The sequence below is a fragment of the Pollachius pollachius genome, assembly GCF_949987615.1.
Source record: "Pollachius pollachius genome assembly, chromosome: 3".
Lineage (NCBI taxonomy): Eukaryota > Metazoa > Chordata > Actinopteri > Gadiformes > Gadidae > Pollachius > Pollachius pollachius.
Window position 1 is genome coordinate 19,701,310 of NC_136936.1, and position 143,636 is coordinate 19,844,945.

Below are 143,636 nucleotides of genomic sequence, written 5' to 3' on the forward strand. Positions count from 1 at the left end.
GGGGGTCACAGTAGTGGCCAGCAGAGGTCAGCCAAGTTCCTTATCTGAGTTGCTTGTCAACAAACAGATACAATCATCCAGTTGACAGAGCAGCAACGCAGCAAAACATTGGAAATCTCCTAATTCATAAAGCCCACAGATCAGCATTAGAGTAACTGTAACTGTTACAACCTGGCTCGGTGGCCGTAACAAAAGGAACACCCCATCATTAACGTTTCAATAACATTTCTTTATTGTACAAATTAACCAAAGTTTATTACATTTATCAAACTTGATTTAAAATCTTTTTATTTAACCGGGATTAATTGCCAATTGAACCAAATGAAAGGATGTGTTACATAATTAAGGTATGAAATGTGAATCCCAGTAGATCAGCAGTATCTGTGAGGTTTAATTGAATGTGTATGAGTGTTAGAAAGTGTATCAAGACAAAGTAACTACCGAAGGCAGCATAACAAACCACACAAAGCGGAGCCTGAAAGGAGATGCAGCAAGACACCAGGGGTCATCACAGCCCCCCTCCCCCTGCCCACGTCTCAGCTCGTTGCTGTAGAAGAGGTGTTCTACCTTGATGAAGGTAAGACTCGGAGGGCGAATGAAGCATAATAGTAAAACTATTTAGAACAGAAGGCTATCGAATCATACAATCAAACATGCAATCTGTAGTTGGTTCTAGAAACAACTGTGGGTGGAACAAAATTATATAACAGGGGTCAGCAACCTTTTTAACACAAGATGCCAATTTGAATGGTTCTTATTAACTAGTGTGCCTTATGAACATTTACATGAATTGTTACCATTTTCACAATCAAATTGCTACAAATAAAAACTTGGCAAATCCCATCTTTTTTTTGGGTTTTTAATAAGGGTTTTTCCCTTATTCCACTGCATGAATTGATTATGTCATGTCGATTATATCCACTAGATGGCAATGTGCTTTTCAGTAATTATTAAGTTATTGAACTTAAGTAATTCAAATTAGTAATTATACTAAACATGTTGCATTTGGAACAGTGTATCAAGCAGAAATGCACGTATAAGCTACATATGCAAACCCACTTTGTGTACTACAAATAAACAGATGAGCCAGTGTGATCCCTGTACCTCCTTTCCTTTGCTGAGTTCCAATATGTGGGGGCTGTATTTAGCTACTAAGCATGTATTGCTTATATGCTTCCAAGGGGCTGGTTTTGGACTGTGTAAGGAGCTGAACAAGGCCTTCATATGGGAGAATAACTGCTCACATAGGTGTGTTGACCCAAAGGCGGTCAGCAAAGCCAGTGCAAAGTTCTGTGGACAGCTGGACTTCTCCGGTAATCGTGATCTTGCACTGCTGTGGTTTCAAGTTGTTTCCGGAGCTCTGCAAACTTAGTCACCCACAGTGTTAGACTCTTCAGCTCAATCAGCTTAATTTCCATGTCCTGTGTATCCAACCCATTTATTAGAGATAAATCCAACTCATCTCCATCAAAGGTATCAGGCTTGACAGAAAGAGAACATGGGCCCATACTTCTGAAAGTCCCCGAATCGTGTTGCGATCTCAGACTCGAGCTCGCACATGTATTTGCATCTTAAAGCGATGCTGATGCTGTGATGCGAGGACAGCTCCCTTAGTGTCTGAAGGAGTGTAGTGGAGGACAGCTCCCTTAGTGTCTGAAGGAGTGTAGTGGAGGACAGCTCCCTTAGTGTCTGAAGGAGTGTAGTGGAGGACAGCTCCCTTAGTGTCTGAAGGAGTGTAGTGGAGGACAGCTGCCTTAGTGTCTGAAGGAGTGTAGTGGAGGACAGCTGCCTTAGTGTCTGAAGGAGTGTAGTGGAGGACAGCTCCCTTAGTGTCTGAAGGAGTGTAGTGGAGGACAGCTCCCTTAGTGTCTGAAGGAGTGTAGTGGAGGACAGCTCCCTTAGTGTCTGAAGGAGTGTAGTGGAGGACAGCTCCCTTAGTGTCTGAAGGAGTGTAACGTGATCAAATAGTTTTGAGCAGTGGGCAAAGACTTGGGGACTTGCAATTGTAAATTCAACAGGGTGATGGTTCAATCGCAAGTCAAATTGGCCTTAGGACTTGAAACTTGCCACGCTCGCTCATTAGCCTGGGCGGCATAAGTATGTCAGCATTCTCACAGAATATTGCGCACACAACGCATTGGCGCAACCACACGCATCTTCTTCAGAAAATTCAGGACAGGTTCATGGTGTTGAGCACAGCAGGTCAAACCGTTTGGAAGAGTTATTTGAGAACCTTGGTAGGTAGAGGGTCCAGCATACATGTTGAAGTTCATCCAGGGAAATTGTAGGGAACTGCAGGAAGGGAACTCCACTGGGGTACCGTGGAGCCACTTTTGTTCAAGATGAAGAGGACGGGAGGCATCAATAATTTTCTAATGGATTCGATTTTGTGTTTGACTTTTGATGTTGCTTGCTGAAAGGGAGGAGCCACTTTCTGAGGTTGTATTTGCGCGAGACATTTACTGTGTTAAAGATAAACAGTGTGAAAGAGTTTCAAAGAGAATAGGGGTTTTTTTTAGTTAATGACCCTGGATAAGTACGCCTTTCGAGGAGTTAATGCACTGTGGAAGATGAGGAAGCTGTTAAGTCGTAGGACAGCAATCATATTTTCAAAACATTGATTTATCCTGATCTCTGTCCAGTAAAGCAAAACACAACACTAGTCTATGAAGAGCTAAAACCTGATGCCCAGCAGACAAGCTGCATCGCTAAGTAAAAAAATAACACAACGCACTAAGACTAAGAGTATTCAATTTTAAGTGTTGTTTTATGTTATAATGAGGGAAAATGACTGGCGCTGGGTGGCGCCATGGGGTTTTGAGCAGAGCTGGAAGTCAAATTGCATTCCGTGTTGCTCTCATTAAAAATAATGGTGTTGAAATCCTCAAACTTATTATATGAGCCTTCTATTTTGGATCTAACAAACAATGACATTTAATAATTTGTTCGTAATTTATGGGCGCTGCGTTTTTTTTTTTTTCTTTCAAAGATTGGAAGGAGGGTTTAACGGAGACAGGTAACATTATTAATATCTCTTGACTGAAAGTTTTTTAGCTAGAGTTAAAAAAGCTTGGTCTTGATAACCTCACAAGGTTGGGTTTCAAACATCCCTTCAAATAGCACATCCAAGGCCCACACTGGTTGCTGTTAGCACTCTGGCTTACATTGCAGCCTGGATAAAGTTAAGATAAAGTAAAGTTATTCTTGCAGTTTAGTCTGTAGCCAAGTATAACTTAAAGTTGAATCACAATTTTCTCCAACTTCTTACAAAGACATATCAGGGACAGTTCAGGGTTCCAGCAGTCCTCACTAACATTAGCCAACGGACATTAGTAATATAACACCTAAAACCAATACATTGGTTTACATTGTCTTTGTTCTAGTCAAACAATACGTAATATGAAAGCTGTATTTCATCCAACAATATAAGTCATATCATTCCCTGACCTAAACTAGCCTTGAATGAATGCCGTCAAAAAATGACCTTGCAAACCGCTGAAAAGGGCGGTCGCTGTTATAGTGCGTAACAGTTTGGTTACGGAAGTAAAATGCCATTCATATTCTGCATAGAGTCTTTGATTATATAATGTTGTAACCATCCAAAGTATACTTACCATGAGCCATTATATTGTGAAACGATAGTATATGCTCCTGTAGGAGTCAGGTTAAACAAATTAACTTCTAGTTTTTAGTAAAACATGTTTTATATGCGATAGAGCTCGCTGATACCATGGAAACGTTAACTGCACGGGCGAAAGTCAATATCTCGATAACTGCTGCCACTGAACTCAAACGCTTACAAGGATTTCCCTTAGATATGGAACGTTTTCACATTTGTCGCTGACATTAGTATTTCCGCTCAGCAAGTCTACAGAAGGTTTGCTACCATTTTGCATAAAGAAGGCACAGTAAATCAAGGTCAAAGTCAATCGATCCTCAGTCATGACACACTGCGCGAATTGCTGGAAATGGGCGGATGCTGTGGTCAGCAGTGCGTTTGGCCTGGGAGTTTGATTCTGACTTAGGGTTGGGAGATGAATTAGCATATTTACTTTCCTCAGGTTCGTGAACTGCCTGAACCGCAAAATCGCGACCTATTAAAAGTTCTAGACACCGCAGATTAGTTTTGCCTCGAAGAGCAAATTAATCCAGCTGGGATTCAAACACTACTTTAGTAGAATTAGTTTGAAATAATCTATATTTACTATTTAAATATATTTAAATATATTTTTCTTTCTAAACTTCACTCAATATTTGGATACAAGAAATCATAGGTATTTTAGTAACATTTTAGATTGTTATCAGTGGGATATAATGGAGTTCATATGGTTACTTTGCTTTTGTTGCTCTAAAAAACATATTTAGTTATATTTAGAATTTAAATCCTTTCTAATCTTGTTTTTTTAATATAGCAAAGCAGGTAGGAAGTGTGTGTGGGGGGGGTATCATATGTCACTCAAGGTAATTTGTCATTTCCCATAAATACATTTTAAAACTGAGATGCGACTGAGTTGTTGATATGGTTAGCACTGCTTCATTCACTAGGTCTGCACATCACTGACAGCCGTTTAGGAGTCCCTTCACACAGCATGAATCCTTGGAAGGGCCTTGGGGCCGGGCATTGGATTTCTTTCAGGTTTTTTTGCTCAACAATTTTGGCCACTTTTTGGGCCATCACCAGTTTGCACCCCTGTACAGACTCACACTCTGACATACAGAATGTAGCAAGGCCCTATGCCTCTGTGGCTTAAAAAATGTAAACCCACTTGAACTCTCCAAAACCTAAGGACAGAAAGGCAGAAGATTCTTGTAGATGACATGTGACAGATCCAAGACCCGCCGCCCTCTTCTGACATCTTGGTGACACACACACACACACACACACACACACACACACACACACAACACACAGCAGGTCTGACCTGCTTCTCTGTCAACCACTTCTAGGGCCTGCAGAGTGGGCTCTGTGGACGAGGAGTGTGTGTGTGTGTGTGTGTGTGTGTGTGTGTGTGTGTGTGTGTGTGTGTTGTGTGTGTGTGTGTGTGTGTGTGTGTGTTTGTGTGTGTGTGAGTATGAGGATTTGGCTCTGTGGGGACGAGGAGTGTGTGGGGATGAGGAGTGTGTGTGTGTGGGGATGAGGAGTGTGTGTGTGTGGGGATGAGGAGTGTGTGTGTGTGGGGATGAGGAGTGTGTGTGTGTGGGGGGATGAGGATTGGGCTCTGTGGTGATGAGGAGTGTATGGGGCTGTGTGTGTGTGTGACGGGGGATGAGGAATGTGTGTGTGTGTGTGTGTGTATGTGTTTGGTGTGTGTGTGTGTGTGTGTGTGTGTGTGTGTGTGCAAAAACTCTTCTTGCTCTTCACCTCAGTGCAGAACCCAAAAGGCGCCGGGCCAGCGCACACACTCCTGTGAGCATGTGTGTTTCGAGTGAAAGTGCCAGTATGAACGATGAGAGAGAGCGAGAGAGGGAGAGAGAGAGAGAGAGAGAGAGAGAGAGAGAGAGAGAGAGAGAAAGAGAGAGCGACAGAGAGATAGAGAGAGAGAGAGAGAGAGAGAGAGAGAGAAAGAGAGATAGAGAGAGAGAGAGAGAGAGAGAGAGAGAGAGAGAGAGGGAGAGAGATTACACACACACACAGAGCGAGAGAGGATGATCCGATAGGAAGGAGCCCAGGTGAGGGACAGGAAAATTGATTTTTTAATTGCAGGAGGAAAGAGTGCCAGACAAGAAGACAGTGTGAGAGAGAGACAAAGAGAGAGAGAGATAGAGAGAGAGAGAGAGAGAGAGAGAGAGAGAGAGAGAGAGAGAGAGAGAGAGAGAGAGAGGGAGGGAGGCTGCTCTGGAGAGCTAGAGGCCGATAAAGGGGGCTGCCGACAGAGGCAGGCAGTGGCTGAGCCAATGTAGGGGGACTGGGGAGGGGGACTGGGGAGGGGGAGGCGGGATGTAAAGGAGACGCAGAAGGGGAGGCGCGGAGGGGGGGAGGGAGGGAGGGGGGGGGGGGGGGGGGCTGATGGCAGCCAGGATGAACCGAGTGAACCGCAGTGAGCTGCCTGTGGGGTCAGGGAGTCCAACATTCCTCTGGAACACTGTGTTTACACTGCGTAGCCAAGAGGCCGGGAGGGGAGGGTCCAGGGGGGTGCGAGGAGGCTAACACGTAGGGAAGGAAATCATCTCCCGAGCGCAGAGCTCCTCCGCCCCTCTCCATCCTGAGGATGGAGAGGGGCGGAGGGGGTTGTGATTCAGATGTTCAGTAAATTGTACAGTACAGTATCAAATCAAATAACATGTCCCATCCCTGGGGCTTGTCCGAAATGGACTCCAGTATCACTGCCCGTCCAAAATAATAGTCATGCTACGTTAAAACATTTGGGAAAAAAAACGTTAAGGGTATTTGTGAAATCCATTGACTTTTTTAGATTTGGTTTAATGTTGGCTTACAGCATTTTTCTTGCTTCTCGATGAAACGAATTAAAAAAAAAAAAGCCCTGCCTATTGATGAACAATGTTCATGGCCTTGTTTTGGGGAATGTATCGTTCAGCTTCAAGCGTTCTGTTTCTACACAATTATGTTTCCTTTCTCCCTCTGCTGGCAAAGCTGACAAACCACAGCACTTTGACAGGTAAAACAGTTAATTGCATAATAAAATCCATTACAACTACATTTTATCACACATCTCTATATTAACCATACAAATTATTACATACAGACCCGGTGTTGCAGATGGAGGCTGTCCATAAATCAGAGTAAAACACAGATAATACATTTTAGAATAAAAGGTGTCCTAAGAAGTGAGAAAATCTTTACTTTTTCTGATATGCCATTAGAAAATACATCTGTTTATAAATATTTAGGATTTCCACTTGATAAATTTATGAATTATGAAAATGGAATTAAACTCCTGGCTGATTCAGCTGGCAGAGCTTTGGGTTCCGTTGTTAACAAGTTAAAAATATGTAAAGACCTTGGTTATTCTACTTACTCTCTATTGTATGATGCATGTGTTTCTCCTATTGTGTATTATGCTGCTGGGGCATGGGGATTTAAAGAAAGAAGGATTTCAGATGCAATACAAAACAGAGCTATACGTTGTTTTCTGGGTACTCGTAAATATTTTCCCTCTGGCTGCTCAGGGTGACATGGGTTGGATTCCTGGTACAATAAGGAGAAAGTGTGATATGATTAGACTGAGAAATCGTTTTATTAATATGTCAGATGACAGGATCAATAAGAAAGTTTTCCTTTGGAGTAAAGTCCAGAACTCTCCATGGGCCGCAGAGATTCATGCTGTCTTTGAAGAAGCCAATTTTCAGTATATCTATAGAAATAATTTATCATGCAGCATAAATAAAATTATAAAAAAGTTACTTGTCGGGTTCAATGAAAAATGGTTAAATTGTATAATGTTAAAACTGAAATTACGGACATATGTCCAAATCAAGCATAATTATGAAACAGAATTATACGTTAAAACAAATTTACCAAGAAATCAGAGATCCTTGATTAACCAATTAAGAATGGGAATCCTTCCCCGGGCACTTGAGGTCGGCAGATTTAAAAATATCCCAGAGGAACAAAGACTTTGTGAACTTTGTGATTTACAAGAAGAGGAGAATGAAGCTTATTTTCTTTTATACTGTCCCTTCTATGATGAACTAAGAGTACCTTTTGTAAATGAACTGTTTGCTCAAAACCCTGAAATATTTTGGATTAATGATGATGTCAGGATAGAATGTAAATTATAGGCTGACCACTCAATGACCATTCTGTATACTAATAGTAATATGTAACCTTACAACCACTGGAAGAGATCTTAACCCCCGGCTGCTGGCCATCGCCCAATTCTTAGAATCAGTTTTACGATTGATTCAGCAAAGAATTCAATAAAGTTCATGGAAATGTAACTCTTATTTGTTATCCAAAATTATTATTTACCACATGGTCATTATTTACCACCATCGTCCTGTTTACCACATGGTTACCACAATCTGTTTCCCAATAATTGGTCCCGAGGAGTCATATATGATCCATGAACGATTCGTTCTCTTTGAACAAATCTTTTGTGTGATTTGTGTTTTTTAGGCACCTGTTTCCTGTGTGGTGTTTAGATGTGCTCCCTAAACTCCATCCACAGACACACATTTTCTCCATGTACCAAAATAAACCCAATTATGTTGATTATGAAAACGAGAACGTTGGCTGTATCGTGTGTCTACTTGTCTGCTTAAAAACGATTTTTAACGTAGGCCTATACCTTCTTTAATGTATAACCGTATATAATCCAGTATATGAGCGAGTGCATTAGACAACCGTATGTGACACGCATTATTTATATGGTCCGGTACATACGATCTGTAGGCCTATCTGCGATTGTTCTTTCGTTCAATTTGCACATCGAGAATGATCGATCCGTCTCGAAAAGATTTGTTCATTTGCATGAACAAATCTCGCTGCACATAAATACGTGCAGCGAGTATCACAGAGACACCTAATACACTATATGTTGGATTTATGATTGGTGTTGGGAGTGTAATATTCTATGGTACCATTATAAGTCCTTTTCCTAGTGTCAGGTGGTGGTCTGACTCAATAAACCGATCCCGCTCATGCATTCTCCTGATCATTCACCCCATGCTCCGTCAGACTTCCTTTACATCTAAACTTATTGGCACGGTAAGATAACGTGTCGCCCCACTCATAGCTAGTCCAATCTAAACTCACGTGCTCCTCCTGTGGGTACATACCTTCACGTCTTTTTTTAAAGGCACAGAACGCACTTCCACTTGCTTGTATGGCGCAAAATATAATCCTTACTTAATGGTCACACCATAATTATCATAAGATACCTCACATTAAAATGGGGAACAAACAACCCAGGTCAGCTTCATGTTGTAAATTTAATTTGTTACAGTCAGAAAGTGAGGAACATCTGATGCAAATAAAACATGTTACCATAGTCATTGTAAGAACTGTAATGCAATTATTAAGTATTTGTATTGGTACTCTGAGTAAGCAACTAACCAAATGACATGGCCAGGGTCTGAAAGAAGTGGTATGGGTGCATCCCATTCAGCCGGCCAGATATCACTCAGAGGTCTTACCTATTTAACTAAGGTACCTGTGTGTGTGTACCTCTGTGTGTGTGTGTGTGTGTGGACCTCTGTGTGTGTATGTGTGTACCTCTCTGTGTGTGTGTGCGTGTACCTCTCTGTGTGTCTGTGCATGTACGTGTGTGTGTGTGTGTGTGTGTGTGTGTGTGTGTGTGTGTGTGTGTGTGTGTGTGTGTGTGTGTGTGTGTTAATCAACAAACCAAACAGTACATACAAGTCCATCATGTGTTTGTAAGGCATTACGTGGCTAAAGTAAGGCTGGTTCAACCAAAAACCAGCATGAAAGTCTATCGGTTTGCGCTTGAGGCTAAAGAAAATGCAACTTGGTGAGGTTATTAACCAGCGTAGAAAACAAAGATTTACCTTAAGCTTTTACTTAAAGAACCCAAGTTAGAAGCAAGAGGATCACAGGACTCAAGGAAATAAAAACAGTGTTGGAAAACAGGCCGAACGAGGGAAGCGAGGTCAATAAGATCAGCTTCGGTACGGGAACCGATGGACATTGATTTGGTTATTTTTCTCAGCATGAAATCCCAGTCCGTCCACACATGGGGACATGGTTAGGATGGGCCTTCACTCTGGGACCTCAGCACTAGGGACACAACCAGCATCATTCACATTGGATACATTAAGACCACACAATGCCTCAAACAATCACATCGAAAAGAAAATACATTCACGAATACAGGTCAAAAAAATAAGAAAAAATGATAAAAAAAAAAAGGAACACAAACCACCACATGAACTGGCAGAGAAGAGACTATTCAAATGGCTCAGTAGACAAAACATACACAGGCGTGCAGACATGCGGCCACTCTCAGCCAATGGGATGGAGAGGAAAAGAAAGCATAAAAACTGGTACTCTTTCAAAGCCCCTTTTGGTATTCTCCATGTAAAATACCTAGAGGGCCCCGGGGCCCTCACTGGAGGGGTCTGGGCCCTCACTGCAGGGCCACCGCTACTGGCTTTACCATTGTTGATTTATCCTGGATTATTTTATATGTTTTTTGTAGCGAGGGAATGGCGTCTTAACTTTGGCGACGATCCCCCACAATTCCCTGAGTCCCCCCCCCCCCCCCCCCCTAAACAGAGGAGCCCCCACTGGGAGGTCAATGCTCCCCCTCCAACAACACCCAGCGCTTAGGGCCAGCAGAGGTCCACATGGTGCGGCGTTACACCAAGTGGCGGCTGTTCTCCTGTTTACAACGGAGCCCAGTCATTCAGGTCATTCATTGGTCTTCTTTCTATTTGAGGAAGTCTTCAACAACAACCGCTGGGCTCAGACGGTGGACCACGAGTGTGCCGGCGGTAAAGGAATGAGCCAAAGAGGATCTTGGACACACATGACGTAACATGATGTGTCGGCCAGCTCCGTACCAGATAGGCAAACAATTAGATTCCTGCACACGGCATTTATAACTGAATCTTTCTTTTTTTAATTAGCAATCAAACAGAAAGGGATCATTCATGGAAAATGAACCACAAGAGAAAAGGATTATGTTTCAAGACACTTGCAAGAGTGTTTTACAACAAGCAAGAGATACATTAGTTGGCATGGCAGGTGCTGCCCCTCCAATATACACGTAGAAAGAAGTGTGGTTTCAATATACATGTGGTTTACAGTGCATGGCTAAGTTCATTTACATCTCCTTAATGTCTTTATGTGTCTTGTGTGAGCGTTTGCGGATGTTTTCATAGTTTCATTATTATTATTTTTTTCGTTGTACCGTTTCATCCAAGGATATATTGGCTTAAAGCAGAGACAGCTCCTATGGACAGTGAGTTTGCGTTAAGAGACCGTTTCCCTTTACATGGCGTGACTGCGAACTCACATCCTTCACAGTTTGCCTTCAGTGTTAACCACCCTCCCTATCCCATCGACCCCATAAATATACATACATTTCCTTATATTCATACGTATCTCATGTTTTAAAAAAATAAGTTATTGCGCATCCAAAAAAGTGCAATGTTACATTTGAAAAATATCTCTTTCGCACCCCTCCCAGAAACCTCCATTCTGAGGGGCGGGTGTGTGGAGGGTGTTGGGGAGGGAGTGTGTGTGTGTGTGTGTGTGTGTGTGTGTGTGTGTGTGTGTGTGTGTGTGTGTGTGTGTGTGTGTGTGTGTGTGTGTGTGTGTGTGTGTGTGTGTGTGTGTGTGTGTGTGTGAGGGGGGGGACGTTGGGAGGGAAGAGGGGCGTCCCCCGCTACGCGATCACCATGGGAACGTCGTCGGAGAAGCCGTTGATCATCGGGGTGTCTTCGTCATCGTCGCCTTCATCAGGAAGAACAAACAGAGAGGCATTTAGCAGAATGCCGAGTCATGCAGTCATTGGTCCATTTCAACATGGCGGATGGACCATGTGGAGAAGGACACTGAAAACAAAAAAGAGCCAACTGCATTGTATAAACTCCTCCCTACTGGGCTGAGCACGGCTCCAACACCACAATAAGATGGGGTTGGCAGATCTTAAGAGATGCTGAGGCCGCTCCCTGAACAGCAGAGACTAAGGATCTGATTGGGGACTGGTCAAGGAAGCAGGGGAGCTCCAACATCACATATTACCTGTATCACATCAGACTGAGGAGGGAAAGGTTTCACGGGCAGTCCTGCTACCCTTCTACTCTGCTGCATTGCAGAGGTTCTTGAGAGGAAGCTCTGCTCTGCAGGGCGAACTTCGACGATTCATCTTGTGCTCAACAGTCTGAGTCCCGTGATTGGCTCCTGTGATTGCTAGTAGCCATCGGACAACAAGGTCCTGCTCCTCCACGCCACTCACGTCTTATTGAAAGTGCCCGTGTAGCGTGTCCGCATCGTGCCAGTCTTTTGCGGGAATAATATATATATCTATATAGCTATATAGATATAGATATACATCTTAATAAATAAACCCTTACCTAGATCGTCCCCGGAGGAGAAGATGGCCGACCCCAGGCGGGAGTTGTAGTGGGAGTTGGCGAAGGTGGTGAAGTTGTTCTGCAGCCGTCGGTGGCGCATGTAGAGTGCCAGCAGTCCGCCACAAGCCCCCAGCAGTAGCAGGAACAGGACGGGCACCACCACCACCGCCACGTCCTCCGACGGGCCCTCAACCCTCTCCGCCTGGGCCCCTGGAACACGTGTGGTTAAAGCTCTGCGTGCACAACCACGTCTTCTGTGGTGTTGCATGGTGAATAATATCAGGCACAAAAGTATCGCAGGAACGATACAATGGTTTCACTAATTCATGGATATCTAATCATCTAATCCACGTGGCGGTCTCAACATGCTAGTACTCTTGATTCATCTAAGATAATAACCCTTTCACACATATAGTGCAGGCCGGACATTCTCCGGATTATACCCGGAGGGGCTGCATTTCTTGTCATGACAACGACGTCCTGAGACAAAGTGACTGTAAAGGTTTAAAATCATTCCATGTCGTACAATGACTTGATGAAATCATCTTCTGAAATGCCAATCTAGCCCCTCGCTAAGTAGTTCATCTTCTATGAAATATATGTCAAAATACGATACATCTGTGAGGTCTCCCCCCAGACGTTGCATGCAACCGTTAACCAGTCCATCAAAGATTTTGCAGACATTTATGGGTACAGAGCTGTTGTCCATTGCTTTCATGCAAAACATTTTGCTGATATATTCACTGTCAAATGAAATGCGGTCAACGTGGTTGAATTCCTGGACACTCGGCAAAGTTCAGCGATGGACTGGTTAACACCCAGCACCAAGGGCAGCTGCGGCGGTACCTTTCCCCAGCTGGTCATAAAGGAGCAGGGCGGGCTCCCCACACAGCTGTCCGCCCAGCAGGCAGCGCGCCTGCACAGAAAAGCTGTAGTTGTGCCCGGCCAGCAGGCGGTTGATACGGAAGAAAGTCTCTGTGGTGTTGCCCAGGAACATGGTCTGGTTGCTCACGCTGTCGTACATGTGCACCTCGTAGCCCTGTGGGGGGAGGGAGAAAGATAAAGAGAGAAAGATAGAAAAAGAGAGAGAATGAGAGAGCGCAAGAGAGATCAACATATTCAATCAAAGTAGATGATTGCGTCTCTATAGTATAACAGAGGGATGCAAAACTTGGCATGGAACAACCAGGCATAAATGATGTGCTATTTGGTGCACATTCCAGCCCAAGCTTCTTACAACATTGTGAGTGCATGCATTCTTAGCACATGTGTAAGGCGATTATCAATGGAACCGCCCATGCTGGGAATGCATACACTCGGCATTTGGCTTGCCTAGCCTTGATTTCCAGTCTCACTTGTGACACTTTCGTTCTGCAATAAAGCCTGGAGCAAACCTCAAAGGAGCTGTATGGGTGATAGAACCCAGGTAACCGTAACAGTAATTAATTTCATTTGTCAAAAGGACATAATTATAATGATTCAGCCGAGGAGCATATGTTGTGAATCTGCCCTTGTCCCAAATATAAACAACAGCACCACCCTCAAGTCTTTGAATCAATGCACTTATCTGCAGGAGGGAGTTTGGTAGAGTGTGTGTCCTTACCCGGCTCTCGTTGAAACCCTTCTCCTTGACGGCCAGACTCTTCCACAGCAGGAACACGTGGTCCTTCTCGCTGATGATCTTCAGGGCTTCAGGTGCTGGCAGAGCAACTGGAGAACCGGAGAGAGAAAAAAAGAAGAGCGCAATCTAGGTTCACTGAAACTAGACACATCGAAATGTGGTCTGTTGTTACATTATGTGTGGCTGCATTAGCCGGCTTGTCATGTGTCCAATTTGCCCTGATTATGTTTCACTTCTAACTCTAGGAAGCCTTACACGTAAACAAGAGTTAAGTCCGTGGACCACGAAGCAGACTTGTGAATGATTGAATGATGTTGGCTAATTAGCATAATTATTTACTCATAACTAATGCTCATAGCCATTATTCACTCAATATAAAAATGTAATTGGTCCTACACATCTGAGGAGTTAGCGTCATTTATGATCATGGTTCATGAGAATCTTTTCTTCTTTTGAAAAACTTAAAAAGGCACAGAAAATATAGGGTCAGGGAAGACCCATTTACCAAGTCAATGGTGTTTTTTCAAGGAAGCAGGCTCTGACTGAATTAAAAGGCGGCTGGTTGCTATGGTATCACCATCAGGCGGTACAACATCACCCTGTTGATGTCAGGGGTGTCACCGCCCTGGACCGGCAGGGTGGCGGAAGGTGAGACCACAGGCACCTGTGGCGGAAGCTGAGGCAACCTGTGGTGAGCGTCACCAAAGGGGGCCTCACGCCCGCCACAGGTCCCTGTGGTGAGCGTGAGGCAGGTACCTGATGTGAGCGTGAGGCCACAGGTACCTGCTGTGAGCTTGAGGGTACCTGTGGTGAGCGTGAGGCTGGCCTCCTTGCTCATGTTGCGCAGGCGGACGGTCACGCTGTAGCGGCCCCCCGGCTCCAGGCCCTTCAGCAAGTACTCCACCGTGTTGTTGCTGCTGCTCAGCTTGTAGTCCAGCTCCGCCTTGCGGACCACGTCGCGCACATGGACGACGTAGGTCTGACACACACACACACACACACACACACACACACACACACACACACCATAAATCGTACTATAAGCAACCAAAATGACAATGCATATGAAAGTTAAATAACTCCGGTTCGAGGAGCCTTGCCATGGTTGAGAAAGCTTCTCAAACTCTTAGAAAGGGCACTTAGATCATATGACATGACGGCACTTCTTGTGATATAAGTAGGGAAGCCCGACCCTGACCGGGACAATATCTCTAAACGACCGACAAACAAACGGAACGAAAAGGCTAAATGATTATCGACGTATTGACAACAATGATCAGCGGCTCATCCACGCAAAACAACCAGCTGAAGCCCTGCGTGCGTGCGTACCAGGGGGGAGGCGGGGGAGTCGTAGGGGGGCTGCCACTTCAGGGTGGCCCTGGTCTGCTCCACCTGCACCCGGTGCAGGTTCCTGGGGGGCAGCCTCTCGCTGGGGATCATCCTGACCACGGAAAAGGCTGACGGCGGACCCAGGTACGGGGAGACTGCCCGGACCTGGGCAGGACGTAACACACATTGTGGTCTGGGACGTAACACACGTCCTAGTGTTACATCCTGGTCTAGGACGTAACACACGTTGTTGTCTAGGTCCGGACGTAACACACATTATGTTCTAGCACGTAGCACATTTTGGTCAAGGACATAACACACATTATGGCAGGACGTAACGAAAGCTTGGGCGTGTCCGACACAAGAACACACACAATCTGATTTCATGCATTATATGATAGCTTACTGCGACAACGAAATGAACCTTTTTAATTCTATAATTAACTATTAACATTAGTTCGACTTTGTAGCCTGTGGTACAACATCCGCAGGCCTTCGTGCTGCCAGAGCCCCCCCTGTCCGCCTGTCCATCTGACCCAGCGGGCGGCGCCGAGGCACTGACCAGGAAGAGGTACTGCTCGTCGGGCTCCACCTGGACCGTGGTCTGGCCGGCCGCCCCGCTGCCGCTGGCGCTGCGGGGGCTACGGTACAGGTCCAGGAACGAGGTGGCGTAGAATATACCGTACACCTGCAACACACACACACACACACACACGCACAAATAAGTGAAGTGAGTCCCAGCTGTATTGATCAACGGTATTAGCGAGGTGGTGCGGGGCGGCCGTGTGCTGCACCTGAGCCGGCTGGCCGGCGGTGGTCCAGCTGCAGTCCACGCTGGTCTGGTTCAGGGCCCGGGCTTTGAACAGGGGGGCGTCGGGCTGGGCGCCGGTGGTCTGCTGGCGGGAGAGTGCGGTGGGGCTGTCCCCCACGATGGTGTGCGCCCACACAGCCACCTCGTACACTGTTCCCGCCGTCAGGTTGGCCGCTGCGCGGGAGGAGTCGTGCAAGAGTCAGACAACCGTCACACACATCTGACGCTCTGGGGGGGACACCATCTGACTGAGCCCAGACCGCCATCACCAGTCATGGTGATATATGGAACCGTGGAAAGTGGAATATAAAGACTTTCTTTACGTCTTCCTGCAGCGGACAATTCCCCCTAAAGCCTTTCTTTACCTTCTGAATAGGGTATAGGTTTGAAGTAAGCCTATCTGTGGACACAGTGCTACAGAAAACCCCACTACACTCCCACTAAGCAGAGCCGCTCCAAGCGGCTTCAGCAGAACAGCAGTCTGTTCGGCTGAATGCGGGGCTGCAGTCTCAGGACGAGAGACGCCGAGATTGTTTATTGGCCTGTGGCATGTGCCACCACGACCACTGACATACCATGGCATATGTCGTTCAGAAACGGCATATGCCGTTCAAGAACGGTAACTGCCGTTCTCAACAATGGTATATGACACCAGCACGCCCGCCTCCTCTGTAAGTATTGCCGTAAATGTAAAGCTATATATATTTGGTCTTTATTGACACTATATCACAACATAACGCTGTAAATAAAGGGATTTATACGTTTCTCGTGTCCGTTTTGTTGTTAGGATATGTGCGATCTGTTTGTTGTTGCTTTTGAAATGACAGATGCTTTTGAAAACAGCCGGACTTGCTCCGGTGACAGTAGTAAGCCTAGCCTTTAATCATCTGCTCGTTCCAATCGCTTCTTCTGATAGCTTGTAACCAAAGACGTCTCCTGTTTGCCTTAAATGGGGTGCGAGTTGATGGTATCCTGTAAAACTTCTGCGCTTTGTTAGTCTTATTAAAACGGTTTGTGGCTTATTAAAAGCGGTTTGTCTTGAAATCATACCGAGGAGGCGGGGCGTGCTGGTGTCATATACCATTGTTGGGAACGGCAGTTACCGTTCCTGAACGGCATATGCCGTTCCACCTGAATGGCAGTTACCGTTCCTGAACAGCAGTTACCGTTCCTGAACGGCATATGCCGTTCCACCTGAACGGCAGTTACCGTTCCTGAACGGCAGTTACCGTTCCACCTGAATGGCATATGTCAGTGGTCGCGGTGGCACATGCCACAGGCCAATAAACGATCTCGGCGCTACTGCTCAGGACCGCACCCAACAGTTTCTGGTTGTCTTTATTCTTTTCTTCATCACTTTACGGTTAGGGCTAGGGTTAGCCGGGGTGGAGAGACATTTTTGCTAGGACGGCGTTGCAAATAACACTGAGGTAAAGGTCCAAATTAAACATAGGTAAAGGTCCAAATTACACTTCAGTAAACGTCCCCTGGACCCCAGCTGGATCAGCCCTGAAACCAAGGCATGTGTACGTGTGAACGCACGTTGAAGGTAAGATATCTGAAACCAAGGCATCCCTACCACGGAGGATCCCCTTCTGGACCGTGTAGTTCCTGCTCTCCTTGACGTGGGAGTCGAACAGCCAGGACAGCACCACCATGTAGTGCTTCACCTAGTTAGAAAGATATTGGAAGATTAACATACTCCCGCTCTAGTGCTTGGAACCACAGAGTCCCAATGGGGCTGGTGGTGAGTCCCAGTTCAGGGATATTTCTCTGGGCTGCCGACCCTGGGCCCAGACTGACCCACACAGAGGTAGTCCCATCAGCATGGGAGGTTAGGGTTAGGTCTAGGCCTGATGAGATGGTGAACGCATCGTCCCATAGTAGGGTCCATAGAGTCTGTTTGTTTAGTGGAGCCATGCGACAGGGCAGCCGGCCAATCATACCTCATCTCTATGAAGCGGTTTCAAATGAACAGAAGCAGCCCCACCCGCGTCCCTCCCCAACACCCCAAGTGTGACCCTTCAGGCCTCTGACCTCGTTCTGGGAGTTGAAGCTGAACGACAGGCTGATGGAGTCGTTGGTGATGGTGTCAGCGATGACGGAGGGTGGAGGCAGCGCTAAAGGGAGGAGGGTGTGGGAGAGGGAGAGAGAGAGGGCGGAAGAGTTTCTCAACATAAGGTTTGCATCCTTTCTTCAGAGGTTGTTTTAAATGTGCATCTCTTATGTCATGCCATTGTCATGTACTGCTGAGACGTCCTAATTTCACATGTTCGGAATAGATAGATCTTATGTTAAAGGGTGCAGTAAGAAGGTGTAGAGCTGTAATGTGTATCTCATTTGGTAGAAGTGCCTCAGCCTTGATAAGAGTGGATGAGATGTGCTGTGACAATATCCGTCTGATTAGACAGAGCTTCCTGTTCACAGCATGGTCAGCGATGCTGGCTCACTTCTGACCAATCAGGGCATCTCGTCCCTCATCTTAGCTGTCAACCACAGATGCTTGAATGCAGTAATGTAGGGAGCAGAGAGGGAGGGATGATGCTCTCTTGGGCTCTTCCTCTGAGCATCTCTTCGGTGCTATCAGCTTTACACTCAGGGTTTCGGTTCTCACCTTTCTTTGGTGTGATGGATTTGACCTCACTCCAGTTGCCCACGCCTCGGCTGGTCACGGCTGCCACCTGGGAGCGATGACAACGTCGGAAACAAAGACGCCAGCCGTTACAACCAAAACCGTCAACCAAAAGGACTTTTGTATATAGTCTTAATGCAGCGATAACCTTGACGTATTCTGACTGCATTAAGTTGAATCACAGACACCGTACTCAGATATGATATCACTGTTAAAAGAGCCAGTGAACGCCCTGGTTCAGCTAAATTGCAAACAGTTGGGATTTAAAGGACTGAGGTTTGGCCTGAGAGTTCTTTTAATCACGAGACGGCGGGGGGAGGGTTATTATTGATCTGAAGTTATTTAGCCCATGGTAACATGGGCTAAATGCTAACATGCTAACATGTTTGAGATAAAGAGTTGGAAAAATGCAATCAGTATGTTTCATGTATTCCTTTAACAAATATTTATAAATATTTCCATCAATGTTTGACAAGGAAGTAACACAATTACAAATGCATGGCCCCTCTGCTGATAGTGTCACAGATGAGGCAGCTCTCCCCTGCTGACAGGTGCACCTGTAGGCAGCGTGGAAACAGAAATAGCTAGGTGGGACCAACACTAAAACCATGACGTCTGCAGGGTTAGCCTGCAGACGTCATGGTTGAAAAAAAAAAAAAAGTGGAAGGATCCTGAGTGAACAAACAGTTCGGTCAGGTGATGTTCTTTAGTGCAGAAAGCCACCTGCGTTCACAGCAGAGTGGAACCGGCACATAGTGATCATGGGAGAATGGATAAAAGCTAAGATTTGACCCCTTTGGTTTCAAAATCATGGTGTTATTTTAGTACGAGTGATCAAATGGCAGATTACCATTTTGACGATCATATAATACATTAAAAAAAAAAGGGGGTTTTGGATTCACTGGCTCTTTAGTGTGCTCTTCTTACCCTGAACATGTACTGCGTGCTGGGCACTAGTGTGGTCACTGTGGCCCTGGTGGTGGGAGTCCTTTGGTATGTCCACTCGGGGTCGCTGTTCTCCTTGTAATGCACCTGCACACACATACACACACACACACACAAACGTTGAAGGTACGCTCACAACAGGCACCTGCCTCACACTCACGGCCTCAGGCTCACCACAGGGACCTGTTGCGGGCGTGAGGCCTCCTTTGGTGACGCTCACTACAGGTTGCCTCAGCTTCCGCCACAGGTGCCTGTGGCCTCAAGACACGGTGGGAAAATACAATGGACGTTTCTCTTATCCCTCAGTCTATGCATAGCTACTTTGCCGGCGTTATATATATTATATAGGTGGCTACATGGTAATCCAATCTAATATGCATGTTTAGGGCAAGTCCCTGAATATTATATTGTTACTTCTGAATGGTTTGTAATATTTACACCGTAACACCAAGAGTGTACACAGTTACACTCTTGGTGTTACATGTGTAACTCACTTGATTTTACTCCTTGTGTTGAGAGTAAACAACACAAGGGGCCAGCCTCTGGCTAACCAGCCTGCTGGCTAACCCTCCAGGCTGTGTGACTCACTATGTACTTCCGAACAAGGCCTGGTTCTGGGGGGCTGTGTGACTCACTATGTACTTCCTGATGAGGCCTGGTTCTGGGGGGCTGTGTGACTCACTATGTACTCCCTGATGAGGCCTGGTTCTGGGGGGCTGTGTGACTCACTATGTACTCCCTGATGAGGCCTGGTCCGGGGGGCTGTGTGACTCACTATGTACTCCCTGATGAGGCCTGGTTCTGGGGGGCTGTGTGACTCACTATGTACTCCCTGATGAGGCCTGGTTCTGGGGGGCTGTGTGACTCACTATGTACTCCCTGATGAGGCCGTGGGCCTGGTCCGGGGGGCTCCAGGACACGTCCACCATGCCATCCTCCCAGTTGTCACACGTCAGCTGCAGGTTCTTGGGAGGGTTCGGCACTATGGATACACACAGAGGAAGGTCACACACACACGGACACACACACACACACACACACATGGACACACGGGGAAACCCACACACACACACACACACACACACACACACACACCCTCTCCCAGGCCGTACTCACCTCCCTCGGGGGTGCGGATGGTAATGAAGTCGTTGCTCTTGTGCACCTTGCTGAGGCACTGGGTCAACACCTTCAGCTGGTAGGTGGTGTCTGGCTGCAGCAGCGTCAGCCTGGAGCTGCTCTTGTTGCTCTGCGTGTCCATGCTGCTCCACTCCTGGATGCCCACCACCCTGCAGAGGGGGTGGAAGGATAGGTAGGGGGGTGTGGCGGGAGGAGTAGGGGAGGGTTTTGGGGGAGATAACGTCCAATCAGATGCAGTGTCAGGCATGAACTTTGATAGCCTGCATCGGGCTATCAGACCTCTTTCCAAACCTCTGTTTCCAAGGGTCCAGGGCTGCTTAAGAGCAGAGTTAGGAGGGTCCAGGGAAGGAGAGCTGACCTGTAGTATATGAGGAAGTTGCAGTTCTCCGGGGGCATCCTCTTGGATGGTGTCCAGGTCAGGGTGATGGCACCGGAGAAGTCTGTGGTCCACTGGATGTTCTGGACCTTGTACACTTGAGCCTCCACTGGAAGGAGGGAGGTAGGAAGGAGGGAGGGAGGAGAGAGGGAAGGAGGGAGAGAGAGAGAGAGAGAGAGAGAGAAACAGACAAATAGTTAGGGCGAAGAGAAAGAGCCATGCCAGATCCTGTACAGACTGGGTCCACACATTCATTCATTTCTATAGTTATGAACCCTATAACCTCCGCCCCCCATCAGAGTGGCGGGGCCGTGCTCTGAGCGGCGTGGACCTACGGGTGCAGTTGTCCTCGTCGCTGCGGTCAGAGCAGTCCAGGAAGCCGTCGCAGCGCTCGCTGTCCAGCACACACGCCTCGCCGTCCGCACAGCGCATCCCGTCCCTGCAGAATAGAGGCCCTCGGGTGGCTGGGGGGAGAGAGAGACAGAGACAGACAGACCAAAAAAAAGAGAGAAAGAGAGAAAAAATAAGAAAAGAGAGAGAGAGAGAGAATATAATTCATGGAAATGCATACACACAGACAATTGAAAAGCTTGTGATGATTATTGGCAGGTTAGGTAAATTATGTGTTTCCTTGAAGAGGCAGGTGGACCACTAGACCATTGAATTGTGTAAAATGTATTTCGGGTTCTTCCCACCAATAACCAAAGATGAATCTGTTGCATAAGCAAAGAAATCTATCACACGGAGATTAGGAAGCCAGTGGAACGTCCCCTAAACCCGTCAGCCCTGACATCAGCCCTGGTCTAGGGTCGGGGGAGGCTGATGCTGGATGTGCTGCCTGGTCTTGGGGCTGGAGGCAGCGTTGGGTCTACTCACGGCAGTGGGCCTCGTCCGACCCGTCCTGACAATGCACGCGCCCGTCACACCGCTGCCAGTCGGGGATGCAGTGCGGGGGGCGGCGACAGCCGAACTGACCCCGGGAACAGCGTCCCGGAGCGGGGGGTACCGGGGGGCCGTGGGTGGGACCCGGGGCGGCCGTGCCGTTGGTCCCTAAGAGGGGGATGTGACATAACAATGATGAGGTGATAGGAACACGGGATGACTCCATGAAGCTGGCAGCCCTGAGCACGCACCGGGGGGGCAGCCCAGCTCGTCGCTGCCGTCGGGGCAGTCAGCGTAGCCGTCACACACCCAGGAGTTGACGATGCAGCCCCCGGAGCCGCAGTGGAAGCGGTTGGGGGCGCAGGAGGAGGTGCCTGGGGCCGCCGTGTGAGCAGGGCCCCCCCCTGGAGAACGGGGACACAAAGAGTTTAAATGGATTAGAAGGACTATCCGAGGTGAATGGTGCCTGTGTGAGAATTTGTGTGAATGTGAGTGTGTGAATGAGCAGGTATACGAGTACCTGTACACCGGGTGGAGCAGTACCTGTACACCGGGTGGAGCAGTACCTGTACACCGGGTGGAGCAGTACCTGTACACCGGGTGGAGCAGTACCTGTACACCGGGTGGAGCAGTACCTGTACACCGGGTGCAGCAGTACCTGTACACCGGGTGCAGCAGTACCTGTACACCGGGTGGAGCAGTACCTGTACACCGGGTGCAGCAGTACCTGTACACCGGGTGGAGCAGTACCTGTACACCGGGTGCAGCAGTACCTGTACACCGGGTGAAGCAGTACCTATAGACCAGTTGGAGGAGGTGTAGCAGTACCTGTGCACTGGGCCTCATCAGACCAGTCCCCACAGTCGTTCTCTCCGTCACACTTCCACCAGGTGGGGACACAGTGTCCGTTCCCACACTCATACTGGAAGTACTTGGAGCAGCCTGGCACCTCGGTGGGGGAGGCTGGAAATACACACACAACATTAACATACATAGATCCTTTAATACTATTGCGTCCATAATGTCATTCCAACTGATAATCAAAAGTGTGCTTGTTAACCCACCACAGTTGGCCTCGTCAGAGTAGTCCCCACAGTCGTCCATGCCGTCACACTTCCACTCCAGGCTAACACACAATCCATTGGCACACTGGAAGGTGAAGGCGTCGCACGACTTGCCAGAATCTGTTGGCGTGGCTGGAGACACACAAAGAATCTTCTAGGATAAACTGAGACAAACTGAGAGAATGATGTTTAATGCATATGCAATACACCTGATCTATGAACGATCATGTGTATATTTTGATAAAAGGAACAAGTTAATGGTATAGTGGTTAAAGTCTTTACCATCATCACTACTTTACTTCTAAGCCATGAACAATAGTTTTACAGATTAAATTAATTTGAAATCCACAAGGAACCTCATTTGACACTTGCCTACTCAATGCTGCCGTATACAATGACATCATTTTGGAAGTACCTAATGGCACCTTAGTTGGCGGTAGAGGCCAGTAGAGTGCTGGCCAGTTACACAGTGCCCCTGAAATACTTCTGACTCAGGATTACAGCATATTAAGAGAAAATCCAGAAAGCAATCATATATTCACCCAAGAGGAAAGCATTGTAGGATGGATGTTTGGTATAACATAAGGGATAGAAAACCGGCAACAAAAGCCTATGCAATGTTTGTTTTCCATTTTGTGTGTGTGCAAGTTATTGTGTGTGTGTGTGTGTGTGTGTGTGTGTGTGTGTGTGTGTGTGTGTGTGTGTGTGTGTGTGTGTGTGTGTGTGTGTGTGTGTGTGTGTGTGTGTGTGTGTGTGTGCTCGAACCCCCGATTTACCAACCCCCTGAATGCCTTAAAAGCAAAATTTGAGGGGGTCTCTTTTTTTCATTGTCACTAATTGTCACTTGTCCAGTATTCAGAATTCAAAACATTTATTCACAAATATGTTATTTTTTTGCCAAGCGGAGCCAGCCTAATTTGCATACACACACATCCTGTGTGTATGCAAATTAGCCATGTTCGCCAAACAGAAGAAAGACGTGCTGTTGAGAAGTCATACTAAAAACGGCTAGCAAGCGAAAGCTAAACCAGAGTGTATCACTCACTTTGGGTCTATTCTAACTTAAGGTAACAGGCTATCTTTTAAATCTTTGCAGTGACTGAATTGTGACGATAGAACTCAGACATAGGGTGCACTATGCATATGATGAGTGTGCGACTGTGTGCATGCATGTCCTTTCTGGCTTATGCATACTGCATGGTAATGAAGGCGTTGTGGTTGGTTGTGGTCTAACTGTGTGCGTGCATATCCTTTCCGGCTTCGGCATACTGTTATGAAGGCATTGTGGTTGGTTGTGTCTTAGTGAAGCAACTTGCCAGTCTTGCAAGTTGGAGTAGGCCCAGGTCTGATTTTATCTGTGGCTGAAATTATCATACATTCGAAGCCACCATAGAGAATTGCAATAAAACGAGCAGATCTCGCACACCATGTAGCCTATGCAAGAATAAGTTTTTATTGCATAAAAGTGTAAAGTGCTACCCAAAGTGGTGTGCAAAACGTTTTCAGTCCCATTCAGACCATCCTCAGTGCAAACAAACAAAGGTAAAAGACTTCCTTATATAGACTACGCCTAGTTGGTGGCAGACATGTCAATCAATAGGTCAGGTAGGTTAACGTGTTGACTAGACATTTTAAAAGGCACCGCTCACCTATTTTCACTTTTCTTGACAACATACATGGCCGAGCTCAAGCCTCAATTCAGGCGCTACTTCTGAACTCTATCAGGCCTGTAGGCCTAATTGTTTACGTGCGTGCGAGAGCGAGAGACAGCGCGCGTGCGAGAGAGAGAGAGAGTGCACCTGCTGTGGTGATGTTTGGCTTGTTGTGTAAAATGTTGTCAGCATCCGCTGTGGTTGGACGAATGTGCTTTGTGTATGTGTTCAATGATGTATCTGTCTGATCGTATTTGCTGTAGATGGATGGTTAAATAATGTCACATGATTGGTCATACTGCAGGCTTTCATTCGCAAGTGCACTGATTGCGTGCCAGTCTCCGATAGGCTATACCTGGCATTTATTCAGTTGTTGATTGCTCTTCTAAGTGCGCCATACTGGTGCCAATTATTGTTGTGTTTGCATTGTACACTGGTTATTTCATACATCATCACAACCAAAATTTGGAATTAATCAAATAAATTACAGATAAATAATACTGAAATGGCTACTTTTTGGTTGAACACATTTGAACAAAATATTTATGATCCCCAAATGTTGACCTGAAGTTGGCGCCACTGATTGGTAGACTGTCGGAATGGTGGTAGGCCTACTAAAAGGTGTCTGAATGGGGACATGTTGGAATGGCCACATGTAACCATAACAACGGTTATAGCTAACGTGTACAGTGGACAGTATGGGGCCGGGACGGAGTAAGGCCGGGACCGGGACGGAGTTGTTCTGTGCTGTGTCCTGATTGGCTGAAGAGAAATAGCTCCGTCGTTGTGTTCTAAAACTGGACCTGGTGATTTGACATGTTCAATCTCTGGCGACTCCTTGCAACGGCATCAGCCGCGCTGCAACGACCAGTTCACATTGCTGCAACTTTTCCCCTGCAACGTTCCAAAACATTCTCGTTGCAAGTCATTGCGAGGCAAATCTTTGGTCTGAACTGGGCTAAGATATGATACTCAAAGTCCTTTGAACAAAAACACAATAACCCCAAAACAATATATATATATTTTTTTTAAATATTCATTAATCGGCCATTATTAATGCCGATAACGATAGCTTGGAAAATGCCTAATATCGGCCGATAATATTGGCCTGCCGATAAATCGGTCGGGCTCTAGTGTGTGTGTGTGTGTGTGTGTGCATGTTATTGTGCATGTACGTATGTGTGTTATTGTGTGTGGCCATGTTATTGTGCATGTGTGTGTGTGTGTAATTGTGTGCGTGCTTGCGTGTTTACCACAGCCAGCGTAAGCAGGGTCTTCGTCCGAGCCGTCCTCACAGTGCTTGGTCCCGTCACACACGAGGGACTTGAAGAGACACTGGGCGCGGTTTTTGCAGACAAACTCCATGTAGCGCGTACACAGGGGGTCTGGGGGGGGGGGGGGGGGGGGTAAATAGTCTGGATTAGCAGTTGTATCCACTGGAATAACTCAACAGAAACTGGCAGCGGGGTTTGACTGGTTGGCCCGGGACAGCCAAAGGCTGCTGACCCATTGCAACCTCATCATGGATTACAATATAACCCCTTATCAATGTGTCATGGAAATTAAGTTCGGAGGGTGAACCCTGCCCCCCGGTTGTCCTACTTAGTGTGTGCTTTAACAGACAACAGTTTGTTAGAGACTTTGTTTTGACAGATGTTCGATGTGTGCTGCTCTCCCCAGAGTTATGCTGCAGGTCTGTTTGCTCACCACAGTTGTGTTCGTCTGCGCCGCTGGGACAGTCGGTGACTCCGTTACAGTGGGCGGCGGCGGGCAGGCAGGTTCCGTTGGGACACAGGAAGCCGATGCAACGCTCGCCCCCTGGGGACACACAGCAGCAGAGGGACACCTGACTCGCTGTAACCGTTGGTAACAGTTGCTAACAGTGTACACATTGTACACCCACACTGCTCCAGTGTGGGTCGGTAGGTTAGGGTTAGGGGTGTAGAGCCTGTAGGTTAGGGTTAGGGGTGTAGAGCCTGTAGGTTAGGGTTAGGGGTAACCTTAAACGGTAGGTTAAGGTTAGGTTTAGACCCTGGAGGTATGTGCATGTGGGCCCCTGCATTCACTAACCGCATTGACTGCGGTCTTCATCCGAGCCGTCCTGACAGTCATCATCCCCGTCGCAGACCCAACGCTGGGGTATGCAGTGACCCGTGTGACACTGGAAGCTGCTGGCCTCGCACGTGTGGTGACCCACTGAGGTGCAAAGAGAGCAGCACGTTATAATGCTGCATTAACCTTGATATGCCATGTGTAACGCATAAACGTATAATGCGGCATGATACCTTCATACATGACATTTAAAAGATATAATACTGCATAATATGTTTATACGTTAAAAATGAGAAATAAAAAACCCTGTTGTCTTTGTTGTTTGAGTTGGATGTGACAAACTGCAGAATAAGCAGGGCTGGATTATAAATGATCTGCTGATCTCCACGTCCGCAGGGATTTGTTAAAACATAACAAGCACCTGTGCAGTTGGTCTCATCCGACCAATCCCGGCAGTCGTTGTCTCCGTCGCAGCGCCACGCCTCGCGGATGCACACGCCGCGCGTGCAGGTGAACTCTCCGGGGCCGCACTGGTGGGACCCTGGGGGGAAGGGGGGAGGTTAACCTGAGGTACGCACTGGGGGAGCGTACACCTGATGCTGCTTCTAGAGAACACACCCTAGAGTGAACATAACTTCTGCAAGTGTGTTCATATGAATTACTGATTAAGCAATACCAATTAGGCAGACAGACAGATATGCTCGCTTTGAAACCACACAAATAATAAACCTGAGTCCATGTGCTAATCGGTTTCCGTCAGATACAGAACTCAAAATAAAACTTTCAAATCATTCAGCTCTTTAGTAAGATGTTCCCTCTCAGTTCCGAGGGTGGTTACCACAGTGCTCTTCGTCGCTGTTGTCCCCACAGTCGTCCTCGTGGTCGCACTTGAAGGCCAGAGGGATGCAGGAGCCTGAGGCCACGCAGCGAAACTGGATGGACAAGTCACAGGACGTGGTGGCTGCAGGCGACAGACACGCAGTCACCTAACAGCAGTGTTGCCACAGTTACCTTGAAAAGTAATCTGATTACTGATTACTAGTTACTCCTTAAAATAGTAACTTAGTTACTTTACTGATTAATTGATTTTAAAAGTAACTAAGTTAGATTATAAGTTAATTTATTAGTTACATTTAGCTGCGACAACACCCCCTGCCACCTCATAATAAAAAATTACAACCGGTTTTGCCAATACTAACCCCCCCCCGTCAACAATTGTTCTTTAAAAAAATTAAAAAATGGTGAGTAGTAACAGTAACGCACAGTGACTTTGATGAGTATCTTTAATCTGATTACTGGTTTGGAAATAGTAACGCGTTAGATTACTCGTTACTGAAAAAAGTGGTCCGAGGCCAGTAACGCGTTACTAAGTAACGCGTTATTGGCATCACTGCCTAACAGTCGGGGTCGACTGATCATGACCCCCCTAACTTGGACAGGACCCTTTACCCAACAAATGGGGCTGCACAGAGATGGATCTAGTATCTGGGATGATTAAATATTACCTATTCATTGTTGGCTTTTTGGACTGAAGTTAGAGAATTTAAAATAAGTTTAAAATAAGTGCAAACCAGTTACAGAGACCCATTTGAGTGGTAGGATTAACCTTTGAAAATATCCCTTTAAGTCTTAAAGAGATTGTTAATCTAAGAAGGTATATTCGGATACTCACGGCACTCTTGTTCGTCGCTCAGATCTCCGCAGTCGTTGTCGCTGTCGCATTTCCAGATGCTGCTGATGCAGCGGCCATTGGAGCAGCGATACTGGTTCGGCAAGCAGCTGTGCTCTGATTGAACAAGTAACGTAATTATAAACCAATCACAATATAATAAGTGTCCAGATAAGGGATTCCTACAGGAGAAGAGCAGAGCAGACATTACAGACGCCTGTTTTTTCAGCGATCGTAACACCCCAGAGTTTAAATGAATCCAAGCAAACCAGCACCTGTGAGGACTAGTTGGGAGGGGGTTACTGTCTGGGGGGCTAGTGAGAGGTGGTCAGTGTTCCCCTCTAGAGGGGCCGGGTCTGGAGGACTAGTTTGGAGGGGGTCAGTGTGTGGGAGGACTAGTTTGGAGGTGGTCAGTGTCTGGAGGACTAGTTGGCAGGGGGTCATTGTCTGGCGGACGAGTTGGCAGGGCGTCAGTGTCTGGAGGACTAGTTGGGAGGGGGTCAGTGTTCTCCCCTGAATGGGGGGCCGTGTCTGCGAGGACTCAGAGCGAGCTGGAGGGTCCCACCTGTCTTGACGCAGGTGGTGTTCAGCAGCTGGTAGCCAGGGGGGCACTGGCACTGGAGCCCCCCGCCGGGCAAGGCCGTGGTGGGGGCGCCGTCAGGGCACACGCAGGTGTGGCGGTGTCCGGGCAGGGGCAGACACAGCTGGGCGCAAGGCTGGTCCGAGCAGCCGTTATGGCCTAGAGGGGGAGGACAAATACATACAGAACCTTAACTACTTTTGAACTGGAGGATACATACAATATGAATTGCATGCAACATAAATAATATATTATTTTATTGTAAAGTTTCTCAAGAATTTCTCAAAAATAAATATAATCTACTAGAAGTCTATGGACACCTGTGCAGACAGTCTGTACAGAGCAGAGCATGATCAGAATGACCCCCCAGAGAAGCCAGCCCTAGGGCTGTAGGATATATCGGCTATGTAAGATATATCAATATAATTTCCAAGGGGATATAAGATTTGACAATACCGTTTATGTCGATATATGCGTTTAAATGCTCAGTTTCCGCCTCAAGCGTGTGTGTTTGCCTTGGAGACTGTGAGAGCGACCCCTCCCCCTCCCACTCTGTCCTTCCGAACGTGCCGTGTGCAAAGACGCCTCATTCCCGCCCCCGCCGCCCGCTCACAACACAACAAGCATGGAGGATACCGGTAAAGAAAATGAGACGGCGGCGTGAGACAAAACTGTTTTCAAAGAGGAGAAACAACGGCTCCATAATATGGAAATGGTTGGGGCAGGTCATCTGTAGATAGCGTAGCAAAACCGTAAAACGCTAAAAGTGGAAGCACGACAAATCTGTTCCACCATTTACAGCAGTGGCACAATGTGCAGTATGAGGAATGCGTAAAACTCCTTGGCTGTGCTGCTGCATCACCGGCCGAGACAGCTACTTCTGCCCCGAAACCAGGGCCGGCGTTTGGCATAGGCAGCCTAGGGCTGCAAATGTGTTGGGGGCGCCCTTAATTAATTAATTAAAATATACGAAACAAGCGAAATTAAGCCAAACATGTTCCCAAATGGAACGGAGAAGGGAGGGGGGTAGTTAATGTGTGTAACCTACAGCTTTATATTATTGTTTTGCACAGGTGATTATTTTGTTAAGAAGATGAAAAACTTCCATTTTTCTTTTTAAACATGTTCATGCCATGTGCCAGCCAGAGTTCCTTAATTGCACAACCAATGTTCTAACTGGCAGCTATTTGTGTAACCTTCAAAGTGTTCCATTCTGATGAAAATAACGATACAAAATCACATGTTGCAGTCATACTGACCTGCCTGTGTTTTAATAAAAGTGCTTGCAACATCTCACATGTGGCTTTTGACTTACAAAAAACCCATCTAACCCACTCTATAGAAAATATCGAGATATATATCATTCAGCCCAAAAATATCGGGACATCATATTTTGCCCATATCGTGCCGCCCTAGCCAGACCCCCCCCCCCCCCCCCCCAAGCCGACCCTGGTCAGACCCTCCTGTTACCTCGAGCCTTGCCCTTGTAGAAGACCTTTAGGTCCATCACTCCAATCAGCCTGCCTATGATCAGCTCCTTGTTTGGGGAGCCCGACTTTGGAGCCTTGAAGATCCCCATTTTGGACCAGTCGTCCCAGTACAGGTCATTCTATCAAACAAACAAACAAACAAAAACTCAATACCATTCAAATGAATATAACAAAGCACAAACAACAAAAACAACAACACAGACGCTGAACCAACATGGGGTCCTGACCCCACCCTCCTGTCCTACCACAGGACGTCCCCTGCCCCCACCCTCCTGTCCTACCACAGGATGTCCCCTGACCCCACCTTCCTGTCCTACCACAGGACGTCCCCTGACCCCACCCTCCTGTCCTACCACAGGACGTCCCCTGCCCCCACCCTCCTGTCTTGTCCTCTGAGCGCTGAACACAGAACATTGTAGACCCGTGTTCAGGTCAGCAGGCTCTACAGTAGCCTGGGGAGCACTTTGTGGACCAACGTGTGGTTCCTCTGTTGGTATGTCATGTCCTCTTTCTGATAGTGACGTGTCACTAGGCTAGCTCGCTAAGGGGGCTAGCACACCAAGGGGCTCGCTCTCTAATGGAATATCTCACTAAGGGGCTGTCTCGCTGAGGGTTTATCTTGCTACGGGGCTATCTCACTATGGGGCTACCTCGCTGAGGGGCTATCTCGCTAAGGGCTATCTCGCTAGGGGCTACACTCCCAGAGGGGTCCCCACCTTGAAGACGGCGATGGCGTAGGGGTGCGGCAGGCCCTCCATCAGCACGCTGCGCTGCCCGCCGCTGAGGTCGGCCCTCTCGATGCGGTCGCTGTACGCCTCGGTCCAGTACAGCCAGCGGTCGTCCACCGTCACGCCGTTGGGCCAGCGCATGCCCTCAGACGCCACGCACAGCACGTTGGTGCCGTCCATGTGACCCCGGTACACGCCCGCAGCCCGGTCGCCCCAGTCTGTCCAGAACATTAGACTGGGAGGAGGAGGAAGAGGAATAGAGGAAGAGGAAGAGAGGAAGAGGGAGACATTGTCACCGACTTAACTTCCTGTAGAACATCCAGAGGGAGTTCATGGGTAATTGTGCTGTGAAAGATAAGGAACAACCAAACTACTCAAAGCAATGCAAATTAAACGGGAAAAGAGTAGTGACACTATTTGGACTTGCTGCAGGCAGCAGCAGGGGGTGCTTTAGAACAGAGGGTTGAGCAGGGTGCGTCTGTGTGTGCGGCTGTGTGTGTGTGTGTGTGTGTGTGTGTTACCCCTCTCCAGGCAGCAGCACCAGGGCCCGCGGATGCTCCAGAACAGAGGAGTTGAGCAGGGTGTGGCGCATGTCTCCGTCAGGGTTGGAGACCTGCATCAGAACCCATCCTTACCAAGCTGCTACTCGAGTCCTGTCCTGGCTCTGTGCTATTTAACGCGTTAACCTGTCAAATGAGCCTTCTCCACCCAGTCAACGATAACCAAAGTCAGACCACACCTGTCCATTAACGATCTTTCTCTCTTCACACTGTGCACTCACTTCTCCACACGATGTGGAGGCTACATCAGGGGTTTATTCATGTTTAATCAGTAATACACTGTAGACTAAACATTATGTACACTTAGATCACCACGTGTTGCTATGTTTAAGGTCCTCAGAAAGAAGCAGAAATATGGATTATATTTCTGCCTACTATGACTGTACTCAGTGTGAATGAAATGTATTTGATATAAGCCTACATCTATTATTTTACCAATAGGCAATATAAAATCAATACAGAACATCATAAAAATGATGTTTACGAGTCTCTCTACTGGCTACTGCATTACAACTCGTGTCCACTAGGGGGCATCCACATTTTGAGATAGATACTCCACAGTATGAGATAAACGAATATGTCTGCTAGTAAAACAGCACTGAACATCAAGAAAAAAAGATGGAGGCCTAAAATAAAACACATTATATTCACATTGAACACAGTCGTAAGAGGTGGAAATATGATCCATGTGTGTTGTGCTAAAGACCTGATCTGCACCGATGTCTGAGTTTCCTCCCCAGAGAAGCGTCCCTGTGTCTGCGTCCAGTCTCTGGCCGGACGGTGTAACTGGACAGAGTGTTCCCAGCATCATTCATTCCAAACTCAATCACCCACTCCAGGCCCACCTCTATCTTCTGCGCTCCGGCATCGACCCAGTAGAGCAGCCGGCTGATGGGGTCGAAGGTCAGAGCCTCTACGTTCTGAAGGTCCTTCCTGACCACGACCTCCTGGCCCGTGCTACCGTTCAGACACAGCCGCTGCATGGGGTCAAGAACCACAACAGCCGAGCGGTGACTCTCTGTTCTACAGCTGCCTGGACTCGCTGTGGGGTGGAGGACTGCCTGCTGGTCTGCAGGGCTGCCACCGTGGCCTGCTGTGTGGGGGGATGTCTATGCGATGCCTAAGCTCTGTGGGGGGTTGAGGGGCATGGAGTTGAGAAGTGTGGGGGTAGAGGCAAGAGGGGCATGGCTCTCAGCAGCCCTCCAAAGGAGAGGAGAGGTAACAGGTGACCGGTGACTGGTTACAGATGACAGGTGACAGCTGCGGCCTCATCACTAAAGGCGGAGATTTATGAGTGAGTGTAGGGCTGTCCCCGACTCAGAGTTTTCTGAGTCGAATCAGATCTGCCTTTTCAGTCCAGAGATTCGACTATTCGGCGGCCGTGCGGGGCCGGTCTTTTGGAGGTTTAAAAAATGAGTTTTCTTTCTATCAACACTCCGTTTTGGTAGGCTATAGGCCTTTTATATATGCTTGCACGTTGCACTCATTACATTCTCACCTGAACAGTTTTCTGTCAATCAAACTCGTCAGAATTGTAGCTGACTTATTCCTGTCGGGTTTCATTAGGCTCCTGCCCATAATGCGGTCCGATAATGAATACGGGGCTCATGTATAGGCTAGTGGATAATCCACTATATGAGCCCCGTTTTTACGATCTGATTGCATTTATTGAGCCCGAAAGAATACACAGCGCTGTGTCGCCACACTGACTCCTCTCCTAGAGAAAATGTAGCAATAATGTAAGGGGAGACAGTCGCTTCCCGCTGCGAGATTCTGTCTAGCAAACAAAGTTACAATGAATCAATCGCCACAGTGACATGGACAGTGTCTAAATATAGCTTCTCTTTATTATTATCATTCGAGCTATGATGCAAATGGTGAATATTAAGCCTGTGGTGGCATCTGTACGCGCAGTTTGCAATTTATTTTCAGCACCAACTGCCGCTGCAGAAGAATAATAAAAAGTCACAATAAATGTGTCGATTCATGCATATGGTCTGGCACGTCTACACTATAGGTTGGGTCTTTTAAAAAAATAATAAAAAAAATAAAGGAAGACGGCGGGAAACCCTGCAGTCGACTGCGGGGTTTCCCGACTGATGATTCGAATCATCGACTTTCAGGGGACAGCCCTGAAAGGGGACAGCCCCTGAATCTTTAGTGAAATTAATATTTTCTTGCAGCACCTTAACATTTGGGCGATTTTCTGATTTTGAAGCATAAATTATATGATTGTTCTCCGCCCCCCTTGTAGCTCACAGAGGACCAGGCGTCAGCAGGTGGACCAAAAAGGTGAAAAAGACCTGGATGGTGTCCAGGGATATGTCGGCCCAGTACAGGCAGTTGCGGTCGTAGTCAAAGTCCAGGGCCACAGCCTCTCGGAGGCCGGTGAGGGGCAGGGGCGTGTCGGTGCCGGTGGCCAGGTCGTAGCGGTGGATGGAGCTCCGCACGGCGTACAGGATGAACTCGTTGCTCTCTGCAAGCATCACACCGAGGGGCTGGTTAATGGAGATCAACAGGTGGACAGACTTGCAGTAGTGCACTTGAATAGATATCAGGTCTAACAGGCGAGACTCGAAGGTCCGCCCACTCCACAGCGAATACTTATTTCCGCTGCCATCGAAACCCTTTAACACGTTGCCCTGCCAGAAGGGAGGAACTTTCTCTCTCTATTTTAGACAGTAAAACGTCTGAGCCACGGTGGGGGGGGTCTACCTCCAACCGGACAAGGAAGCATCTCTCCGTTCAGTCTGGTCTCCACGTCTCCCCCCGTACAGCTGTCCCCAGACACTTTCCTGTACCTGGGAGAGACACAGAGAAGGAGACACACAGGGACAGAGACACACATACAGACAGAGACAGGGAGAGAGAGACGCAGAGACAGGGAGAGAGAGACGCAGAGACAGATAGATAGAGAGAGAAAAATACAGAGAGAGACAGAGAGAGAGAGAGAGAGAGAAACAAAGATACAAGGAAAAAAAAGTATAAGAAGAAAAGACAGAAAATTTGAAAATAACAAATGTTGAGCTCTCCCAGTCTGGTGCCATGTGGCGCTAGAATCAAACAAGTGTTTTTGTAACATGCTGATCTTCACAAAGCACCAGTGCAAATAGCAAAACAAACACAGCGGTTCACCACTCCCTTGATGCTAGCTAGCAGCAACTGTGGTCAATATGCTAACCAGGGGTTGCCTCGTGGCCATCCTGACAGCGAACATTACAGTTAGACAACAGAAAGTGTATTTACTGTAAGGGATTGGTCCTCCTTTCTAACCATTGCCGCTCACTAACTCCTCTGGACAAGTGCTAGGGGTCTAGGTTTGAGAGCGAGCTGAGACGTTAGTGAATGTGGTGTGTTGGACGGGTGGTGAACTACAAACAGACATCTGAACTACAACACCAGGGTTGACAGGCCCTCTTCCACCACACGACTTACCCCTTGCTGCGCCTGTAGGTGGTGCCCACGGGGCAGGGCACCGGGGGGGCGTACAGGTTCCCAGAGAACTCGGGGTCAGGCATGCACACCTGCAGGGCCAGGTCCTCGCTCAGCCTGAAGCCGTAGTCACTGGGGAGAAGAGCGGCGGAGGGGAGAGAGAGTGGACAGTAAGGGACTAGTGCTAGTAAAGTACTAGTATAATATAATGCATACTAATACACAATACACTGATAGTACTTATATAATATAATGCATACTTTTAATGTTACATGAATTCATTCTGTAAGACTGTTCTAGAGCCTAGAGTCTATTCCTGTTCATTTGGATGTTTGCGTTCTCATTAGTTGTTTAAAGTCACACGTTGTTAGTCTCTTGATTAGTTAAGAGGTTAGCCATGTTCTTGTAAAGCCAGCGAGGTTCAAGATCCCTCTTTTCAGTCGGCTCCATCTGCCCGTGTAAGCCTTGGATAAGCTTTGTTTGTGAGTACATTAGTCCATCAATGTTCATACGAATTATTTGTACTCATGTTTCACTGTATTTCATAACATCTTTTTGCATTGGTTTATTTACAGTTTCATACTATCAGGTACAACTTGGACATAAGGAAATGCTACATCTTCAATAAATGGACATGGAAGTGCAAGCGACGTTATGCTGCCTTGTCATTGAAGCTTCCTAGCGTTACTTCAGTCAAGTGTTTAGCTATCTGGTGATGGGTGCCTCGCTACACACTCAGTTGCTGGAACACATACTAATACACTAATGCGTACTAGTATAATACAATGCATAGTAATACACTGATGTTGCTAGTATAATATTGTCCATACTAATACACTAATGCGTACTCGCCTTGAAACTTTCCTATCAGTTTCCATCTCCAAAGTACCCTTTCACCTGGTCACGAGCACAATGCCTGGACTCAATTGGACAGATCTACAACCAATCCGATTTATCGGAGACACATCAGCCGCAGCCATCTCGGTTGTTCAAACCCGCCCATATAAGACAAAGGGTTGTGATTGTCCAAGGTCTGCTGGACATCGGTCTGAACAGCAGGGGGCCAGACGCATATGAAAGAGCAGATGGAACAGAGCTCAGATCTGTCAGCTTCCCAGGTTCATGACCTCCTTCAGCTATCCGTCATTACTGTGTGTTCACACCAAACGCGACGGGGCGACAAGATCCCATACAAAGTGAACGTAGAGACGCGTATCGGGCGAATTATTCGCTAGAGAAAACCGGTGAAAAGTTTTGATTTGTCGCGCCACACTTTCGCCCTGCACAGGCGAGCGCGTTCACAAGGATTTGTGGCGTGACAAATTCGCTCAAGTTGAAATATTTCAACTTTGACGCGAAATTCGCGTGATGACAGCCAATCAGCGTTCAACAGTGTGGCCACTGAGTGACATGTGTAACGTAACAGCCAATCAGCGTTCAACCGGCAAACTCGGTGCAGTGCAGTCCAGGGTGAACTGCAGCATGGAGGAGAAAGTGATTGTTGCCGTTTGCGACTCCCCGCGCTCTATATATATAATAGTATATAATATAATATAATTGTATATATAATATCACGGCCAAAAGCTCTGTGCGCCTCCGGATGGCCGTAGCGCGGGGGGCTCTCATAGGGATTGGGCTTCTCGGGTTTGTTTACCGGCGTGGCTATGGTTTCCGGTCTTGTGTGTTCCAACGGTTTATTAGGTAGGCCTATCTAATAAATCTCTGTCTAATCAATACTTCATTCACTGCCTCTTCAGTGGTCATTACAATATTATGATCGACTGCGTCGGGTCCTCCGACGTCTCTCCCTCTTCCACAAAAGGTAAAGACATGCAATGGTGGTTATCTCGGCCGTGGTTGAGAATGAATTGGCATGAAGCACCGTTGGCGGTCAAAAGTTGTGGTGCGACAAATTCGCCTGACAAAACTTGCACAGCGACAGATTATGATTTGTGGCACGACAAAACTTTGGCGACAACGTGAACGGGCGACAAATGTCGCGTTTGGTGTGAACGCACAGTTATATTTCCAAACATTTCACCACAGGGTTGACCAGAGCATCCTCTTCAATAAGAAAAGTTTAGAAGTGGATTAATCAATGCATATTTTCACCAATGCCTAGGTTTGCCGACGCCAAGGAGCCAGTTACCATTCGTAGTCCTGCCGCTGGCAGGAGCAGTTGGTGGCCGTGACGGGGCGGTCAAAGTCCTCCCCGTTGAAGCAAGTGGCGTGCGGGGTGCGCCTCCGGAACACCATCTGCCGGCCCAGGAGACAGTCGTTCCCTCGCTCGTCCGACGGAGACCAGCGCTTGTAGTCCGCCTCCGCACACGGTACGCCTGACCCAGGGGAGACCACACAGGCCTGCAGTAAAGCACTGGCTCATAGGGGATCTCACAGGGGAACTCACTCACAGGGGAACTCACTCACAGGGGAACTCACTCACAGGGGAACTCACTCACAAAGGAATTACCTCGTTAATATTGTTATAATTACCTCGTTAATATTGTTATTACAGTGTTAAGGTTTTACATGAAATAGTACCGCGTAGTAACGCTTTCCACACAACACTGGCCACGTTAACATGGACACTTCTGATCCGATTCGATTTCTAATCGGAATAGATCTATTCCTATCATGCAATCCGAATGTACTGTATATAGGCCTATGGCATTTACAAAAGTGGTAAGCTTACGTTTGTATGTCTCTCACACACAACCTTTATGTTGGTCTGGACTTATATGATATATGTAAGCAGGGGCGTAGCCATCATTTCAGAAGTGAGGGGGACAAATTGTTCAGAGGTCTATTGATTGATTTATCATCCTCACGCATTCAGTTGCACCTCTCCTTAGTGGCTAAAGAACCACATAACCACAAACAGCACAGCACCAGGGGACCAACTTTAGTTCTTTAAAATGATATACTACCAAAATCTAAAGTCAAAATCTAAAATCTAAAGCTGCCAAACTCTGGTTGAGTTGACACAGAATGACCGTCGAGCATCTACAGGGTAAGTAGCCAGTGTTAACACTGAACACGAAAAGTTCTGTCAAACACCATTCCTGTTTGAAATTATCAGCACCAAAATGGAATGGAAGTGACAAGGTAACAGTGTAATAAGCCACAAAATTTAATTTAATGGCAAGAAGTGACAAGTGAAAGTGACAACAATAAACGTATCGACATGAAGATGTAGCAATTTTACATTTGCTGTCGTCAACTATGACAGCACAGATGTGCAAAATTAATCAAGACTAAGACAAATGGTATGACCTATACCTGCTGCCTTTAAAACACAAATAATGCAGTAGTCAAATAATATCTGCAAATAAATAAATAATAAACAAAAAGTCTCTTTGAAATTAAATATAAACTTTATCTTTAAACATCCATGTCAGTATTTCCCTTTTGAACTAAGGGAATTAAAGGCTACAGGCTCTCCTGATTAACTATATTACTAAATAATATTTTCAGTTCTAGGTTTCTTTTAGACACAAGTAGAAACAATGATATAATAAAAATAAAATAATGGTTATATTAAATAAAAAGTAACAAAGTTTCTTTGTTGATTATCCTCTACAGTTAAATAACTGTGATGTTAATATTTGTGGCCCTCCTTTGGCAATGGGTGACATCTGGCCACATTCATTATTCATTTATTTCAATGTTATCAGTTTACAATCTAACATTGGTATTCCCTGCAAGGTGCATTCCATTTTCCATGAAAGCAATACTGGGTGCCCCCAGACATTGTGGTATCACATGTCAGTCATGATCTAGTCACTACAACATATGTGTAGTACACTGTACACAGTATACTGATCTCACCTAAGTGAAGCACCCAAACATGATTCTGCGCCTCTCATTATCCGCAATGAATTGCTGAGCAATTTGTCTCCAATTTAGTTTGTCGAGTTTATCTTTGTGGATATGACACACAGTAACACTGTTGAGCCGAGACTGTGTCATTGTGCTTCGGAGCCAGGTTTTTAACCTCCGAAGACCACTGAAGCTTCTTTCAGCCTCAGCGGAGGAGGCAAGCACAGTAAGAAGCAACAGCACAAGTATTTCTACTTGTTCAAAGAGACCCCTGACTTCTGGCAACATTCCTTGCAGAATGGTAGCAGCTTCACTGCTTGACTGAAAGTCATACTTGGACTTGAACATTGCTAATTGCACTTGAAGAGAAGGTCTGTACACTTCTGGGTATTGCAGCAAAACATCATCGTCTGTCACTCCTGTTAAGAGTACTTTTTCAAGTTTCCTGATCATAAGCGGGGTTCATTGTGATACATTGCGGGGCCATTGTGTGAACCTATTCACACAGCATGCCTGCACAGTGTCTTCTATTGTTCGTGACTCTTTGCAGTGGGCTCATGAATTGGGAGTACTGTTTGGCCAGTCAATGAAAATGAAGTCCATTTGCAAAAGTAAAAGCACAATGCTCCTTCAGCACCTGGGATGAAATGAAGCCAAGGGAAGTCCTGATACCATTGTGTCCGAAATCTTAGTTTTATCTGCCAACTTCTGAGACACAATGGTCTTAGGATCTGGCTGATGGGGTTTTAAAGTGGCCACAGAAGATCCCTCCTCTGTTGTATCTCTGTCTGAAGCCTCTCCCTGACTGTCAATGCTGCAGCCTGGTCTCTCCCCTGAGACATGACCTTCTCCCTGTGCTACCTATTGCAACACAGACAATAACATTTTAGAGTATAAATAAGGCTAGTTCAGAAATAGCTGTGGAAATGCTAATCTTAGAGTCACTCTTATCCTATAGACATTTCCTTAGCCAGTTATAATTTCTCCTGCAATGATATAGATAATAAATGTGTAAAGCAAAACTTATGAATAGTGGAAATGAATCGCAAAGTCACTTTATGCCATCTTTATTTTTTCTCAGCTAGTTATATTCTCTTCTCACCTGTGACGCTGCATGATCATCCTTGCTGGCCTCTGGTCCACTGTCTCCTCTCTCACCCTGCTCTTTCTATTGTGGCAATAAAGATTTAAAAATATGTGGAAAGCAACATTTTGAAATAGGATTAGGAATACAGAAGTAGTAGTGAAATTGTTGTCGAGTTTAACCTCAAAGTCCCTTTTATGCTATCAATATTTTCTCTCAGCCAGTTATAACAGAGACGTTCTAAGGACTTTGGTTATAATTTCTCCTCACCTGCTGTGTAGACCCTACCTGTTCATTCATGCTGCTGCTGCACTTTGGTCCACTGTCTCCTCCCTGACCCTGCTCTTTCTATTGTATGAAGATTAAAAAAAATATGTGCAAAACAATAGTGAGCACAAGTTCTGTGCAGAAATGCGAGGAGTGGGTTTATTCCTAGGTGGTAGAGTAGCCAAAACTTGTAGTCAAGTAGGAGTATTGTTACTTTAGAACAGGGGTGTCAAACATATGGCCCCGGCCCGCGAGATTTGATCATAAATTTCTGAGTATGTCAAAAAAAAGAGTAAGTCTCTAGCCCATTCCTGTGGTGAGTTATGATTTTTAAAAGAAATAACCAAAAAGCTCACTCCAGCCGCTAGGGGGCAGCCAAGATTAAAAAAAAGGAAGAAATTCCACACTTGTCCTTGTTTCACCACAATTGAGAAGTTATCAAGGGTGACATCCCCATTACCAAAATGTCTTTGTCAAAAAGAAGAAAAGTGGATTCAGAGTGCAGTTTTCCAGGAAAAATGGACTGAGAATTATTTATTCACAGAGGTGAATACAAAAGCAGTGTGCTTGGTATGTAATCAGCAAGTTTCAGTGCTCAAAGAATATAATATCCGGCGCCACTATGAGACTCATCATAGAGAAAATTATCACCATTTGAAAGGACAAATAAGAAAATAAGAGAAAGTCGGTGATGCAGCAGTGAAAGCCAGCTACCTTATTGCTCACGAGATAGTGCAAGCATACGCCGCAGAAAAATAGTCACTCAGTATAATGACAGCATCCGCTCATTCAAGTTAAACCTGTCACTCTGGGAGACGCAGCCATCTTGTGGTGACACCGCCCATTTCCCATGTCTAACTGCTGTGCGTTCGACCAGACGTAATGCTGATATGAAACAATACAAAGACAAGATAACAGGATTGCTTCATCGAGAGGAGGTTTCAGGTCTTCAGTGAACTACAGAAGGAATTTGCCGTTTTTCAACCGCCATTTACAGTCAAGCCTTCTGACATGCCAGCTGACATCCAACTCGAGATAATTGACTTGCAGTGTGATACCAATATGAAGGAGAAATTTGCGTCTGTGGGCTTGGACACATTTTCTCAATATCTCTTGCCAGGGAACCCCAAATTAACATCCCAGGCTGCAAAGGTTTTATCCATGTTTGGGACTACCTATCTTTGTGAACAGGTGTTCTCTGTAATGAACCTGAATAAAACAAACACCGCTCAAGGTAAACAAACACACACTTGAATGACATTGTGAAATGTGCTCCCACTCAAGATTTGACACCTGATATTGATGCGCTCGTAAAGGCTAAACGATGCCAAGTTTCAGGAGCCAGCAGCTCCTGAAACTTGGCATCTCACTGCAGTGAGAAAAAAAAAGTTAATCAGCAAGTAGGCCTGGGCCTAATTCTTGTGATGCTCTTTCAGAAATGTTTGCACTCTGATGAATACAGATCTTTGAAAATAAGTACTCAGGTTTCATGTTAAAAGACAATGAATATTGTGCAGTATATCATTCTCAGCTTCAGTAGCCTACAAAACAGTTTGATCTGATGTAGCCTAATCTCATTGTCCATGCACTGCTATAACTTTTATGTTTGTTTATTTTATTTATATGTGCACATTTACTTTTTCAAGGCAGTATGATAGCTTTCTTCATAGCTCCCACTTGAGTTTGTTTAGTGTGGTGAGTTGGTTCAGGTGTTCAGATGTAAAAATGTATTCACTCAACTCTATAAAAATAAAGCAGTTGATAATAAATGTGAAATGCATTTTATTTCAATTCCATTGGCCTATCTGTGAATAAATGTGTTGTGCTAATATAGATCCTTGTGATCCATGATTATTTTACTGGTCCGGCCCACTTGAGATCAGATGGGCTGTATGTGGCCCCTGAACCAAAATGAGTTTGACACCCCTTGCTTTAGAATAATATAAGTAAAAAAGCAGTTTGCAGTAAAACAACTCTTAAGAGTACAATTTATCCAAAAAATTACTCAAGTAAATGTAACAGAGTAAATGTAACTAGTTACTATCACCTCTGCACCTAGTAAGCGATTTAACGTAGGTAACAGTTAAAAATTGTTAACTAGCTTAACTTGATATATTGACATCTATTAGTCAGTCATCATTTAGCTAAACAACATGCAACAGCATTACTCGACTTACACGGTTTGTTTGGAAAAAACAAGGTTAAGTTTTTTACCTCTTGGCTGCTGGTTTGCTAAACATGCTTGAAACAGATCTAAATCAACGTCTGTGTGATTGAAATCACAACACGGCAGCGGTGTTTGCCACCTGGCTCTGCCTGCTCATGGTGCGCTCAAAGGCGGCTCGGAAAAACGCGCTAACACGTGTTAAAAATGAATTGAATGGTTGTAATGCCTGTACAAAGTGCGGGGGACAGAGGGCACAGATACGGGAAAAAGTGCAGGGGAATGTCCCCCGCGTACCCCGCGTCCGCTACGCCCATGCATGTAAGGGATAATGTTATAGTACAGAACGCCGGTCATTATCGGGTAAATAAGCCCAGACAGGGCGAACCGGACCGCGATGCGAAGCGGAGGTGTCTTGCTTCGCCCTGAAGGGTATTATTTTCGTTAATGACCGGCAACGTTCTATACATTATTACACGGCTCCTTGCCAAAACAGCAGAGAAAAAGTCTGCCAAAGACGTTGACGTCGCTTAGAAACCGGACGCGCTGGGGTTGATAAACCGGACTACTTACGGGGTGCGAAGAAAGACGTGAAACAGGCAAAAGATCCACTTTCCTTTACAGTGGTCAAGTTCGGTATGCATGAAAGTACCGACTGACCAATCGGGAAATACAGCAGCTGCTGATGCCATCTCTCCAAGTTAAAAAGTAGCCGCACCCACCCCAAACCAATCGGAATAAGTGTATACATGTCGATTATAGCGGACTACACCACCTCTTCTATTCCGCATGGAATAATATTCAGATCAGAGAATTGTATTCCGATTGAGCCGTATATATGATCTTTTTTTTTTATTCCGATTGAGCTGTTCTTCCACTTCTAATCGGATCCATGTAAACGCGGCTGTCTACCGGTCTCACGGTATACCGTAGCGCAAATTCACACCAGTGTACTTTCTATAGGGGAATTATCAGTCTACGTCCCTCCCCGCTCTACGAGCATGTCATATGCATAAAGAGACGAGAGCGACAAGAGCCGCAATCATGTCTTGTTGTGCGGTTGGTTGCACAAACCGTTTTAATAAGACTGATTATCCCATTGATTCTACTTCTTGCTTTTCCTTATTCGTATTGCATGCTTATTAAATGTATACTCTGAGTTAATCTCCCTCAAAAAGTAGTCGATCGATCAAACATGTTTTTGACACCTAGAAGGGCATTACCCCAGTTATACCATGGTCACTTGCCAAAGAAAAGGAATTAAGATCAGTCATTTATATTTTCATGCATTTTACAATCCAAATATACAGTTTTTCACATAAATAGGACGGACCTTAGCTACGACTTGGCAACAGGAGGTATTTTAGTCAGCTGAGCTATGAGACAGAGAGCTAACGTTGGATTGTACATATTTATAATTCGAAATTCGTCCCAGCCTTTATACCACAGATACTATAGGGTCTGTAGCATATAACCGCGTTGTCTGATTACAGTTTAATGTAACAGTAAGCTGACAACATCGCTAATTAACACCGCAACTGCAAATTAACCACACGGAGATAACCATGGCAACCGGTCAAACAAATGTTCTTTTTGTGATCATTCTTTAAAGATTGATTCCTCCAGGTCCGAAAATATGCATTTCCCCATTATTGTCTTTCAAATGACTTTGAACTAACAGACGCGAACTCGCAAAGTGGGTATAACTAAGCCAGCCGGGTATATCCAGTTTGTTTCAGCGCACGCACAACGTGACATCATTGTTATCGCTCAGGTCCTACTCACAACATAAAAAAAAATCCACGCAAGTTTTAGTAATTTTAGGAGATAGGCCTGCACGTATATTACACCAATTGAAAAACTCATAGGCCTTGTTGGAAATTTAAAACCTTGTCAGATGACATTTATTACTTTTAATACTTTTTAATGGCCTTAATTTGGGCTAGTTTCATTTACTTCCTTTTAATACCTTTAACAACCCCGCGGAAACCCTGTCACAGGGGAACTCACTCACAGGGGAAGTACTCACAGGGGGGGAACTCACTAGGGGCTCGCAGGGGAGGAACTCACAGAGGGGGGAACAAAAAGGGGGGGGGGGGTTTCACAGGGGAACTCAGAGGGGCGCACGGTACGCCTGACACATAGGAACACACAGGACTGCGGTTAAGCACTGGCTTTGGCACTTGCTCAGTGGAGCACGGGCCACTGGCCTTCATCGGCTGGCTACTCGGTCATTGCCTACACCGAACCATTTCTGTCCAGGACTCTCACCCAGCACGTCGGAGGCGTTGAGCTGCAGGATCAGCCAGCTGTGTCTCTGGTCGGCGTAGGAGCCGAAGATCGTGAAGATGGTGCTCTTCTCGCCCGGCTCCGTCAGCAGCTGGTAGACATACACCTCCCGCTCGGAGAACTGGAAGTCGGTCCAGGTCTCTCCTTCGTTGGTGCTGAACCTGGCTCAGACCGGGAGGGATACGTACACGTTGTCTACATCATTAGTGTGGTGGCTAGCGAGCCACACTATTGTAATCATGCGTCTTATTGTTTTGTATTCTTCCACCTCATTCTCGGTAATTATCAGCTCCTCCGGTTTGGGGTTATAATGCCAGAAAATAGGGCATTTAACATTTCACTATTCCTACGAATATGATCTTTTTTAATTAGAGGTCAAAGACCTCTTTGGCGACAGGGGGGGCTATAACTCAGAATCAAACTAAACATCAGCCCTGTTATGCAATTAATGGCAAATCCACTTCAAAGCGGCCCAGGGACTTGAACCTCAGCGTGCTCGCTCATTAGCCTCGGTGGCATTAGCATGTTAGCATGCTCACGGATTGGGTTTACATCAGATCCTCAACGGTCAAACCCAATTTTGAAAGCTCAAAGCATACAGCGCATACTTCGGTTAACTGATGCCCAATAGAACAGAATCAAACCATTTCCATATGGCAAAGCAATTGGTGTGCAAAGTTACACTACGCTCACTTTATCAGACTGAAGTCGGTTGCCTTATACCGTCCAACCCAACATTGCCATATGCCTTTGGATTTACACTGTCATGGAAAATGTAATTTTTGGGAAGGTTGATGCAATAGCACTACAAGTCCAGACACAAATCTGTCGACTACTCGGTTTAAAGGATCTGCCAATAGAAATGGTTGCTCGCTCGGTCCTTCAATGGGTTTTATCTTTGAGTCTAGGCCTGACAGAGGAGGGCCTTACCTGAGGTGCGTGGCGGATCCTCCCTGGGGGATGGCCAGCAGCAGCCCACCGTGGTCACCCCAGGTGTAGAAGTGAGGGCCGGTCAGCGCCTGGGGTACACGTGACATCTTAGACATCATCTTATCATCAGAGCTTGACTCTTTGTCCAATTACATTATGCTTTTGTTTGTCAACGCGACCCTTTACCCTTTAGTAACTTCAATACTCAAACGATTTTATTCATGGTTTTATTGGATAACATTCCATTCCCCAGCGGCTATCAATTTGGTGCTACTGTATTATGTTTAGTACATCCTTTAGGAGTTCATAAACCTTTGGCGTCAACCACGTAGTCATATGCCTCAGGCCCTATGGTCTCACTTCAAGTGTACTTTGAAGTTAAAATAATCATGAAATCTTAGCAGCAAAAAGCAAGAAAGGTCAGCACATCAGGTATAAAGTGAAACATTTAGCAGTTGCTGTGTATCGTTTGAAACATCAGATCACTGACCTCTCTCCATCTGGCTCCCGCGCTGCTCGACACGTACACATTAGGCTTGTTGGCGAGGCTCCTGCCCACCGAACCTGGACGGAAGAGGGGTAAGGTGGTCAAACAAAAGGCTATGTGACCCCCACAATAAGTATGGGGACATAAGTTTACACTCTTTATGAGGATACAAGGCAGAGAAGTACATTTATTCAAAACACTTGTTTACTGCATCCTGAGTCCAAATTGAGATTGGTCCAGTAGTGAGCGAGAAGCTTTCAGCCATAATCCTAAAAAAATTGGCTGCAATGAAATCCTTCTGGGCGACATGCCTGTCATGTCCAGCCTCTAAAAGTGCTTTAGAGGGTGCTACTAACAGGCTTAGATAACACTTTAACATTATGAAAGGATCCCTAAAGAGAAATGCCACTTTTTGTTGACCTTTCACCTGATTTGTTTATGTGTTTGTTAATGTGTCCAACCAAGACCGGCCCAAGGAGAAGCGTCGCTCTTGAATTTCGCTGTTGCAGGAAATGTCCCCATCGTCATCTGAACTCTCCTTCACTCAAACCTTCAATTAACACTGAACTACACTTTCCTTAGGATCGCTGTGCTGCCCCACGATTTAACCATGTTACGTTATCTACAGCTGCATGGTTGACCCATCTAATGGTAACTTAGGAAGTTAAATTTACGTATCGTCACTGGTGGCAGTGGTGGTCCGAGGCTCCTTCACTACATCATCAAACCACATCTTTGGTTATTGTTTTGATTGATATCTCTAGCACTATAAATTACACATCACACCTTAACATTTTCAGATTTAATTCTGGAATTCATTTTGGGTTAGCAATGAGTTGCTTGCTAAGCCTTGAATAGACTTTCAGCTCCAGTTGCAAGGCTACTGGATTCATTTCCAACGAGGAAACAGCGAATACAATACAGAGTATGCAGAACAGGTCGCAGATATAAATACCGGAAAATAGATACAAAACGAGATAGTAGGTCGACGCTAAGCGTCCTGCTAACCAAACCAAACAAACCAAGCCGGCTACCCGGAAGTTGCGTCTGCGGCGTCACACGGGGAGTTTCAAGGGAGTTTTTTCTTGGCCTTGTGGGGGCTTGGGTAAAGGGGGATGTCATAAATATTTGACCTGTTAAGCCCTTTGAGACTGTAATGGTGATTAAGGGCTATACAAATAAAATTGAATTGAATTGAATTTCAAAAGAAGCTCTTGCAAAAAGCTAATGGCACATTATCCAGCCAAGCTTCTACGGACTAATTACTATTAAAAAGACCTCTCGACAGGCTCCCCTCAAAATACTCTTTGTCACAGTGAGGCAGAGTATCGGCCAACTGACAACATGATGTGTTTCAGCAATGGATCGCCATCGTATTGTTTGTTGAACACTGTTTTTATCAATGGTTGAGTTACTCATAGACAGGGTGGCTTCTGGCTCACCTGTAGCCAGGATGAGCCCTGGGGCCGACTCTTTAGATAGGATGGCCATCCGCCTCAGCTGCATGTTGAGCAGCTGGCTCCAGCGCTGGGCCAGGTGCAGGGAGCAGCCCTTAGACAGCTGGAGAGGGAGAGAGAGGAGAACATCGGTCCTGTGAGCCAGCGGGCCAGGTTCAAGTCCCTGGACCTCTTTGGAGTGGACTTGTATCTGACTAAATAATTGGCCTGATCGCTTAACGCAAACATTAATTAAGAAATGAACATAATGCTCCTTCAGTAAAACTGAAGTAGATAATTACCTATCATTTGCCAGAACAATAATAATCTAAAAGATTAAAACCCAAAATAACAAAAAAATAGAAGAGTGGCACAGTCTATGTTACAGGGTGTCTGTGATGAAGGCGTGTGGTCTACCTGGCAGTCGATGCGCCCCCCCTGGCTGTCGGTAGCGGGGGGCTGCAGCAGCTCCCAGGTGCCCCCCTTGTCGAAGGTGATGACCGAGCGCATGTTGTCCTCGCTGGCCGAGCCGTTGATGAGCGTGGCGACGAAAACGCCCCGCAGCCCCTCCACACGGTGCAGGTCGGCGAACGGCTCATTGGCAAAGTACCTGGTCGACACATCAGAGAGACGCGTCAGCTGCCTTACTTTACGTCGCCATGGACACGTTGGAAGCTGAGTGGATTGCTCACTAACTTCTGGCGGACACGGACAACAACATAGGGCATGACATAGCCGCTCTATTGTAACAACGTGATGTTTAATTATAGTGTGGTTGTGTCGGTCACCGTGTTAGGTGGGCAGGTGTTCTGTGAAACAGTGTCTTGGGAAACGTGTGATGGGGAGACACTAGGGGGCATCGTTGAGCTGTGTCACCTGACCCCAAGTGGAGGTGAATCAGTTGTTCTAACACAGAACCTCTTTATAAGTACTACAGTCCCTGACAAAAGTCTTGTCGCTTGGGTACAAGTTGACCTCAAATATATGTCTAATCAATTTTTTTTACAAGAAATGGTTAATTTCAACCCCAACAGCTTTTGAAATAATGTTTTGGTGCCAAACAAAACTGCTGAAAAACATTCTAACGTTCACAGCTTGGTAAAGCCGACTGAGTCAGTTTTTGCAAAGACAAAAGTCTTGTCGCCTTGTCATCTGATGCACCCAATCCTAGATTACAGCCTCACCTGTGATCAATAATTGATCAATCAATAGATCAATCAAAAGAAACTTGACCTTTTTCTGTTCCTAATCCTGTTTTTTGTCTGCTTAATGATAATTCTGATATAAATCTAAAGCGAATTCAGCTCAAAATGCTATTTGCAGGGTTTACCTCTGCAAAGAAAACAATTTTGAAAAAATGGTTTACTCCAGATATGTGTATGAAGTCATTCTGGATCCATAGCCTGCTCAACATTGTCAATCTTGAACATACAACTGCCCGACTTAATAAGGCACGACCAGTGACTGTTCAAGCTTGGTACTCTTTCTCATCCAAAATAATCTCTTGGGCTAGGGACAACAACAACTAGACAGTCTTTGTTGTGATTTACCTGCTGAACATGTTTCTGTTGCTGTACGTATTGTCTTACCAACCTGATATTTTTTCTTCTTTCTTTTTATTTTCTACCTTAATTTAACATATGACTTTTGATATGTCTGTAACCCCCCCCGTTCCATTTGAAAAAGAAAAACAATAAAAATGTTGATCACAAAAAAAAAGAAACTTGACCTCTGACAACATGCCGGCTGACACCTTCAATGTGTCTCAGCGTCAAGTACAAAGAATAAGAAAAAGATTTGAAGAGACTGGAGATGTTTTTGACAAGCCCAGGTCCGGCAGACCCCGCAAGACAACTGCTCGGGAGGACCATTTGTTAGCTCGAAAATCTAAGGTCAGCCCCTTTTCCACTGCAGCAGAGCTCCACCAGGCCTGGTCAACTCAAGTCCCCGTGTCAACCAGAACAGTTTGTAGAAGTCTGTCTAGAAATGGCCTCCATGGTCGAATCAGTGCCCAGAAACCAGCACTAAACAAAAGGCAATTAAAAAAAAACGTATGGCACTCAAGTGCCATACGTTTTAGCAGCCCACAGCCTGCTAAAAGGTTTTAGCAGCCCACAGCCTGCTAAAAGGTTGGACGCTGAAAATGTGGTAGAAGGTGGATTTCTCAGATGAATCTTTGGTTGAATAACATCATAGCCGCCGCAAATATTGCAGGAGACCTACTGGAGCCCGCAGGGATCCGAGATTCACCCAGAAAACAGTTAAGTTTGGTGGCGGAAAAATCATGGTCTGGGGTTACATCCAGTATGGGGGTGTGCGAGAGATTTGCAGGGTGGAAGGCAATATCAATAGCCTAAAATATCAAGAAGTATTAGCTACCTCTTACATTCCCAACCATAAAAGGGGTCAAGTTTTGCAGCAGGATGGTGCTCCATTGCATACTTCCATCTCTACATCAAAGATCCTCAAGGCGAAGAAGATCAAGGTGCTCCAGGACTGGCCAGCCCAGTCACCAGACATGAACATCATTGAGCATGTATGGGTAGAATGAAAGAGGAAGCATGGAAGACAAAACCAAAGAATCTTGATGAACTCTGTGAGGCATGTAAGATTGCTTTCTTTGCTATTTCTGATGACTTTATCAATAAATTGTATGAATCATTGTCGAACCGCATGGATGCAGTCCTTCAAGCTCATGGAAGTCAAACAAGATATTAAATATGGATCTCACGGCACCACTACTTAATTCACTGATGTTATGCAACATTTTTTTGTATTTGAAGTAAATTATTTGTTCAATTTACACATTACTCTCTGTAGGCGACAAAACTTTTGTCTTGCCAAAATCTGACCTTTCTGTGTTCATTAAATGATCAATCTTTCTTCAGTGTAGCAAATTTATTTTAGTATACTAAACTTAATTTGGGAGGGTTTTAGCTTATATGGGTTTTAGTTCATATTATCATATGAACCATTTCTAAAACCAATGGATTAATTAAAAGTCAGGTCATAAGCTGTTGTTTCTACAAAATCGATAAGTGACAAGACTTTTGTCAGGGACTGTACAGCATGTAGGCAGCAGGCCTACTTAATGCTATTAACTGTTAGTGTTAGTTTCATTTTACAGCTGATTAAAACGCATGCATGCAATTGCCTGGTTTGAATTAATCATTTGGGTGATTTCCCCCCAATCACCCAAATGATTGCTTGTGATTTCCCACTTTTTACCGTGTAAAACTGGTTGATCATACTTGGTTGATGGTATGCCTCAAAGGGTCTTATCAACTTTTGCAATCTCTTGTCTGTGTTATCATGGCTGGCACGAGTTTGGGGACATTTCCATCACAACTTTCCCACGTCAGTGGGCCGAAAGTATACTGCTAAAAGAGTTATGATGTATGAACTATGTTTCAAATAAAAAGGTACATTCACACGATGCTGCATGATTCTATAATGTAATGTGCTTGAAGTTAAGCTCTACAGAGGAAAAGGTTGAGTATCAAGAATCACAGTAGAATGGAAATCCTACCATTGTGTTTAATTAAATACCAAGTACCGCTGCAGAAGCTCCTTGGTGAACGATTCATCAACAGAGAATATTTCAGGAATGTGGACTTTTGAATGCAGTGGTTCTTTGCTTGCGATAAAGAAATGAGGTAGAAAGCTTCACAGTGACGCAAGGGAAGGAACCACAGCTGTTTCAGTCCGTTCGGTCTGCACTCTTGTTTTTCATAAGTTCAACACTGGCTCTAACAAACGTTTAAATTAGCAGATATTTATTTAGCAGTATGCCGATCCTTCATCAAATGACTAGAATATTGTCCATACCTGGCATCTTTAGCGTCTAGCTTCTTAACATGAATGTTTGCATTAGTCTGTTATAATGACCCGTTAGGGTTAAGGGCGAGTTTAATTAGTTAACAGAAAGCATGTAGCAATAGTATCGCTTTAGTAGTCCGTCTCACTGCCTTGAAGCTGGTGAGTGAAGCAGTGGATCAGGCATGCAGGCAAATATGCACTTACTTCCTCAACAAACCATCCCCTTAAAGAGAAAGTACACCTAAATTACTTTTGTTTGTCAGGCTTCCCTGACACCTAAAGCATTACGCTACGGTATGTGAGGATGTGTGTGAATACCGCTGCTCTGACCAGCGGTATATTTTGATGTCTGCGTCACAGTGAGCTTATCGGAAACGTATAGGATAATGCCGCAATGTGCCCAGTAACCATGGGGATAACACGCCCACACCGCCTTCATAGAACTCTTAGCCCAAACACTCTTTAAATCTCACTGTTCACATTCCAGCTGAAACAGGGGTTCACTGACACGTCAACTCCCTCGACTTCGCGATAAACAGACATTACATTAACAGACATAATAGACATTACACAACGTTACAAAAGATGTCCAGCTTACTTCTCGATTAGCGGTGCGATCCCATGCCAAGAATTTGTGAAGCACTGTGTAGTTGTGTAGATTTTGATTGACCTGTCAGCTGACCTGTTAGTTGGGGGCTACTAGGTGGGGACAATCAAAGGCTACCTGATGAGCGTGTTGCTTCCTGGGCCCTCGGGGCTGTAGTACAGCACGTTCTCCAGGGACAGCGAGAAGGAGAGGCCCTGCACGTCCGAGATGTAGAGGTGGGTGACGTTGTTTACGTGGTTGACGCACACGAACACCTGGTCCTCCGAAGCGTCGGCAATGTAGTACTCCTGAAGCGAGGGAACACATTAGCCCCTTACAGAATAATGAAGTACTCCTGCAGGGCCAGGGACAACGTTAGCTCCTTACAGAACCTATGTAGTATTCCTGTAGGGCCAGGGACAACGTTAGCCCCTTACAGAACCTATGTAGTATTCCTGCAGGGCCAGGGACAACGTTAGCCCCTTACAGAACCTATGTAGCACTCCTGCAGGGCGAGGGACAACATTCGCAGGTCAAGCCTTGTGCTAATGGTAGCATCTTACAGAACCTACTGGACTCAACCGGATATCTTTAATGCCAATATCACTTTTACATTAATACACAATAGTGAGGAAAACATTACAAATGATGCAAGGGTCCTCGCTTGATGTATTCCATTGTAATCCCTTAAATCAGTTGCCTCTTCATTAACAGAAATTTGGCCATGTTTATTAACTCAACCTCTGATGGAAGTCGTATGTAACACCAGTGAAGGGCACCCAGCTCCATTGAGACAGCGAGCAGAGGTCCCGCTGAGACCCACTGGACCGGGCAGACTCACTGTGATGGGGTGGCGGGTCATGAACTGGGCGGCCTTCATGGGCTGGCGGTTGTATGACACCCACAGTTGAACAGACGATGTCTCCGGTCTGCCAAGCAACTTCTGCAGGAACAAATGCATTAATGGAATGAATGAATGGAGTAGATGCTAGATGCCCTGTATTATCAAGGAATTCATTTCACGCTCTAGTGGTAAATCAGGTTCTTTGTGGGAAACAAATGCTTGTCGTAACCTTTCTTTTTTTAATAGAAACAGCATTGTTTAACAGCCAAAAAGATTACAAAAACAGAAGCAGTGCAAGAGCAATCAAACTTGAAAGTCGTTTGAAACATGTGTCCTCTTAAGGAAGCCCTGTAAAAGGCCGGTTTGTTCTCCTTATTAAATAATAGGGCCCTTCAGACCTGAGGAGGGAAAGAGGCAGGATACAGAACACCTGCTGTTCTGGTGGAACCTGTTTCTGAAACAACATCTCCCCAGCTTCCATTAACCCTTGCTCACAATATAACGAACTGAATTGTGTAGCGCCTCATTGAGAAATCAGCTAGGCAGCGTGTGTGGAAACAACAGTCATCCGATGACAAGATAACAGATCAACAAGCAGCTTCAAGGATTCAGCCAAACGTGAAACAACACAAGTCATGTGTCATGTGGAAGGCGCTAATGTATTCCTGACACAATCTGTTAAATATATATATATTTATATATGAATGAGAGGCGAGAGAGCGAGAGGGAGAGAAATAAAGAAAGAGCTTCTAAAGAGTATCCTAGCTACGGGCGGAGCTAGTGACACTGCAGACCGATATCATAATGTCAAATAACCTCTGTTGGATCAGATAACCTCCTGGCTCACTAAATAAACGCCGTACAGGACTAACATAAAATACATAGCTGTGAAGGCAAACATATTAAATGAGGGTTCTCTTTTATCTCCCCCTCATCAGTTTATGCTGAAGAACAAAGCCAACATCGCGGTGGGTACTTCATGTTTACATTAATATTATTTGATTAAAAGGACTCCTTTTGCTCTCTTTCTCCTGCACTCCGTCCAAAACTGGATTCACAGTTCTATGAGTAGCAGGTCTGAGCATTCACGTTGTGACGCAGACCTCTGGGAGTACTGCCAGTCTGGAGTCCTGCCTCACTCCTCCCCCCTTCCTCACTCCATCCCTCCCTGCCTCACTCCTTCCCTCACTCCATCCCTCTGTCTCACTCCATCCCTCCCTGCCTCACTCCTTCCCTCACTCCATCCCTCTGTCTCACTCCATCCCTCCCTTCCTGCCTTCCTCACTCCCTCCCTCCCTCTCTCCCTACCTTACCCCCTCCCTGTCTCCCTGCCTCACTCCATCCCTCCCTTCCTCCCTCGCTCTCACTCCTCCTGCCTCACTCCCTCCCTACCTGCCTCACCACCCCCTCACTCAATCCCCTTGCCTCACTCCCTCCCTGCCTGCCTGTCTAACTTCTTATCTCCTTGCTGCACTCTTCCTCCCTGCCTCACCCCTCCTCTCACCTACCTCCTTCCGAGTATTAATACATCCCTCACCGTCTCACTCCCCTTATCCCCCGTCCCCGGGTCTCAGGATCTCCCTTCTCCTGCCTCCCCCCCCCGACTCACCCGGGGCGAGGTGGCGAACATGTACTTGTCGCGCAGCTGGAAGCTGTCGGCGTGCTCCAGGACCACGCGGCGGTTCTGCTTGCTCTGGAAGAAGTCGGTGGAGCTGAGGACGCTGGAGACCCCCTGGGGCTCGCGGCGCTGCACCAGCACCGTGGTTGGCGGGTCGTACGGCTCCACGCCCCTGGGAGAGGAAGGGGAAGGAGGTGAGGAGGAAGAGAAGAAGATGAAGAGATGATCCAGGGAGAGGGGGTAGGTTTGAGTAGGCAAAGACAAGGAGTGGAGGAGATTGTTGCCGATGAGCATCAGTGTCCGGTGTGAGGCTAAATCAGGATCAAAAGGTAATAAGTGATACGTGCAATTCAGTGCCCTTTGTTTTCACTCCAATTAAAGAGTTGAGCGGATGACCTCCCCAGCCTCCCAGTGAAGCCCAGCGGAGAGCTAGGCTCCTTTGGAAAAAATCCTGCTCAACCAGTCGGACGCTTCTGGATCACATCTGCCATCGCAGAGGCATTGACAGAAAGATGTGTGTGTGTGTGTTGTGGTGTGGTGTGGTGTGGGTTGAATCATGTTCATGCTACTGCTTCAAAGCACCAGTTTTCTTTTTCATACTCTCTCAATGCTCTCATAACAAAACATAGAAGAAAATACCCATACTTTTAAAGAGACGGGGGTGGAAGGGTCCATTGTATAGTGAACATTAGAACACAATCTCTAACCTCTTATGTTTAACGTCAGCTTGGCTGATTTAACCAGTACACACTGATGACACAATGTGCAAACCGTGTGCAGCCTCACCAAGCCCCAGAGTCCAATCAGACAGGGCCAGGTGAGGCTGCTGAAACCAGCCGCCTTCCACACACACAGTATTAAATGGCTTCTTTTATGCATCAGTGAAACTATAAATCCTTCAGAAGACCAACTGGACTCACATCTCAGCTGCTGGTCAGCCTTCAGTAACCATGAGGCTCTGGTTGTTGTGCATAATGAGAGAGCCCGCCAATAAAGGTTTGAACATCCTTGGCACTATGGTTGATCTGGGACAAAGGCCTGGGGATTAGAATGACTGAACGACCTCCTTACAGGTGCAATCAGGCCACTCCAATAATAATAATAATAATAATAATAATAATACATTTTATTTCAAGCGCCTTTCATGTCACCCAAGGACACTGTACAGTAAAGCTAAAACTAAATGGTAAAAAAATAGCATTAGACACCAAACAGGGGACTTTCCACACAGAGCACAGTGCTGCCTACGTGTTTGGGACTACATGGAAGGGGTAGGACGGGGGGGTGACTGGGCAGAGGGCGGAGCAGGAAGTGGCTTGCTGCTCAGATCTGCTGCTGATCCTCCATGGCCCTCATTCCCTCTTCATCACGGCTCATTAAATACATGTCCATCACCCCTCCTCCTTTCTTAACAATGACCTGTATAAACGCCCCGTAATGACTTTACAGGAGGAGAGTGACCCTAGTGACTCAATGAATTTAAAGATGTTAAGAGTTTGACGTCAGACTCCATTGGAAATTGAAAAGGTTTTAGTCAATAATCGTAATGCATTTTCAAAATTGCACTTAGTATTGAACTTGTATTTTGTCTTATATTTTTTTTATGTTTTGACTGTGTACTGCTGTCCATCTTGGCCAGGTCTCTCTTGTTAAATAGATTTTAATCTCAAAGCGACTAACCTGGTTAAATAAAGGATTTATATAGTGTATAGCCCAGGCTAGAGGCAGTGTATAGCCCTGGCAAGGGGCAGTGTATAGGGGCAGTGTATAGCCCTGGGAAGGGGCAGGATTTAGCCCTTGCTACGGGCAAGATTTAGCCAAGGCTAAGGGCAGTTTATTTTACAAACTAATTTTTCCGCGTTGCTGCGTGTCTGCTGGCTGTTTGCATAGTTTACTGAGGCTGAGCAATTGCTCCAGCAACTCAGGTTTTTCTTGTTTTTGTTTTCAGTTTCTGTGGGCCATGACTCACCAACGGTCTGATCGTCAAATTGACAGATGGATATAAAAATGAGCAGAAAATGAAAACCGAAAGCCTACTGCACTGAACCCTCCTCTTCCATCCAGCATTAGTTTTGATCTGGAAGGGGATTGCTTGATGGGTGGGTCGGTGCTTTTGTTGTGGGATCTTCCTTTCCTTGCATCAGGTCTGTAGATTATCCTCATTATCCTCATGACATGACTGGGATTAGTCAACACTGCATTCCTGCATGTGGAAGGACACTGGGAGGTGCAATGACTCACTTCTCTCCTACCAGAAGTAGGCTTCAGGGAGACAAATACTTGCTCTGGCCTGCAGGAATTCAGGGGGAGATTTGTCATTTACTTGATCACCCTCACTCCCACTTTCCATCGTGTGTATGGCTGGATGCAGTCCCTCTTATATAGCCACACACCTAGCCTCACATATGATGTGTTTATGGCTGGATGAAGTCCATCTAATCAATTCCTAAATGCTTCTTAGTCTGGAACATCCAATTTCATTTAGATCTTCAAGGGGTGTCATTGTCTAAAATGTATTCTAAATGCATCTGGACTCACTTGGACAGACCTACAACCAATCAGAGTCCCATCAGCCGCAGCCGTCTCGGTTGTTGTCTCCCTGATTTGGCAGATTTGACTGGTTTTCTGTAGGGTTGCACGGTATACGATACTTTTATTCACCCAACATCAAAGATATCTATAAGAAATGTTCAACACCAAACACTAGGACTGCGTTTATTTCTTGGTATAAACTAGATTAGTAGGCTACGATTATTTGACATCAAAATGATACTTTTAAGACTCTTTTACTGCTAAACACCAGGTATTTTCCATGTCCTACTTCTCTGAATGTGTGCTGGAGAGCACTCTTCTTTGTCTTTTTTCGAGCTTCTTGCGACAATAAACCAATTTTTCACAATGGATTCTTTTTTTCGTTGTGACCTAATTCTACATTGTTATTGAACAGTTTCCAAAAACTAAAATGATGCTGTTTGATAAGTGATCTGGTTTCAAATATGTAAAGTTAACTGACAAATCAGATTACTAGATACCATGTAAATGCTTTAATAACAATAGGACCATCATTTATGACCATAAACATAAATGACATCAACTGTAAGTCCTAAAATTGATTCTGCTGCAGCTCAACCCCAGGAGGAGGAAGCAGAATGATGAAGCAGACTAAACACTAAGGACATCAGCCTCCTTAGCGCTCAGCAGACTGAACACTAAGGACATCAGCCTCCTCAGTGCTCAGCAGACTGAACACTAAGGACATCAGCCTCCTCATTACTCAGCAGACTGAACACAAAGGACATCAGCCTCCTCAGTGCTCAGCAGACTGAACACAAAGGACATCAGCCTTCTCAGTGCTCAGCAGACTGAACACTAAGGACATCAGCCTACTCAGCAGACTGAACACTAAGGACATCAGCCTCCTCAGCGCTCTGCAGACTGAACACTAAGGTCATCAGCCTCCTCAGTGCTCCGCAGACTGAACACTAAGGACATCAGCCTCCTCAGTGCTCAGCAGACTGAACACTAACGACATCAGCCTCCTCAGTGCTCAACACTGTCCTGATGTTGGGAGGATTTTGCAGGGCTATCGTTTCAGTATGTAGATCACTAGGGGCACTAGGGCGCCGCCCCTCCGTGAAATATTTACTTGAATACATCTGCCAACTATGAATCAACTATTATAAATACGAAATAAATCAAACAAAAATACATAGCGTTTATCCCCGTTTAATTGTGTTATGGACCATACTTGCCACTGCCAGCAACCATTTAAATGCGTCTGAACGTCAATGATTTGGGCTAGGCTAGTTATTGGTCATTCGAAATAAAGCCCTCCTCCAAGTCAGGGGCGCCGGACACGTTGAAGTCAATGTAAGCTCGCAAACTTTTTGCTGTCTATCAAGCAGAGACAGCTTTTCATTGGCACAAGAAAATTCGCCCTCGGGTCGCACCAGTGTGCGCCCAAGGCCAATGGTATCGCTTTTCTTTTTTGTTATCACCACATGATTGGACAACTCAGTGAACCAATCAAATAGGCTACCTCCCTCAGCAGCATTCGCGCAACACAACTACATGTCTTTCGGCCTGTAGCATATAAACAAAATGAAGCAACTGTCCCATATTTCTAACTGCATTGGAAGTAGACATTGAGAGTTGCAAAAAATGGACGCTATAGGACAGTGATCATGATTTGTCTCAATATCAGAATAACAACAATGGGTCAAATAGCAATGGCTGGTGGAATGGCCATAAAGTAGGTCTGTATATGCAGTGTAAGCTTGTCCAGGCCCTGCAAGTCAGGATGTACGCTATGAATCTGAATGAATAGTAGGTAACAGGTAATGCAAAATACCGGAAATCAAATCTACCAAATTCAAACATTTTCTGACCCCCCCGTCTATTACTGCGCCCTACGCAACATTTATAATCACCAGCCGCCAATGATGTAGATATTAAGGTATCTACTACTATGACTGCTACTGCAGTCATAGTTCTGGCATCTGGTTCTGATAAAGCCAGTATTCTCATGTCTGTGAGTGGTGCAACTTGACCGCCACAGAGCAACGCCACAGGTGAATTTGATCAGATATTGTGGAACACAATTATAGCAGGGGATTGGAATGGTTTGGAGAATCGGGGCACAGAAGGTGAAGCTGAGGTTGAGTTAGGAATGGTGTTTTGTAAGCATGACAGTTGCGTGTATAAACTATAAGCTTTCAAAAAGTGATGTTTATCTCAGGTGTTACAAGGCCCACACAGGAATGTGATAATGTGATGTCACTCTCTACTCCACAGTTGCATACATTCTTCTGTCGGGGAAAGCTTACCAGAAGTAGGCCATCACCTGCTCTTGGATCAACACCCATGTTTCGCCGAAGTCATCGGATTTCCACAACTACAGCGGCACAAGGGAAAGGACAGGGAGGAAAGAGAGAGAGAGAAGACATAAAAGGGTGAGGGGTGCATGTTGGGAATCTAGGTCAGTGCCCATTTCTACCGTAGGTCTGCGTGTGACGCCTTGAGAGAGAGGGCTGTGGAGGAACAGTGTGTTTGGAGAACCAGGCTGGCAGTGGACAGTGAATCAGCCTGTTATTCCATAGACTACTCTATACATGGGATCGTGGTACAAGATACAACAAGTAACAAGAACACACTACTTCTAATGACTGACTCCAACAAGAGATCTAAATGGAATGTACTTTTAGATACTGTCATATAATGAAAAACTACAAGAATATCGTAATAGGACAAAAATATTTAGCTAACTTAATTTTCAAGTGGGGCTTGCAGCCTTGCGTTGCAGAAGGGTTTGTGTGAAGCCTGCAGTAAACTTGAACAAAGAAAACTCTCAGCAGCCCTAGAAGTATATTTAAGAAGCAACCCATGTTCAAAAGATGTGGAAAAATCTCTCAAAATCATGGGGTGTATTCATTCAATTTTTGTGTCTAGCTGATGAAAACAGCAACCTTTGGGATCTTTGCATCAGCGGTGATGAACGTCAAAATTATTAATTTACCAAAACTATTACGGGGAAGGGGGGGGGCTGCCCAGCTGAACTGCTTTTCTTGAGAGTGAGTGAGTGAGTGAGTAAGGGAATGTGTGTGAGTGTTTGTCCTTCGGTATCACTGTCCCCCTGATCTCCAGAAGGTGTTCATTGTGCTGCAGACGGGCTACAGTCCAGCTGTGCAACCTGACCCCCAAAGCTTCTGAATACATGCAGATACGAGCTGGAGGGGAAACTAAATATCTCCTCAGCTCCAGCGTGACAATGCAAGACAGAGAAGCAGGTCTCAAGCCTCACCACCCTCTTTCAAATCTGCTGTGTGGCAACACTTTGACTCAGCGTTCAGTGCGATGATGAGGGTAGGAAGACCGTAACAAACGCGGTACGGTCTGCAGGCATTGCTTTGCCACTGTCGGCTCCTCGAGTGGAAACACTTCTAACATGATGTCTCATTGACACCGCTGTCAGCCGCCCACTTGTCAGCAAAACCCTCTCGTTAGCATAGCCCACTCGTTTCCAACAACACTTTGCGAAATCGAAAACAAACTGTACCTAGAGAGACACCGTAGCTAGCTCTGTCCACCGATAGTTGGACCTCAAGTAGCTCACTTGATTTTTCACTTCATGTTGAAGGCAGAGACCTACAGGTTATCACAACTAGGAAGCACTTTGAATTGTTGCTTTTAATTTGAAACAATGCTTATGCTACTTTTAAGCCAGAGGCGTATGGGATAAATGATGAAAGAAATAGCCAGGAGGAAATTCTGGCGTCAAAAATGTTTCCATCAGCCTTGATGCGAACATCTGCATTTTCCTACGCCTGTCAGAGGACAGTGAATAGACAGATGGATGTCTCAATCTATAGTTCATTCACGGAGGAGGGGGACTATAATAAGTAGGTGTGCATTCTATAATACATCCATGTTTAAAATGTGTGCTGGTGTGAAAGCAATGAAAAATGGTAATGTTCAATTCAATGTAAAAGGAACTTTTATCAGGCACACTGCCATCTTTCTGAATGGAAAGTTTTATTTCTCAATAAATGAAGGAGTTAATTGGTAAATAGGTGATTTCTCTTGGGGTTTGTCTTCTAAATATAAAAGATATCATACACAGCTACCGTTACCATAAACAGTGTGTGGTGTTGGGCGTGTGTGGCTGCTACCCGTTTGTTGGGCTGGGAGCTGAGGTGTGTGTGTGCTTCTGCGCGGCGTTGGGTGTGTGTGTGCACGCTACCTGTTTGTTGGGGTGGAGGCTGTCGTAGCCCAGCACCAGGTGGGCCTGCTTGCTGTGCAGCAGTAGGTCGGTGGGCCTGAAGGGCAGGGGGAAGCCCTGCACCGTCTTGCAGAAGTCAAATGTGTTCCACAGGTACGAGTTGGTGACGTCTGCAAACAGGTACTGAAGGCCAGCAAGGGGGGAGCCGTAGGGAGGATAAACACAATGATAAGCACACTTTTTACATTTGCTTGTTTCTACTTGATCAGATTTCAGTCACTTGAGGGTCTAAGGCCACTCTGGCAGTTGATGCGCATTCTTTTGTTTAAATCTTGGTTGAGTAAAGAGCATTAATACGAGTCTACTAAATGAAGTCAGCCCTGATTGCAATGCATCGGGTTAAGAATCAGGGATTAACAAGAGATCTTCCTGGAATTGGACTAAAACTCAATGGCCATTCATGAGCTACTAACCAACATCCTTCATATTAATACCGCCGCTGACACACACACCATACAATGCACACCTTTGTTTCTGATCCCTTACTCACATCAAGTCGCTCCTAAAGAGCAGCTAGACACTAGCATCAGCAGGTGGGTGGGACAGCACCAGGGTACACAGGTCACTGCAGTTTGCCTTTCCAGATTGCAGCTGGCGACTGCATCAGTTCAGCATGTAAGCATTAGAACCACCTGGAATGGTTTTCCACCATAACCCATGTTCCCACCCAGTTCCTTGAGATGAAGGGCTGGGTCACACCTCGGGACACAGGGGTCAGAGGTCAGCTCTGGGGCCTCAGAGCCATACGGTCACACAGAGGGCAACCAGAGGTCACCCAGAGGTCACCCTGAAGACCTTGGGCCATACCGTGTGGAGCATGGTCTTCACATGTGGAGACCACAAAAGGTGCAAGAATATTCTGTGCTCTGCCCATAACCAAGGCCTAGGACTAGACATGGTTCATCTGTGTGGCAGCACAATGCTCTCAGCAAGTGAGGACGGTCAATACAGAGAGAGTGTAACAGGATTAATTAAGTACATCTCCTTCTTTATTCCATAGGCTGACCTGAGGTCCAGCAGGTGAGCCAGAGCTTGGTTGGCCAGGGACAGTAGGACGACATGTCAGGGAGCTGCATCCCTCCCTGCTCTGAGCGTTGTTACACACTGCCTTCCAGTGATCACCAGCATTACCAAAGGCAATACAGCAGCGCACTATTATTCTTTTATCGTTTACATTTGGTTTTCATTGAATTGGTTTATTGGAACAGCCAGCACCTTTATGAGAGCTAGAGGAGGGGAGTGTGTGTGCGTGCGTGAGTGTGTACAAAGTGCAACAGGACAGACGTGCCCCTTGTTGAGCAGTTTGGATGTCTCACCCTCTTGTTGTCCGCTGGGCTGTGGTAGAACTGGGCGATGACCTGCTTGCGGTCCTCCTTGGCCCCCGACAGGCGGAAGCGGTCTGAGACCAGCACGAAGCTGGTCCCGTAGTCGTAGGACACGTACACCTGGGCGGGACGAGGAGAGCGGAAAGAAGAGGGGAACGAGAAGACGACATGTCAAGATCAGTCAGCAAACATGCTATGCTAACAATACTAATTGTAAATTCTGAATTCAAAAATGGTCAAAAGATCTAAAAGGTCAAAAGATTGATGGATTAAAAGCTGAAGAAAAAGCTGGTAAACTGTTTGTGTCTTTGTGTGTGCATGAGTGAGTGCGTGCTCACAGAGCTGGTCTTGGAGCCCGTGGCCCCGGCGCTGTCCCTGGCCAGGGCCACGATGACGTTGCTCTTCTCGCCCGCCCAGTGCACCACCATCTGGTTGTGGGAGTCATTCAGGTTGGCCTGAAGGAAACACAGGACATTCTTCCTGAAGTAACATGTACAAGTAGGGCTGATAACGAGGGTGAGCCACACGGCGGTCCATGACAAAGCCATGTGGCGTGTGAACACACTAGATCCAAATAAAAGATGGTCGCCTTCCATCAGGTCAGTGGAAATCTAGACCAATCCAAGAGGAGCGAAGTTCGCCACATATTCTACATTTAAAAAAAGGCTCACTAAACACCTCAGACTTCCAGTATAACTCTGAGGCTTGTCATTTACAAAAGTTCTCAGATGATACTGCGGTAGTGGGGTGTATTAGTGGTGGAGATGAGACAGAATACAGGCAGCTGATGGATAACTTTGTTGCATGGAGTGGGGAAAACCACCTTGTTTTAAATGTAACAAAGACCAAGGAAATGGTGGTGGACTTCAGGAGGGCCAGGCCTGAGCTAGCACCACCATATCCTTGGGGATAATGTGCAGGTGGTAGAGAGCTATAAATACTTGGGTGTGCACATGAACAATAAACTGGACTGGAAGCAACAAACGGAGGCTGTCTACAAGAAGGGTCAGAGCAGACTCTACTTCTTGAGGAAGCTTACGTCACTTAGTGTGTGTAGCAAAATGTTACGTATGTTTTATCAGTCTGTTGTGGCTCTAAAAAGCTTAACAAGCTGATTAGGAGGGCTGGCTATGTGCTGGGGACTGCTGTAGTGTACCTGGAGGTGGTGACGGAGAGAAGGATGGTACAGAAATTGTTGAGTATTATGGACGATAACACACATCCCTTGCACAATCTAGTGAGTAAACAAGAGTGTTTACTACTACTACTTTTACTATTACTATTACCAGCGGTCGAGTCGTAAAAAAAAGCCAGGGGGGATTGTGGATTTTAACTTTTAGGGACAGATCATTTGTGCTGATAACCGCGCATATGGTGGGAGACCAACGGTGTGATTATTATTATTATTATTATTATTATTATTATTATTATTATTATTATTATTAGATATTTTTTGGGATAAAATAAGGTCGATGACTACTGTCATCGCTCTTATTTTATCTCCAAAAACGCAGCTCATCGGACGCATCACACGATTCGAGGCATGAGTCACTTTTAACGATTTTAAGAACTGATACTTATTCTTTTTTTCAAAAATGCATTCGGCAGAGAAGGGAGACTAGCATTGCTCACGGGTTGGAATGAAAGGCATAAAAGGGGACAGCAGAGTTGTCTGCGGAAGCGATGTCTGAGATGCAGAGACAGCTTCACGCTACCTGTCTCGTACGGTGTGGAATGAGAAGTCGTGAAGGCACTATTGCGCAAGTACGCAGGCGTGCAGCAAGCGTGCCTGCGTGCTTGCGCAATAACATACTGCCCGAGAATGCAGTGTCGCTGTCAAATCTGTCCATGAGAAAAGTAACGTTGTGCCGAATTGAAAAAGGAAACCGCTATAATGAAATAGCGGTAATATTTCCACATTAATTGATAAAATAACAGGGGATGGGAAGGGGGGATGGCTGTTTCAGAAGAGGGATGATTTTGATCATTTTAATTCCAAAGGGGGATGCCATCCCCCCTCAACTCGAGTGCTGACTATTACCTACTGCAATTGCACTATATATAATAACTCCCCTTTTTAGTAAGGACAGAAGAATATTCATTTAAACTTTAGCTTGCGCTGCTTAAATATATCAAACTTATATATATATATATATATATATATATATATATATATATATATATATATATATATATATATATATATATATATATATATATATATATAAAAAAATATTATTTTTTTGCACCTGTTTATTGCACACCTGTATATTTGCACACTTTTGTACTGTTATGTCTGAGTAAAAGCTACTTATACTTATGCACATGGACCATCCATTCCACTTTTTCTATCCTAGGCTAGGTATTGTGGGTGCATGGTTTTGTTTAGGTGGGATATGTATGTATACATGTGCTGTGTTGTGTATGTTTGCTGGCTGCTGGAACACCTACATTTCTCTGCTGAGATGAATAAAGTATATCTTATCTTATCTTATCTCATGAAGATTCTGCAGGGATCCAGCAATCCCAGTTTGCTAGGTGTTGCGATCAGATATAGATGAAGAGTTTGATAGGTAAAAATAATGTTACTAAAAAATAGAAAATAATAATAGAATAATCGAAAATAATGTTTCACAGTACATAAGCAGCCTGTGCTTATGATGTAGTTGCTATGCCACCTAAATGCGGCCTGTCCATCACATTCCCAAGCAGAGCCATAGTGTAGCTTCAACAAGCAGGTGAAGGCAGCCCCGCTCAGTGGGGAAGCTAGTTAACGGAAGTTTTAAGTAAAGCCGTGGGCCTCTGCAGATGTTACTAGCTAATTGGATGGGTCTTCAAGTGCAGGCGAGGCACAAGGGCTTTTTTTTTTTCTGATCCAATACATAATCAGTCGTGCAATTGCGGGTGCTGATGATTAATACGAAAGGGCCACTTATTGTTTGCGAGTTTCACAACAACAGATGCATCAGAGCCAGTGGGTTTAAGTAAAGCAAGATGTTTTTTGTCTTGTGATACGAATCATCATGATGTGCATATGAGCTTTACACAAAGGCCGGGTCTTCTTGGCTACTTGGTACCGTGGTCTGGCAGGATCTCAGTTCTCCTGACCCAGCACAAACACAACAACACATGCCTGAGCAGACATCATGCCTACAGCCCTGGCCAAACATGGAGAAGCCAGCATCCAAAACCAGCAGCTCCACATCATCCATGCATTCATTGTGTGTGAAGAAAGGCTTCTCTTACAAACGTATAAAGAATTTAGGATATATATGAGCATGTGTTTGTTTAATGTTCGCCTTAATACGCTTATGATGCTAGAGCATTCAGAAGTATGGAACATAATTTGTGCCCTTGAGAAATAACATAAATATATAGGTATATGCTAGGGGTGCTCGATTATGGAAGAATCATAATCTCGATTATTTTGGTCTATATTGAAGATTATTCAAACGATTAGTTTTGAGTTTGAAAACATGATGTATTTATTCAGCATGTCTCTAAAATAATGTACAGATATGTATTCAGCTGTTTTTTAAACAAAAAAATCGAAAACTTGATTATATCAGTTTTGTGATCGTTTGATGCTAAATTCGAAATCGAGATCAAAATTAGATTTATCGCCCAGCCCTAGTAAATGCAAAGCTGGATTTAACTGAATCCAGCTTTAAATTGGTTAAATTTAATTAAATAAATGTTTAAATTGATCAAATTGAAAAGTTTGTCTTCATATTGTTAGAGCATTTCCTATGGAGTGTCACACTAAAAATTATCTTGAACACATTTGTAATGGAGTTACATTCGGTGTTCCATCTACATAAAGGGTAACCGTCTGCCCCGACATGACTTTAAAAAGGGGACGTGTACTACGTGAGATTGATACGACAACACAAGCAACTGACAATCAGAAATCTTCAGATATGAAAATAGTTCAGAGAGCCGCCTTAAACAGGAGTGTGGAGTTTGTGTGTAGTTGATGGCCACTTAAAGCAGCCTCACTTGGCCCAGGTCAGACTGATTAGGCTCTTGGGCAGGGTGAGGCTCCACACCTGTGGTGCATTGACCAATCAATGCACCCCATGGTAAACCAGCCAGACAAACTGTCAGAGCAGGTGTTTTTTCTTTAAACACTGGAGAGCTTGGCTTGTATCAAGCAGATGACCGCTTCTCAAAATGATGCGATCCAAAACGAATAGAGATTGTGTTCTTCAACATTGAGCTGAGCTGAACAGAGACTGGACAGGGTGAACAGGATGCCTCAAGCTGTGTCTTTTAACTGAGCTTGATCTACCGGGAGGGAGCAGGAGAACGTTGAGGTTGATTGTGGAGTTCCGAATTCCACACTGACCTGTGAGTGTGCGGGCAAGGCCGTTTTTTTTAATTTCAAAAATCTTTGAAATTAAAGACATATCTGTGGATTGTACAATGCCATCTTATTCTTTTCCTATATTATTTGGGACTAGATCAGAAAGGATTTATTCAGAGATGAAGCCATTTCATTGACTACTGAACTGAATGGTTTTGTCTTACTAAATGGTAATAAATATACAACGAGAGGTCGCCGCATACATTTTCTGAAGAAAATGTGTGTGTGGTTACATGAGCCAACTTGTCGTTAGCGCAATATTCTGTGAGCATTCCAACTCTAGCATTACTAATTCGCGAGCTCGCCAAGCTTTAAGTCCCTGGGGCGCTTTGAAGCGATCATTGGGGCCGAATGTTTTTCTTCGATTTTGAGTTATAGCGCCCCTTGTCTCCGAAATGGTTCTTTCCTTTTTTGAGACCTGCATACGTGCGGTTTCTAAAAGTGTACCATTTCGACAACTGAATTATTCACCTTCAGAATGGTTAAAGTCAGTGTTACAATCCCATTATAAAATAGCTTGGTGAGCTCCTGAAACAGTAGTTATTTTAAGTCATTTTTTCCACTATCTGCGCAAATTTTTTGACATTACCTGAGTGGGATGTCCTTGATGGGCTGCCAAAACTATAGATCTGAGGTACACTGAAGCACGCTTGTGATTTATTGAATAATGGCGACTCTTTTGCCTAGTTGTCCAAATTTAACAGAATCAGAAAAAGAAATATCATAGATGCATAATTTAATCCACTACTTTGGGAGGCTGACGCTAGCATGATAGCTCAAATTCAAACTTTAGGAGTGCTCTGTGGGGTGGAACATTTCTGAGGTTGGTGGAGTTTCCCATTCTGCTGAGGACAGTTGGGCGACATATTTGGCTCTTAATGCTCAGCTTGGTCAGACTTCAGGAAGCAAACCCTTTCCATATACCCAGAGTGGTAGGACCATAGTTGGGTACATTTACATACATTTCTTATTTTTTGGCGACAGTTTCCTCGCACTAGGTTTCTCACCGCTCATCTCCTTCTGAGCAGATGTTTGGCTCTGGACGACCACACAGGGGATCCATACGCTCATCTCCTTCTGAGCGGATCCCCTGTACGGCTCAGGATTACCACACAGGTTATCCATCCGCTCATTTTATTTTATCGTGATAGATATTAATATTGATTTATCGGCCAGTCCTTTTGCCAAGGGGGACACATAAGCTCACAGACCACATGTGCAAATCCAGAAAGGAACAAACATTTTTCTCCAATATGTGCAGCCACGACTAAGCAAACTTTTTGAACATGGCAAGTTACGCTTACAACAATCAACAAAGGTGGGAGATGTGTGTCTGACCACCAGGGTTTATATGGTACTTTGTTTCTTCTACCTAAACAGTCCCTTGTTTGGACCAGGGGGAATGGGGAAACCCTTTTTTATAATGTTTTAGGTATAGAAAAAAAATTCTCATTACCTTTTTTGCAAGGAAATTTGCCTCTTTAGCTAGATGTTTTACAACAGAGGTATTTTAGAATCAAACCTCTGGGCTGGATGCAAGCAGGCAGAACAGCAGGCTGTCTCTGTGATTTGCAATGGGCTTTTTGACCACAATGGCAGGTGTGCATCGAAAGACTGTCACTAGAAAAGCCTATTTATGCTCCTGGCTTTATCCTTTATTGGGTTGTGTTAGACTCTCATGTTGCCATGCAAATAATCTTCATGGGGATCTATGGCATTCAGTTACTTATCTTAGATATTCAACTATAATTTGTTTTGTGTGCTTGTTCAGTGTGTAAATGTTCACAGGGCAAGGCTCGGACTGCAAATGCAAATGTTGGAAGTTATATTCTACTTCATAACAGAATAGGGTACCAGAGTATTCAAATAGAGATCTCCGATAGGCCGCCTGGCTCGGACATTCACTGCAAGAACAGACAAGGTTACTGCAATGCAGGCCTACTGAATAACTGCAGGGCGCACCATTTTTTACATTTTTGTTTGAGTTTCAATAATGTTTGGCTCTGAGCATGAATGCAATCATCATGATACGAAATAAGTACAGCAACTAATCTCTAAACGAATACTGGGACTGGCAAGATCAGTTCCAAAGAGGTTGCATCACAACAGTCAATTCTTGTTTAGTGTTTCTATTCTCAGTATATCATTCATACAACTCCTTAATTATACCAAGTGACTTGCTCTCTCTCGTTTCACAGTCACAGACAGTTTCAGTTTTGGAGATGCTTTGCAGAAAGGTAAAGATTGGAGGAGAAATGACTCGAGGGAACCACAGAATAGGCCGGTTCACCACGGCGTTGAATGACAGATCCCAGATGGGAGGAGAGATGACAATCTGGGAAACGACCACTACCGTCGAAATGAATGCTTGGAACCAGAATGTGAACACGTGAGAGTAACTTACGGGCCCCCCAGGTGAAATATGTAACACATGTGTGTCATCTTAAACCATTTCTTATTTCTTTCCCACTTCAGCGGGGGTCAGAGATTTGCATATGTTCTGCAGGGAATGGCAACGCATCTTAGAGTGTGTGTGTGTGTGTGTGTGTGTGTGTGTGTGTGTGTGTGTGTGTGTGTGTGTGTGTGTGTGTGTGTGTGTGTGTGTGTGTGTGTGTGTGTTACCTGTCCGTACACCTTGGGCAGGGCCGACACGGCGGCCCCGCGGCGGTTCCTGATACGGGGTCCGGTCCCTGCGCTCCCCCCGTCCCCTCTGGCCGCACGCCGTGCGGTTTGTCGCAGTTTGGGAGCAGCAGCGCCCAGTCCGTCTGATAAATCCACGTCTGCGTTCACCGTTATAAATCCTCTGTCTTGTGGTAGCCTGTGTCGTTCCTCTTGGTGAAGACGCAGTGTGGATGCCCGTACCGCCACTGCAGACACGAAGAAGAGCCACACGGTCCATTGGAGAGAGGAGCGCATCCCGCCGTCCTTCGCCGTCGCCATGTTTGTGTTCATGTTGCTGATGAGGTCACCGACAAGCGCGCCTGTGATTGGCCGCTGGGGATGAAGAGCAGCACGAAGCCCAACATAATAACATGAAATACAGCCTCCCACTCTACTGGCATCACGAATTATAAACACTAGGCTTTATCATTTAACAAATTAAGTATGTAGGCCATGGAAAATAATGTTTCCTTTTGTCTTTCTGTTCTTCTTCATGCTTTATTTAAATGTTCCTTCAAACATTCAAATATTATGATCTGATGTAAGCATACATTTAAGTATGCTTACATTTGTTATGTTTCAAATTCTGATAAGCACAAAATGTACAAAAATAATATTCAAGTTAAGCATGAGGATTATTTTTAATGAGGTAGGGAGTAGATGGAGCTGCTGACATAGAAACAATGATCACCTGGTTGGTGCTCCTACGTCATCACATGAACCCCATGGGGGAATGATGACCTAGGTGGTGTTCCTACGTCATCACATGAACCCCATGGGGGAATGATCACCTGGGTGGTGCTCCTACATCATCATATGAATCCCATGGGGGAATGATTACCTGGGTGGTGCTCCTACATCATCACATGAACCCCATGGAGGAATGATCAACTGGGTGGTGCATTAACAGGCCTACGTCATCACATGAACCCGACGGGGGAATATTCACCTTCTTGACCGGTTAATGAGGTCATGGTTAGAGCAGCTCGCGCTGGTCTAAACTCGTTGGTCTAAACCCTCCGCGTTACCGTCTGGTTCACTGCGACGTGAGTCAGGTTCACTGAGGAACATCACTGGGCCGGATTAATGCGGAGCGTTACCGTGCCGGTTAACCGCAACAAGGGTTCACTGAAGAGCATTACCGGACCGTTTCACTGAAGAGCGTTAACGGGCGGTTCACTAAATAGCGGTTCACCGCGACGTGAGTCGGTTCAGTGTTTATATCATTCTCCAGCCTTCCGGTGTTTAAATAGTATGTTAAGGTTTATGTTCATTTAGTTTGTAGTGTTTCATAAGATGTTAACGTTAATGTTCGTTATGTTGGAAGTTTTTAAATATGATGTTAACGTAATGTTCCTTATGTTGGTAGTGTTCGAATAAGATGTTAACGTTCATGTTAATTAGTTGGTAGTGTTTAAATAGGATGTTAACGTAACGTTAATGTTAGATATTTAGTCGGGAGTTGACATTAGCTTGACCCGTTAGCCGAGCTAACCGCCGCTTCGTGGTTCCGTTCCTCGGGGTTCATTAGTCACTGAACTGATCCTCAGAAAAGAGCCCAACGGTTTTATTTTAAAGATAAGCTATGTCCACAGCTTAGCTGTTCTATAAGCATAACTGCTCCTTCCATGGTGGTGGGTTGAAATCCGCAGGGACGGATAAAAAAAACGAGCTGAATCTGGTTCACATGATTACATTTGTGTCTGAACGAGCTGATTCTGGTTCACAGGATAACATTTGTGTCTGCACGAGCTGATTCTGGTTCGCAGGATAACATTTGTGTCTGAACGAGCTGAATCTGGTTCACAGGATAATAACGTTTGTGTCTGAACGAGCTGAACCTGGTTCACAGGATAATAACGTTTGTGTCTGAACGAGCTGAACCTGGTTCACAGGATAATAACGTTTGTGTCTGAACGAGCTGAACCTGGTTCAAGTGATGAAGTTTTAGTCTGAATGAGCTGAATCTGGTTCAAAGGATAGACCTATCTGGTCGAAGATCATGATCTTTAATCAGATAACGATCTTTACCCAGATCAAGATCTTTAACCAGTGCACTGGTTCTCTGGATCTTAAGGCATCAAGGGTTTTTACATAATAATTACATAATCCTGATCAATTTCACAGCGATGTGTCAGCTCGTTCAGACACAAATGTTAAACGCATGTTAAAGTACTTCCTGTTTATAAAATGCATGGTTATAATTATTTTTTTCATTATTTGTTCATTAAGCTTAGTATAATAAAAGTTCTTGCTCCATTTCTATACACATTTTCGTATAGCAGCAATACTAATGCAGCTGCCTTTCTGATTTCTATGAGCATTCTTATTTTGACAGTCTGCTGTCTTGGAAATGAGCTCATAACATATCGAAGTAGTAAAATAGTAATGTCGGTGACATTTCCTCCAAATCATTCTTTACAACTCTAAGTTGGGGAGGAGCATTGTGTGCCACTGGTATAGTATAATGCAGTGTTTCCCCCAGCACTGTATGGTTAAGGTGGCCGCCTTAACAACAATAGGGCCCCGCCTTGACTACCAATGTATTTGAAATATATATATAAGAATTCTTTTTCGTTTTTTCTTATAAATATTTTTTTATTATGTATTAACAAAGTACAAAACTCTAGTAGGGAAAGAAAACATACTTACATACTACCATCAGGTGCCAAAAATAAAGGTAAATAATACATTGGTAATACTGTTCACAACAATAGTCGCGCCATTAAGCGTTTTGAATGGAACCCCCCCCCCCCCCCCTTCCTGAAGCACCTTGACTAAGACATTTTCTGGGGGAAACACTGTAATGAATGAATATAGTATATATATATATATATATATAGGCCAACATGATGTTGCCCTATATATTATATATACTATATTCATTATACCAGTACAATCTTTCTGATCATAGAAAGATTATACTCCTATCCATTTGTAGATAATACAGCAAACTGTAGCCTGGCCTAATTGTGATACATTCTAGTTGATAGTCGGAAGTCCCAACTGGTTGTATATTTACAAAAATTGAGCTTAATTAATCCCTTACTTACTAAATTAATGTTATTGTTAATGTCCTTGTTTTAGAAGTGGCTTAAACCACTGAGCTCCTCACAAACAGATGGCAGTGCAACTTCTCTCCTCCAAGCATCCTTGCTATTATGGTTGATTGTATTATGATTGACTCTTAAATGCATTGTGCGTTTTGAGTGGTGTGTTCAGTTATGTGTGCTATAAGTGTACAACATTAATAAGTCTAATTGTTTTCCCACATTTGCAGTCACGGTATATATAACAATGAAAGGATTTCCAATGCAAGTTAACATGGCTCCAACAATAGCAAGCAACAAGGGTGTTAAGAGCAGATGCCCTAAACAGAAACCAACCCAAGAGGTGAGTAGAAGTGAACTCAGGCCAGTTTGGCTGCCAGCATGGTGGCCAGATGATTAAAGCTGTGTAACGTTGTCTCTGAGTCTGGTTTATACTGATCACAGAGACGGTATTCCTGCACCAGGCTCATGCTACTGAATTGGACTTTACTGCTGTTTGTACACAGATAGATTTCAGAGGATTCTTCCCTTGTTGCTATAGATGGAGCGCATGACTGCATATCAGGACCAATCACCGGCAGAGAAGAAAGCCACTTGGAGTAAAACACAGATGCTGGATCTGGATGGTGTGTTTGAAGCTGCAGTTGCAGGTATGCATAAAGACACGTGCTATTGGTTTCTTCTCAATGGGATGATTAGAATACTGCCCAGGTTCAGTGTATAGAACATAGATGAATTAAACATGAATTCATCAGTTATTCAATAATCAAAACCTGTCCACTTTACTTGATTATTTTATTTTCATGAACCCTTCCATTTTTCATTTCTTTAAGATTCCTTTGAGTCATTTGTTGTATTCCTAATCAGTCCTTCCTTCTTCCTTCATCATGCATCCTGTTCATGCACTGGTGGGTCCTTCATTCAGTTTCACCATAGTTTATCCCTTTGTTTAAATTTGCTGTATCTTTCCTATGAAACCACTTAGAGAAGCAACTGTGCACAAATAAGACAGACGGAACTTAATTATCTTTCTGATAAACAGGTGCCAATAGAGAGGTCAACATGCTGTTTTCGCAATATGCTGCTGTTTTAAGGTAGGCTAATCAATATAATTAAAACATCACTCGTGTTCTAGTTTTGAAACCTCCTGATCTCCTCCCTGATTCCGATGCATTTTTGGGGTTCCATCCTCTCCTATTTGAATGGACAGCCCCAGTCACAGCCCCAGTGTTCTTGTGTTGCAGTGAGAGAGCAGCGCTAGACGCCTCTCAGGTCAGGGACCTGGAGGGCATTCTGAATGAGGCCAGGCAGCTTGAGGCTCAGCTACAGGAGAAGAAGGACAACCTGAAGCATACTCTAGTCCTTATTGCTGAAAAACTCAAGGGGTGATGACGTTCCACCCAGGCCCAAAAAGACACATCTCATCAAATCAGCTTTTTTGTTTTAACATATTTATTTTTGTTGGCAGTGTTTATACATTTTATTTTTAGAGTCGTGTCTTCACATTTAGTTTTAATTCAGTATTGCACCAGTTACAATATGGAATAAATGAATAACCATTAACTGTCTAGCTTATCTTTCTAGAAAACATGTATGTTGGATATACTCTTGGATAGTTATCTTCAAACACATTTTTGTATTTGATCAATTAATATATGATGAAAACAATACTTTTCTCATTTGACTAAGTTCAAAAATCAAAGAATACCACATTTAAACATTTATAAAGTTTATCTAATTGTTCACTTAAAACAAAAGTATAAAAAAAATAGTATATACAAATATATATGGTTTGTTTTTGTTTTTCCTCTCAGTGCAGCAATATTACTGTCATGTCTTTAAGACAATGAACTTTCAAAATCTAAGATTGTGCTGCTTTTTGAAACTACAGTTGGTAAATAAGATATGTTTCAAGTTGATTAATAAAATATGGTGTGCATTGCACTATACAAATCTTGTCGGAGTATGCAACAGTTTCTCTATACTATTGGAGAGTAGAGACAAGCTAGTCTGGTCCTTCCTATCTATGCCGTGGCATTGAACGTCCCATGGAAACCATAGGGAATATTCACTGGCACCTCTGCTCTGCCCAACTCCTTGAAGGTCTTGGCGTCCAACACCAAGAGAAAGGTGCTCTTGTCCTGTTTCGGGGATAAAGGTTATACTCAAGAGATGCTCAATTTATTAAATGCTCCTACGCAACACATGGGTTTGAAGATTGAAGCCAGAGCCAGCTGAGTGTGTTTACCTTGTTTGGAGTGATGACCACAGCCATCACCACGCCATCGTCTTCCTCTGTGGCGTCAGGAGAAGGTACGAAGACCGGTTCAGATGGGTACAGACCTGGCCGTTCCCACACCTTGAATGATAAAAAGTAGTACAGTAGTTAAGCATTGTTTAAAATGCAAATTAATTTAATGCATATATCTGGTAATAGCATATCTCCAGTTGCATTTCATTACTGAGATTTGATCAATTTAATCATGATAATTATGTACAACAAAGCCCTGACTGTAACATGAATATGACCAAAGTTACCTTCATCTGTTTGCTATGGATGTCCATCTTGATCAGAGTGTCTCCCACTAGGTGTCGGAAGCCACAGCCATAGAAGTAGCGGTAGGGCCGTGTGTTGTACTTGGCATAGTTAATCTGCGGGAACTCCAGACCTCCATAAACGTGGAGGTCCTCTCCATGGAGGTCCTCATGGGTACAGAAAATCTGGATCAATGGAATAAAGATACATCATTATTATAGATTTATTATTATCATTATTACTAATAAGAAATGAAAATGCAAATAGAAAGAACGGTTGATTTGGTAGTGAAACAAAAATGTGTGAAAGGCGGTGAGAATGTGTGAGTGCATTCACAGTGTACAGTGTACTTTATTGTTGGAGATCTTGATGGCTGTGGCCGCGCTGTCCGTCTGCTCGTTCAGGTTGGTGCCACATGGTGTCTCAGTGCCCACGTTAAGGGGAAGGACGAAGCGCCTCGGAAACACCCTGGACATGGTGTTGTACACCTGAGGAAACACACCCTTTAATGTGTTTCCTGAGAGAAACCCAGAGAAACACCCTGCACATTGTGTTTTACACTTACTAAAAGACACCCTTTAATGATCAAATTCACAGTGGCAAAAGGCCCAAGTACATTCCAACGCTATCTAACTTCACATGATATTGTGAGATATGATATTTATCCATATGGTTACAGTCCATTACAAATAGAGATGAAATATACGCTTTTTGTCAGTTGGCCAAGTAATATTGACTCTTAACTAATATGTGCTATAATTTCCTGTGTACTATAAGGATTCCGTATTTCTTCTAGTTTTGTCATTTTTTTCACTTTACATTTCTGTAAATTTGCTTTTGCTGTCCTTTACTTTCTACTGAGATTAATAGAGTGTCCTCTGTCTGCTGAACTGACCTCATCAAGGGCTTCTCCAGACTTGCGCAGGTTCTGCACCATGTAGTTATTGATGGCCTGGCCATCGTCTGATACACACATGTCCATGAGCAAGAAGCCATTCTCCTCAAAGGCGTTGATTTGGTGGAAGGTGGACATGGCCTTGGTGTGGTACTTCACTGAACTCAACTGAGCAAGAGAAGTCAGACAGAGGAGTAAGGTTAGGCTTCTCTTGAAACATACGGGTCAGCCTTCAGCTGAACGGATCACCAATAAGCAACCCTTCTGGTCCAAAGTAGTGGGGCTAGAATATAACTTAGACCAATCTCACCTTGCCTGTCTTTTTGTCTATCAGGTGAAAGATGGTGTCAAGTTTGGGTTCCCAGTAGACACTGTCACTGATGCCCTTCCCAGTAAGTTTGCCGGTCACAACCTTCAGCAGGTTGATCTTGATGGGCTGTTCGATGAACACCACGTAATTCTTCGACATGGCTGAAAGGGGAAGCAACAACGTTAGTCTCTACAAACCATGACTTGAGGAGACTAACGTGCATTCTTCTTGATGGTATGGTGAAGTTGAAGGGTCTATCTCACCAAAGCTGTGGTAGTAGGAGGGTTTTGTCTTGTCTGTGGAGGGAATGGAACAGACTACAGTGGCCCCCTCCAGCGTCTCTTCTGGGGAGGACTTTGTAGGTGGCACACGGATGATGTTGTAGAAGGCCCCTGGTGTGACACACATTCAATAGGATTTTTTCAATATGTCAGATCATTCAACAGTATATGCTTGTACTGTACTGTACCATGTCAATGTGTGTGAGGAGTTAGCTACCTTTTGGAGTGTAGGAATTTCCCATGTTGTAGGTGGTGCCATCCGGGTCATTGTGTGGGTGGGCTGTGGCTCCATTGACTGCAATGAATTTGCTCCAGTCCACCTAGTCAGAGAAAACTTCACTTTAATACATGCATAAAATAATCTGAAACTGTCTGTTATATATTGTAAAGGGGAACAGAAGGGAAAGATGCACAGGTTCTCAATTAAGGAATATAACTCTTAATTATCTTCCCTACTCAATGTATAGCAGTTGTGCGTACAGGAGAGGAAGCTTTGTAAACCAGTGTGTAATTGAACCTCCCCTCTGTACCTTTTGGGTGGTCTCCAGGGTCTCAGGATCCACTTTGTGCATGAAGGTGGTCTCTGTGCTCACATAGTAGTCCCCCTTATAGGTGACAAAGCTAACACTGGCGTTATCAGTGGCCTCTGCAGACGGGAACACATTGACCACACTCGTAAGAATATAGGGAACACTGGAACACGTTTCTACCACTTCACCAGAATGACACACTTTTTTAACGCATAAGTTGTTAAAAGGCCTCTACTAGCCGAGGCTATTTCCTTTAGGTGCTCCTTTATGCCATTGTCTTCATACCGATCTCCCTAAAAATGCCTAAGACCACAATTGTTATGAAATGTAGTCTCATCTGGGCCCTTAAGTCCCCGCCACTATTCAACACAAACTGACGCCCTGTGTCTGGATTATTATATCAAAACGATTAAAGAGTACAGAGCACAAAATTCATGTATTTATGCTCACAATATTTGTAACTTACTATATTTAAATGTAAATGGTGTTCTTTTTAGCAACTCACTTGGCAGCTCGAATCTGGACAGAAAGCGCTGGAAGAAGTTTTTACAGGGGTCTGGCAGGGCGACGGTTCCGAACTCGGACACCATGATGCGGTTGTTCTCGTTGTTGGCCTGGTAACACTCACTGGACAGGAAACGGCTCCTGTAGGTCACCCTGCCTTTGGCTATTTTGAACTGGTGCAGAAGAGCCATGCCATCGAACCAGTGGTTGAACCTGGAGAAATGAACAGAAAAACATTCAGGCTCAGGGAATCCACAGTTTCTTTTTGGAAGGAGTGTGATCATTTGTTACAACTCACGTCTTATTTCCATACTCAAACTTCCCCGGGCCGTTTCTGAGGAAGTTGCCCGTGATCCAGTCCGGGATGGTGCCGGTGACCCGGGTGCTGATGACCTCAGGGGTGTGCTCCGCTGACCTCACAAGGTTCTCAATGCTGGGCAGGCCGTGCACATCTGTGAAACGGCAGGGGCTGGCCATGGAGCTGGAACTCTTGTTTGATTCTGTGCAACAGAGGTCAGAGCATGTTCCAAATGGTGTATAGAAAGGCATACAAGGTGAAATTGAAGCTCTTTAAAAACAGAATTTAAAAAGAGAAAATATAGATTTTCCTTTAAATCCAGTTTGAACAATGATACAACATGGATAGGGGGTTTCCTACCTGGTTTCTTGATCTGCGGTTGACGGATAGAAGCCATTGCTGTTGTCTCTTGACTGTCGCTTATGGATGCAGTTGCAGGGTTAATGTTTAAGAGTGGGTCTGCACCGCTCTTTTATAGCCCCCGGAGAGCAGGGACGCCTCCCATCCACACAGAAATACAGGCAGAGATACAGACAGATAGAGAGCTAAACTGATTATGTAAGTCAGCGCATAATAGAAGTACTTTGTGGGTAAGATAGTAACATGCGGTAACTGATCTGAAGGCACAAAGACAGCTTTTAGTTATCAACAGAGAACAGACATACTCTTACATTAATCCAAACTACTCAGAGTAACCTTACTTTGGTTCAAGGAGTACAATTTACTGTGAAATAACATATATGCATATATATACAATTTTCTTTTCATCATTTATTCGGTTTTTGATTTGATGCATACATGAAACTGGGTAATGATCAATAAATTATCTATTACTAGTTTAAGCCATGGAATGGATAGGAAAAGAGGATATAATTGTTCAAAATGAGCAAAAGAAACCCTTCTGTAAAGCGAATTGATTTAGTATAACACAATTGATCTTTTTTCTAATACAAATATTTTACATAGGCCTACATCTAATTGCAATTGTACATTCAATTGTACATCGAGATTGATAAACAAATTTGACAGTTTATATTTAGTCAAATGCAAATTATTTGAACTTCATAACATGTTATTTCCAAATCACGAGGAAATCAGGAGGCTGGAGAATTATCTAAAAGAGAGATATCTGCAGGGTTTGCCTGTGTAAAGGAGGTGCATTGGGTCAGAATTGAGGTCAAACGGAGAAATGACAAATCAGACAAAGCTGACCTATTTGTTTCCGTCCCACCAACGGCCTGTTCCAAAAGGAGAATGGGCTATTCCATTTGACCAGGGATAATCGCTGGGAGACAACTGGGTACATTCAGCTAAATATACCACAGCTTATCGTTCCTTGGGTCTTCACAGTTAATAGATTTGTTTATTTGGAAATTCCCACAAAAACAACCAAATGCCTCTAGCATAAAATACAGAGTTAAATACAGCATGATGGGTTCTACTATAATAATGCTATACGTTCTGAAGAAGGGTTTCACATGATGCACACTCTAAGCTGCCATTGTGGCGCTTTTTCATAATTATAATGAGAAGAATAAGAACAACTTGTTCCTTATTCTAGGGTTTTGGTGCAGAAGTACCAAGACGCACAAACCTCTTAATGGAGCTGGTATTACATTATCCTAAATATACTAGTTATATAGACCGGCTAGGGGCTTTATATGTTAACACAATGTAGTGTTTCTCTGCAATATTTTTTGGCTCTTTATTTTAAATATAAACAGCATCCCTTGATCATGATTTGATAGCTATGGCCCTCTATTTCACAAGAAACCTCTGTGGTTTTACCAAGCATCATAATAATAACATGCTAAAGAAATGTGTGTGTTTCAATGGTTGTACAGTCACGGAGAGTAGCCTGGTTCCTCGGTTTAACCTGCAAAAACACTTTTGGCGTGCTCTTCTCCAGAGACATAATCAATTTGTTATTTTTAAATTTATTTTATAGGATCAGCACATGGCATTAGTATGTAACCTTTTTACAATAACTTCAAAATGTGAAAAGAAAAATGTTCCTTTTAGTAGCCATTAAGTCATTGTTTTTTATCTGATATTGATAGGTTGGGTATATATACCTTATCCTAAACTACTGTCATAAATATTTAGAACTGCCCACATGTTGCTCAATGGCCACATGCTACACGCATCTCAATGTGTAGACTAAGTAAAAATGTACATGCCTCACATCAATTTTAAATGTCATTAGAAGTACTCCTTTGAAGGGCGATGTACACTGTCATGTTGCTATGTCATACACTATGTTATGGTATGTCATATTCTCCATGCTTTTCACATAAAACTGGGAGTCTTGGTATGAAATATATAATAGGTGCAGAATGTTTTCCAGCCCAGGACAGTAGTGAGGTCAGATACAGGTCATCTTTAGAAGCAGGTCTGAGGGTCAGGCATATTGCTCCATGATGCCTAAAAGTCCGACGAGGACATAGGAGATCTGACTCAGCTTTAGCTGGGAGTTGCAACCTGATCTCCAGCCTAAACCACAGAATAGGTTTTTTGTGTAGGTCGTCCAAAACGACTCATATGAACGTTTTGGCCCCCTATGGACTCTAGAAACAGCAAAACATAAGCTCAAGGTTCTGTCTTCCATAACAAGATCGATGACAATCGTTATATTCTTAGTGCAAAAAGCATCATTCAAATGAAGTCTTGGCATTAAAATGTGCTTTAATGACATTTCTGGCGATAATTGTGCATTTCATTTTCGTAAGGTTTAGTTACTGAATATATATGTTGCTTGGTTTGTTAGTTTTGAAACCTTTTCTATCGTCGCCATGGTTAATCATATAGACGCTGCTATTCCTGAAACCATGCAGCTTCATGTTGTTTGAATCCTTGCTTTACATTAGTCCTCTGAGCTGCTTTGTTTTATTATACATTTTTATTTGATGCGTTATTATCCTTTTGACCTTTTGACACATATATGGAAAGCTATCTTGACACACACATATATATGTCTTATTAGCTAGTATATAACTGAGGTAAGTAATACCTAAACCTAAATGTCGTCCATGGCATTCACGGAATTCCATTTCCATTGCAAATATACTAAACAAATTACATTTTCCATTAAGTGTGTAACACTTATTTCACTGTGCATTACAGGAACCAGATTACAAATTGATAACACCATAAATAGTACCCTGTAGGCATTACGTAATGCAATTTGTAAGTGTTGATTAGTGTCTAAATTCAGCCTACTTCTTTGGACAAGTGTATGTGTGCCCAAGAAAATAATTGGCAATGCCTGGTTTGCTTGTTGATATTTGGTTATATATACAGGGCGTGCAGTAGCTCTGAAACACTACATTACTTTATCGTAAATGAGCAAGGATTCTTGTAAAGTTTATAACTGCCAAAGAGATATTTAGGAGGAATTACATTTAAATAGTGAAACGGAAAACCACTATTTAACACAGCTGTATTAGTAGTTATTCTCAGGCTGTGTAATCACAGCTGTATGAGTAGTTATGATCAGACTGTATAATCACAGCTGTATTAGTAGTTATAGTCAGACTGTATAATCACAGCTCTATTAGTAGTTATAGTCCGACTGTATTATCACAGCTCTATTAGCAGTTATAGTCCGACTCAATTATCACAGCTGTATTAGTAGTTATAGTCAGACTGTATAATCACAGCTGTATTATTAGTTATTGGGAGACTGTACAATCACAGCTGTATTATTAGTTACAGTTATGCTGTATAATCAGAAGCTATGTTTATTTTGGTTTATGCTTAAGCCATATTGTGAATTGTTGTGTATTGCGAGTAGAATATGGAAAAGCATTGGAGGTTCAATGTCCCCTAGAAATGAGCATGGCAGTGTATGTCATGCTTGGCAGAGAGAAGAAGCGTTCAGCTGTAGTTATTTTCAGATGAGGAAAGTCCAGTCCAGTGTTCTGTTGGAAATGCCAAGTCATTCTGGAAACTGATTCAGCTGCCCAAGGTACCCCACTCTCAATCAGTTGAAATGCAAAAGCTATAAAGGTTGATAATATGTGCTTAGATAATTAGGTCTGTTATATTTTATATTTCTATGGAGTTGTCTCCTGTTTGAGCTTTAAAAACATATTTTGGTATATGTTACATAATGTAATGTTGCACATAATGTTATCATAGCACAAGAAAGAGGTGTGCCTTTTCTCCTTTGCCTTGTGCATCCCTACACGTTCGTCATGGTAACATCAGTTCAGAGAGGGACCAGCGGGGGTCCATCATGAATAAACATTGTCAGTCCTCATGCTTATCAGGGTGACCCGGTTGCATTCATATAAATTAATTCCTTTGACTCTGTTTGAATGTTCAATTGTATCCAATGATAACAAATGTGCTCATAAAGGATTCCAAGTTGACTGATTAATTACAAAGTTTCCTTCCCACATATTACTATTCCTTACATAATCCACCTTCTGAGCAGATCAAACTCCTGGTCTCCTGGAGATAAGCTCTGACAGATAAATGTCGTGTCATACACGTGCATAAATGATCAACCCCCGTTATCGGGGGGACAGCATTGTCTCATCTAGATGTGACGGGCCACTCGTTAATTGAGCATCGGGGACATGCATGAAATTGCATGATGTACATTTGTACAATGAGTTCACAAGTTCAGCCATAGTTCAACTTGTCACTCCTTGTTCTCCAGAGGAGTATGTTTATGGTTATGGACGTCATAAAGAAACTCCCCACTGGTTCATGACTTGGACTATTTCATAATAAGGCGGCTTTACTGCATGTCTTTCTACAGTTACATGTTTACATTCCTATATGCCTTTAAAGAATTCTCTGAAACAGAGACAGAGAAAAGCCAGCATACAGACAGGCTGGCAGGTGGACGGACAGATTGACAGATACACCAAATGCTCTACCTTGCCTGGATGTGGACTGCATGCTTTACTTAAGTAGTGATACAGCTAAATGTATCCACCAAACTTAATCTAATGCAAGATTATATTTAAACCTTTGTTAAGAGGGTTTAGAATTGGACCTTCTGAATCCACTGATGAAAGCTTTAGAGAATTGGAATTTATGTACACAATGTTTTAACCAATATATTGGCAAGTATCATGTATCATGTTTATCATGCATATACCGCTTTCATTTATCATAAATTAACCCCTAAGCTCTACTGACATCGTATACTTGATCAAGTTTACTAAGGTGTTGTTTTGTAACCAAATAGCTGGTAGTCTTCATAAAGTTAAGCAGGAGACATTATCACATGATGAATAGTCCTAAAAAGGCTTACTTCATAGAGAACCCTAAACAGACAATCCATTCTCACTAAAGAACCTTGTTCATTCTGATTCGTAACGTGAGTTTATATCATACCGGGAATTAATCCAAGCTCAGTAAAATCCATCGCTTCCTTCCACCTTACTGAATGCAAGACGTTGTTTATTTCATTACCGCAGTATTTGATCACTCCCTGCTTAACCTTATGTAAATCTTTATTCTTATTTAATAATGATTAATTATTCTGAGTTATCCTTCAGATATAATTATTGTCCTCCTTATTTCACTAATATGAATACGATGTGTGTATTTGTTATTCATCTAATGCTGAACTGACAGATATTTTCTGTTAAGCAACACATCAACCATGAATATGATTCAGTTAATTCTCCACAACGTAGTTGACTCCGCCTCCTCCTCCTTCCATCCGGGGTCACATGACTAACATCAGGTCACCTCACCTACTGTCAGCCATCCCACCTGTACCTGCAACCTCTTCTAAATAGCATAGGCTAGACTTGTATTAATAAGCAGGCTTATTTTATAGTCAGTATGCATCTCTAATGTAATACCATATTAAGCCTTGCCTAATTTCATATCCTACTCCACAGCTGAAATCCAGTTCCTTCTTCAGATTAAGGACTTTGTTAAATGCTCACATATGAATCATCTTGACTGGCTTACAAAGGGTAAAATCATGTCGGGCCACCAAACTATGGTCTGATTCCCAATAGTCCATCTTACACTATTGAGCCATGCAAGGTAGAGCCTGGGACAAAAGAGGGTCCAAACGCCCCACTAATTCAGGCCAGTACCTTAAGGCAAAGACATCCTGGCCAGTAAAAAAAAAAGTCAGAATTATAAGATGTTATCCTTGTGGATAAGCTTGTATTTTGATGGCTAAACATGATTTAACTCTTTGTAAGCCACTTTTAAAGGTCCCATGGCATGCTACTTTATGGATGCTTTAATATAGATATTAGTGGTCCCTAACACAGTATTTGAAGATGTTCCCGAAATTCAGCCGTGGTGCAGAATTACAGCCACTAGGAGTCATTGAGCTTACCCCAAACGCGCCGTTTTGGTGTCTGTAGCTTTAATGCAAATGAGGAGGAGAGAGGTGGGTCAAGGAGGAGGGTGGGGGTGTTCACCTTATTCCGCCACGCTCCTATTCACCTTATTCCGCCACGCCCCCTTTTAAATGTTATTGTCTTCCGCTTTGTGTTGAAACTTCCGGTCGGCTAGCTACAGCTAGATAGCTACATTGAAATACCCGGCGAATTAAGATGGAGAGGCTAACGTGGGTAGAGACAAAAAAAATGTCAAAAGTTTGGATGGAGGGATTGTACTTCGCCACCCGAGGTTAATGAACTCCACCGAGTGGGTGGATGACATGCGGCGGTGGCCTCAGGTGTCATATGGGGATATTTATATTTATTAAGTGCTGTCGGTGGGCGTCGATGGGACGGCCATGAAAATTTTCAAGAGCACCGAGGCGTATCAATATTTACATAGTGGAAAGGTCGGTCGTGTTTTGCATTCCAAGAACGAGAGGAAGGAATATCTCTTTTGAAAGCTGCAGTCAACGCCAGTCCGTCCAGCACACCAAGACTAAGAGCATTCTATTTCAGAGACATGCTTCCTTTTGTTTCAGACGAGTATAATGAAGATCGCCTGTTGCTCTGTGAGCATTATATGCAGTTATGCAAATGATTACTTTATGCTACTTAACTACTTGTACATATTTTAACTACTATTTGTACATATTATTGGCTATTTTAATGTAATTAGTTTTTAGTATTATGTCAAAGCATTAACTCAATCATTAAAGGATTTAGCAAATGCCTCATGTGTCAAGTTTATTTTATTGACCCTCTCTGACAAAGACATCACGTTTGTGTATAAAAATACAGATATAAGTTAAAGTTTGGTATAGATTTGTAAAAATGAACAATATAAACAACAATAGAAACAACATTTTAACCATGTAACCATTACAACTGATTGAACTTATAACTGATTGAACATCTTATTCCTCATCTTCTTGTACAGTATAATGTCCCCACGAAGATTACATAGACCTGCAGACTCTCAGAATCTTGTCAAATTTCGGGGCAAGGTTAATTGGCACTGTTTAAGAGACTACTCTGTAGTTCTTCAGGCGGCGTATGTCCCTCTCGTGGCTATGCGCCTCGTGTTGGTGGTGTCTTCTTCGGACAAGGGAAGGCCTCTTCTGGTGAAAGCTGGCAGGACGAGCTTGACTTTATGTTCAAACAGAAGATCTTGGATAACAAATCCTCGGTCAGCCATCACCTCATCACCTGGACGCAGCTACTCCAGAAACCCTGAGTTGGCTGTGAGGAACTTGTCACTGCATCTCCCACCATATGCTGGAGAGATGAACATAATCAAACCACATGGTGCAATAGCTATGAGGAACTTGATTGTATTATGTCCATAGTAATGACTGTAAGACTCGCCTCTTGAGTCCAGATTGTGAGCCTTCTGAAGAGGAGTCTCAGAACAGTCGATTACGCATGTGGTTAATGGATAATGTTTCTTGAAGCTCTGTGGCATCGTTGCCTGGATCGTCTCCCTGAGAAGCCATGGAACATAGCACCTCATCTTCTCCTCCATGAAGTCCAGCCACTGAGAAAATTATCCTACTGACCACAGACTGAGACACTCTGAACCTCTCTGCGATGTCGTCCTGCAATAGGTTCAGCCGGAGCTCCATCAACAGTTGATCCTTGGGATGTAGCTGAGAGTTGCTGCATCCTTCTTTCAGGTCGTCGGATAAAGCCTCAAAGGCATCCACTGACAACCCAGTGTACATTCCGGAGAAGTTCGGTGTGTACATGATGTTGTTCAGGACACTTTGTTGCCTGGTCATGGAGGAGAGGACAATGGAGTGAGTCACTGACAGCATAGATGTGATCTTCCATGAATGTATATTTCCCCTGTGTAGGAAGCATCATGGTGTGTCATCCCATCAGTGTCCTGGATTGCAGAGCTGGTTTAGGGTTCTGTAGAAATAAAAGCATCAGACATCAGTTAGTTATCGACGATAAGGTTAATCATTTTGCTGCCTTTTAACATAACCAGTCCTAGACTTCAAATAAGAAAGCCTCGACCTGATTTTATCTTGTAATGCTTTACATTTATTGAGGTCAAGCCAAGGCATTCTTACGGGTATATGCTGATCATACTCATTAGACACTAGCTGGCTAACGACTAGTGATATCAACCGGCAGATAGAACACAAAACGGAACAAATATGGCGCCCCCCTTGTTTACGCACGGAATAAGGTGAATTTATGGTGCGTTCCAGAGCCCATCCAAACCAGTGGGACGTGGGACTTATCCTACCTCCAACTAAGAAAAGTGCACACCAAATGCCTGTCGAAGTGGAACATCCCACCGTCGAAGTGGAACCTCCTACTATCGAACTGGGGGATGATGGACCTACCCCCACTTCACCAAAATTAAGCCGGAGGATAATGGCGGCGCCCGTGCAGTCACACTTCGTGAGAGGTAAAACTTCAACAAAGAGGCTATAAACTTTACTTCTCTGCATGTAGGGTTGTTTTAGACACTGCAATTTTAACACAACTTGTTTTTACATATTATGGCGTGAAATGATGTTATTATCTGTTGGCATTAAGATAAACGGTAAAAGTATACCCAGTTACGTTATATAGCGATATGCAGCGCTTTTACATATACGGCTCCAGAACAGTTGGTGAAGATGTTTTAGTAGAAGACCGCTATCGTCAACCAATGTTACCCAGTGCTGGACAATATGTTAATCAATGTGTTCGACTTATCAATGTGTTATTGTTAATATTGTAATATTTCCTCTAAGGAGACTGCGATTTCGATAGCAGACTAGCCTACTCATTTGTTGTGATTAGGCGGGTGTTCAAACATTAGGGATTAGATGTTGCTCTTTTGATGCATAGCCTGTAGATTGTCATGCAACGTTATTTTAATATTTCCATAAACTAAATTACGTTTCCATTAACTAAATTAAATCTGTCAGTGTTTTTAGATGAGGGGATGAACGCCTACCTAAATGAAGAAAGATCCCAACCCCTCATGGGACCTCTATACCAGCAGGATTGTGACCGGAATGCCTACTTCCTTGATGAAGCCTGTACAGTCAGTGTTCAAATTGTCCTTCCAGGTAGGTCATGGAGCAGATCTAGATCATTTTCAGCAATAGAATCATAACAATAGCAAAGACAAAGTCACCACATCCTCAATTCCTGACAAACAGAGAGAGAGACAGGAACAGAGGACCATGGAGAGGAGAGTATGGAGGAAGAGTCCAGCAGCTCAAGTGCATCACAGATGCAATGCAATGATACCTTTACTAGAGAGCATACGCTCTTTCTTATTGATTAAATGAGGAGACACCTAGAGGCAAATGGGAGTGAACTCCCTCAGATTCTGGCAGAGCTTAATAGCAGGATAAAACATGGGAAAGGCTCAAAGAAACATATGTGGGGAGAAATGGCCGGTCAGCTGTCCGACTATTTTCAGATATTTGATCCTGCACGGCTCAATAGAAAATGAAACACCCTTGTAGATGGGTATAAAAAAATTAAGGATAATAAGAGGAACACAGGGAGGGGAACAATTGGCTTCAAATTTTACAGTGAAATGGATGCTCTTTTGGGGGCAAACCATGATGTCGAGTTCCCAGTTATCGGAACTTCAGAGGGCATCCAGATTCGCAGGCCTGATCTGGTCCATGAGGGTGGGCATTTACTTTCAGCCAGCCCATCTCCACAGGGTAGCAAAGCTCCTAGCACAGTGAGCACAGCACCTAGCACAGTGAGCACAGCACCTAGCACAGTGAGCACAGCACCTAGCACAGTGAGCCCACCCAGAACAATGAGCACACCTAGACAGAGGTTTAGGTCACAGCAGATTGACGTTGTGGAATTACTCAGAGCGTCAGAGTCAGCCAGTGAAAGGAGGCACAGGGAATTGTTCATTCAAATGAATCAGGCTCAGACCTCCTTTGAGGTTCTAATGAGAGAATATCTTAACAAGTCTTAAAGTGTTGGGTTAGGGGTAGGGTAAGGGTTAGGGGTAGGGTTAGGGTAGTGAAGCAAGATAGTAGTGAGTAGTGATTTCTCTTGAAAATGTAAACTTAGTAGCCATAGCCTACTATTCCACTTGTTTGACATATGTTCAGTGCCTATACTTCTTTTTGGACAACTTATGTGTTAAAAAAAATGTTTCAATTAAATGTATTGTCATAGCCTACTATACCACTTGTGCCAAAGTGCCAACAATTTTTTGGACATGCTTGTTAAAAAATATCAGTTATTAATTTCCAGGGCTTATGTATTATGATTTTACATGACTGTATTCAAGTAAAGGTTTATTTTACTCTCAAACTGTTTGTGATGTTTCCTTTTGATTTAAACACAAGTATGAAATGTATGACACTTATCTCAAAAACAAAGCAGAACAAATGTTAAGCAGGAATTACACAAAACAGATATACCCATTGCAAGAACATGGTTTATTACTCAATGTCAGATGTTTTCATCTTCTTGACGCGGACAACCACCTGGATGCTCTTCACAGATGTCTGCAGGACCTGTGCACAGATTATGGAGCATACACGCAGACACAATGAGCATGACTACTAAATCCAGTCTGGTGTTCTGGAGATCTCTAACTCTCCTCCATTTGCACTTTAGTCTACCGAATGCCTGCTCTGCGGTTGGGGGCCAACCGAAGAGCAGGTTGGGGGCCTACGCAGCAGACGTACAGCTGTACGCCCAGCAGGGTTTCCCTGCTGCGGCTAAGGAGGAACTGGCCCTTCATTCGTTCCTTCAGGGACTCGCCCCGCCGCGGCTGGGTCAGCACGTCCGCCTCCCCGGGCCCCCCAACCTCAAGGTGGCACTCGACGTGGCGGAACGGGCGGAGCGGGAGTTATCCGACCTGCAGCCGTCCGGTGCCTCCCGACTTCACGTCCGGCGGGTGGACTACGAGCAGGACGAGGACGGGGAGGAGTGTTTCCAGGCCTGGACTTCGCCCCAGCGTCCCCGACAGCGTCCACCACCCGACGACCGGCGTGAGTCTGGAGCTGACCGGCGCTGTTTCCGGTGCGGGGAGCCAGGCCACCTGGCCCATGACTGCCCGGCACCGGCACCACGGGCTAGACCATCTCGTCCAGCGGGAAACTACGGTGGGGTGGCCAAGTGAGGGGACCACCGCTCCGTATTCCAACCCCTCTCCACGGTCGGTGCGCTCTGGTTGGCGGTCTGGGCCGCGCCAGGGGCCTTTACCTCCGCTGCAGGATCGACGGTCGACCCTGCACGGCCTTGGTGGACACTGGGTCGACCATCTCCCTGGTGCATCTGGGCGTTTTTCCGGGCACCACCGGCGCACTCTCGGGGGGGTGGACGGTGACCTGCGACCGCCTGACGACCGTGACGGGACAGGAGACCGGAATGAGGGGGAGGAAGCGGCTGGCCGTCCGGGTGGGTGACCAGGAGGTGATGCATGAGTTTTGGCTTGCCGACATCCGGGACTCATGCATCATCGGCCTGGACCTGCTGACCCGTTGGGGTGCCAGGGTGGACATGGCCGGAGCACCAATCACCGTCAGCGCGGGGACTGTGGCACTCCAGTCCGGACGGGGAAAGCATGGGGGCTCTGGCCGCCAGCGGAGTAGTCGCCAGGTTGTGCCCCGGGAGCCTCGGCCTCTGCCCTGTTCCTGCATTCCCCGCGGCCCTGTGTCTGCCGTCTTTCCTTCCCCCGAGACCGCCTAGGCCGTCAATGCGCTTTGGCTGCGCAGTAGAGTTGGCCTCGACGTACAGCAGAGTCGACAGCTGAGGCTGTTACTCGAGGAGTACGGGGACATTTTGCCTGCAGGATGAGGACTGCAGGCGGACAGGGCTGGTGCAGCATGCCATCCACACCGGCTCTGCTCGGCCCATCCGCATGCGGCCCCACCGATTAGCACTGGCCAAACGACAGGCGGTGGAGGAGAAGGTTCGCGAGATGACTGCCGGGGGGGTGATCGAGCCCTCGTCCAGTCCATGGGCCGTCTTGGTGGGGAAGAAGAATGGCAGCTGGAGGTTCTGCATGGACTACCGGCGCCTCAAAGAGGTCACTCGGAAGGACTTGTATCTGCTTCCACGGATCAACGACGCCCTGGACTACATTGGGGGGTCTAGCTGGTTCAGCTCCCTGGACTTGCGTAGCGGCTACTGGCAGGTGGAGTTGGTGCCCGAGGCCAGACCTAAGACTGCGTTCACCATCGGGCAGGGGCTGTGGCAGTTTCGGGTCATGCCGTTCGGACTATGCAACGCGCCGGCGACGTTCGAGCGGATGATGGAGAGGGTGCTGGCGAACATTACCCGGAGTCGTTGTGTCGTGTACCTGGATGCCTTATTGGTGCACGCCCACGATTTCGGTGGGGCGCAGGCAAACCTGCGGGAGGTTCTTGAAGCCATCCGCCGGGCCGGGTTGCGGCTGAACCCTACCAAATGTTCCCTTCTGGCCAGGGAAACGTTGTTCTTGGGGCACGTGGTGAACAAGAATGGCGTAGCTACTAACCCGGCCAAGGTGGCAGCAGTCTGGGACTGGCCGACCCCTGCCAACACAGGCGAACTGCGGTGTTGGCGGGGGTTACAGCGTGACCCGACGGGAGCTGTTGGCTGTGGTCCTGGCCGTGCGGCATTTCAGGCCATAGCGTTTCCAGATCCGCACTGACCATGCGTCCCTCACTTGGCTCCTCAGTTTTAAGAACCCTGAGGGCCAGGTGGTTCAATGGCTGGAGGTTTTACAGGAGTATGACTTCGAGATCCAGCATCGGGCGGGACGTCTCCACAGCAACGCCGACGCACTCTCCCGACGGCCCTGTGCAGTCCTGGAGTGTCGCTACTGCCTGCTGCAGGAGTAGCGGGCCTATGAGTCTCCGATGGTGGCGGCTCTCCAGACCACAGAGGCTGACTGAAACATCGGTGAGACGGAGGGGTGGCTCCGGCTGACGGCGAGTCAGTTGGAGCAGCAGCAGCGGGCTGACGAGACCCTGGCGTTGGTGAGGGACTGGCTGGAGGCGGGGCAGCACCCCAGCTGGCCGGAGGTGTCGGCGCGAGGGCCTGAGGTGAAGGCCTACCACTCCCACTGCTTTCAGCTCCACGACGGGGTGGTCCACCATGGACTACTTCAACAAGTGGCCTGAGGCGTATGCGGTGCTGGATCAGAGTGCTGCCACCACCGCGGAGAGGCTGTTCGAGGAGATGTTTGCCCGTTTCGGGGTCCCTGCCGAGCTCCACAGCGACCAGGGGTGGAACTTCGAGTCCCAGGTTTTTGGGGAGGTCTGCCGGCGGCTGGGGGTGCACAAGACGAGGACGACGCCGCTCCATCCCCAGAGTGACGGGTTGGTTGAGCAGTTTAACCGCACCCTGGCCACCCAGCTCGCCATCCTCACCAGCCAGCACCAACGGGACTGGGACCGGCAACTGCCGCTGGTCCTGTGGTCCTATCGGACTGCAGTGCAGGAGTCCAGTCACTGCATGCCGGCTGCCCTCATGTTCGGGCGGGATCTCCGGACACCGGTGGACTTGGTGTTCGGGTCCCCGCCCGAGCCTGAGATCACTGGGGGTGCGGCTATGGACTATTTCGGCAGGCTGAGGGATCGCCTGCTGGTGGTCCATGACTACACCCGCCAGGCTCAGGCTGCCTCAGGGACGAGGCAGAAGAGGGGCTATGACACTCGCTGCCGGGGACGAGCGTTCACACCCAGGGACAGGGTGTGGGTTTACTGCCCCTTCAGGAAGAGAGGGGTCTGCCCTAAACTACGGAGCCACTGGCAGGGGCCTGGGGAGGTCATCGACAGAGTGTCCGAGGTGGTGTACCGCCTGCGGATGCCGGGTTCCCGGGGGCGTGTGGTGGTATAACACCAGGACAGACTCTCGTACCGCCCCCTCGCCCCGGTTGTGGCTGGCGAGGGAGGCAGACCTCCTCGTGGTTCCCCGGGCGGCTCCCCTGCCGCTGCCGACTCCCCGGACGGGGCCGTTGGCCCTGCGGTTGTCACCCCGGGAGGGGTTCAGCAACCTAGCCGGCGGCGCCGGGTCCCTAGACACCTGAAGGACAATGTGTCGGGTGATGGGGTCGTCGGGGACGACTGACCCCTCAGGTGGGAGCTGTGTGGCGAACCCTCCGGGGTCGCGCAGGGGATCCTGGGAGTTAAGTGTTTTCAGTTGATGTAAGGGGTTTTTGAAGTCTTTGTTTATTGCTGGGTTGAGTGGGGTTGATGGGTTCGGGGTGTTGTTTAGATGTGTGTTGTTCAATGCTTACATGTGTGTTTATCGTTGTCGCCACCATCACTGATTGTGTCATGTTTGTTCATTGGGTGTGCTGTTTTCTCTTGTGTTTGTGTGGAATAAAAGTAGCCTGCAGTCATGCGGTGTATGGGACGCAGAGCTACAGTTGAGTTAAAGCCTAACTCTGTGTGCTTCTTGGTCGCCGCTACAATATGAATGTGTTTCAATAGAGAGAAAGTAAGTATTTTCTGGTCCCAGTCTTTATATGCCCTGGATTACACATATGTTGTTTGTGGATTTAAATGATAATTTTTCATGTCAAGAGTTGGACCGTTTATTGTGCAATCGTTCAGTTAAAGGTTGTAGAGAAAACACAATGAGAAAGACTACACGTCTCGTATGTGACGTCACGCTCCCTGCGACTGGCGTGGACAAGACTGACAATCTCCCCATCGGCATAACTGAAACTCTCAACATGCCTCGACTTATAATGGTTTTCACCTCTTTCGATGCTGTTATCCTCCCCTTGGAAAAAAGCGGTGAAGTGGAACAGAGAGATCGCCATGTCTCTACCAGAGTGGTGGTGACGTATATCATTCACGTCGAGAGCAGCAAAGGGCTGTAGTTCACAAAGCGGCCTCACACAAAACCTAACATTATCAAACTTCTTTGCGCAATGTTTTAGTTTTCTCTGCATTGAAACCCATTCATATTTTTCGATCTCATAGGTCCCATGGGCTCCACCGGAAGGGGCGTGACTTCGCCACTCTATAGCGAGGCACTCACACAGCCTTTGACCGTGTTCTGTAAATATTCTAGAACACTCCGGGTGTTCCGGCGGGAGTCCTGGAGCTCTATATCTGAATAATATCATATTATACATTGATATCTATATCATATAATATATATTATCACGGCCAAAAGCTGTGTGCGCCCCCAGACTCCATATTATGAATCTCAAACGACTCCATCGGGTTCTCCGACGTCTCTGGTTCTTCCAATTCCACATCAATCTGAAGTAGACTGAACCGCGACATGGAGGTGAAAGGGATTGTTGCCCGTGATTGTTGACCGTGATTGTCTCCCGCCGGAGCCTCGCTGCCCGCTGCCGAGGGACCACCGCCTCGGCAGCGGGCAACCAACAGCGGGAAGCCAACAGCCGGCAGCGGGCAGCCGGCAGCCGGCAGCGGGCAGCCGGCAGCGGGCAGCCGGCAGCGGGCAGCCGGCAGCGGGCAGCCGGCAGCGCTTAGGAACCACTGCCTCGAAACGTATAACTAATACGTTTCGAAGATAACTTCAATGCTTTAGTCATAAAACTGATTGCCGAAATCTGTCAAATATTCTCCTCCCAAGATATCAGGGCCCGTAGTTATGAAACCTCTTGCTGTAGGAAACCGATTGATGTCATTTTGGTCCCTCTCCTACTTTCGGGAGTAAACTTAAGTTGTCAATGCTCCTCAGTCCTAAATTCGCAGATAACTAAGAGCAAAGCTAGGAGTGCTGAAGAGGACTAGGCTCATGAGACCATCCTGATATTCAGCCTAGACTTTGGTTCTTCTTAGGCTTTCTTTTTCTTCCCAATAATTGAAATATCCTACTTTTAAACATGACATTTTATAATAGCCCAGTAAGTCAATGGATTTTCTGTAAATCGTCAACTACTCATTCTTTTAACAATTCGGCCAATTTCTCATTGATCTTTATACTTTTTGTAACAGATTACTTATTATTATCTAGTTTCTTTATATAAATATTGTATAATATGCTAAAATTCAACTTTTAAATATACATTAGTCTGCCTGTCTGAGCTGATTCTGGTCTCATTGGCATTAAATAATTATCAATTGGAAGAATTCTTGTTGAGCCTCGGGCGTTTGTTACAATGGGTCCCTATTGACTAATGTTGTGTCAAGAATATTAAGTCTCTATAGTATAGAGACTTTATTAGACTATATTCTTGAGACTATATTCTTGGCACAACGGTCCCGTCGGTTCCGCTGCTTTCACTGAGCATTCCCATGTCCAATTTACAGTAGTCAAAAGGTCTAGTTCTTCAGAACGATACTGCGATTTGAGACTAGCATCCCCATACATATGCGCGTCTTTCCTCCTGCGCATCCTTTCTCCTGAGCCTCCTTTCTCCTGCGCGTCTATCCTCCTTTGCAATCATCCTTCTGTGCATCTTTCCCCATGCGCATCCTTCCTCCAGCACCTCCTTTCTCCTGCACGTCTTTCCTCCTGCGCGTCTTTCCTCCTTTGCAATAATCCTTCTGCGCGTCTTTCCCCATGCGCATCCTTCCTCCGGCGCCTCCTTTCTCCTGCGCGTCTTTCTTCCTGCGCCTCCTTTCTCCTGCGCATCTTCCTCTTTCCACCTGCGCGTCTTTCCACCTGTGCATCTTCCCTCCTAGCCATCCTTCATAGCTGAAAGTCCAGGGCAGCATTTCTTAGTCTTAGCCTGAGCCAAGCGTTGTAAAAACAATGGACTGGGCTGCTGAAGCGGCGTTGACTGGCTTGACGGAGGCAGTAAAAGATGTGGCGGTAGACAATCCGATTGCAATGGAGCGAAACTTATCAGCCCCCCTAACTATCCCACAAAAGATTAGAGGCATATTGGTTGGCTAGTGCAGGCTGGACTCGGGGATCGGTCTTTAAAGCTGTTCTCTAGAAAAAAAATCCTAACCTTCCAACCGTCCATCCAAGGGTGTCGACACACCTAAGGGGGGCAAGGGAAGTAGGTTTTTGGCACACTGCTCCAGTATATGAGCCTTTATCCTTCATTCTTGCTGAGGAAATAATGCGTTCAGTATCACTATCAGCGATCTCATGATGTGAAAATTGTCCATTTTCCAGTATTCAGCCCAAGACTATTCTGAGGGTAATCAGTCCTATATTTACCAGCTACTATGTTTAACAAGAAAGTATTGTCAAACTAAAATTCATGCTTCTATCTAAACCTCCCTTTTAATTGGAATTAAAATTAAAATTAAATTATGTTGTTTTCATAATTAAAAACAGAATTGTGTAGTTATAGGAATAAAGGTAAAGCTTGACATCAAGCTCTTTCCACACTCTGCATGCATAGCAATGCGACTCATACACAGGAAGGCTATTGCATCTTTATACACCTATTGTCCTACAATTTGAGGGAACATTCCCGTGCCATACAGGAATAGGGCTCATATCTCTGCAGCCTGGAGCCAGGCGGGTGCTTTTGCACACGCCGCAGAGAATAGCAGCAGAGAATAAAGGATCAATGAAAAGATGACCATAAGGGCTAATCAACTAGTCCTTATACGTCCCCATTTTCAGTGACTTTATTGGTTTGATGAGTTCAGGGGGAAGAACCATCTGTCAGCTGCCTGAAGCAATTTCTCTTCTGCTTTTAATTGGCACAATGTAGGGGAGTTCTATGAGACCCTCCCTTCAGTGATGGACATGAAACATTATGATTGATTGACTAGTCCTACCACATTTACTGACTAAATCGGCATCCTCAAACTCCTTTAGGCTTCAGCACTTCAGACGCTCTCGTTGTCAACGGGTCCTCAGAAACAAAACGCGGAATTTAACAGACATTTACACAACATAAAACCATCAACACAGTAACGTTAACAAGGGCATACACATAAGTGCTCTCCCACCATCCCAAAATGGTGGGACTTTATCTGTTATCTGTACAAGAAATGAACAAGAATTAAAAGAAATGAACAGAACCAGTAACATGACAAATGCATTTAGAGAACCTCAGGACCAGTAAAATAAAAAGCTTGTAAAATATGTAACAAAGCCTATAGAAATGACACCTTTCTCATGTTGTGAATTTCTGTAGGCAGTGATGAACTTTGGGTGCGGTAAACTGAGCTAACTTTTTAACTATATTAATCGTTCTTCATTTCAAATATTTTCAACATGGACTTCAGATCTGGCCATAGTACTCGTGAGGATTCTTCATCTCACCTTTTCAGTCTTCTGAACCGTCCTGCTGCAATTTGAACTGGATTGACATATAGGAGGAGTTGTTTACTGCGATTGTTTTCTCCTGTGATGAACACAGTGTATGCCAATCACATTTTATAAAATTACATTAAATTTATCCACTGAAAATGTATCCAAGCTAATCAAAGTAACGGGTAACAGGAACCTTCCCAGAAATCTACAGATACTCAAAATATTTACTTAAGTACAGTACTCAAATAAATGTAGTTAATGTCCACCCCTCTGTGCATATAACTGAAAATGCCATTAGAGGAGAAATACATTCATTACATTCATTCATTAATACAAATAGAAAAAAGCAAAAAATAAATAATGTTTAAATGAGGTATATTCCTTATATTATACATTTCTTCAACACTTGATCTATAACATGGATGAAATTAGTGTTACAACGATGCAGATCCACAAGCAGATAGCAACAGAGATGGCAGGAAGCAAGTGGGTTCAGTAACATCTGCTGAAAGAGGGGAGCTTGTAAGTGTGGCCTGTGCCTTAAACGCAGCCCCATCTATAATCGGGGATATCTTTGGTCATGGTCACAGACAAACCCTGAAGGAGACATGTACCATCAACCCATGCCATGAGTCCATCAGAGGGCGTTGGTCTCCGGGGAACATTGTGCCTGACAAACACAGACCCTTCAGCGTCAACGTCACCTTGGACCTGGTAGCAGGCCAGTGCATGGGTACAAACACCCAGAGTCCAGAGGGGTAGAGTGCTTAGGGCAGTGGTAGAAGGTCTGCCTGTCGACTTACCCAAACACAGATGAAGGCCTTGGTTACATCCACGCTGGAGGTTGATGCCAGCGGGATGGCCTCTGGCCCCCTGGTGGTCCTGGGAGAGAGCAGAGGGCCCAGAAGGTCAACACTGTCAGGTTTAAATGTTGCTCTGGCACCTGAAAGAATTCCAATGGTGCCTTGACGTTGTGCACTGGATCTCCAAACAGGTGTTCACACAGTCACCGATGTCCTTGTGGAGCCAGCGCCAGACAAACCCCCCAAGAAGCAGCCTCTGGGGTTGGACGAGGCCAGTGAGGGCTGGGGGTGGGGGTGAGACAGCTGGGCTGACAGGCTGCAGTGGTGGCCCCTCGGAGGGCCCAATTTCAATTTGATTTTAACCCATTTGTACCGGCTGCTGCGCGGCGCAACATTGTATCTAGTAGATACAATGTTGCGCCGCGCAGCAGCCGGTACAAATGGGTTAAAGGCCATCTTACTTGTTTCATTTACCAAAAAACGTAGTAAAGAATTCCAAGCTACCATTGCTCTGCAGTGCAGTGTTCTCTGTCCGGCCCTTGTTTTATAAACAGGCAGTAGAAATCTCCTCTCAGATGACTGACGTGTAGAATAATTGTGCATATCATAACAAAACATCAAGCTATTAAACAGGCTTACAGGACTCTTTGCTGTTATTATATTTCTTAAAAATCTGACTAGAGAGTAGTGTAACCTACGTTAACTGGTAACCAATTCAACTTATTCAGCATCTCACATACTCTAGTTCTGTATGAGCAGTTGAGCACTATACGAGCAGCTTTGTTTTGAGCTACCTGTAGCTTATTACGATTATTTTCTGATGTGTTGGACCATATGACTTAATTACCTAACCCTTTATATCAAAGTAATAGTCCGACATATACGTGAACTTATATTTTAATACATAGGTTGAATATATAAATGAGCTTAATATCAATAGTTTTTGAAAGACAATGGAAAGCTTTTTCAGACAGTCTATATTTTAGACCTGTTATATATTTTATTTCAGACACCATCAGGACCCTTGTGGCTCTTTGGTGACCCCAGTGGCGGATGTATGTAACAGCAGCAGACTGAATGAAGAGGAAATGCTCTATCGTTTACATTAATCGCCACGACACGATCTGGGGTAAGACGTAATTCAAACTTTGCTTTATTCTTATGAAGGATTCAAGCTAGGCCTACAGTAGCGTACTTAGACAGGAATGCTGCTCACACTACACTTGCATATTCAAGCAGGCAATTACTTCCGTGTGATTGTTCATCATTTCGGGCCATTAGGCGACATTAAATTATTAACGCACTGTCGGTGGTTGGTCATCAGAATGATCAGAGGACTTGTACAGCATATTATCGGTTTGATTTACATCACTACAGCATTTTTTGTTCACTGACCCGAGTATTTTTGATAAACAATAATGTATCATAAACCATAGTTGAAATGCTGAAAAGTTGCATTTATGCTGAGGTGTTTTAGGCACACTGTTTTCATGTGAAATCAATAGGCTTTTCTGAGGGTAAGGTAGGCCTTAGGCCATCATATATTTAGTAAGATAACTACATACTGAGGAGTACCCTCGCAGGATGGGGTTGTGCGTGTGGGACATTAGATTTGGACTTGTGTTCTTCTCCAACTGAGCGCTCCTTTCAGTAGCCTGTGTTTCCACATCAGCAGATGTTGAAAATCAATATATGAAGTAAGGAAATGTGTTACTGTATTTCCACAAATTATAGCCTTTTGATAATCCTGGTCCTTATAACAATAGCTAGGGTACCGAAAGGTATTCCCAGCCCAACGCGGGAATGGCCCCGTGTTTCTCGAGACACGGACCGCCCCGCGACATGGACTGAATCCGAGTCATCTCGGATTCACAAAAGCCGTTTATGTGGGATTGTATGCCCCCTGCGGTCGAGGTTGTGCGTAGCACTTAAATGTGCACCAGTTCTTATTGACACTGACGGTTTTGATTTAACTATAAACACAAAACGTATTTGCATGCCATGGAAATACCTAATATGAATAAATAAACCATACAATAACAATAGGTATCCTAGGATACTCTGTGATTACCTAATACTAAACTAAAAAAATGCAGTGAGTGATGTAGTACAAAGCAGGCGCGTTGTTAGACCTGGGCATTCGAGGCTATAGCCCGGATCTTTTGGGAATAGCCCCGGATCGCTTTTTCCATTGTAAAAAATAGTATTTTAAAGGAGAACATATTAAAAAGCATAAAATATTTAAACAATCTGAAAAGAAGCGCTTAAATCAAGTTAAGGGATTTTAACAAAGTTCCAAGCTAATATGAATATTTTATAATTGGAATGGAGTCTCTAGGCGAAAAATTGAGGAAGGCGATAAGTCCGAAAGTTTGTAGAGAATAATAAAGAAAGAAAGAAAGAAAGAAAGAAAGAAAGAAAGAAAGAAAGAAAGAAAGAAAGAAAGAAACTTGAAGGAGAAATCCGGTGTAAAATGGATCTGGGATATGTTTGGTATGATAACGAGTTGGAATGTTCATTTTGGGAGCAAAAAAGCGCATATAGACGCAATTTTAAAGGAGAAATCCGGTCTAAAATGATTCTGGGATATTTTTAATATGATAACGAGTTGGGATGTTCTTTTTTGGAGCAAAAAAGCGCATGTAGACGTATTCTTAAGTTTCCTGTTTTTAGCCGATTCTACCAAAACGCTATAAACTTGGAACGATGTGTGTTATGGTAATAACTGAATCGCTAATTTAAACCACTTAAAAGGCTATAAGTAGCCTGACACTTTTGTAGTAGTATAATAAGGGTCTTAACATATAAAACGAGGCATTGATAACTTTGTAAGTGTACCACGCCCCCAGGAGCAGTGTATACTTCCGCAATCCACGAGTGCTCAGCGGCCAAGCTTGGTATTGCAGCTGTTTTTGCGGGCTGTGGACTGGTCCCTCAATTCATGGAGGTCCGGATGTAGATATCGCCGTTCACTCCAATACAAGTGGGGAACAGTGTGTCGCCGCAAAAAATGTCTGGATATTAATCAAAGGCTCATAGTTATCTTTATACCATGTACTAATAAAATGTAAGTTTTCTCTTTTCAAAACGCCTCCTCAAGCGTTTTATTAGCCATTGTTTGCAGGAGAAGGAGGGGTGGTCAGCTGAAAGGAGTCGTAGTGAAACAAATGTTGTTTCGGCCTGGCATCCGAGAGGGCTCAGTGCATGGCTCCGTTAACTTCTCGCGTTAGTCTCGAGTGGTAATTATGATTTTGTTCTAAAATACAAAAATTAAATTTATATACAAGGCGTTTTTCTTTATTAGGTCAAAAGGGGCAAACTAATCTAAAAGAATAATATAAGTAATAATTGTTACACAATAATTGTTGCCCAGATGGCAGGAGGAGTGTAATTTAAAGATCTAATATAGAGAATCATCGGGAGGGTTAGTAACTTATACTTCCATGGTCGGTAAACAATGAGACTATGCTCGCTCAGACCTCTCGCTTATGATGCTACAATGCTAATAATGCTAGAAAACGAGAGTATTTCTGCATCCAGCACATCATGCACTAGGGCGTGCCTTGAGACCTCTATGATGCGGAACCAAATCTCTCCTTGATGTTGCCCTGCGCCATTGAGCAGTTTTCATAGGAATGTATTGGCGGCCATGTTTTAGTCCGCTGTCTTTTCTTTAATAGGTCTATGAAGTGTACAGATTCTTTCATAAAAAGGACATTTTAGGCTATGTTTACATGATGACGGTCTGAACAGAAGACGCAAAAGTGGAGTCGCGTCTTCACTTTTTATTCCGCGTTCAGACGAGCGTTTTCGGGAGGAAATCTGCGTGCATACGGTGACACAAAAGTGTGGAATTCGATTGGGTATGCATGTCAGGTGGCTAGGTGGTGCTGTGATCACACAACACCGCCATGTCTGAGCGTATGCGTAGAATCTTCCTTCTTCTCTTATCTGCGCCGCGAAAACCAAAACATAATTACAGATCCTTCTCTGTTCAGTAATACTATCTGTACATATCCTGTACATTTCGTGGAAAGACTCCAGTAAGTTTATTAGAGCTGCCAGAGCAGCTTGACGGTCCGACGTATGGAAATAATCCAACATGTTTGTTTATTTCCCTGTACTGGGGCATGTATGTGACGTAAATGCGTACGCGACGTGAGCAGATCTGAGCAGAGTTTTGCGTCTTGGCAGCGTAGACGGAAACGCTACGGCGAAGCGTATTCAAGTTTTCCACTCTGGAGGGTGGTTTCAGATTTTTGCATTTTTAAGCCCCAAAAACGCTGTCACCTTCTAAACGAAAGGCACTTCCGATAAAATATTTTGTCGTTTTTACCAGAAAGCGTCCTCGTGTATACGGGGCCTTATACACACAATACAATACCATCAGTAGTTCACCCGTTGAAGCCATCTTGCCTTTAAGACTCGATAGGTAGATTGGTGAACACAGAGCTTGTGACATCCGTCAACAACACGCAAGCTCTGTGTTCGCCAATCTACTTATCGAGTCTTAAAGACAATGGCGTCGACGGATGAACTACTGATGGCATTGTGTGCATAGAATTTCCTATTTAATAAACAATCTGTACACTTATAAAGTTATTAATACCTCGTTTTATATTTTAAGACCCTTATTATACCACCAAAGAAGGTTTTTATTTTTATTTTTTATTTAGCACTTTAGTCAACTGTTGTTGTTCTTTTAAATGTGCTTTTCAAATAAATTAACATTTACATTGTAAGTGGTTTCAAATAGCGATTTAGATTTTACCATGAGACATGCCCCTATTGTTCCAAGTTTATAGCGTTTTGGTAGAATCAGCTAAAAACAGCCAACTTAAGAAAGCGTCCATATGCGCTTTTTTGCTCCCAAACGAACATTCCAACTCGTTATCTTACTAAACATATCTCAGATCCATTTTACACCAGATTTCTCCTTTAAGAAGAACAATTGAATGTTTTTCAATCAGCCCCACCACATCCAGGGCAGTCCTCAGAACCAGGCCCTGTCCTTGGGCTCGGCCGCCCACCACCAGTCCTCAGTCCTGCTTTGGGATCACTTGCTCCAGAGCAGGGCCACGGCCTTGCTTGAGGAAGGAGATAGGTCCCACAGTTTGTAGGGAATAAGAAAGGAAGGAAGGAAGGAAAGAAAGAAAGAAAGAAAGAAAGAAAGAAAGAAACTTAAGAAGAACAATAGTTGAGTGCAGCCTAATTAGCCAACTCTTACAAGCTCAGCTTGCATGACTGAAACTGTTTCAACATTGAGTATTTACAGAGATATGAGCAATTATATTTGTGCCAAAAATATTATACAAACAGGGGCTAGGGCAAGGGCTATGAATCTTCAACAGTCAAAGAAAAGTACAATATATTTGCAACATTAATTATAAGAGTGTGAAGTCCACATCATAGCAGAAAAGGTTCTAGAATTACTGTCAGAGCAGCATTAGCGTCCGTCAGGCCAGAGAAACAATGTCAAGCAGAGCAGACTATGAAGCACTTGAGTGGCGTATGGTCACCCAGTCTTTAGGTCACCTTTGTGCAGATGAGAGGTTCATCTCATGCTTAAAGCTCACTTTTCCCACGCTGCCTCTTTAATCCCAAAAGTGCTGCATCAAGAAGGTTGTAATGCATTGTGGATGAAACTTCATTTCTTAACAACTTTCAATTCAGTGCCTACATATGCAGGAGCAAAGCAACAAAGACAAGAAATCAGATTCACCTGAATGCAGAGACCATTAATTACACACACACTGCTGAATATGCTGAATACTGAATACTGCTGAATGCCAATCAGCCCCACCACATCCAGGGCGGTCCTCAGAACCGCCCTGGATGTGGTGGGGCTGATTGAACCGCCCACCACCAGAGCACTCCAGAGCAGGGCCACGGCCTTGCTTGAGGAAGAAGATAGGTCCCACAGTTTGTAGAGAATAATAAAGAAAGAAATAAAGAATAAAACTTAAGAAGAATAGTTGAGCGCTGCATGCAGCACTCACCTAATAAAAAATTAACTGTTGTTTGATTGTCGTCCCTAATGAACATTTCTGTCATCAGGTAATGGCTACCAGTCACTCTCGTCTACCCTGCACTTTTATTAAGATACTTGAAGACAACTTCTATTTTGAAGGTAATTTTTTTTCAAACTGAAAGAGGTTTAGATTTCATAGGTCTACACACCCTCTTTGTTCAGTGACAGTGACACTAATCAATCTTGCTTTGTCTCATCCCTGGCCTGTGCTGAGAAGTTCAGAACGATGAACTAGGTAATGTGTTTAATGTGTTCAAATTTCATTATTTGTCTGCAGATACTCTCGATTTAAATGGCCCAGGCCATACCATTGACAATGAGTATGTGTGGAAGCTATACATTTGCATTAATGTTGATCTTTCATACAGATTTGCAGAGTGATTGCTTTCAAAAATCCCCAACATCCTCTGTGCATTGGCTCCGAGTCCAAGACAACCTCCTTCTCTCAATTGATGGAGAACAGTTGTACTTTGTGGATTTAACCGAGAAGCAGCAAGTAGGATCTGGTAAGGTACACTGTTACCAGTACTTAGTGAGTCTGGTGGTAGTGCTTACGTACTCCTTATCATATATATTAAACAAACACTAATCAATAAGAAGTACATGGTCTGACAGATGGAATAACGTGCGCTTCTTCTTCCTTTCAGACTGTCAGTTCATCGTTCAAGCGTTCAACGAGACCCCGGATTCCCCCCCCCACTCTGAGCAAAGAGGAAGGGCCGTCACCCTGGCTGTTATGGAGAAGAGAAAGTACAAGGTGGTGTCCTGTCGGGAGGGCAGCCAAGACATCAAGGTGCAGATCATGGTGAGGGACTGCTCTGATGGCTGAGGTCTGTGTGAGGTCAGAGGGACTGCTCTGAGGACCAGAGGGACTGCTCTGAGGACCAGAGGGACTGCTCTGAGGTCTGTGTGAGGCCAGAGGGACTGCTCTGAGGTCTGTGGATGAAGGCTGTTTCAACATGGAGAAGCTCCACCATCCAATATAATGATACAGTGACATATATTGGATTGACACTAATCAGGAAGAAATGTGTCGCACAGATGTACTTTCAATTTCTTCACTGCACCCACACATTAGGAAGCCAACTCTTTGGATATGCACTCACCTGGCTATGTCTGAGTTAGTTTCTCATAAAACCTTTGCTAGATAATACTGTAACATGATTATGTATGTGGGTCGGCTTAGCTCAGGAGGTAGAGCTGTTGTCTTGATACCAAAAGGTTGCTAGTTCAATCCTCAGCTCCTCCTAGCTGAGTGGAAGTGTCCCTGAGCAAGACACCTAACCCGAGCTGGCTGTCGCTTTTTAGGTTGACTTTGCCGTCAATGTGTGTATTGACCGATGTAAGTCGCTTTGGATAAAAGCGTCTGCTAAATGCCGTAATTGTAAAATGTGTATGTAATAATCCTTATTCTACTGCAGGATAAACTTCCAGAAATAATCAAAGACGATGACTGCTGGTCCTTGTTCTACATGAAGAACTGTTGCCGGACCAGTGACCACTACCTGTTCGTGTCCGCTGCCAAGCCGAATTTCGCCCTGGGCTTCGAACAGGAAGGGAACCCCTCAATCTGCAAACTAGTGTTGCGTGAATATATCGATGAGGTGGACGAGGGCTGCCGCATTGAATTGCCTCCTTGTCAGTAAATACAAATACATATCAATAGAGGATAAATATGAAGTGTGATTTGTTGCCCAGAATTCCTTGTACACTTTGCCATCGATGAGCACCTGATACTGGTTTTTGCCTCACCTGCTAATTCAGGGTTTATACAGAAATTCTTAAATTGGATTTACTACCTATTAGTGTAAATTCATGTCGATTATAGCGGACTACACCACCTCTTCTATTCCGCATGGAATTATATTCCGATCAGAGAATTGTATTCCGATTGAGCCGTATATATGATCATTTTTTATTCCGATTGAGCTGTTCTTCCACTTCTAATCGGATCAGAAGTGTCCATGTAAACGCGGCTGTCTACCGGTCACACCGGTCTCACGGTAACGTCAAAATCCATACCGTAGCGCAAATTCACACCAGTGTACTTTCTATAGAGGGATTATCAGTCTACGTCACTCCCCGCTCTACGAGCATGTCATATGCAGAAAGAGACGAGAGCGACAAGAGCCGCAATCATGTCTTGTTGTGCGGTTGGTTGCAAAAACCGTTTTAATAAGACTGATTATCCCATTTATTCTACTTCTTGCTTGCCCACATAATAAAACAATTCAAATACTTTACTAATTATGCTTTTCCTTATTCGTATTGCATGCTTATTAAATGTATACTCTGTTTGAGTTTATCTCCCTCAAAAAGTAGTCCTTTAATTACGATCGATCAAACATGTTTTGACACCTCGAAGGTCATTATCCCAGCTATACCATGGTCACTTGCCAAAGAAAAGGAATTAAGATCATCCATTTATATTTTCATGCGTTTTACAATCCAAATATAGTTTTTCACATAAATAGGACGGACCGTAGCTACGACTTGGCAGCGGGAGGTATTTTAGTCAGCTGAGCTATGAGACAGAGAGCCAACTATGGATTGTGCATATTTATAATTCGAAATTCGTCCCAGCCTTTATACCACATATACTATAGGGTCTATAGCATATAACCGCGTTTTCTGATTACAGTTTAATGTATCAGTAAGCTGACAACATTGCTAATTAACACCGCAACTGCAAATTAACCACACGGAGATAACCATGGCAACCGGTCAAACAAATGTTCTTTTTGCGATCATTCTTTAAAGATCGATTCCTCCAGGTCCGAAAATATCCATTTCCCCATTATTGTCTTTCAAATGACTTCGAACTAACAGACGCGAACTCGCGAAGTGGGTATAACTAAGCCAGCCGGGTATATCCAGTTTGTTTTAGCGCACGCACCACGTGACATCATTGTTATCGCTCAGGTCCTACTCACAACATAAAAATAAATCCAAGCAAGTTTTAGTAATTTTAGGAGATAGGCCTGCACGTAAATTACACCAATTAAAAAACTCACAGGCCTTGTTGGAAATTTAATACCTCGTCAGATGACGTTTATTACTTTTTAATGGCCTTAATTTGGGCTAATTTCATTTACTACCTTTTATTACCTTTAACCCCGCGGAAACCCTGTAATTGGTGCCAGCGACTCCACTGACAGATCAGTCCAGATGTGCTTCTTCTTGCCTTGTGCCACAGCGCCACGCCTCCATATGCATGGCAGGCGGTCAAGGCTTGGGAAGGCAATGCTCATCATTTGCCTTTGCTTGATTCCTTGCTCCAATGTCCTGTTGATGGCCTATACTACCCATCCACATAAACAAGCTGTGCTGTAACCCAGTAGCCAAAATGTACTTATATTGATGGCAAACACCAAGCAGGCCGATAAGAATAGAAATAGTTCAGGATTCATTTCATGTTTCAATAAAGGTGAACATCTTCTAGATGGAACTTTAATCAAGTGAGACGTGAACAAGGTGGTACAGGGCAAGTCCCATTAGTGCGTAGGTCTGAAAGGACAGACCCAAGTAAACATGACAGTTTACCTCCATGCAACCTAATTAGCCAACTCTTGCAAGCTCAGCTTGCATGACTTAAAGTGTTCCAACATCGTAGAATTTACAGAGATATGAGAAATTATATTTGTGCCAAAAATGTTGTACACACATTAAGGGCTATGAATCTTCAACAGTCAAAGAAAAGTACAATATTATTTATTTCATTTGCGACATTAATTATAAGAGAGTGTGAAGTCCACATCATAGCAGAAAAGGTTCTAGAATTACTGTCAGAGCAGCATTTAGCATACGTCAGGCCAGAGAAACAATGTCAAGCAGAGCAGACTATGAAGCACTTGAGTGGCGTATGGTCACCCAGTCTTTAGGTCACCTTTGTGCAAATGAGAGGTTAATCTCATGCTTAAAGCTCACTTTTCCCACGCTGGCTCTTTAATCCCAAAAGTGCTGCATCAAGAATGTTGTCTAATGCATTGTGGAGGAAACGTAATTTCTTAACTTTCAATTCAGTGCCTACATATGCAGGAGCAAAGCAACAAAGACAAGAAATCAGAGTCGACTGAATGCAGAGACCATTAATTACACACACACTGAATCGCTTTAGGGTGATGGTCAGAAATGATATATTTATAAACTATTTAAATAAAAAAACCCTTCTTTGAATGTTTTCCAATCAGCCCCACCACATCCAGGGCTGTCCTCAGAACCAGGCCCTGTCCTTGGGCTCGGCCGCCCACCACCAGTCCTCAGTCCTGCTTTGGGATCACTTGCTCCAGAGCAGGGCCACGGCCTTGCAGATGCCCACGTCGTTGTAGTTGAAGTAGCAGAGGCCAGCGAAGGTGACGGTAGACAGGAGGAAGAGCCCCGCGTTAGCCACCTTGATCTTGGTGTCCCCATGGACGTAGTCTGTCAGCACCTGGCCAATGCCCCTGGACCAACAGAAAAATCACTTTACAACGAGATAAGGAAACTAAGTAGCTGGGAGTTTTTAAGTTGACCTACTTCTCACCAACCGTTAAATATGATCAAGGCAAAAACATGTGACTATTAAGTTAAAATATTACACCTCCAATGCATGCAGCAATCAGACCCAGGCGAACAAACATGTTGACTCAAAAGGCGAGTCTTCCTCCACCCACACCAGGTCACAGCAGGTTTCATGTTGAATAAGTAGTTCAACCAGCAATGATGACACATTCAAGGGAGCTGAAAGGCACAGTGGTAACCTTTGAACAAGCTTGTGCCTTAAAATTACTTTACCATAACTGTAGCTGATTTCAATAAAGTAATCAATAAAATCCCATCCTATGTGATCCATCCTATGCATTATAAATTTAATGTCTGGCCAGCTCTGCAGCACCCTCGATAATATGAGGGGTCTCTAGTGTGGGACCCTCCATACTACTGATCCTCAATAGTATGGGAGGGTCCCACACTAGAGACCCCTCCCACTCACTCCAGCTGAGCTAGTTGACGTCACAGTGTGGACAGAACAAGGTTATTGATTATATGTTCTGAGACTAACTGGGCGGGGCTCAATCTTACTGATTGCCTCTCGTTAAAGTCAGCCAGACTCTCGAAGGACAGCACTAGCCAGGAACTCCGTAATACCCAAAGGGTCTTCTGGAATACCACCACCTAATGAGGAATTATCCCCACATGTGACTTGGATTTGGTGGCTGATGCATGCTGATGCCTCTTGCACTTTGCTGGGAGTGATGACTGAGTATTGCGCTGCGACGCTAAGCTAAAGCCACGCATTGGAGAGTTTAGAAGATTAGCAAGAAAATGTGTAATTTCTTGCTTCCACTTTCCACAACCCTGAATGCCACAAATACCTCCACATCAACCCGTGCAATAAGGTCCAGTCTCAGTGAAACAAGACAGCAGATAACCCTGGGACCTGGCTGGACAGCCCCACACACACACATAACGGGACGGCTCCTTCCAACAAAGCCGTACGTGTAACCTAAAGGTTACACCCGTTCAACTCTGGGATTTCTACTATTTAACAACATCTTCAACCCTAACAATTGAGCCCACATCGTCCATCACAAAGTCAGCATGTCATAACATCATAAACATTCAGAGTCTCCCTCACTGACTCTGAGACTCGGTCCACCTCCAGTCAGAGACTCCCTCACTGACTCTGAGACCCTGTCCACCTCCAGTCCGGACTAATGTAATGACTCCTATTCTGGGCTCTCAGAGGTTTGAGGCAGAACTCTGCTGCCCAGGTTCTCTGCTGTACCAAACCCTGACAGCCTCACCCCACAACCCAGTCCTGTCCCTTTAACACACACACACACACACACACACACACACACACACACACACACACACACACACACACACACACACACACACACACACACACACACACACACACACACACACACACCAGTGTCCGTGCAGGGTGAGGGCAGCAGCCAGGGAATAGTCCACCACGGCTCCAGGGTGGAAGTAGCCGGCGGGCAGCAGAGCCAGCAGCCAGAGGCTCACCACACGCTCGCCGGTCCAGTGCAGAGAGGCTGCGGTGGAGCCCGAAGCAGCTGTACAACAGGGGGAGAGGAGGGGAAGGGTGGGTTACCATTTAGAATAAAATGCCTTATAGGAGATAAATAGAGACCACAGATGCAGACAGGGATTCACAGATACTGGTTTGGTTTGACAAAGACTTTGGGTTGACACAAAGACTGTAGTCTTTATGTCAACATGTGTTTTTTGAGCCGCTTGATGGTTTCCGGTCTCTGAGAAAAAGCTCCACTCACTCTGATCACCAACAGTATGGGCATCCGATCATGACAAACCCCCATTGATGAAGACAACATAGAGCATTTGACTTGAAATAAATATGAATGATGCATTTTAGCGTATAGAAGAATTGGTCAGACTTTCACCGTAGAAGAACAGTGAAAAGGCATCTTCTCCACTGATGGAGTCATTTCACCAGCTTGTTTTAGATCCAACGCTCCTAGTTGTACATCCCTCATAAGCTCAACTAGGTCCCCTTACAAATGGTTAGTAGCTTATGAAAGGCCTATTAGAATGTGCTGTAGCCTACCTTGAATCTAGGTAGGCTAAGATCTCTCTGAGAGGATCTAGGTCCTATATCATCTAAGAGACATCATTTGTTAAAAATTGCAAAGTCAGGTTTCAGTTGATTAAATTCAAGAATATCTCCTCCTAGCTGACTGCGCAGTATGAGTCGATTTAGCATTATAATATTTTTTTGACAAAGGCTATTTGGAGGATCATTGATAGTTGACTTTAGGCATCTCATCTTGCCATGCCGGTCTGCAAATTGCCTCTTATTAGATACATGTTCTTTGTTGTCTTGCCTTGTAAATCATTCCTGTCCAATGTTCAAGTATCTGCACCTTTAAAAATTCCTGTATGTCTCACCATATGGCTAATGAAGTGTCGTTTCTCGTGGTTTTTCATATTTGATTTGTGATGTCATCTTTTATTAAGTTGAACTTGCACATAGAAATTATATTGACAAGAGCAGAAGGTGAATTATACAAGTTAATAATAGCAAGTTCACTTCACCATTAATTTGCTTTCCCTAAAAAACGAATAAACGTTTACCAAACGAAACAAGTATTGCAGGTGCAAAGATACACACAATCATACATTTTCCCCATCCTTAGTTCCAAGCGCTACAAGTTCAGGAAACAAAGGCCTTTCCTTCCCAAATCCGGAGCCTCATTTAGGCAGCGCTTACATGATGACGGTCTGAACAGAAGACGCAAAAGTGGCGTTGCGTCTTCACTTTTTATTCCGCGTTAAGACAAGCGTTTGTGAGGAAATCTGCGTGCATACGGTGATGCAAAAGTGTGTGGAATTCGATTGGGTATGCATGCCAGGAGGCTAGGTGGCGTTGTGCTACACTATCACACAACACCACCATGTGTGGTGTCGCGTACGCGACGTGAGCAGAGTTTTGCGTCTTGGCAGTGTAGACGGAAACGCTACGGCGGAGCGTCTGGAGGTTGGTTTCAGATTTTTGCGTTTTTGAGCCCCAAAAACGCCGTCACCGTCTAAACGAAAGGCACTTCCGATAAAATATTTTGTTGTTTTTACCTGCAAGCGTCCTCATGTAAACGTTGCCTTAGTTTGTTTACATTTTCACTGGCTAGCCATCATGTGTCAGCATTTTCTCCACATGTAGTGCTGTCTGCTGAGATGTTGACAAACTGAAATGGTGAGTAGAGGCTAGGGCTGCTCGATTATGGAAAAAATAATTTGGTCAATATTGAAGTCACGATTATTCAAACGATTATTTTTGAGTTTGAAAACATGTGTTTATTCAGCATGTCTATCCCACACTTTGTAACTGAGAACTTTGAATTTTCGCCTTAAAAATGTACACAAAATGGTCAAAAAGACAATGTTCAAATCTAAAATAATGTACATATATGTATCCAGCAAAAAAAAAGAATAGAAAAATCGATTATATTCGTGTTTTGATCGTTTGACACTAAAATCGAGCCCAGGGCTAGAAAGAGAAAGAACCCTCACAGACAGTCTGCAACATTGAGTCTCCATTCTGCTGCAGGCAGGAAATGTACAGAAAATGTACATTTTCTCTGCCCTTAAAACGGTGACACACACCAGGTGTGAGTGTTATTGGCCGTGTGAGTGTTAGGGATGGGGATCGAAACCCGGTTCTATCAAGGACCCGGTTCCACTTTTTTCAAAACCCGAAAATCATTAACGTTTGGGCTTATCGATACCACTATCGAGTACCGCCGTCCATTTATTATTTTTTTTGTCCCGTAGGTCCTGTTACGTAATGTTGTGTCCCTCGAGTCCCCTCACGGCATTTACATCAAATCAATCCAATCACTGCAGCGTGTCCACCAATGTTTTTGAATGGAATTGTAAGCAAACAGGTATTACAAGTAAAACGAGTGAAGTCTGGCAGTTAACTTTGCTCGTGAGGATGGCTGAACGGGCGAAAAGGGCAAAAATAATTTATTGTAAAGGGGGGAACACAACCTCAATGGCCAAGTGCATTAGCATTGTGCATCAAATAAAGGCCAAATGCAGTACCTTAAACCAGGGGCATAGGAATGAGTTTAACATTGGGGGGGACACATATCGGAAACCTGACAGATACGGTATAATTTTTAGGTGGGACAAATGCACCTGTCTCCGATATTGGAGGGGACACGTCCCCTCCGTCCCCCCCGGTTCCTACGCCCTTGCCTTTAACTGTCTCCGAGTTGAAATGACTCCTGTCTCCTCCTTCTCCTGTTGCACCACAGACGGGCCCGTCTTAATCATCCACTCAAAGTACGAAAGGTAGTCGCACGCACAGACATTGTCGCTAGTCCCGTCAGTTAAAAATAGTAATCCAATTGTGAAATCTTTGTTGTAATCAGCAGCACAAAAGCTAGTTATCTTAAAAAGTAAATAAAGTTTCAGATGTGCTGCGTGATTATGTGTTGAGGTTGGCTCAGTAAAACGACTGTTAGGTTATCATGATGCGTTCGAATGTAACATAGAGAAACAGTAAATTGAGTTTTTTGTGAGAAACATGAGTAATACTGTATTACTCATGTTTCTGTATTACTAATTTCTACTAATACATTTGTAAATGTAAAGGAAAACACATTTTGAATGGCAGTAATGAACTGATAAATATCAAATCAATTCTTTAATTGCACGCTCAATCATCCAGTTTTTTAGAATAGGAAGCGGTGACAAGACGCTGTGTTGCGCTTTCAAAATAAAATAAACTATTTTTCTCCCCCCGGTATAATTTTTACGTGGGACAAATGCGCCTGTCTCCAATATTGGAGGGGACACGTCCCCTCCGTGCCCCCCGGTTCCTAGGCCCTTGGATAGTGTTATCGATAAAGACTCAGATCGTTAAGGAGTATCGAAAATGGTATCAATATCAATAAATATTAATGATCCCCATTTCTAGTGAGTGTGCGTGTCCACCTAGATGTATGGCGGATAGATGAGCAACGTTTGCTGAAGTCCGCTGGGTAGGCTAGTGGACTGATCTATCCAGCACACACCTAGGTGGACACGCCCACTTGTGATGTCAGAAGAGTTCGATTTCAAAACGGCTTGTAACGGCTAATCACACACACACCTAGTGGTATAATATGTCACCTTTAAAATGCAGTCTGACAGATGTGTGTTCCTGAAGTTAGACTCTGAAATTTAAACTACTCAGCGGCGTGCTTCCTTTCAAGCCCAGCCTACTGGACCAGCCAAAGTTCAAAACCCAGCCATCAATAATCGTCAGCGATAATGTTACCTTGACTTTTTGTCAGGGAGAGGAGGGAGGTAAATATGAATCCTTCCCTGCAACGTTTCTATGCAATCTTAAACATTGTATGGTTTGTAAAAAAAAAAAAAACATAAAACGGCCCAAATAAGTCAACCAAACTGAAGTCTAAAAGCTTTATATTCACTGAAAAGCAAGAACTTTGCATCGCTTAAATAACCCTAGAGATGTTTCCCTACTGGTAGGTGTTCATTTAGGAATGCGACGCCAAGAAAAATGAGATTTCACTAAAAGGGAACACATGTTGACCAATTTAATACCGACCTACCAAATAAGTTTTGTTTGCTGTTCATTTTCCTTTTGCAGCAAAGCTGCATAGACCGCAGAGATCCACAGGTTTTTCAAACTTGGATTCTGATAGGAAAACGGTCGTTGACTGTACTCACCATCAAGGTTCTGTGATGCATGAATTCTTGCCGACAGAAGGTAAGGGCTCTCTTGGTCCTTGAGTGGGAGGGCCAGGGGCCTGCCCAGCAGGGTGCTGCGGTAGAAGAGGGCTGAGGACAGAGCATAGGAGGCACTCAACAGGGTAATGCCTTTCCTCAAAGCTCAGAGGACGCCACCATCACACACTTCAATCCCTGAGCAACATGAGCATTATGTTATGCCTTATACTACAATGAGCTTTATGTAATTCCTTACACAACAATAAGCATTATGTTATGTCTCCCTTAAGGATTCATCGAGCCAGCTCATCTCAATACGAACTAACGCTAGACCTCATAGTGAGGAGGTTCATATAACAGAGGAACATCCCTGAAACAGCCTGCTGGTCCTAACACCTTCATAACATGCACACCAAATGAGACATAGATTGACTCGTAACGAGGCACGGTGTTTTAAATAACTTCCTCTTTTAAACAAGTACAGAAGCCATCGGTCGTCAGCTCGTGCCCATGAAGCCAATAAACACATCAAACTAAATAAGACTTACGTTTTACTCCTCTGTGGCAGACAGAACTCAACCTGAAAACAGCCGCCATGACGATCAGTCAATCAAGGTCAGCGCACTGAACCGGAAGTAGTGGTCACCGTCCCGGGATTCAGGACGTAACGTTACACTGCTTGCTTTTATAATAGCATAAACGCACATAATTAGGGTGATCGAATCCGATCAATCACAGTTGAGCTTGAAAACGTAAATATATAAATAATATAGAAATTTACAAAGGAGAATTTACAGTTCGCTGAATGTTGACAGTTGAGATATGTTCGTAGATCCGCGTAGTTCACTGCGAGTACTTCCGGTCCACAAGGTCGTCCGCTAACACCCTCACCGTTGGAGTGTCTTGATACTGGGAACCTAAATTACTTCACATACAGACCGGACACCTCCACACGATGGACAGCTACGATCACAACTCATCGGAGAAGGCAGAGGCGGCGGAGCTGCAGCGTATGATCGCCATCGAGCAGCAGAAAGCCCAGTTTCAGGCTCAGGTAAACCCACCTCCATCTTTAACTGGGCTAGCCGCATGTAGTAAAACCGCCTCCGTCTTTAAACAGCCAAGATTATGATGCTCAAACAAAACACAATTAAAAAAACTAAAGGGGTAGAAATGAGCCAAACAGATTGCAGCTTTAAGGTTGCCGCATTATAAAGCGATTGCAATGTGTCTTGACCCTTTTTTGAAGGAAGACGTCGTGAATTGCTGTCCATTCTAAATAACGGGGCTGTTCATTGTTATTAATGGCGCTGTTCATTATTATTAATGGTGCTCTTCATTGTTATTAATTGTGCTGTTCGCATTGGTTGAAGGTGCACAACTTCACAGACGTCTGCTGGGACAAGTGTATAGACAGCCCCGGCTCGAAGCTGGACAGCCGGACGGAGACATGCCTGGTGAACTGTGTTGAGCGCTTCATCGACACCACTCTGACCATCACCAACCGCTTCACACAGATGGTTCAGAAGGTGGCTCATTGAGCATGCCAAGGACGCAATCTCTTTCTGTTAATTCAAGAGGAAAGGGTGTCTAGGAGCCTGTAATGGGATGGAAAGCTGGACAGGCACTCAATATGCCTGGAACCTCGGAGAAGATGATGTGGATCATATCTCCCGATGGAAAGAAGAGTCCCCCAAGCTGTGCATTGTTTAATGTGTCTTTATGTTGTACATTCTGCTGACATTTTACCTCAAACCTAGAACTGTCAAAGTGTATAATCCCCTTGTATTCCCTATGTATTAAGGCCTTTATTAAACATTAACACTGATTACCACCCAGGGTTTTTTCTCCTGTCAGCCATGTTACAATATACACCACATTACCAAACTGATCCACTGCTGTACCGACCACACCTTCTATCTCCCCTCACAGGAGCTGAGTAGACATTTAGGTTCTCCTCTTTACCATAAATACATTGAAATGCTCCACGTGAAACAGAATTATTAACTTCTGGGTAACTCAATTAAATGAACAATTAATATTTAATGGGGACAGGATTGTAAAGTGGTGGAGCTCCAGGTTCTGAATCCAAAAATGTTGTAGCCGTTAGCCCGGTAGTTAAAGAGTTTGTTGGTTGATGTTGTGCGCAGCCCTGAGGGCAGACTTCATGGCGGTCTCGATCCAGCCGTGGGGGACGGCCGTGTGCTCGCCTGCGAAGTGCACGCGCCCCTCGCTCTGGAAGAGCTCAGCGGCGTAGTCCACCTGCTGGTAAGGCGTGTACAGGGCGAAGGCCCCCAGGCTGTAGGGGTCTAGGCCCCACTTCTTCACCAGACCCCCGGTCCACAGCCGCCGGATGTCCTCCCCGTGGATCCTCACCAGGTCGTCCAGAACCAGCGCCATCACCTCCGCCTCGCCCACGCCCTGGAACAGGGTGGAGTCGTCGGAGCAGGTGTAGGACGCCAGCAGGGCGCCGGCGGCCGTGCCGGGGAAGCCGTGGCTGGGGTAGTAGATGAAGCGGGAGGGCCGGTCGGTCACGCTCTTCCCACCCCGGATGCCCTCCGACTCCCAGAAGCGACGGCTGAAGCTGAGCACCACCTTGGTGGAGCTGGTGTAGTGCACCGAGCGCAGCGCCTCCATCTTGTGGGAGGAGAGCGGGGGCAGGAAGTCGATGAAGAGAGCGGCCTTGGCTGTGGCGGTCACCAGCACGTAGTCCGTAGCCAGGCTGGCCAGGGCGGAGCCGTCCTGGTACGACACCGTCACGCTGCCCCCAGCCGATTGGTCGATGAGCTTGACCTTGGCGTTGAGGTGAAGGGTGGCGTTCAACAGCTGGTAGAAGGTATTGGGGAGGTTGTCAAAACCATTGGCCACTTCATAGTACCTGAAGGACAGACCATTTCACAACAATTTAGATTTAGATTTGTGTTAGCAACTGCAATGACAAAACCGGACTATGCTAATGGCCTAACTGATTCCTAAAGGACATCCCCCTGGGAGTAAGGAGCTTCATGAGCAGCCCACCATGCCTCCATCTACACAGAGTATAGTGAATAGTTCAAGGATTTGCCACTTTTACTCATTTATCCAGTAAGACTAATTTGGTTACATTATATTCTCCTCTCTCATCCGATAAAGCAAGCTAATGTAAGCTGTGAGCTGCATTTGCCCTAATCTGGGGAATTTTATACAATGCTTATAGATACCGACTATTCCACGTATGGTTTGATCATGTAGCAGCATTCCCTGTGTTCTTGTCTTCTCCCTTACTCAACGTCGTCGTTGATGTCGGCCTGAACAAATAGCATCTCCGTCAGGGATGCGTAGAAGAGGCTGTTTTCATTCAGGATGTCCCCGATCATCCTCAGGGCACTGCGGCTCAGGTTCCCCTCCTTCACCAGGTACTCCTGGAAGAGGAGTCAAACCAGCCACTCAGGGAAGCATTTTGTTTATGTCACACAATGCTACGATTGTGACCTGAACACTCAGTAAATTAGTACATCATTTGTTCCTTACCTTAACAGAGTAGGAGTCGTACTTGTCAAGCATGGCACTACAGCCCATCGTCTTTAGATCATCCCTCACCTGACAACAATAATGGTTTTAATCCTCTTTAAAAAATAATAATTAATTGGTTACAATTGACCAAATATTGACACTAATTCTGTCATGGCTTAATAGACCTGTTATACCGCGGTCGACTGATCTGGGACGGTAAGTTAAACTATAAGTGATGTCCTTATGTTGCTGTGGTGGACGTACCTTCCTCAGTGCCTGACTGAAGAGCTGGGAGGCAGACTTCCCCCTCTCCTCTCCCGATAGGTTGTAGTTGAGAATATCTGGGAGCTGCTCCACCACGTAGGTTTTCTGCAGGATGCCGTTGACTAGGTAATAGGTATTGATGTCTTCTTGAATGAAGTGGTTCAAGGAGATTGGCAGTTTGGCCACCAAGGAAAGCAGAATTCTGTGGAGCGCATCACATGACTGTAACAACCTGGTACCCATGCCGAGTTATTTTATTTTTCAAAGCCAAAGAATGGGGTTACACCTCAAGATTAATTAGAGACGCTTTGGATTCATGTCACTTGCTGGTAGAACACTTGGGATTCATAATAACTAACGTTATTAGTTAGCAGCAATTAGATGATCCAGTCTGTGCAGAGTGAACTGAGATCAGCACACATTGGTTCGGCTCAGTTATCTGCAGCGTACTTACCTGTGAAAGCTGGGGATCCTCATAGCACCAACCTCTGCATACCACCCCTCTGTTCGGTTTCTAAACGTCTCCACACGTCCACCAATGCGGTTACTGGCTTCCAATATGGTCACCTTATTGCCAGAGGGCCAAAAAGTGAAACCCGTTAAAGATTAAATCTGATGCGGTATAACAGCTGTAAATAAATACTGCAAAGTGCTACAGTAAAAAAATATAATGTTCATGTTCACTATTTTATTACCTTATGTCCAGCGTCTTCCAAAAACTTTGCAGCGGTCAGTCCAGCCATGCCTGCACCAATGATAGCTACGTGATGAGGGGTCTTTGTGGGAGTGAGACCCTTATCCACAATAGCAACAAGCTCACTGTAGTCTGCGTCTTGAAGGCACTCAACCAAAGGGTCCCCAATGCTCCCAGTGATGGCGAAAACAATGGCTCCCACTACAACCAGAGGAACTGCCAAGACAATTCAAACTAGTTATTCAGTTTAACGTGTAAATATTTGTGCCCTGACCAACATCCACTTTTTGTTTATCTTAAGAAGTATATTTTCTCCCAGTACATTCATAATGGTACAAAACAAACTTTACATTTTGTAATTATGCAGCCATATTCACCAAGTCACAATATGTGCAGTGAACATTGTTTTCTATGGAGATATTTCCACAAAGGCAGCAATTCAGCTTAATTGATATTTGTTTTGTAAATACTAACATAGTTTGCAGAGATGGGGAATCATCTTGAGCATGGAGGTCCAGGCCTTCTTTCTGCTATGGACACTGAGACCATCTGTAGGAAAGGAAACCTAAGGAGCACATGGTTATGTTTTAACTTGCCCCAGAAAGCAAAGGAAAAAGCAAAGCAAAGGAATATAAAAGCTATTTAGTGGGTTAAAAAGATATTCAACACTTCCTGCCTTCCTTTCATATACAATGCAAAAGTAGGCATTGATGAGTATTACATACAATTATGTTATGTGCAATTATATACCACTGATGTGTATTATATACAACTAGATCATTCATAGAAATAGATGATACTAACATAATAAATAACACTAATGGCGTTTGGTGACAACATGTGTGCCTAAAGATGTTCAACTCACCGCTGGCAGAGGGAACGTCTGGAAAGTGGTCAAAGAGCTGGGCATGCTTCCACTGGTCCCTGCAGGTTCAGGTGGACTGGCCAGCACACATGGTGCATGGGTATAGGAAGGTTTAATGAGTCTCCCCAGGTCCTCTCTGGGAATATGTTCCCACACCAGCTCCAGATGCAACCACTCTGAACAAATTAGATTAGTGAGCTTGTCGTATCCCCGGCATACCTCATTTCCGCTATCCTCTAATATCAGACCTTTTCTTCCCTTTTTTAAGCGATACCAAACAAAACATAGAGTTAAGTGGCTTAAAAGAATACTTGCCTTGACACAACAATGTTTAATGCTGTTAATCCTTAACACGACTAGATTAAGTTTGTAACCATGTCCTTAGTTCCTTGATATTTCAAATGATATTGTTGGCTTTATTTGAAAAAATGTCTACTTAATAAAGGGTTTAAACATGTTGTCTTTGTTTGATTGAGGAGATGCGATAATCATCTATCTCTTCCAGTCTCTAGATAGTGGCTTATCTAAATCAGATAGACCCACACCATGAAACAACAAAAAGCAGAGTGGAAGTCTCTGATTTGTAACATCTCTGTATGGCCAGTTCTTTCCAAGAAAGACGTTATCACAGCATCCTGCGAGGACTGGTGTCAAATCACATTCAACTTATTTTCTGTTGGAAAACATTGCGATCATTGACCAGATTAGTCTTTCAAAGGAACTAAACTGTAGTTAATGTGTAACAATGCACAATGACAGACTGAATGAGTAAATTGAGAGAGAGGGGGGGGGGGGGGGGGGGGGGGGGGGTGGAAGAGACTATTTCAATACAACATTGTATTGAGCATAATATTGTGGTCCTCCTAGTAGTCCTATGACTGTCATTCATAACTGACCGAATGAATGACCCGGAAGTATCTAAGTGGCAACCATTAAACATCCTGGTTAAGGAGTTCAATGCTTCCTTTCTTATCTCCTCCAGCACATGTTTGGAGTCCAGTTTAACCTGTGACTGGACCATAGGGCACAATGGAGTCCAGTGTGATCTGTGACTGGACCGCTTAGGGTACACAGGAGTCCAGTGTGACCTGTGACCGGACCTTAGGATACACTGGAGTCCAGTGTAACCTGTGACTAGACCTTAAGATACAGTTGAGTCAAGTGTGATCTGTGACTGGACCTTAGGATACACTGGAGTCCAGTGTGACCTGTGACTGGACCTTAGCATACACTGGAGTCCAGTGTGTGATCTGTGACTGGACCTTAGGATACACTGGAGTCCAGTGTGATCTGTGACTGGACCTTAGGATACACTGGAGTCCAGTGTGATCTGTGACTGGACCTTAGGATACACTGGAGTCCAGTGTGACCTGTGACTGGACTTTAGGATACACTGGAGTCCAGTGTGTAGTGTCAACTAGGTGCAGAGCGAACTGTTAGCACGAGTACGAAATCCGCGTGAACCAGGTTCTTCGCCGAGGAAAATCCGAAAATTCGCTTCTAACCAATGCAACAACATTGCATTGCGTTTGTATGGAATCGCACCGCGCCCTAATTTTGGTGTTAACGCACCATAATGGAAATACAATACAGTATTGGCGTGTGCGTGTGTGTGTGTGTGTGTGTGTGTGTATGTGTGTGTGTGTGTGTGTGTGTGTGTGTGTGTGTGTGTGTGTGTGTGTGTGTGTGTGTGTGTGTGTCAGTAGGATGAGCCTCAATGGACCAGCTGCCTTGTTTTTCCGCGGCGCGGTAGCGCGGTGCGCCTGGGAACACCGCGTCAGCTGCGTCCATTGTGGCACATCATACGTCACGATAGCGGAAGTAAACAAAGCGATGGCGCTGTCAAAACGATCAACGAAGCTCGGCACATATCGAGCGGACATATTTCTGACTCATTAACTGTCTTTCACTGATTGATTGATTACATCGTCGCTGACTTTGGTAAGGTTGACATTTACACTTTGGATTAAGGCTTATTCAGAAATCCATTGAAATGCAGGTTTTGAAACACTGACATTATGCATAAGGTTTGGAGCCATCATATAATCATGATGGCCGATGTCCACCTACAGTTATCTGAGTGGTTGAGCTTCAGGCACAGTGGTATCAGCAGTTCACTAGAGGAGGCTGATATTCATACCCTTAATACCAGGCTAGTTGGTCCTGCTACTGGATACCCAGGGTGGTGCAGACAGAACACCAGTAGTACCAGTAGCACCAGTCACATTATGCTGCTGGTTGTAGCGGAGAGTCCGCGGGAATATGTTCTGCTTATTATTTCATGGGGTCTCGAGGATCAAGTTTGCGTCTTGATCTTCTACAATAACTTGTGTGAACGTTCATTACTGTTTTGCGTCTCTCGATCTGCTCTTCTAATTGCTCTGGCAGGGAGTAATCTGTGGACCTCTATTAACGCACTGCGATGTGTCTCTGTCTCAATCATCTCATTCAAGGTCTACTCTGAAACGAATGTCGCGCCACAAATACAACAGCGTTAAATAAGACGGTCGCAGCCATGGCAGAAGTACTTCGACGGAGAAGCTTATTAGGCTTTGGTGTTCTGCTTGCCTGGCTTGTTCTCTTCCACCTCCTGGTCAACATCTGGCTGCTGTGTGTGTTCACCAGCCTGCTTGTGGTACTCGGGGGCTGGCTTGGATCGCAAGCGGTCCTTGAGTCCAACAGCCTAGTACACCTGGAGAGGTTCATCAGCCTGAATCCGGTAAAGGGGTCTGGTCTCTCCAGTCTCTCCTCCACTTCTCTCTTCTCAGCCTTCTCCCCTTCTCTGGTCTTTCCAGTCTCTTTCTTCTCAGCCCTCTCCTCATCCTCTGTAATTATGGGTCTCCCCTATTCAGGGAGCTTTTATTCAAAAAGTCATACTTTTAAGATAAAATGTTTTGCATAAGTTTGCAGTAATAAATAATGTGAATATTGGATTATAAAATGACAGGGTCTGATAGTCAATGTGCTTAATTAAACTGTGTATCCTATTGTCAATGTTCATGTACAGTTGATCCATGTATTTATGTACAGTGGGAGGGTTGCATGACCTGTGTTTTCTAAAACGCACACTCTCCTTTGATTTGTTTAAGATTTCCTCATCTGTGGAGGATGAGGAGCAGTTGGATCAGGAGATTCAGAACACAGTCAGGAAGATCATAAGGGATTTTGTCTCCTCCTGGTACTCCACCATATCCACCGAGAGGGCTTTTGAAATAGATGTGCACGAAGCCATGATCTCCATGGCAATGGAACTGAAGACACGTGCTAGATTGGTTGATCAGAAGGTACTTGGTTTGTATAGTCACACAAGCGTTTCTGAGTCTTTTGATGATGATGATCTAATTAAGACTTATCTAAAATACATTAAAACATGATGGCACTTTGCTGAAAAGATTTAAACCACCTTTCTATTCTGAATGATTATCTGTTGTGCTCCAGGCCCTGTCCGAGAGGCTGCTGGACTTGTATGGCGGCCACCTGCAGAAGTTCCTCAGAGCGACGCAGCTGGCCGCAGAGCAGCCCAGCGACGCCAGCGACAGGTTGTGGAAGGTCTACACAGAGCTGGAGCCACCTCACCCTGCGGTGAAGAGTGCTGCCGTGGAGCATAACTACACCAGGGCGGTGGTGGACCTGCTCCTGCACTCTCTGGTTCCACCACCCAACCTGGAGAGCACCACTGGCCGCTTTGTGGTTGGCGAACTCATTACTTGCAACGTTCTTCTCCCGTTCTTCAGCAAAGTCTCTGAGCCGGACTGGCTCAACGTCCTCCTGGTTCAACTCTTCACCTCCCCATCAGTCCTCGCTGCAGAGCCCGTAGAGTCCTCATCGGCGCAGCCCCCTCAGCGTCATTCCACGCCCGTCCAGCCAGTGCCTCCATCTGCTCCACCGTCAGCTCGCTCAGAAGTGCCACCGAAGGCGGAAGAGACCACAGCCCCCCGACCCACCGAACAGACAATGTCAGCCTCCCCCTCGTACGCAGTGACTTCAGAGGTGGACAACCATTCAGCCAGCGACACGGACACAACCACAGACAAGCTTCATTCGGTCAGTTGCGACACAGTGGACTCTGAGCTGTACAGCCCTCAGAACATCATGGAGGAGGTGGAACACTGTCGTCCGTTCCTGAGAAACTACGTCAGGCCGTGTAAGTCCAACCCTTTCTACCAGGAGAACGACTCTGACCTGGAGTCGCCCTTGGCCGACTATAAGCGGGACTCTTTAGACTCCCTGATCACGGATGGGCAAGAGGGCAGCCAGTCTGACCTGCCCCGGGAATGCGCCACACCCATCGATTGCTTAGATCTCGACCTTGATGTTGACCCCGGCCACGTCGATGAGATGGGCCCTAAGGCCTTGTTACACTCCCAGCCGCTAGACCAGGTCGATGGCTGTGGGCCCTCCTGCTTACGCCCGGCGCAGGGGTCTCCCGGCCCCACCCGCAGCCTCCATGTGCCGGGCCCGGTGGGGAGCCCTGTGTCCACTAACCCTGCCAGGGAGCTGTTCCTGGGGCTGGAGGGGGCGCCGGGGACCCCGGGGACCCCTAATGAGCTGGCCCCCGCCATGACCTCTCTGGTGCCCTCGTCACGCCCTTCCTTCAGCTTCGAGCCCCTGAGCAGCCCCGAGGGGCCGGTGCTCATCCAGAACCTCCGCATCACCGGCACCATCACCGCCAAGGAGCACCGCGGCACCGGCTCACACCCCTACACCCTGTACACCATCAAGGTAGACATACCTCCACCCTGTACACCATCAAGGTAGACATACCTCCACCCTGTACACCATCAAGGTAGACATACCTCCACCCTGTACACCATCAAGGTAGACATACCTCCACCCTGTACACCATCAAGGTAGACATACCTCCACCCTCTACACATCAAGGTAGACATACCTCCACCCTGTACACCATCAAGGTAGACATACCTCCACCCTCTACACCATCAAGGTAGACATACCTCCACCCTCTACACCATCAAGGTAGACACACCTCGACCCCTCCACCCTGTACACCATCAAGGTAGACACACCTCCACCCTGTACACCATCAAGGTAGACACACCTACACACCTCCACCCTCTACACTATAAAGGTAGAGACACCTCCACCCTCTACACCATCAAGATAGACACACCTCCACCCTGTACACCATCAAGATAGAAACACCTCCACCCTGTACACCATCAAGATAGAAACACCTCCACCCTCTACACCATCATAGTAGACACACCTCCGCCCTGCACACCATCAAAGTAGGCAGAGCCATGCAGGAAACGTCATATTACTGGATAATAGGAGATTGATAGTTAATGGATATTTATTTATGCAATGGGAATGTTTCCATTGCACAGGTTTGATTGAGCCAGTGCATTGATAGCATAACATAGCATAACACGGACATAATACAAATGTATAGATTCAACATATTATATTTATCTATCAAAATGTAAGAGCAGTGCAATTATTAACAGTAATATTTAGCTTAGTCACACTGAATACAGCAATATGCAGTTTTAATATGATGTTTGACAAGGTAGCACTATGCAATGGACAACAGATTAGAGCGAAGCATGTTCCATCGCTAATTGAACATTCTGTTATTGTGAGCACCGTTGAAACACGTGTGTCTGCATGTGTGAGCGGGTCATGGGCGTAAGGGTGCTGATGCAGGCAAGTGTGTGTGGCAGTACGAGACGGTGGTGTACTGTGAGACGGCGGCCTGCCTCCAGCCAGGCTGTGAGGAGGGGGATTCGGCCCAGGGGCCTGGGGACTGCCCCGGGGCCGGGCAGCCAGTGGCCTACCACACGGTCAACAGACGCTACAGCGAGTTCCTCAACCTCCAGACACGCCTGGAAGAGAAACAGGAACTGCGGAAGCTCATCAAAGGTAGGCTCACACGGCCCTGCTATGGTCCCCTTGTGCTGCATGATGGGGAATAAGACAACAAACGCTGTAGCAGGGAGCAGTCTTTTCTTGTTGAAGAAATGTATGGTACACATTTAGTCAGAGTTACCCCAAGAGAGCTGCTTCACTGAGAAGCCTCACGCCACACACACCTCCCCACCGGTTTTCTCTTGACAGCAGGACCTTCTGTGGAATACATGCAGTGTAATTTGATTATATTTGCCTTTTAAAACACAAGTGTCAGTTTTCACCACCCTTAAAAAGTACCTTTCAATGCTTTATTTGATTAATTAGTCAAGTCATTTTCAGTTGTCCTTTTTTTATTGTCTATGAAATCATGGCTGTGTAATGTTTTCTTTACATGGTGTTTCAGCATCATGTAAGATAAGCTCTGCTTCTGGTTAAGGTGTAAAAGGACCAAAGAAGATATTTCCTGACATGCCATTTGGAAACATGGACAGCGACAAGATTGAAGCCAGAAAAGGATTGCTGGAGACTTTTCTAAAGGTTGTTGTTGCTATCTTTGTATAATGTTGGTTTTGAGTGTTTAAGTCAAGGAATCAATGATTCAATGCAATAGAAAAACGTTTTTATAAACATGAATAAATAAACATGGCATCTTGATAGAGAGATAATTCACATATTCTGGTAATTGCTCCTTGTGACAACAAACTTACCAGCGTTTTCTTTGATTTCCCGCTTCTTTCAGCATCTCTGTTCCATCCATGAAGCTGCAAACAGTGAGGAGATGCAGGAGTTTCTGGCCCTCAACACAGACGCTCGGATTGCCTTCGTCAAGAAACCTTTCATCGTGTCTCGCATAGACAAGGTATAATTTGTCATGCAGAGATTAAGTAAAAGTTTATGGGCTGAGATGTCTCACGAAAGTGTGATTTTAAGTTAAAATACAGTGGATGCATCCCACTGTAGCAATACTTTTAAGGTCCAATGTGTAGAATTTAGTAGCAACTATTGATAAGGTTGCAGATAGCAACCAGCTGAATCCCCCCCACCACTCCCTTCCCATTACTGTCCTGGCCTGTACTGGCCTTTACTGGCCTGAATGCTGGCTGGTTGTGTTGTCTAAGTGTGGGTGTGTGTGCAGATTGTGGTGAATGCCATCGTGGACACATTGAAGACGGCGTTCCCCCCCCGCTCAGAACCCCAGAGCCCTACAGAGGACAACGAGGGAGAGATGGATAGTGGAAAGATGAACCCTGACAAGAAGAACAGGTAGAAGAAAAGAAGATCCTTTCATAACATGTCTTATACAGCTTCTCCAGAATAGAATAACATGAGGACTATCATAAAACAAGTCACAGAGATAACATAGAAACATTGTCCTGTTACTGCTTGAGGTAGAGAGTAAAAATTGCCACATGGTACTAAAAAATTGAAGCAGGATTGTTTTGTTTTAGCCTAATCATATAATTCACATGTACTCAGGTCTCGTCTAAGATTCTCCAGCAAAAACAATCCCTATGTGAACGGCTCTGATCTGAGGCCTCAGGTGACGTTCTGCTTCGAGCAGAGCAACACGGTATGTATTTACAGTAGGCTGGGGTCGTAGCAGTGGGGTGGAAATGAAATACAGTGGGTTCCTTCTTTGTTTAGTCTTTATTAAGGAACTTCGGGACCTCATTACTTGTTAACCCCCGAAAGGGCTTAAGAAGAAAATGAAAGGTTGATTCTTGTCGTTTTGCCATCCTCAGTTGTGAAAAGTTCAGACCTGTGCTGAGGTTCTTCCTCTCCTCCTCCTTCCCCCCGACCCCGTGCTGGCAGATGTTCAGCGGCATGTCGCTGGCCCGCCTGCAGGCCTTGCTGACGGGACATGAGGGCCAGGAGCCTGAGAGGGGTGTTGGTGGACAGGCCAGAGGAGGGGAGCCATGCGTGCACGTGGACAGCAGCCCCAAGGCCACACCCCGGACCCAGCCTGGTAATCTCACAATATTAGATTATTAGATATCGCTGATCTGCATCCTTTTGCTCAGGCGGTATATATTTCATTTTGAACAACTTAACTGCCATTCAAACCAGTAGGGCCGAGATCGTTTATTGGCCTGTGGCATGTGCCACCGCGACCACTGACATACCATGGCATATGCCGTTCAGGAACGGCATATGCCGTTTAGGATCGGTAACTGCCGTTTAGGAACGGTAACTGCCGTTCAGGTGGAACGGCATATGCCGTCCAGGAACGGCATATGCCGTTCTGGAACGGTAAATGCCGTTCGGGTGCAACGGCATATGCCGTTCAGGAACGGTAAGTGCCGTTCCCAACAATGGTATATGACACCAGCACGCCCCGCCTCCTCCGTATAATTTCAAGACAAGTAAAACGGAAAACGGTAAAAAAAAAACGGTAGGTGCTAGTATAAACTGGTAATTACCATTTCACATGAGTGGCATGCCAGCGGAAAAACGGTTGGCCTATATGCCATGATACCACTGGATCATGTCGGTATAGAAAGGTTTATGACACTGGATCAGTGTTAAATGATAGGAAACTGTAGGCCTACTTCAAATTTTGGGTTAAACACCAATAAGAACAATGCAAAACTTAAGATTTGGCCTATTGAATAGTTATGAGTTGAAGCAGTCATACAGTAGGCTATATAGGCTACGCTACTAGGACACCTTGATAAAACAGGAGTGGAAAAATGGATGACTGTCTAGCCATAGGCTACAGTTCCACCCCATGGTAGATATAGGGACCTGCCTCTGTAGTCATAGACTATAGCTCTAAATCTCTGTTATTGATTAGTCAGACGTTTAGGTGTTTAGGTGGCGAGGCTAACTACCGTCACCGGAGCAAGTCCGGCTGTTTTCAAAAGCATCTGTCATTTCAAAAGCAACAACAAACAGATCGCACATATACTAACAACAGAACGGACACGAGAAACGTATAAATCCCTTTATTTACGGCGTTATGTTGTGATATAGTTTCGATAAAGACCAAATATATATAGCTTTACATTTACGGCAATACTTGTCTTGAAATTATACGGAGGAGGCGGGGCGTGCTGGTGTCATATACCATTGTTGGGAACGGCACTTACCGTTCCTGAACGGAATATGCCGTTGCACCCGAACGGCATTTACCGTTCCAGAACGGCATATGCCGTTCCAACTGAACGGCAGTTACCGTTCCTAAACGGCACGCGCCGTTCCACCTGAACGGCAGTTACCGATCCTAAACGGCATATGCCGTTCCTGAACGGCATATTCCATGGTATGTCAGTGGTCGCGGTGGCACATGCCACAGGCCAATAAACGATCTCGGCGTCTCACAAAAATTCAAATGCTCACTGTATGTGTCAACATACAGTGAGCATTTACTATTTAGCGTTTGCTGATGAGGGGTCCACAAGATCTCTTGCTAATGATCTGGTCTCATGGGTAAAGGTCAGAGTCTGAACCACTGATATAGTATCTTACCATGAGGACTTCTACTGTGCATATTTATTACTTTATTACACTTAATCATAGCGTTCGGTCATAGGTCATTCATAAACCTTTAGTTAATGATGAACTATTCATTATCAAAACATGAATATACATTTGTAGATGATTTATGAGTGCTATGTTAAAATCATGTTTTCGTAAAGTAATCTATATACCTTTAGAAAATCATGACAGGATCATAAACAAATCATTAGTAAATGATTTATAACTAGTTAGTTGATATATAATGTATAATGAATTTCCATGGTGGCGGTTTCATGCTGTGACATCTGATGGAGGATGGAGGAATTAAATAATGGATTTATTTTACATTTACAATAATTTGTTTTGGTTTCATTTTGCCTTAGAGTTTTTGTGCTTCTCTTTTTTGAGCTGCCCTCCTTCCCCCTCCCCACGGGAATAGCATAGATAAAAGGTTATTTCCTTGTTTCATTAAAGAAAACAGGGTTTTTCTTTTGACTCTCTCTTGATCTGAGACATGCTAGCAGCTAGAGCAGTTTTACTCATTGCGCGGCTCGCAAGCCACATGCGGCTCGCCAAGCCTCTATTTGCGGCTCGCATGGCGGTAAAAATATACAGTGATATGATCATGCAGTGAATACAGATATTTAAAAAAACAATACAAACAATTATTTTAAAAATAATTCAACAGCGGCATTAAAAGGTGGAAATATAGCCTTGTCTAGAAAAATATTTTTAAACTTGCTCGGCTCTACGCTGACAGCGGGGTTGCCAGATTGGCGGTTTTCCTGCATAACAAGAGAGAATGTGCTCTTTGGATGGAATTATTCTTATTAACTTATTCTTCAATAGCTTCCATGTTATGTGACCCAGTGTCTCCACATTATTCCAGAAAATAGCACACAGTCACACAAGTCTTAATTTTCCTCTCAAAGTGCACCAGATTGATGCATTCCAGGTTAAAAGGTACCAAATTTTCTTCCGGGGGAGCATGCCCCCGGACCCCGCTAAGGACCAGGTTCCCTCCACAGTTTCACAAAATTCTGTGGGAAACACTGCTTCAGGGAGGACATATTATTAAGCAGGCATACTTATTTATGACTGGATTTATAGCTTTTGATACTTTGCGGTAAAGATGGCTCTCCTGTTGACGTCGTCCTGTCAGTGCGGCTCTCCTGAAAAAAATAGTTACCACTGAGCTAGAGCACTGACCCATGTACACAGTGAGTGGAACCACTAGATGGCAGTACTGCTACAGGTAAACTGGAGACATGACCATCAAGGGTTATTTGTTCCAAAATAACCCTTTTAATATTATTATTATATATAGTATTGTCATAAACATATTCATTCACCAATTCATTATATCCTTTGACCAAAATGACTCCCAGGGAGGACAAACAAAATAATTAAGGAAAGGGTGTCTGTGTGTGCATGTGTGCATTTGTTGTGTGCGTGTGCCCGTGTGTTGCAGGGTGTGAGATGGCGCTGGCGGAGCCGGCCCTCAGCATCGTGTGCCTGCTGATGGCGGGCCAGTGGGGCTGGCTGTGCACGGAGAACGTCCAGCGGACGGTGCGCATGCTGTTCGGGACGCTCATCGACAGGTGAGGCCTCCGCGGGCACCTGGGGGAGGAACCAGTGCTGGAAACCAGCCAGCGCTGATGTGGTATTGACATCCCCCCCAAGACTTAATCAACACACCTATGTTTTACTGAAACCCTTAATGCACCTCTGCTGAAACCAAGGCCATGGCCATGACACACAACAACCGCAAAAACCACGAAAACGAGTCTGGGTAGGCAAAGCTTCCTCCTTCGATTTTAGAAATAGGGAAGAGGAATTGTGGTGTTAAGCAAGTTGTGATGAATAAAGATGCAAACCTAATGTTGCATCAGTCCTAACATTGGCCTGTGGAGAGTTTTCCTTCCTCACACTCATCTATCCACACTGTTGTCTGTGGAGAGTTTCCCTTCTTCCAACTCCAATCCTATCCATCCAGTCTATTGTTAGTATATTGTCTGCAGGTTCAAAGAGAACTGTTCCACTCCAATCAGACACATGAAGGTCTGATTTGATGTTGTCACACAAGTCAAGTCAATTGGATTTGTATAGTCCTTAATCACAATAATAGTCTCAAAGGGCTTCACAGGCCATTTATTTATGACAACCCCAGTCCCCCAAAAGGAAACAGAAGTCAGCGTTATTATGAAGGAAGAAACCTTGAGAAAGAATGCGTGTGGAGTGTGAGTGTGGATCCCTCATTCCAGGGATAGTTAGGAGTGCAATTGGTGCCATAGTCAACATACATAGTAGTATGTATAGCAGACATTTAAAATAAAATGTAAGGAATCAGGGATGGCCAGGAGTAACTTGACAAAAGAGAGGTCTGGTCAGGTGTTCCCCTGAGGTCTAAAGACGTGGAATGTGGGCAGTAATGGCACCTGAAAAATAGTCAGACTCACTACTGTTATGCAGTACAAATGTCTTTGCAGACTGCAATTCTGAATCATGAGTGTGTGTGCCCACGAGATGTTGAGGTAACTGACCGCCCTGTAACTATCCATGACTAGTGGAAGTGTTATATGTTGTATGTTTAGGTTCCAGGTACAGCGATTTTATACCAATTTCAGAAGCAGATTATGGGCCGATGTACTTGCACTCAATGCCTCAAATCCTAACATATGAGACCTGCATGTTTTTGTAGTTTTTTTATGCTTTATTATTATAGAGTGAGATAGAGAGAAGGTATGGGAGATATAGGGGAGGAAATGCAGCAAAGGACCATGCACAGGAATCTAATCCAGCTCGCTACGTTCAGGACAGAGCCTATATGGTACGAGCTCTACCCGGTAAGCCACCCGGGCTCCACAGACGTTCATGTTTCAAAGTGACGAAAGTGTATGCTTTGGTCTAATAGGCCAACTGCACTCAAAAAGTTGAAATGTTCGGCGACCTGTATCCATTGCTGAATCATTTAAGTTAATTAAACGATTAATACATGTCTTAATGTCCTGTTCTGTTCCTAGAATGGCGATGAAAATGTGGTTCAACGAGAAACCCAGGAGCAACGTGTTGTTTTGGGTCCTTGATTTGCCCCACTATTTCTAGGACTAGGTTGTAGATCAGGTGCTTTCTCTCTTCGACTTTGCAGTGCTGCATACGTTTGTGTAAAGGCAGCAAGATACGGTGGATATACTACAATTACATTTAAGGAATTTAGCATAGAAATGTATCCAAAGCGACTTGCAACCATTCATACACACATTCACACAGTCGGCAACAATACTGGAACGCCATCTTGTCCACTCCAAAAATCACCGCCTCTGGATTACTTGAGTGCTTTTACGAGGTTTTCCATTCTGAAGAAGCCATGGAAAAAATGTGGGGGCGTGCTCTGGCCTATGTACAGTAGTGGATAAAGATAAATGTTATTTCAGACAAGGGTTCAGCAGCCATACCTCTGTCCCCATCCTGTTGTGTGTCTAGCGCTGCATTTCATTTAGGTTTTTAGTTGGAGGCCAACTTAATTTTAACAATCAAGTATTTTCCTCTTTCCTTCATCCTCCACTGTCTTATTGTGCTCCCTGACGCCTGATAAACGGTTGCTCATGTTCTTTAATTCTAAAGGGCAGGAGGTGAGCTCATGGGCCTCTGCTGCTGCAGCTTTACCTCTGTCCCTACCAAGCATTTGTCACAGACAGGTTTAGCTCACGCTGCTAGTAAACTGGACATGTGGCCAGTGCTCTTGACTTCATGTTCCCATGGGTGCCACCCCCAACCAGGCACTATCAATGTGACCATGGGGAGGCTATGTTAAGGAGTCTCAGCAGGAGGGCATCAAGGGGCCTTCTCTATACTTAGCGGGGCTGTCAGTGCCGAGGCCACAGCTTCAATGTGTGGCCGTTCTATCCTCATCTCTCCCAAGCTGCAGGCAGCACACTGTGGCCGGGCTGGGTAAGGGGTCTGGTCCTGTCATATTGATGTTTATTACCTTGCCATCAGTGGGAACCGATGGCAAGGTATTTGGTAGTATTACTATTAGAGGGCCAAGCACGGTCACTCTGTTGCTTTTATAGAACTTTTCACAATTTCTAGCGTGGTTAAATAACAACGGTACTAAAAAGTTGGACCCACTCAGTCGTAACCAAATATTTATTTATTTTTAATCTCAGTTGAACCAGGGGGTTAACTGGCTCTTTAAGAGAATTCCATCTGAACCAGGGGTTCACTGTCTCTTTCAGCGGGAGGCACAGGAGATGCTTCAATCAGTTGAAACCTTATCCAAGTCTACCGCTCAGAGACAGATTGTTGTCAGTGTCTAGGTGTCAATGAAGCAGGCCCTCTACCAGAGTCAAGTGTTTTTTTTATTAATTGGAACTAGGGCCATCCTGTTGAGAACATGCCTGGTCAGAAAGGGCTGCAGCTTTCTGGAAAACAGCTCAGCCAAACAGTGTCACACTCCAAGTTGTAGGTGAACTGCTGTGAAAGAGATCGGATGAACGCACACAAGCATGCACGCACGCACAAACACAGTCCCTAATAGAGCCAGTAATAACACAGCCATGGAACATTCCACACTAAGAATCCAAAAGACACAAGTCACACTTGTGACTTGACGATGATTGGAGCAAAGGTTATCAGACACAGACAGCATCCAGAAAACCTGGACAAGATGCAGGGTCTCCATGTTCTTGTGTATTTTGCTGAAATGTAGACAGACAGGAGACCCCGGGTCCATTGGGGGGAGCATGTTTGGACTCGCACTCCCTCCACTATAGCCCCTGTCATGCAGACATGACCTCACTCTTATATTTACTCCCAAAATGCCCTCCTAATACACAAACACTCAGGGCATCAGTGCAAGTCCCTGACAACAGTCCGATGACGAAAGTGAGGATAGCTGGAAGATGGAGGGTCTTAAGTCGTCATCATCCCCTCTCCTGTTGCCATCTCAACCGAACTCTCACATCATCTCCTTTTTCGTGGCACTGTTCCCCCCCTCCCTCCTTTTCTCTCCCCCTCTGTGTTAGTGACCCACACTGAAGAACACAGAGCCCTGCCTCAGTGGTCCAGGGGCGGCAGGGGTTTTACCATCCTCAAAATTATGCTGTTTAGTTTGGGCTGGGGACACATGGGTCTGCAGGCTGAAACAACCGTGTGACCGCTGAATCGTTATGTGTATGTAAAAGGAAATGGACAGAAGAAGAGTAAGGCTGTACACAAGGGTACTCACTCATTCAGCTTCAGATCGGCTGTATGCTTCTCTGTAGCAGTTGGTGTATGTATGTATGTTTTAATTACGGGATATGAAGGTAGAATGGATGTGGAAGATGTCTGCCCTTAACATAAGTAACTAGCTATCTGTCAGCCTAACTAGACGATAGAAGGGTTAGAAAACAGGTAACTGAATGACCTCAGACACTCTTGGTGATAGGGCACAGATAGAATAATGTTCCCCTGCTGCGATGATATGACCTTTGAGTCGCTGGAATTGTTGATGTCTCAATTCATTTGAACTTCACTTTTGAATGAACATTATGTGGTTCAAATTTCTAGGTTGTGGCTTACTGATGAATAAGTGCATCCCTGTGTCACTCTGGGGGCAAGTTAGGTTTCTTATGGAACATGCTGTACCCTCCCCCATCAGTTAAGGCCTATCCGGCTCTCATTCATTTTTCCGTATTTAGACCCCCAGCAGCCCAGCCTCAGTAGCTGTCCAGCCGGAGCGAAGCCTGGTCGGCCTGGTCCCTTGAGAGGACGGGAAAGGTGCTGCAGAATCACCCAGTGTTGCCGGTCACTGGCTCATTGCCGCTAGATGCTATCAGGGGTCCGAGAGAAGGAGCTTGATAAGTGATACACACTGAATCTTCACAAGGCTCTAGGAGGAATTCATTGCATTGCTCACTGGAGGCCTTCTGGTGTCTGGTACCCATGCTCACCTTGGCCCCGGGGGCCCTGCACAGGACCCTCCGTTCTTCCTCTGTCTCTGGAGAGACAGACATGCATAGACACTGGTATCCCATCAGCCGTCTGCTAACTGAAATCTTAGTTCAGCCCAAACTCGACCTGTTGCTACTGGCCTTTGATTGCCCTAAATGGTGATGCCTTGCAAAAAAACAAAAACTTTATTTGGTTTACAGCGCATGAAACGTTGCAGGACAATAAACCCAATTTGCTTGAGGAATACATTTTGTTCCCTTGCTATTCATAATCCCTAAAGTTCTCTAATCCCTCTATCCATGGATAAACCCTCGTCGCCCACAATCCCTTGGCAACATCAAGCCTTTTGGAGGAAGCAACGTGGTGGCCTGCGATGAGGATAGGAATCATGATAGAACCAAACTAAGCTAAACTCTGTTGGTACTAGAGAATGAGGTATCCTACTGCTACTGGCCCTCCTGGATAGTGTGCAGGACTTGTGGCGATGGTTCGTGGATAGCTATGTTGAACCATTACTCTAACGCAACATCTGTCCCATCCACTCACATTGACAGAAAATAGGGTGGGCTCTTTGTCCGGGCTGTCCTTGACAAATTGAAAGTCTGAAATTGAAATTGAATTGACTGTAGTATACTACTTCAATTAGTGTCAGTGAGCTTGAAATTCGTCCTGGAACGTGTTTGGATACTGAGGGCTCTCTGCATTCCTTCAATCACGAAGGAGCCCACACTAGACATATCCTCAACCTTAATCTAAAGTGAAACGCAAGTCGATTCCACCCACTGTGTTGAACTAGCCGGGTACTTTAGGATCTCAGTACACAACGTCTGCATGCAATTATGTTTAAGAAAGAAGTTATCCTTCTGAAGGGCTGATTATGGTTCCATGTCGACGCAACACAAGGGGGTTTACGGACCCATTACGTCCTTGCGGACCCTCCTTGCGTCCATCGCGAGGGCCTGACGTGCGGCTCCCAAAAATTGTAACCTTGCGTCTAGGCGACGCAGCAGCGAGCACTGTGATTGGTCCACTAACTATAACCCGACACAGAAACAAAACAGGTTTACGACTGTGTCGAAGCGTCTGCGTGGTCCTTGCGTTGTGTCGATGTGGAACTATGATCAGCCCTTAACGCTCCATGCCCCCTGCCCCCGGCATGTTCATCTTCTGAGGAATCCTTTCACGTTAACTACCTCATAACTGTATGGAAAATCAGTGTGCTTTCTTTAAGCAATCTATTTATACCCGTTATATTTACTACAGCTGACGGCTCTGGGTTTTATGTACTTAGCATCAAGTGGACATGATTAGAAGTGTGCCGTCTGATGGTGGACACAGCCTTATTGGGCTCATATTTGAAGGTTGGGTGTGTGATTTTATTCTAACATGTGGCTCTTATTTGAATTGGAAAGGTATACCTTTTCCTTGCATTGTTCTCATTAGGAAACATTAAGTGGGGATGGATAGGACGAGCAGCAACCATCACAGACCTCAGTCAGCCAGAAGGTATCAGCAGTTCGACCCAGGCTGAGACCAATACTTAATAATAGCATTAAGAGTTGATGGATTATTTAAGTGCACAGCATCAGGCTCAGCTTTAAATGCTTTGTACACATTCTTCTTCGACTGAGTCACAGACAATCTATGAATTGATTCAATCACTTGTCCAAATTAACGTCGGCTTCTGGCTCTCTCCCCCTAAAACCTCATGTCACTTTTTCCAGGCTACCTCTTAATGTCCATTAGGCCAGAACCTTTTCCAGCAGCAGCGCACATTAAGTGATTGCATTGACATTTTCTGCAGCATCAGAGGAATGCGAGTGCAAGGTAGTGGTGATGCTCAGGGTGCTGGAAGCAGCCCCTTTGCCGTGGTGGGGTTCCACAGAAGCCCAGGAGAAGCATGCAAAGCTGTACTTTTTATTAGGACCTTCTCCATGCTTTTTGAGAAATGTCTTAAGCTTTCTTGCCATGTGTGCAGCCTTGGCTTGGGCTGCCAGTCTGTAATGAGATATACTGGTGATATGGACTTTAGAGTGAAGACGGAAAGCACACTAAGTCAAGGAGAAAGTAACCACCTTGATTCCATCTAAAGGCAAATCCCACATAGTACCATATTAGCTATCTAGCTAACCCTAGAGATGACTCTAGAGATGACATAGAGATGGTCCACCTGTGAGCTGTGTGTGTGTGCGTTTGTGTGTGTGCGTGCGTACGTGCGTGCGTGCGTGCGTCTCCAAGCTCACAAACCAGAGAGGGTGAGCCTGACTGTAACTCTTTTGCTGCAGTTTAGTCCTCTACAGATAACACAAGGAGCCCCTCCCTGGGATGCTGTTTCCTATCAGCCATAAAACACCTCAGATAAGCATCTTGGAGTACTAATTTGGCGAGGTACCCAATGGTCTGAACCTTTTTATTGGATCCTGCAGGCGCACTATGTCCTCTCCCTGTTCATTGCTAAATACACGGCCAGACTAAACCCTCTCAAACTGTCCAAAAAAGGGGAAACAAAGTGAAGATAAAATGCTTCCACTGACTTGTGGCCAGCATGCGGTGAGGCTGGTGGAACAGGGATTACCAGATCCAGGAGAGGCCCTCCTCCTGGCCCCAAAGGCAGCCCCTTGTTTGTTTTACTAGTTAGGCTGTGGTTTGAAATGGTGTTATACAACAGCATCTGCACAGCATTAAATGTTTCACCAAGCAGACTTTATCTTGTCCCCCTGGGATGGCGCCTGGCGGCACAAGACCGCATCTCTTTAGTCGCTCCGGCTGACCTGTTGCCCATGTTGTGTCCTGTGTATTATCGCTTCAGCAAAGGACAACGTCCATTTCAACTCCTTAAGAGGCATTTGTGTACATGCATTTGATGTTACACGGACAGAAAGATGTTCTACTTTGTGTTCCTCTCTGTTGATGGAACGCAGAATACTTCAAGGTTCAAACCACCAGGGATCAGATTCTGTCATTTCTGTCTGCTTGTGTGCCAGTTTAGACGTGCTTTTTTCACCAGCAAAATGTCGAGACCCTGACAATGATACTACACCATAACTTACTGGCAGAATGAGGTCTTGGCCCTTTGATGAGGTTTGGGACAACTGCTGTCAATAGGGCAAGGCTGAGCTGCCAGAAGAAAGAAAAGATGGAAGAGTTTGTTTGCAGATTAGAGTTTGAATAAAAGGTTCCCCTCTTGATTACCACAACGTGCGCTGTTGCTCTATACTCATGGCTGCTGTCTGATACTGGTCTTCTCCCCGTTCTGGACAGCAATATGTCCACACACCAATCGCCATATCATTTTCCATACTTTCAAATACAATTAGAAAAACATATTTCTTTTGTGTTTATGTTTGTCTTGCATTTTAAATGTATATGTCGTACCTTGATGTTCTGAACATGAACCTTCTGTTCATGTTCAAATCTATTGCTATTTTGGTAACTATAGAGTTGTGTTCCATTGCAGCCTTTAGTAGAACCATAAAAAAATGAAGCTTGGGGTCAATTCAATGTTTAGTTGTATCATGCCTTGTCATAATTAGACACTAATGTGTTCCATATGTTGTATAAAGAGCCTGTCTCAGGGTGTTGGTTTGGGCAGTCCCAATCTGGTCTGGAGCTGTAATGTGCTGGTCTCTCCTGCAGGTGGCTGGAGGTGAGCGTGGCCAACCTGACCAGTATGCAGTACTGGGTGACGTATCTGCAGATCATCCAGGAGGCGTTCTGGCCGGGGGGGGTCCTGCCCGCCGCGCCCTGGCCCCTGCGCACCCCACTGGAGAGGGACCACAGCCGACAGCAGGCCCTGCTGGGACTGATGGGAGTGGTGCCAGGTACGGCCAGTGCTACCACGAAGCCCACTGGGCTACACCCCTATACACCAACGCCAGCACTCACTCAGATTCAGACGGGCCAACGCCCAGGGCTGACCATCGCCCTGTCAGCCCCACACCGAGGAGAGGTTTGGTCGTCCTCTGAGCCTCTGCCTCTTCTTTCCCGCAGACCTGGTGTCGGAGCTGCTTGGCTCTGACAAGTACAGACTGAGCTGGCAGACGGCGCTGGACTCCCTTCAAGACCCCGACATCAACAGGTGAGCTCAGGAACACATGCACACAAAGACAGGCCTGAATATCAATGATATGCCCCACAACCAACCCCTTATAAACGATACGATCACTCACACAATACTAAAACACTACATCGTAGCCCCCCCCCCCCCGCCCCCCAAACGCACACACTCACACACATGCGCAGGCACAAACACACGTGCGCACACCCATTGAGTTTGAATTTAGGCGCTCAAAGCCTCTCCCAACACCACATGAATGCACACATACACAGGTAGTCCTACGACGCCAACATGTGTAGACTGTTGAAGCGTGTGATCTGAAGGGCCGTATAAGTACTGGCTACAAGCCGGGTGTACTCAGCCCTGCCTCATTCTGGAGTCTGATCTTCTTACTTGGTTTGAGGTTGACTAAATGACGTCCAGCATCTGTTTGATGGTGTTCTGTCTGTTGGTTCTGGCTGAAGGATTCTTCCCGGTATGCACCACACTAGACACTCTGTTCTCAGTGTTTTGTCCCAGCTGACAGAAGCTTGGGTCTACATCCGCTATGCCTTCCCCACTGCTGCTGTAGAACATCTGGTTCAGCTGTTATGCGTTGTACATCTCTGGGGGGGGCCTTCAACCAAAGGGCCTCCCAACTTCAGCCTCTGATTTGGTTCATCTCAAGGGATGTGATGGACCCCCATGTTAGGATTCCTTGCTCAGGCAAGTGCATCACCTTCCGCTTCAGAAACACATGAACTCTTTTGTCTTTTGTACATTAAGAAGACCGTGAATGGGACTGACAATGCAGGGGGAAGCACCGTCTCACGGTGGAGTCAAAAGCTGTTTCAGGGGATGGGAGATGGAGGGTGGGGTAGAGCTTGGGAAGGCTGGACGTTTGTTTACAGCACATCCAAGAAGCCGGATGAGACCACGACCAGTCTGTAACCCCTACTGCTTGTGTGGATTTCAACTTCGATATTTTGCACCGATCACATAGAAATCAGCGCAATTCAAGCCATCTGTAAAACAGGATCTAGTCACTGAGTCCTCCAGATAATGTCATACTCTACCCTCACAGTGGCTCACCCACACATACACACACACACTTTGTACTGGGGAGCTGGCAGGGAAAGTCTTATAGGTCCAACTGATTAAGACGTTGGCATTCTCACATACAGCTCCTAATGTCTGGATAAGATGAGGTGCTAGTGACGGGGACTAACGGTATATAACGTGCACCACTCTTACTGCTCTCACTGTACAGCAGGGATTTCACATGGCTCTGAACTAAAGGGCCCCTTAATAGTGCTTATTGTGTGGCGGTTTACAATATATATCTCTTAGAAAGGATGGGTCAAACATATTCAGACGGATATCTTCCAGTGCTTTTGTTTTGTATGGCTACATTGCATGTCAAACATAAGGGGACAACATTCATTGTTGGCCATAATCAGAGTAAATTCAAGAGTAAATAAAGGGTGATTACTTAAGGGCATTTTTTTAATGGATCCGATTACAAACATATCTTCTCATAACCATTCTCTGTTTAAACTGTCGATCAATAATTTATCTTTATTTGATGACAGTACAATTCCACCCAAGGACGTTTACCCCATGTGTTGACTTCTGATGGTGTTCCTGCAGACACCTGCTCTACTGCATTCTGGACCTTCTCCTGGAGTTCCTGTTCCCTGACATCCCAGAGGAAGACTTCCAGCGGATTCTTCTGCAGAGCCTCTCCAAGACCACAGAGGGCCCAGCGGTGTGAGGGCTGTGGGGCAGGGCTCAGTATGAGAAGGCTGCTTGAGCAGTTTGGAGCCGTGTGGAGCCGTGTTGGACACTGGGAACCAGAGACGAGGAAGACCAACTGACGTGGAAGACCAACTATGCCAGCTCACGCATGACATCTCCAACTGGGCTTTGAAGTATTGGCCATGGAAGAAGTGTACTGTACAGGTTATCCTGCATGCACACAGCCTCTTCCTGCTCACTGAAACCCCATCTTAAAGCAAACCAACCTCGGGTGCTCTTCACACCTTACCACAACAGCAGTACACATCAGAGATTTTGAAGTACGATGTAGTCCCACATCTTTCCCATATTTGGGCCTGAAGATATGCTACAGAGGGGGTCACCTCTGCCCCCTTTCCTCTAAAATCGACCCCAAGCTGTAAAGTCGACCTCACCGTCCATGATGTGAGCATAAGAAGCTTCTCGCCTCCAGTTCTTCTCCACAGATACAATCATGGATTGCTGTGTGCTGCACTGTCCACCTCCAGCTAGCTGTATTGACCATCTATCGTACTGTACCGTACCCGGCTTCTATCACTGATGGTCCCTGTACTGTACCAGCCTTCTATCACTGATGGTCTCTGTACTGTACCAGGCTTCTATTATGATAGATTAAATGTCTGTTGATTCATTTGTATTTCAGGATGTTTCGATGAACTTCCCTCTTTCCATCTTCATAGGGACTACCGTTACCATACAAGACATTGCTTGTCTTCTCTGCGGAGGTCCAGCAGGAGCAGGAATAATGGATTGTAGAAGTAGTGTGATTCACTTTTCCTAGAAGATCAACTTGAATGGAGCATCATCTAGTGGTGCTGGCTCGAGGCCTGCGATTGGACGGGCTCGTGGGTAAAGGAAGGCTGCTGAGGCCTGTGAGGAGCAGACGAGCTTCAGTCCAACATTCCAAAGTCCATCCATCCAATCCCTGGTGTTTCTGTGTTACAGTGTTCTGTTGCTTGTTGGCCTATCGGAAGCCTTGTCCTATTTATTCAATCAAATAATTTGCTTGTAAGGAAAAAAAGTGATTCATTTAGTTCTATCTTGTAGGAGATGTTTCATGTGAAATGCCTTACAAAGACTTTGAGAAGACCAGGCTAGTGCATACGTATGCAATCCCACACAATGAATATTCCTCTTTCTGCAATTGCTGTTCATTTGTGCCAATGGTATTGTGATTGCTCTGAATGTTTGCGTTCACAATGTTACTGATACTGTTATCCTTTTTAGATGCTCTGTAGTCGTTTCTTGAAACTTGTTGATATTTATATTTATACATGGTCACCAATATCTTTACTCACATCTGCTTTGTGTGTGTTTGTACACACACACACACACACACACACACACACACACACACACGGATCTCTGCCTTATGGAGCAATTATTCTGCTACATTTTTCAATATGTTCAAGCCGTAATGTGTGCCCTCAAAGAGCAATAGAACAGTATAACAGAACAATGAAAGGTCAGTTTACTCATTTAATTGAATGAGTTTTAATGATATTTTTGTGTTTGATTGTGTCTTGATTTCCCTGCACCTTAAAACCCAGATAGTAAAATCCATTTGGAAAAAAAGGCTTCCAGACAAGCTTTTAATCTTACTTTGGCAACAAGTACTTTTGAAGAATGTTTTTTCCAAATTTCGAAGGAAATATGAGTAGCAACATTCCATTAAACAATTCTGATTATTATTGCATCTTATCCATCATCGCACTTTATTTCCAAAATGTGTTTCTGAACTCATCGTTGTGTAGCTTTGTGAGTGTAATTTCCTCGTACTGTAGTGGAGTCTGTTGGTGATTGTTTAACCAAATGTGCATACATTCCTTTAAGCATTCAGTTTGTTATTTGGTGCAAAGTCACAACAATAAAGACACCACCAATGTTTCAAATCTGTAAATGATTTTCAAGCTCATTCTTTTCCTTAGAACAAAACTTATTTTATTCTTTGCAATACCCATACATGTTAATAACTAGGGATCAGATTTGATTAACTGTCCACATGGTTTTATTGAAGACCTGATTTTTGTCCAATGGCAATAAAGCACTTCCCAAACGCTCAAATCTGAACGGCTTTTCGGAAAAGATGTTTCGGTTGAGCTTCATTTTGTTAAACAAGACGGTTGAATGGAGACCAAATGGAGAGACATTACGTACGTCAGGAACCTTGTGGTGACTCGCTCATTCACAACACTTTTCACTGTTTTGGTAAAACTGAAGAACTCACCTTCGTGTTTGGGCTACTTGGAGAACCAAACCCGTTCAGGACAAAACATTTGATGACATGATGCCTGTTCACATGTCCCAGACTAGCAACTGCTTTCAAAATACTACTCATCACGTACATATTTCCTTATTTTTGTTCTGTATGATTTCGCCATTTCTCAACATTTTGGACGCCTTTATTTTATTGAAGTATGAACAATGAATGTTTGGTCTTTTATCTATGTCAATAAAACATATTGACTTCATCATCATCGATAATGTGGAGAAAGTGGTCCACCATGTCCACCAGGGAACTTCTTTCAGGGATTTTACACATTAAGTTATGTTCTATTGCACATCTGCTGGTGACATGTTATGTTAGCCTTACTGGAGAGGTAGCGGCTATTCCAGACTTGATGGATGTTACTGTATTCAACACAGACTCAGGCCATTTGCTTACATTTGCGGGCAGGTTGAATGAGTGTAAAACGAAGAGGAACTGTAAAGAGTTCATGTGAGGTCTGAGGACAACCAGGTGTCTGCTGTGTTTGCAATCCCTCTCCAGAATCGCAACAAAAGCTCCGCTCAACTGAACATATCTGGGAACATTTGGAACGTGATCAGAATGAAGGAACGTCATTTCAAATATTAAGTCGGTGAGTAATACTTTGGGAATTGTCTTGTGTTTGACAAACAATTTTGGCTGCTCCATAATTGTCCAATGCTATTCATTCCTTGGCTTGGACAAAAACCTCTCCAGAGGACAGAGAGGACAGATCAAACTGAAGGCCTTTGTCACATAATGCACAGTATTCCACTGCAGGGCCAATAAAGGCCAAGTTCATCCATTGGACACGCTATACACTAGCTGACAGATGTATTAAGAGAAATGTAAGCAATACGTTTAGTGTTAATGATTAAATATAATGTGGCTCACCATTAGGCCCCAATCAGGCCCCAGCAGGTGTCAGAAGGGCAGGCATGCAGGCATGCGACATGCTCGCCCTCAACAAGCGCTTCCAGTAAATACCCCCACGTCTGCCCGCTGCCTTCTGGGAAAGCTATTTCTGAGGACGATGTCTTATCAGACAATGAGCGGGGCGGGGCTCCTGTTACCATGCAGCCCTGGGGGTCCCAGTGGGAAGGAGTCAGACCCAGGGAGATGTGTTAATGGAGTTGCACTTGAGGTAGCACAGGAGCAGGCCTCGAGCACATCAGTCCCTGATGCCTCTACTGTCAGAACCTTTATCAGTCCCTGATGCCTCTACTGACAGAACCTTTATCAGTCCCTGATGCCTCTACTGTCAGAACCTTTATCAGTCCCTGATGCCTCTACTGACAGAACCTTTATCAGTCCCTGATGCAGTACTGTCAGAACCTTTATCAGTCCCAGATGCAGTACTGACAGAACCTTTATCAGTCCCTGAAGCCTCTACTGACAGAACCTTTATCAGTCCCTGATGCCTCTACTGACAGAACCTTTATCGGTCCCTGATGCAGTACTGTCAGAACCTTTATCAGTCCCAGATGCAGTACTGACAGAACCTTTATCAGTCCCTGACGCCTCTAATGACAGAACCTTTATCAGTCCCTGATGCCTCTACTGTCAGAACCTTTAACAGTCCCTGACACC

At 45.0% G+C, this 143,636-nt stretch overlaps 7 protein-coding genes across 9 annotated transcripts; 3 read left to right on the top strand and 4 right to left on the bottom strand.

Moving 5' to 3' along the window:
• Positions 1–11,161: 11,161 nt before the first annotated feature.
• sorl1 (sortilin-related receptor, L(DLR class) A repeats containing) lies at positions 11,162–69,724 on the bottom strand (the record flags this gene model as incomplete). Its single annotated transcript, XM_079733120.1, has 48 exons — positions 11,162–11,377; positions 12,001–12,210; positions 12,847–13,039; positions 13,604–13,710; positions 14,426–14,600; positions 14,951–15,115; positions 15,513–15,638; positions 15,745–15,935; positions 17,341–17,431; positions 17,799–17,881; positions 18,376–18,442; positions 19,321–19,425; positions 20,208–20,320; positions 20,455–20,624; positions 20,834–20,960; positions 21,187–21,315; positions 21,728–21,901; positions 21,985–22,137; positions 22,562–22,696; positions 22,798–22,929; positions 25,703–25,834; positions 26,157–26,267; positions 26,520–26,645; positions 26,923–27,042; positions 27,340–27,462; positions 28,174–28,287; positions 28,736–28,909; positions 30,221–30,359; positions 30,957–31,203; positions 31,490–31,581; positions 32,374–32,505; positions 33,832–34,004; positions 34,244–34,329; positions 34,964–35,092; positions 37,110–37,296; positions 44,566–44,744; positions 45,514–45,602; positions 46,004–46,077; positions 47,443–47,560; positions 47,854–48,046; positions 51,980–52,149; positions 52,683–52,784; positions 54,295–54,475; positions 59,130–59,197; positions 61,043–61,204; positions 62,398–62,526; positions 62,745–62,861; positions 69,395–69,724. 48 exons carry the CDS (start codon positions 69,722–69,724, stop codon positions 11,310–11,312), a joined length of 6,711 nt encoding a protein of 2,236 aa, XP_079589246.1. The 3' UTR covers positions 11,162–11,309.
• Positions 69,725–74,507: 4,783 nt separating this feature from the next.
• On the bottom strand, positions 74,508–78,234 carry bco2b (beta-carotene oxygenase 2b; the record flags this gene model as incomplete). The annotated part of the gene is made up of 12 exons (XM_079731373.1): positions 74,508–74,624; positions 74,732–74,842; positions 75,022–75,204; positions 75,370–75,507; positions 75,915–76,082; positions 76,225–76,385; positions 76,488–76,616; positions 76,723–76,825; positions 77,036–77,151; positions 77,541–77,752; positions 77,838–78,039; positions 78,198–78,234. 12 exons carry the CDS (start codon positions 78,232–78,234, stop codon positions 74,508–74,510), a joined length of 1,677 nt encoding a protein of 558 aa, XP_079587499.1.
• Positions 78,235–98,215: 19,981 nt separating this feature from the next.
• On the top strand, positions 98,216–105,422 carry LOC307073608 (interleukin-18-like). Its single transcript, XM_079733506.1, has 6 exons — positions 98,216–98,272; positions 103,201–103,273; positions 103,392–103,409; positions 103,543–103,680; positions 103,822–103,979; positions 104,596–105,422. Exons 2-6 carry the CDS (start codon positions 103,204–103,206, stop codon positions 104,818–104,820), a joined length of 609 nt encoding a protein of 202 aa, XP_079589632.1. The 5' UTR covers positions 98,216–98,272; positions 103,201–103,203; the 3' UTR covers positions 104,821–105,422.
• Positions 105,423–106,869: 1,447 nt separating this feature from the next.
• On the bottom strand, positions 106,870–114,008 carry sdhdb (succinate dehydrogenase complex, subunit D, integral membrane protein b). The gene is made up of 4 exons (XM_079732698.1): positions 113,932–114,008; positions 113,384–113,494; positions 109,089–109,239; positions 106,870–107,616 (listed from the first exon to the last, which is right to left on the bottom strand). Exons 1-4 carry the CDS (start codon positions 113,978–113,980, stop codon positions 107,451–107,453), a joined length of 477 nt encoding a protein of 158 aa, XP_079588824.1. The 5' UTR covers positions 113,981–114,008; the 3' UTR covers positions 106,870–107,450.
• A 247-nt stretch (positions 114,009–114,255) lies between these two features.
• timm8b (translocase of inner mitochondrial membrane 8 homolog B (yeast)) lies at positions 114,256–115,191 on the top strand. Its single transcript, XM_079733578.1, has 2 exons — positions 114,256–114,437; positions 114,757–115,191. The coding sequence occupies exons 1-2, from the start codon at positions 114,339–114,341 to the stop codon at positions 114,922–114,924; spliced, it is 267 nt and encodes an 88-aa protein (XP_079589704.1). The 5' UTR covers positions 114,256–114,338; the 3' UTR covers positions 114,925–115,191.
• A 310-nt stretch (positions 115,192–115,501) lies between these two features.
• On the bottom strand, positions 115,502–118,743 carry il4i1 (interleukin 4 induced 1; the record flags this gene model as incomplete). The annotated part of the gene is made up of 8 exons (XM_079733389.1): positions 115,502–116,261; positions 116,648–116,784; positions 116,894–116,962; positions 117,140–117,341; positions 117,594–117,706; positions 117,835–118,049; positions 118,308–118,398; positions 118,699–118,743. The coding sequence occupies 8 exons, from the start codon at positions 118,741–118,743 to the stop codon at positions 115,502–115,504; spliced, it is 1,632 nt and encodes a 543-aa protein (XP_079589515.1).
• A 1,785-nt stretch (positions 118,744–120,528) lies between these two features.
• Positions 120,529–141,625, top strand: snx19b (sorting nexin 19b). Of its 3 annotated transcripts, XR_013811716.1 has the most exons (15): positions 120,529–120,639; positions 121,152–121,417; positions 121,788–121,982; positions 122,137–123,420; positions 124,383–124,581; positions 125,006–125,106; positions 125,309–125,428; positions 125,705–125,832; positions 126,046–126,139; positions 126,382–126,535; positions 129,500–129,629; positions 137,602–137,786; positions 137,956–138,043; positions 139,652–140,203; positions 140,479–141,625. XR_013811716.1 is itself a non-coding variant. In XM_079732676.1 (14 exons), the coding sequence occupies exons 2-14, from the start codon at positions 121,214–121,216 to the stop codon at positions 139,773–139,775; spliced, it is 3,006 nt and encodes a 1,001-aa protein (XP_079588802.1). In that variant the 5' UTR covers positions 120,529–120,639; positions 121,152–121,213; the 3' UTR covers positions 139,776–141,625. The 3 variants fall into 3 exon arrangements, 2 of the variants coding, with proteins under 2 accessions (XP_079588802.1, XP_079588803.1); XM_079732676.1 differs by having other exon boundaries at positions 139,652–141,625; XM_079732677.1 differs by lacking the exon at positions 121,152–121,417 and having other exon boundaries at positions 120,572–120,639; positions 139,652–141,625.
• The last annotated feature ends 2,011 nt before the right edge of the window (positions 141,626–143,636 follow it).

What these genes read in the sequence shown, in the direction of transcription:
- LOC307073608 (XM_079733506.1), top strand. Translation starts at nt 103,204, where the DNA reads ATGGCTACCAGTCACTCTCGTCTACCCTGCACTTTTATTAAGATACTT. An exon ending in GAAGCAGCAAGTAGGATCTG is followed by an intron (nt 103,681 to 103,821) that starts GTAAGGTACACT and finishes TCTTCCTTTCAG; the next exon opens with ACTGTCAGTTCATCGTTCAA. An exon ending in ACATCAAGGTGCAGATCATG is followed by an intron (nt 103,980 to 104,595) that starts GTGAGGGACTGC and finishes ATTCTACTGCAG; the next exon opens with GATAAACTTCCAGAAATAAT.
- timm8b (XM_079733578.1), top strand. Translation starts at nt 114,339, where the DNA reads ATGGACAGCTACGATCACAACTCATCGGAGAAGGCAGAGGCGGCGGAG. An exon ending in AAGCCCAGTTTCAGGCTCAG is followed by an intron (nt 114,438 to 114,756) that starts GTAAACCCACCT and finishes CATTGGTTGAAG; the next exon opens with GTGCACAACTTCACAGACGT.
- sdhdb (XM_079732698.1), bottom strand. Translation starts at nt 113,980, where the DNA reads ATGGCGGCTGTTTTCAGGTTGAGTTCTGTCTGCCACAGAGGAGTAAAA. An exon ending in CTGCCACAGAGGAGTAAAAC is followed by an intron (nt 113,495 to 113,931) that starts GTAAGTCTTATT and finishes CTCTGTCCTCAG; the next exon opens with CCCTCTTCTACCGCAGCACC. An exon ending in CTCACCCTGCACGGACACTG is followed by an intron (nt 107,617 to 109,088) that starts GTGTGTGTGTGT and finishes CTGTTGGTCCAG; the next exon opens with GGGCATTGGCCAGGTGCTGA.
- snx19b (XM_079732676.1), top strand. Translation starts at nt 121,214, where the DNA reads ATGGCAGAAGTACTTCGACGGAGAAGCTTATTAGGCTTTGGTGTTCTG. An exon ending in TGCTGGAGACTTTTCTAAAG is followed by an intron (nt 125,107 to 125,308) that starts GTTGTTGTTGCT and finishes CGCTTCTTTCAG; the next exon opens with CATCTCTGTTCCATCCATGA. An exon ending in AACCCTGACAAGAAGAACAG is followed by an intron (nt 125,833 to 126,045) that starts GTAGAAGAAAAG and finishes ACATGTACTCAG; the next exon opens with GTCTCGTCTAAGATTCTCCA.